Source organism: Marmota flaviventris, chromosome 1, assembly GCF_047511675.1.
Source record: "Marmota flaviventris isolate mMarFla1 chromosome 1, mMarFla1.hap1, whole genome shotgun sequence".
NCBI classification, from domain to species: Eukaryota; Metazoa; Chordata; class Mammalia; order Rodentia; family Sciuridae; genus Marmota; species Marmota flaviventris.
The window spans coordinates 213,152,349-213,296,527 of NC_092498.1; the positions used below are offsets into that span (position 1 = coordinate 213,152,349).

General features: G+C 38.0%; 2 protein-coding genes and 3 pseudogenes across 2 annotated transcripts; all 5 read left to right on the forward strand.

The window, feature by feature from the left end:
• The first annotated feature begins 21,203 nt into the window (after positions 1-21,203).
• LOC114082209 (zinc finger protein 699-like) lies at positions 21,204-40,560 on the forward strand. Its single transcript, XM_071603040.1, is given in 7 exon segments — positions 21,204-21,364; positions 23,820-23,872; positions 25,462-25,588; positions 36,953-37,063; positions 37,873-38,056; positions 38,968-40,232; positions 40,235-40,560. Coding segments are annotated over 6 exon segments (1,866 nt in total). The 5' UTR covers positions 21,204-21,364; positions 23,820-23,824; the 3' UTR covers positions 40,366-40,560.
• A 20,271-nt stretch (positions 40,561-60,831) lies between these two features.
• On the forward strand, positions 60,832-61,595 carry LOC139702293 (olfactory receptor 7D4-like; annotated as a pseudogene).
• Positions 61,596-77,104: 15,509 nt separating this feature from the next.
• Positions 77,105-77,614, forward strand: LOC114082120 (vesicle transport protein GOT1B pseudogene; annotated as a pseudogene).
• Positions 77,615-82,570: 4,956 nt separating this feature from the next.
• Positions 82,571-90,584, forward strand: LOC139701628 (olfactory receptor 7E24-like; annotated as a pseudogene).
• Positions 90,585-133,268: 42,684 nt separating this feature from the next.
• Positions 133,269-134,240, forward strand: LOC114107665 (olfactory receptor 7E24-like; the record flags this gene model as incomplete). Its single annotated transcript, XM_027955052.2, has 1 exon — positions 133,269-134,240. A coding segment is annotated over one exon (972 nt), but the record flags the coding sequence as incomplete, so codon positions are not given.
• Between the last annotated feature and the right edge of the window lie 9,939 nt (positions 134,241-144,179).

The window sequence follows — 144,179 nt, forward strand, 5'->3', positions numbered from 1 at the left end:
TCATCTTCCCAAACTGAAACTTTGTACCCATTAAAAAAAAAAAAAACACTTCCTCCTTCTCCTAGCCCAGGAAAACACGATTCTACTAAGAAACATGATGAAGAAATAAAATCATCAAACTACAAAAATAATGTTATCACAATGAGGTATAATTTACATGGAAATCTAGATGTTTGCCATTGCTGCTTTTTCCAACACATGTTCCAAATGAAAGCTGCATGCCTGAAATTACACTGTCCTGCTCTGCAGCCTCCACAGAGCATTATTAATATCCCTGTTCCTCAGGCTGTAGATAAAAGGATTCAGCATAGGAATGACCACAGCATACATCAGTGAGAACACAGAAATCTTTTTGGGCGATTGTGATTCAGTAAAAGCAAGGTACACTCCAATTGCTATTCCATAAAATAAACAAACAACTGCCAGGTGAGACCCACAGGTGGAGAAGGCTTTGTACTTCCCACTTGATGATGGGATTCTAAGAACAGAGGAAACAATTTTGTAGTATGAGTAAAAGATTCCTGAGAGAGGAAGGAATCCTGAGATGGGACCAACAAAATACATGATTGCATTTTTGGTAAAGGTATCAGAACAAGAAACATTCAGTATTTGAGAAGCATCACAAAAGAAATTAGAAATTTCCACATCTTAAAAGTAGACAAAGTGTAAGACAATCAAATTGTGGAGCTGGGATTCCATAAGGCTAAACAAAACAGACACCAAAACTAAAAAGCCACACAGGTGAGGGTTCATGATGACTGAGTATTGCAGGGGGTGACGGATGGCCACAAACCAGTCATAGGCCATCATGGTCCAGAAGTATGTCACCCATACATCCAAAAATGATAAAAATGGACATCTGTGTCAGGCAGCCCACATAGGAGATGGCTCTGCTGTGAGTTTGGATGTTCATGAGCATCTTTGGGACTGTGGTGGAGATGAAGCAGATGTCAGCCAAGGACAGGTTGGAGAGGAAGAAGTACATGGGGGTGTGGAGGCGAGAGTCAGAGCTGAAGGCCAGGATAATGAGTGTTGAGAGCCACAGCCAAGGGGCCCCAGCAAACTTTCAGACTGCCAGCTGATGATTGGCTCACAGCGGCCCCAGCAACATCCAGCTGATTGGTTCCTCTGCGGTGATGCTCATTGGGCTGTTTCCCTGCCCTTTCAGACCACGGAGCTGCTCATTGGGGGACTTTTTTGGCTCCGCCCACGCGACCCATCCAATCTGCCTCAAGAGCAGGAGGATTGTGGGAGAATCTTGTGGGAGTGGCTTGTGGGAAGCTGGTGGTGGCAGTTGGGCTCTGAGGGTTTTTCCTGAAGTGTGGTTTTGTTTGGCGTGTGTGGTTCTAAAAATATAGTTCGTTTCTTTTGACAAGTGGCTCCTGAATTGTGCCCAGCCAGACTGTGGCAGTGAGCAGGTTCCCGAGCACCCCAACCAGGTACATGCACAGGAACAAGCCAAAGAGGATGGGCTGCAGGTATGGGTCCTCTGAGAGTGCCAGGAGATGGAATTCTGATACAGATGTTAGGTTTTTCAGTTTAATTTTGCTTGGGTACCTTTTGAAAAAGAAAAGAGTATTGGACAGAGAAACTAGACAAGCAGAGACACCAAATAATCAAACAATAATACAAATTCCTTTAGCTTATAATATTTAAAACACTAGATAAGGGATAGGATGGCATTATCTCACCACTCAGTGATAGTTCATATCAGAAAGCAGTCATGTAGCCAACGGCCATGAACACAGCATTTGTGGGCACTGCATCTATCAATGACGACACTGTACCAATATGCTAAGAAGCACTTTCAAAATTTTTATTTTATGCAGGTTGATTTTTATTAACCCCACATAATTACAGTAACATGTCTGGCAAAGAAAGTCAGTTCTTCTATTTCCCCTCCCCTGCTGTGGCTTGGAATATTAATTCATTGCCTTTCCCGTAATCTCTCATAGATACAGTTGAAGACTATAACATCAGGGAAGAACCTGAAATTCAAATTTGATTACAGCCCTTTTAAAAAATGTCATTTAATAGATTTTCACATCAATATTTTCTGTACCTGGAATTTAATACCTGGATTCCAATTCTCTTAACTGAGCTACTTAAATACAATTATGTTTTCAGATCATACTGATTTAACTTGGAAAATAAATGAAAAAGAAAAAAATTCTTGAAATAACATAAGCATACCTGGGCTATAATTTCCTCCTATTTAGAATGAAAAAAACATTACTTTTCTTATAAGTGCTATTGTAAAAATACTTAAGGTGTTTTTAAATATCAAATACTAGTGGTCCTCAGTCTGATTTGTGATACAACTGGCCTGTAAATATTTAAAAATATTAGGATCCCTGACATTGGATTAAACACAATTTAGTTAAAATACCTGCATTTGAAATTAGTGTAATTTTTTTTACATCATTTTTGAGAACCACTGCCTATAACATTTTCTGACATTTAGAAATTGCCATCAATATTCTTCATTTTTATCATCAATAATAAGCACTATCCATGTTAGAATATTAAACATTTAGCAATATGTGCTTTAGAACTAATATTTTATAGGGAATTGAATTACCACTTATGAAATTTGTACTTGGTTATCTCTGCATAATTCCATTTTCCTGCATACCTGCCACCTAAAGGAAAGTGCTATCAGGATTAAGTGGTCTTATTTTTATGTCAATATACAATGTCCATACATATTTGTGTTTCCATAGGCAGTTCTCTTCAGCGTTCACCTCAACAGTACCTGAATCTTATCTAGGTAGTGTACAACACAACATCCGTGGTCCCTCAGATGTACAGTGTACATCTATATGTACACCTAAGTCTCTCTGTGAAGTATGTTTTCACTGATGCTACTGCATTACCTAAAGGAGAAACATAATTTAATACACAAGTTGGGGCAATCTTTTCAAAATCCTGTGTCTCATGCAAATAAGAAATTCTACATAGTATGTGGGCATGAATTGGTAACTTGAATTTCAGTAATTGATACATGTTGTATTTTACTATTAATAACCTATGTTGGTTGTCTCAATAAAAATGAGTTCTAATTGATACAACCTATTACAGTTAAATGTGTACTGTCAGAAATGTTGCTTATGGGTATCTAGTGATAGCCCTTGCATGATTATTGGCTAAAAAATTTCCTCTTGTGTAGGTAGTAATATTTCCATTTGACTACAACAGAGGAGAAAGTGACCTGGGATAGGAGTAAGGAACTGGGGCAATCTTTTCAAAATCCTATTATATGCAGAATGGGTACAAATCTCCCCATCTCTCAGAGCACAGGCTGATTATTGAAAACAGGTACCAAAAGACCCATGTATAAATCCTGTAAGGGAAATTTGGAACCTAATTAATATTTGGTCATTGTATTATTCTTTCCTAATAAATTTTTTCATTTTAATGGAAACAGCAGGTTTATTGATGAAGACAAATGTCAAAAGTCAGTGACTCCAAAGTGTGAATCAGCTCAGACATAAAGATTATTTGTCCATTTCTCTTTCTCCTTTCTTTTAATACCCAGAAATATTCCCACAATTACATTTGAAACATTGAATAATGTAGATGCTGGTAAATAACAATTTAAAGTTCATGTGTTCAAGATACAGGCAAAAAGAAGAGCTATAGTTCTTGGTTTTCTCTCAGAGTTATTCTGTTGGACATTCCTGAAAGGAAAGAAAGTGCGGACAGGAAATCACCAGGAGTGTTGATGACATATTGTGACTGATTTTTGTGAACCAAGGAAGAGTCTAGTAAATGTTTAACATAGTTTTACCGTGCTTTTGATGATTTCATTGTGGAAAACAAGGTATTTTATACTGCAGAATTAGGAATGAAAGGGAATTGGCATACCTCTCCAAACAACATGGCTTATATTTGTACGAGGACAAAATGACATGTCTTGTTTCAGAAACAGGGAAATAGTCACTACAAATAACAGGATATTATAGTGGAATGATATGCAGATTAACCCTATCATTAAAAAAGTAACAATATCTAAATTGAATATTCTCATTTGTACATTTATCAAATAACAATCATCCAAGGCACACCCACATCTGTTTAATCATTCTTCAGTGTGACAATGCTGAGTTTCAGAGATAAGTACCTGCCCTGTTTTGCATTGGAAGATCCAATACAAGGGGGACTGACAGATTCAAATATTAATTGCCGGGCTCTGGGTCAGATACATGGAACTTTTCATTGTGTACCAGACATTGTAAAGTTTCAAGCAGATTTCCAGTGATCTAAACCATAGGAGTCCCTGTGGTATATTTTTAAACTCTGGTCAATTTCCTGAGTAGGAAGAAAATCAACAGTAAACTCTATGATAACTTTTGAGATGGAGTGGACAGATTACAAGATGGCAGAAAGATTTGGACAGCTGCAAGGATATCTCAGAGAGGAGCGAGAGGAAAATCTGTGCTGCTCGGTCATGTGCTGTTCTTTCTGTGATCTTTGTCTGTGATCCTGACCTGTCCTTCCCATACTTGATGGACCTGGGTAGATGTATGTCCCCTACTGCTCTCCTCTGTGACTCATCAGGAACCCCCAAAGGGAAAGGCACAGAGAGCAAGGGGTGTCTTCCTGAAGTGACAGAGAAGAGGAAAGTCCTCTTAGGTTTTTAAGGGGAAAATCCTCCCAGAAGATCCTAGCATTAATGCCCTGGTCTGTGTTCAGGCAGACCGATCCAAACCCTCTTCCTTCTTTTCTAACAATCTGAGAGTTGTTACCTCAAAATGCTGTACCCTGGTGCTGTATGTAACTAAAAAAAAATAAATTTTAAAATGCTGTCATTCCTCTTTCTGTGGAAATAGTGTGTGTACAACTATGCAGCTGACATGAAATGGAAAGAGCTGACCAAACTTAGCTCAGAGCCTAACATTCAGCAAGCCCTCCAGCATGGTGCATGGCATTTTTCACAGCCATTCTTCTTGCCTCCTTCCCCTTTGTAATTGTGTTGGGTACATAGGTAACAGTACAGAGGGACCCACTGATGGTGGGAAGTCCACAGCCAGAGTTACAAGTGTGAGAGCAGAGCTGGTCTGTGAATGACAAGTCTGGGCTCCAACACAAGTCAGAACATCAGCCTCATACTCCTCCTCCCATCTGTCTGCACAAACTCACTCTTAGACCTAAAGAAGGGGAAACAGCATTTCCAACAGGCCCTCTTCCATCCACCATCACCCTCAGCACTTACTGGTTTAAGCTGCTTCTCTGCTCAATCATGACTAAGGAAGGAAGATCCAATGCTGCTGGCCTCTCTTGTGCCCAGTGAAGGCTCTGTCTCTGTCTTCAGGCTTGATATGAGCACAGTGTCACATATGAGTTTCCTGATCCCAAACAACCACGGGAGGAGGAGACACAGGTATGGAGCACATTCAGCTGGAGCCACCAAGTGGAAGGGCTGGAGGCACAGGCGATTATTTATCATAGCATAACAATGGAGGTTTAATACACAGAGGTCATAATTAGCAAAATTTGTCCATGCTGCCCAATCTCTAAGGGCTTCTTTATATTAGTGGAGAAAATGTAAAAAAAAGAAGAAGAGAAGGAGGAGGAGGAGAAGGAAGGGGAGGGGGATGCTGAAGAAGAAATTAATGCCCACCAAAATTGTTATCTTATACTTTCCGTTCAAAAGGAAGTTCTATGGGCTATTTGTTGGATTTTAGTTTTTATTCATTTTTATTTTTATTTTATTTATTTATTTTTTGTGGTGCCAGGGATCAAACCCATGGCCTTGTGCATGCAAGGCAGGCACTTTACCCACTAAGCTATATCCCCAGCCCTATTCATTTTTAAAAGAGCTATCTGTATTTTTTTTTTCATTTATTGTGGAAAGAGATATCAAAACTTTAACATTTCGTGTGCACTATGTATTCAACCCATTCACCTTGTTGTGCAACTATAATCAACACCCATTTCTAGAAATATTTTAACTTCCAAAACCAAAACTTTGTTCATTGAAAAAATTTCAGTCATCTGTATCCCAACGCTGTCAATGATCATTTTACTATTAAATACAATGATAAATTAAAGTCAAAAATCAACAAAATTGATGTAAGGAAGGAAGAATGATTAATAGGTCTACATGTTTTGTTTTGCTGCCAACTCCAACCTACAGTCAAAATGGATATCAAAGATTGTGAGATTAGACCATCCTGCTGTGCAGCCTCCTCAGGGCACCTTTAATGTCCCTGTTTCTCGGGCTCTAGATGAAGGGATTCAACAAGGGGGTGACCACAGAAAACAACACTGAGGCCACCACACATTTTCTTGGAGAATGTGAGGTAACAGAATCAAGGCACACTCCAATGGCTGTTCCATAAAATAAGCCACCAACTGCCAGGTGAGAGCCACAGGTGGAGAAGGCTTTGTACTCTCCACCTGCAGAGGGATTTCTAAGAATGGATGAAACAATTTTATAGTAAGAGAAAATGATCCCTGAGATGGGGAAAAATCCAAATATGACTCCAATAAAATATATGACTATATTGTTGGTAAATTTAGCAGAATAAGGAAGACTAAGGAGTTGAGAAGGGTCACAAAAGAAATTTGAAATGTCCACATCTTTGAAGTAGGAAAATTGTAAGATGATCAAGTGGTGGAGCTGGGATTCCAAAAGGCTAAATAAAACAGACATCAAAACTAAAAACCAAATAGGTGAGGGTTCATGATGACTAAGTAATGCAAGGGGTGACAGATGGCCACAAACTGGTCATAAGCCATCACAGTCAGAAGCATATTATCCATGTTTATGAAAAAGATAAAAAAGGACATCTTTGTCAGGCAGTCTACATAGGAGATGACTGACTGCACTCTGAGTTTGGATGGCCACAATCATTTTTGGGACTGTGGTGGAGATAAAGCAAATATCAGCCATAGAGAAATGGAGGAGAAACAGTAGTACATGTGGTGTGGATGTGGGAGTCAGAACTGACAGCCAGGATGATGAGCAGGTTCCCAAGCACTGTGACCAGGTGCATGCACAGGAACAGTCCAAACAGAAGGGGCTGCAGGTCTGGGTCCTCGAGGGCCATGAGAAGGAATTCTGAAACACATGTTAGATTCAGTGCTTCTATATTGAAGCACAGAATATATTTCCTCTTGAAATAGGAAAAATTGTTTGGAAAAGTGATTCAAATAAACAGACATACAATACTCTATACATAGTTTTAATTCAAATATTGACATGTATTCACATTTGGTGTCCATACAACTTCAACAATATTTATCATTTGTAATCAACACAAATTTCTTATCACTCTTTCCTTGTTTATTTTTGGTTTTCATATCTTTCTAGGCATGCTTACTTTTTATTATTTAGACATTATTTTTCAGTGATATTAGAAGACCAAGAATATCAGAGGTAGCTATTTCATAAACACAGTAAAAAACAAAGTATTCCTTAGATAACACAGCTACTAAATATTCTACTTGCTTAAGGAAAAAATTCCAATTAAAGGAAATTCAAAGAATTGAATACACCTTATTTTTCTAAGATAGTAGTACTTCCCTTAAATCAGCATATTTAATGTTTATAAACATTTTTCTATGATCTAGGACAACATTATCTGAACACTTTATCTGTGTTGATAGTTCATAATCAGGAAACAATTATTATATACCAGTTTTCTCCTAGAATTTTTTCTTCATTATTGTTTTCTGATTACCTTCCTTTGTGGGTATAATTTGTCACTCATTCATATTTTGTTTTGTTTCTTAAAAATCATTTAATATGGGGCTGGGTGGTGACTCAGTGGTAGAACACTTGCCTAGCTTTTGTGACGCCCTGGGTTTGATCCCTAGCACCACATAAAACGAAATAAACAAAATAAAGCATTGTGTCCATCTACAACTAAATATATATATATATATATATATATATATATATATATATATATATATATATATATATATATAAACATTTAATATATATCCCTTTTTTGTGGTGGTGGATATCAACATTTAAAAAAATGGCTTAGTTAAATGCATATCTGACATCTATTAATACTAAGGTGACTTTAGTGTACGGTGCACTTATCGGTGAATACAAAATACTAAAGTATGAAGAAACAGCTTGAAATACTTTATACAGGCTTATTTTTATCAACCCATTTCAGTCCCCGTAAATTATATCAGGTGGAAGACATATCCTTGCTTTTCCCCTTTATTCTGTGGTTAATAATGGCCTTTACACACAGACAAATGGTTTCTGAAAGCTTCACCCAAGTTTTAAAAGTGGAGGACTTTAGCGGCAGTGAAGATCACAAAGTGCATTTTGAGTCCCAACCTTATGATGGGTTTATTGCATTTCTGGCCAGCTCTTCCTGATACATGGTTTGCAATTCTCTCACTTCAACTACCCTTAGGTTTATTATTTTATCCTATCAGACTGTGACTTAAAAGGAAAAAGGTGAAAAAAATACAGGAACTATGAAAATGTGCTGACAGCTTCTTCATCTGTACAACAGGGATAATAATTACCTACCTTAGAGGCTTGTTGTAAAAAATATATTTTATTTAATTCTTTTAATTTGCATAGAGTATTTGTCCTCAGCCTCATTTATCATCATATCTACCTGTGGGTATTTATAAATGCCCAGACATCTGGCCACAAAAGTGAACATATTCAATCAGAGTGTCTGCACAGTGAAGTTCTTGATGGTCTTTCTTCTTCTTCTCATTCATATTCTTCTTCTCCTCCTCCTCCTCCTGGGGGTGGGGGAACCAGGGGTTGAACTCAGGGGCATTTGACCACTGAACCTGAGCCCTATTTTGTATTTTATTTAAAGACAGGATTTCACTGAGTTGCTTAGTGCCTCACTTTTTGCTGAGGCTGGCTTTGAATTTTCAATCCTCCTGTCTCAACTTACTAAGCTGCTGGGATTACAGGAGTGCGCCACCACACCTGGTTCTTGATGGTCATTTCTTACACCAGAGTTAACAACAGCTGCCTCTGAATATTTCCTGGAATTAAAACAATGGTCCATTAATATTAATCACCACTGATAATACTACTACTCGCAAGAATATGTAAAACTTTAATATTTGAATAAAACTCCTACTTTGTGAAGATGTGAATTATCCTCTAGACATTTGAGTTCTTGGTATCTCTGCATGGTTCCATTCTCTTGTGTACCTGTCCCCAGAAACAATTTGGTTCATTTATTTTCCTCTCAATGTTACCTTAGAAGTATTGATTTAGCTTTATCTATGAACATTTTTCTTTCAAACTTACCTTACAGTTTCTAAAGTTCATCTAAGTAGTAACACCTATTGTCCCTCAAATACACTAGTGTCCATTGACATGTGGTTTTTATATCTCCTTGTATAATACATATGGTGACCTCAAAAGCTTTGTATTTTACATAGCATTACCCAGGTAAAGGATGTCATTTAGTATGTCAGTTTATTGTGACAACAATCCTTTTAAACTTCCTGTGACTCTGTCTGTATAACACAAGTTAGAATTCCTATGTGCCATGTTTACGGGAGATATTGTTTGACCTCCAATAATTGATGCATGTTCAATTTTAATATTAATTATCTACATTTGATACTCTGATCAAATTGGTTATTATCAATTACATCATTATATTCTTCAGTTATACTATCAAAAATATCCCTGCATTCTGCTTTGTGATAATCCTTCCACAAGAACTCATGAAGACATTTCTTAATGCATTGGGAATAACATTTCCATTTTTCACTAGTAGAGGAGATAGGAGCCTGGAGCACAAGTTATAAAATGAAAATTTTAGTTCTGGATCTTGGAGTTGCCACTATATACAGAACGTGTGTAATATATCTGTAAAATTCCACATGCTAGGCAAGCACTCGATAACTGAGCTACAACCCCAGCCCTCTGATAGATTTTTATACTTTCTCTATGCCATGCAAGGTAGAATAGAGAATCAGAGGTGAAGAGAGATAGTCATTCTTGTCCAAATATCTGGCATATGATTACCAAATATAAATTTTGTCTCAAAACAGAAATTGGAGAATAGTAACCTCAGGCAACAGCATATTTTGGTTGAGTGGTAGGAAGATTACCCTTATAATTAATAATTAGTATAAATAATAATATCTAAATATTATTTTGCATTATCTAATACATTCATCACATGCTACTCACATGGGAGCATCTATTATCTCTTTATTACTAATTCAATGCAGTTACATCACCAGTAGATCAACTCAGATGACAACGTTTTCTCAGAAATACTAACAACCTTCCCCTCTGAGAATAAATTACAAATTCAATAGATAGTGATCAAAATTAAACAATCAAGGGGAAGACAGAGCCCCCATAGAATGGGAGAAAAATCTTTGTCATCTTCTCTTCTGACAGAACATTAATATCCAGAATACATGAATAACTCAAAAATTTAACATCCAAATCCCTCAAATATCCCAATAGATAAATGGACAAATGAACTAAATACACATTTCTAAAAACAAAAAACAAATACAGGTGGCCAACAAATATGTGAAAAAAATGCTCCACATCCTTAGCAATCAGGGAAATGCCAATAAATACTACATTGAGATTTCACCTCCCTCCAGTTAGAATAGTAATCATCAAGAGCACAAATAATAACCAAGGCTGGAGAGCAGGCAGGGATTGCAAGTTAGAACATCGACCATGGAAAACAGAGTGGAGATTTTCCAAAAGAGTAGGATTGGAAACACCATGTAACCCAGCAATCCCATTCCTTGGTATTTACACAAAAGAACTAAAATCAGCGTACAATAGGGACACAGGCACAACAGTGTTGGTACCAGTGAGATTTGCAATGGCCACATTATGGAACCAGACAGGGTGTCCATCGATAGATGAATGGATAAAGAAAATGTGGTAAATACACACAATGGAGGTTTATTCAGTCATACAAAGAAAAAATTATGTAATTTGCTGGTAAATTGGTGAAACAAGAACTTCATGCTACATGAAATAAGAGACTCAAAAAGCCAAGGATCAAATGTCTTTTCTCATATGTGGAAGCTGGAGAAAAAATAAATAAATAAAAATGGGCCTCAGGAAAACAGAAGGGAGGACAGTGGAATAGAGGACAGGGCTCAAAGGTGGCAGAGGAAGGAGGGAAAGCAGAATCCTGGGTAATGAAACTGACCAAATGATGCTAAGTGCTTGTACAAATGCACCCTAGTGAACCCCACTTTGGGGTAGAATTAAAATGCACCAATTAAAAAAATAGTAATAAGACCACTAAAGTAAAGAAATAGGATCAGGGGTAAGGAGAAGGAAAGAGATAGGAGAGGTCCCGGGGAAAGAAATGGACCAAATTTTGTTTTCCACATGCATGAATAGTCACAGAGTATTCCACCATTATGTATAACTCAAAAATTTAACATCCAAATAATAACTATAATAATAGTTATAGTATAAATATAATAATGTAAAAAAAATTCAGCAGTCATTGTCTTGGTGTGATGCAGTAATCTTGTCCCTTATTTCCCAATTATCAGAAAGTTTTAAGCAGAGGTCCAGGACCCTGACCACCAGTACATCTGGAGAACCCTTTAAAACTCTCCAGTTTCTTGTGTAGGAATGAAACCAAGAGGTGGCATTGACTCCTTTGAGACTGAGTGGGCCAGTAGCAAGGAGGATAGAGAGGGCTTCAGAGTGTCCTGCAGTGGGGAGGGGTCTGTGTTGAATTTTTATGTGCCCCTGTTTCCTGTGATCTCTGCCCTTGATCTATTCTTCCCATGCTGGATGTTGCTTTCATGTCAACTGCTCTCTCTTTGATCTTCTGGGAACACCCACAATGAAAAGCAGAGTGAGCAAAGGGTCACTTCTGGAGTGATAGGAGTGGAAATGGCAGATTAGGTTGACAAGGAAACAGCCTTCAGGGGTTCTCCTGCCCAGAAGCCTGGTGTCCATATTTAGACTACCTCAATCAAACAGATTTACTCATCTCTGCCTAACAACCTGGCAAGATTTTCATAAATATAATATTCTTTTATTTTCTACATAATAATGTGAACACATGTAACTAAAGAAAGGCTCTGCAGAGACTCTGAGATGAGCCAAGCTGTGTGAAACACAGCTCTGAACCTGGCATTTAGGAAGCCCTTGGCGATGCATCACAAAGCTACGTGTGCTGCTATTTTCCTCTTAAACATCATGATCACCTTTATACTCCTCTTGGATTGCTGAAGAAAGAGTTTGGGGGACCTGCTTTCTGCTAGAATGGATGAGGTGTCTTTTGGAAGTACAGTTAGTGCAGGAGAGCGCTGGAGTTGGATGTCTCACCCTCAAAACAACCAAGAATATAAAAACCAGATCTCATAACTCTTTGTTTTTCACACTGATATCCTTTCATTTGGCCACCCAGACTATCATATTTGTCCTGATGACACAGAAACAATATTTCTGACAGCCTTTTTCCTATCCAATGTCTCCCTCAGACATACTGGTTAAGTTTCTTCTTGGCTGGCTCATGAACAAAGAATGAGGATCCATAGTTACACCCTAATCAGGTGCCCGTGAAGGCTCAGTCAATCCTCAGGACTGATAGGCACACAGGGTCAGGTAGGAGCTTCCTGCTACAGACAACCCTGGGAGGAGGAGACCATGTATGGAGCCCTCTGAACTACCAAACTCAAGTGCTAGAGACACAGGCTGATTCATTTTATTAATCTTGGAGGATCCATGCACAGAGCTTGTAATTAGCCAAGGTGTTCTGTTATCCTAATCTCTAAGGACTTCTTCACATGTGTAGAGGTAGAAAAAGAAGAAGAGAAAATAAATATCCCCAAGGTTATGGTCTCTTCCTCTACTCAAGGAACCTCTGGGGTATTGTTCACTCAATTTTTTTTCTTTTCCTTGTTTTGAATGACCCATTTGTGCCTAATTCTAATTCTTGTGATAAAATATACAGGAAACAGCAACTTCTATTTTTACCTATTTTATGTGCATAGTTCAGTAGTATCAATTACATTCCCTTTGTTGTTTAACCATTACCATCGACCATTTCCAGAAAATTTTCATCTTGCTAAACTGAAAATTTATACCCATTCTCACAACTACATACTTATCCTGATTCTGACCCTGGCTAATGCAACACTATTATCAAACATCAGAGCATATATGTGGTCTACAAAAATAATGTAAAGAGGGAGAAGGAATACATTTGTAGAGGCTAGCTTTTGCTGCAGTTTTTCTAGCCTACCTTCTAACTATATGCTGCAGGTCCTGAGATTGGACTGTTCTGCTCTGTGTCCTCAGGACCCAGCATGGAGATGAATGCAGTGCATGTCACTGAGGTCTGGAGTTGTGGGGGAATGGGGTACCAACATGTACTCCAAATCTGGTTCCATAAAATATGCAACACCTTACAGGTGAGACCACAGGTGGAGAAGGCTTGATAGCCCAACTCTTGATTGGACTCTCAGAATGAAGAAACAATTTTATAGTAACAGAAAAACTCCCTGAGATAGGAAGAAATCCAGAGATAACACCAACACCATGCATGACTCCGGGCATGGTGACACACACCTGTGATCCCAGCAGCTCTGGAGGCTGAGGCAGGATGATGGCAAGTTCAAAGCCAGCCTTGGGAATTTACTGAAGCCCTGAGCAACTTAGTGAGACCCTGTCTCAATATAAAAAAAATAAAAAGGGCTGAGGGTGTGGATCCATGATTGAGCGCCCCTGGGTTCAATCCCTGGTATCCAAAAAATTAGTGAAATGATAACAAACATATTTACATTTTATGTTGTAGATAATGAATAAGTGCTATGTGGATCCCTCCTCCCATCCTGTCTCCATCAGCACACTCTTGGTTGCGCTGACTACCTGCTTGGTCATGACTAAGGACTGCAGATGTGAGAAGCCTCCCCTGCTGGGGGCACAATCAAGGCTCTAACTTGCTACTGAGGACTGATATGAACACAGTAACCAGGGGTGTCCTGGTTTAGAATCCACACTCCAAGAAAAGATGAAACAAAGAAAAATTAGGCCATCCTGCTGTGCAGCCTCCTCAGGGCACTTTTAATGTCCCTGCTCCTCAGGCTGTAGATGAAGGGGTTCAGCATGGGTCTGATCATAGTGTACATCACTGAGGCCACTGTACTCTTCCTGGGAGAATGTGAGACAGCTGTGCCAAGGTACTCTAAAATACCTGTTCCACAAAATAGACAAACAACTGCCAGGTGAGACCCACAGGTGGAGAAGGCTTTGTACTTCCCTGCTGAGGATGGGATCCTCAGAATGGAGGAAACAATTTTATAATAAGAGAAAAGGACCCCTGAGATGGGAAGAAAGCCAAATATGCCACCTATAACATAAATGACTATGTTATTGGTAAAAGTATCAGAACAGGCAAGATTGAAGAGTTGAGAAGGGTCACAGAAGAAGTTAGAAATTTCCACATCCTTGAAGTAGGCAAACTGTAGTATAATCAAACTGTGCAGCAGGGAGTTGAAAAGGCTAATTAATAAATATACCATGACTAAGAAGCCACAGAGATGAGGGTTCATAATGACTGGGTATCGCAGGAGGTGACAGATGGCCACAAACCGGTCATAGACCATCACAGTCAGAAGCATGTCATCCATACAGACAAAATTGGCAAAAAGAGACATCTGTGTCAGGCAGCCCATGTAGGAGATGGCTCTGCTGTGAGTTTGGATGTTCACAATCATCTTGTGGACCATGGTGGAGATGGAACAGATGTCTGTCAAGGACAGGTTGGAGAGGAAGAAGTACATGGTCTTGTGGAGGTGGGGGTAAGAGCTGACCGCTAGGATGATGAGCAGGTTCCCAAGGACAGTGACCAGGTACATGGACAGGAACAGTCCGAAGACTATGGGCTGCAGGTCTGGATCCTCTGAGAGGCCTAGGAGGAGGAATTCTGAGACACATGTTAGATTAGGTTCTTCTATATTACTCGGACACCTTTGGGAATAAAAGTATTAGAATAAGGAAACAACAGGTGTTCAACACAAGCAAGTATTCATACTTGAATTCCACGCACCTTCAGAAATATTTTCTGGACAAACTAAGTCTTCTCTGAACTCTTGCTTTACTGGTATCTGTGTTTCACACCCTTCTCTGCTCATATGTAAATGAGCAGTGCTAGAGACCAAGATCATTACACATAACAAGTCTATGATCACAGTGAAATATAGTCCATTTTGACAATTTTTATGGGTGTATATTACTTATATCGAAGAGTAGGTTTTATCGTGGTCTATTTGTACATGCATTTAACAATTGATCAGTTTTATTTTCTAGTACCTACTGCTTCCCTCCTCACCTTCCCCAAGCTCCTACCACTTCCTTAATGTCCTCCATCTTATATTGATGAGTACCATTTCCCCCCTCTTTTCTCTCTAACTTCCACATTGGAGAGAAAACCTGTGCTCCTGAATCTGGCTTGTTTTGTACAGTCTTCTTTTCTAATAAAATAGCAGAACCAGCATGCCTTTTGGGCTCCATCCCCAGCACCATAAAAAATAATAATAAAAGAGAAGAAGAAGAAATACTGTTACCATTTGAAAATTATTGTCATTAAAAGAAATCAGGAATCTGTCAAATATAACTTACCTTAAGGCAATGAAAAAAAATCCTGGCATTAAAATGACTATAAACACTATGTCAGAGAAATTCCTGTCTCTGACTTTGGTGATCTTCAAATTTTGATGTATAGTTTAAATGCACATAATCACACAACATCAGTTAGCACAAAGGTGATATTAATGTACAGTGTACCTGTCAGTCACTGGTTAAAGAATAATGTAATAATAAGACACCCTTATGAAATTTTTAATTTTTTGGCATTATATTTTTGTTCAACCCCATGCCATCGCAGGAAGGTGTCTGTTAGGAAGACAGATTTTTTGTTTTTTATTTTCTCTTGATAATTCATTTAATGATGGCCTGCCAATTCTGCTAGACTGTTGTTCTAATCATAATCTTTTATTTTCATTTGATGATTTTAGCACCTAGCATATGACCAAATCCTTCTCTATTTTTTTCTTTGGGTACTAGGGATTAAACCCAGGGGCACTTAACCATTGGCCACAACCCCAACCCTTTTTAATATTTTATTTAGGGACAGTGTCTTGCTGAATTGCTTAGGATCTCACTAAATTGCTGAGGATTGAACTTCAATCCTCCTGCCTCAGTCTCCTGAGCTGCTGGGATTACAGGCATGCACCACATGAGCCAGCTTTCTCTATTCATTACTTTCTGGTTGTGCTCACTGGGTCCACATAGATCAAGAAAAGAACCTATTACATTAGGTTATAATTCAGAGTGCCCCAACCAAGTCTGCCCACTATATTTATTTATTTATTTTTATTTAGCTGAAGAAAAGGAAGTGAAATGCAGAAACATCCTGATTGGCTGCAGTTAGCATTTGCTTTATATGCACTTGGTTGTTGAAGCATCTGCTTCACATGAGCATGGGCTGATCAGATGGCAGCCTGTGGCTGGTTGAAAGTTGATTACTGTGATTCACTGAGACTCCGTTGCTAAGGTTAGATCCAAATTGCTTACACATCAAGCTACAGTCCACTTCACAGGGGATGTTTGAGGCCAAACTTAATTTAACAATATCTAATCAGGTTCTTAGCTTTTAACATTCTGGTGATGTATGATCACTTTGGCCTGTGTTTAGCAAGAAATCTGTTAGGTTGGTTGAACCAAAATTCCCCTTTTATCTGTGATAGTTTCCTCTTAGTATATTCCTTTCTGACTTCCCCTCCACACAACCAACTGATAAGGAGATAAGATGATATCTGAGATAAGATGTTTCTGGAAATAGATGTATTCTTTGGCTTTCGTGTCTTTGCACTAGAAGATTTCAAGCAAGACATGAAACTTAGAAAAAGAATAGCAGAATTTATTAGAAGAGAAATGTGGGAAGCCATCCTGACACGTGACTGGGCGACTCCCGTTAAGGGTCTGAGGCTTCTGGCTGTGTAGGAATTTTCCCGGCCCTTTCCTGATGAGAGAACCCGTCCGTGTGGGGGTGTGACTGACCACTGACCCCGGGGGCCCAATCACTGACCCTGACCTTGGAGTGCAGTCCCCCCTCAACCTTCATTGGATGGAATTATCCCCTGAATTTCTTGTTCCCCAATAAAAGGCTACTCCCTGGCGTGTTCACTCTCTCTCTCTCCCACTAGCCCTGAGTAATCCTTGCTGCCCTGCTGGGCGGTTAGAGGTTGGAGCCAGAGAGGGGAGCCGTCTCGGACCTGGCAATAGAAATAAGGTAACTGAGTCTGTGTGTTTTATTTCGATCTCTTCTAACTAACTTTATGCCTAGAACCTCATTAATGAAACCATTGTGCAGGCCGCGTGGTAGAGAGAAAGAAGGGGAAAATACCCTCACAGGAGAGAGTGCTTTCTCTCAGGAGAGTGACAACTCACTTCTTTGTGAACTCAGTTTTTATTAGGACAGATGGAAGGTTTCTAGAGAATCCCACCTAAGTGTTAAACCACAATGCAAAGAAAAGACCATGAACTCCAATTTAAATCAAATTAAAGCAAGCTTGTAATTCTGACAGGCCAAAACCCGTGGGAATAGTAGACAGCCCTCCAGCTCTCTAGGAGTGTAGCTTTATAGCACAGAAAGTTGCAAAAAGGGGAGGTGTCTTGAGAACTTACAGATAACAGGATTTTTACAAGCATAATACAAAGGCAGATATTAGATTTAATGTTCCAGCACTTAGGGAGTAAATTTAGATCCCAACATCAGAATTGATGAGGCGCCATTACAGCTTCCAAGAGGGTCATTATCTGGCTAGGGAAAGCCGGAATTTATGAAGCACCACTAAAGTTTCAGAGAGGGTTGCTATCTGGTCAGGGAAACCGAGGCATGGGTGAGTTCAAGGCACGGGCAGGCATTCCAAGCAAGTTTAGAAATCACAGTAATTTATAGTAAAGCCAAAATGGGCTCACAAAATAAAATGTGACGAGATGGTTCCCAGTCTTAAGAGGGAATTAGGCTGGGTTTATCACTACACAACCTCTTTTGACTGATGGTAGGATCGTATCATATTTTTTAGTCCCTACTGTGCAAGTTTCTACTGAACAGATACTCTAGGTCATTTTGGTTTATGTAAAGTCAAAGATCCTCTTTCATCCAGATCCATCCCAGATCAGTGTAACTTGTGCTTTTTTCTTTATTTCCTTTTCTTTTTCTTATTAGTAAAGGAGTTTTGAGGCCTGTGCTCTTCAGCCCTAGATAAAAGAATGTGACAGTGGTCCATGTCATGTTTTGAATATATCCCTTGTTGCTTTTCCACTGAGGCTTATTTTAAAGCTGACTTTCTTTTATTTTCTCTTCTCCCTTTTCCCTTTCCTAACTTCTGGGGAAACAGGTTTACCCTTTTCCTATCCTAGGCCCAGTTATCTGTCCTTGAGCACACATCAATCACAGGAATGAAGTAAATAGATCTCTGGGAATGGAACCAGAAGATTTAAGAGATGGTTATCTCTCAAATTAACAAATGATTTACATCAGTGTAAATGTGGACAGTAGCCTTTGAATCACCTCTTTAAAAACCCTCTGTTCCCAGGATAGGCAGAATCATAGCCTATCAGTACAAGGACCAGAACATCCTGAAAACAATAAGCTCCTTATTCAAGGATTGTAAATACTGTTATCATTTATTAACAGATTGTATTTTTCATGTTTATTTTTATGTGGGGCTGAGAATTGAACCCAGTGCCTCACACATGCTAGGCAAGAGCTTTACCACTGAGCCACAACCCCAGCCCAAATACTGTTATTATTTTTAAAACACAGCTGAGTTAGAATGGCCTTGTGTGAATTGTTTCAAAGAAAGACATGCTGAGAGTTAGCATGTAGGCTCATGTAAGCAAAAATAACTGAAAACAGGAGTGGACCTCAGCTCAGCAAGCTGTCTTTATCAAGTAGTAGTGGAATGGCACATTTTCAGGGGACAAAATGGTGACTGGTTAAAAGAGAGGTCTGTTTTTTATAGATCTTAATGAGAATTAATCATAGCAGAAGATTTCATGTGACTTAATCATGAGAGACTTGGGACATGTTGGCTGGACAGTCAGGAAACTAGTTGTGCAGGTTAAAAATCCAACTCAGGAAAACAGTTGTAAAAGCTTGAAACTCTTTGTTACTGGGATAATAATCCAGAGCCCAGAGCCCATTTGTTTGCCTTCCCCTCCAGGATACTGGGAAAGGAGGAAAGACCAGAGAGAGCACAAGGCACTTTGTTTGCCTTTTCTCTCCCAGGACCCATTGTCCTCCCTCAGCCCTGGGGGTTGTCATTTCCCTTTTCAAGGGAGATGTTGTTTTCCATATTCTTCACTTACATAGAGAATTAACCCTTTAAACACCATGTTCCCACTGCTCATGTCTACCTAGAACCACCACCATGTTCCTTGGCTTATAAATTTCCACTTATCTATGCTGTATTCAGAATTGAGTCCAGTTCTATACTGAGGTCTCTACTCCCCTCCTGCAGTTGCCCTAAATAAAATTTGTTCTGGGGCTAGGGGTATAGCTTAGTGGTAGAACACTTGCCTAACATGTGCAACACATTGGTCTGATCCCTAGCATTGAAAAAAAAAATCTTTACTGCTTTGTAAGGGTGAAGCAGACCAGTTACCCCCATCCAAAAGACCGTTGGCATAATTAAGCTTCTTTTCTTATCAGAAAAATTTTACAAAGGATGTCAGTAGGATATCAGCAAAAATTTCTGTGGTTTGTAGCTTCCTCTTTCTTATAAATGCCAGGTTTGCAGACAAAATTTGTGAAACCTCTGTCTAGCCTAAAAATGTGGGATAAACAGTAACTGTTATGTACCCACCCAGTGACATGTAACCACCCCGCTGAGTATAAATCTAAAAGAATTTTCAGATTCAGGCTCCAAAGCTTTTTAGGCATTAGCCTCCTCTGGACTGCTGCAGCTAAAATAAACCTGATTTCTGGTGTCCAGACACATCTGTCCTATATCAAGAGGACAGACAGATTTAGATGTAAGGTATGAGGGGACAAATAGATGAAGATGGTGGGAACACAAGGTTAAGAGAATAATTCTATAAAATGACTTCACTGTACTGATTCTCCACATGCTTTCTTTGCTAAAAAGCAATCTGCCTTCAGCCCTACCTGGCCTTGGGGGACAGGAAATTCACATTCCTTGCTTCTTTTGGCTATACCTTTTGTTTCTTAATCTATTCTTTAGGTTTGGACAGGAGAGTCTGTTTCTTACAGACATGACATCATAAATCAAGTTGGAGTCAACTATTATGAACTTAATAGTTTCATATACATTGTATAATATTTATCAAAACTACTGATAAAATGTCTTCACAAAGCAGATTCAAAACAGGACTTGATAAAAGCCACAAACTACAGCTAACATGGGAACCTTGGTGATTATTATTAACCAAGAAATGAATACCTTATTTCTTATCTGACTTATAGTTAGGAGGCCCTGCACAAACAAGAAGAAAAATAAATGACTTATGAATATTATAATAACAAAAATGCACAGGAAATATTATTTATATTTAAGTCCAAACTAACGAACTTACAGATATTAAAGTTCAGCAAGGTTTCCAGATAGAAGGACCTAATTAAATACTTTTCAATAGCTTTCCTGTAGCAGAGGAATAGTCAATAAAACAATGAAGGGAAAAGTAAAGACCTAAAGGACTGAATCAATGGAAAAGAGTTTATCGTACAGGTTGGTAGATTCAGAGTATGATGGCCTGTGGACAGGGCTCTAGCAAGGGTATTAACGCATTTGATGAGCATCCTACTCCTGGGCTTCAGGGAACCTGTGTGACAGGCTCTAACCTTAGCCCCGCCTCTAGGAATTTCCAGGGGTCTCCCTTGGCAACCAGGTCCCATCTTAGACCCAACCTCTGGAATATTAAAAGTCACGCCCCTTGATGTGGTCTCACCTGAGTCCACTAGGCCGGCCCAACCTGGTCCCTCCCCAGCCTCGCCCACGGTTCTGGTTCTCTTTTTACCTACAAACCCAGGGAAAATTAGCACATTCAGTTCGCTGATGGACTGAGCGGACGCTCCACGCCACGCCCAGCTCCCGAAGCCCCGCCCCTGACGCAGAGCGTTTCTCAGAATGAGGAGGGGGGGTAGCGGGCGGTAGAAGAGCGCGTCTGCGCATGCGCAAGGTAGCTCATTGTGTGCCTGTGGCCGCCATGACACTTTATGCTGCAGTCCGCATCTGAGATATATTCTTGCCTCAGTCCGCATCCTATCAGTCCGGGCCCACGCCATCCAGGTATTGGCCGATGGAGGCAGAAGGCTGGCTTCCTCTCCTCCGCCGCCGCATTTTATCCGTCCCGCCCCGCGCCATCCAGGTATCGCCGCGGGAGGCGGAAGGCTGGCTTCCTGTCCTCCGCCGCCGCATCCTATCAGTCCCGCCCGGCGCCATCCACGTATGGGTCGCGGGAGGCGGAAGGCTGGCTTCCGCTCGTCCGCCGTCCCCGGGGCCCCCTTCAGCCGCGCGGCCCAGAGCCCCATCGGCTCCGCCTGCGCCGCGCTCGTCCCGGTGACTGCATCGGGGACTCCGCGCTGCGCCAGCGGCGGACGCGTCTCCTGCAGGCCCCAACTGGAGAGCCCCGCGGCCTCTCCCTGCGGAGAGCAGAGGCCTCGCCTGTGTCGGGGTCCCGGGTCCGGAGCCTCCTGCGGGTCTGCTGGTCTGCACACACCCCGCGTGGGGTGAGCTCGGCCCCGCTGCCCCTGGGCCTGGCGCACTGTCTAGCGCGGGTCTGAGAGTTCCCCCGGGGCCTGGGGCATTTTTGACACTTTGCATTCAGATACACAAGAGGGAGCTGATTTTAAAATAATGTTAACCCGCCTCCTGGGCAAGTGCATTTCATCCTTAATAAAGTGATACATTTTAGCCTGGCGCGGTGGTGTACGCCTGTAATCCCAGCTACTCGGGGCTGAGGTAGAACTTGATCCCAAGTTCAAGGGCAGCCTGAGCAATTTAGGCAGGCCCTACACAAAAAATTAGAAGGACTGGGGGTGTACTTCAGTGGTAGAGTGCCCCTGGCTTCAATCCCTAGTACTGCAAAATGCAGGGAGGAAAAAAAAAAAAAAAAAAAAAAAAAAAAAACCTTGGTCATTTGTTTTTAGATTCTTCAAATTTTGCACAGAAAATGTGCCGGTTTGAATTTTTTTTTTTCTCCTAAATCTTTGTGTTTTCCATTTTTTTTTTTTTTGTTTGTTTCTAATTACTGTACTTGCCAGGACTCCCAGCTGAATGGAGATTAGCATATAATTTTCATTCTTGCCTTGTTCCTGATTTCAGAGAAAATTAATCAGTATTTCACTGTTAAATAGAATGTTTGCATTTTTTAACCTATAAAATCTTTTCCTTTCTAATGGCCTAAATTATTATTAGCAATGTACACTGAAATAGATTAGTCATTTCTTTGTGTCTAAGGGAATATGTCAAATAACCTTTCTATGAGTACTGTGAATTTCATTAATCAGTGATTCAATTTTTGTTTATTTTATTCTTGTGGTGCTGGGATTGAATCCAAGGACTCAGCGCTAGTAAGGCACCATACCACTGAGTCCCAGTGATTCAGTTTTATTCTTTTTTTCTTTTTTATTTTTTTAGTGATTCAGTTTTTAAGCATCCATCATTCCTAGGATGAAATGAACTTAAATTATGATTTATACTTATTGTTCATTTCTCAACTGTTACCAATACTTTTGTATTATTTGTACTTTGTATGTGATCTGGCATATTTTTTAGATGTACGCTTCTGGTGTTGGAAGTAGGAAATTACCTTCCCTCTGTACACTGGAATTATGAATTTCCTACTTATTTTGTGAAACATTCTGTAAAACAATTTGCAACTTCTGTTTCCTTGTGCATGTTTTAAATATGATTCTTTTAATGACTGGATACCATGAAATTTTCTTCTTCCTCCTCCTCCTCCTCCTCTTCTACCAATACTATCACCATCCACCACCACCACCACCTCCACCACCTCTACTACTTCTTCATTTTCCTCTTTCTCATCTCTTCTAGATTCTACCTCTTATAGTTCCTGTTACCTCCCAGTAGTCCATTCAGACTCTTAATCTATAAAATGGATTAATCCACCAATGAAGTCAGACCCCTTATAATCCAATCGCTTCCCCCAAGCCCAAACTCTGAACACTACAGCACTGGAGACCAAGCCTTCAACACACGAGGCTTTGAAAGACATCCCAGATTCAAACCATAACAAATAGCTTGATTCTGTTTCTCAGAAATTAGGTTTTTTGGAGCCCATTGGGTGGGGTTGGGATGACAGCAGTGTTCAGGGCTTTGTAGTAATGCCTATTATCCTGTAAAATGGTAAACAAGTAAAAATGTTGGTCAAGGAGCCCCAAGAAGCCTAGTGTTTAAATAAATTAGTGCTTTCTTAGATATGAGTCAGGGAATATATATTCTTAGGGTTGAAGGCACCACTTGATACATTTTATGCTTTTTGTTATGGGGAAATGGACAGCCAGATATTCTTAAAATGTGAGTTAATTTACTAATGAAATGTTACTATTAGCCTCTTTTGTATCATTGACAAGGATAAGAGTGTTGTTTTGTATCTCTAGGGGAGAAAGGATTGTTCCAGTTTCACACAAGTTCAGTTTGTATTTACTTGGGAGTCAAGGTATGTGTTTTGAGTTGTCACTGGTAATTGATGTGCTACAATATCCAGGCTCATGAGTATGGGAATTCTCTGGAGGGTTGGATTCCCATGTCAGCTTCTGTCTTACCTATAACTTCTCAGTGTCTTACTTTTCTTTATGAAGGTGACATGGAGGAAGAAAGAATAAGTGTTGGGTTACAGAAAAGTATGATGCAGGTAAGTAAAAGGTATAATGCTCTAAAAGAATATTTCTATTTCATTTGATATCCTGCTGCTATTTTAGAGCACAGGTTAGCAATCTGCTGCTTTTTTTTTTTTTGGATCACATGGTAAGTATTAGGTTTTGAAGGTCATAGAATTTCTATTACAAGGAAATTGTCATTTTTATACAAAAAATATTCATAGAGGAACATAAAAAAATGTTTTATTGTATTGCAATAAAACTTTACTTACATAAGTAGGTGATAGGCTAGAGTAACCGCATATGCCATAGTTTGGTGAGCCCAGGCCACAGTATTATAAAACAGAGCCAGCTGTGGGCCTGACTTGAAAGATGTGCAGGCTCTTGGGCCTCTCAGGATTGTGAGGGGGGGAAAAAAGGAAAAGTTCCCATTCACTCTCTGTGTTTTCATTCATTAAAACCTCATCAAGATTTAAACCTGAGTTTGATGTTGTGCTCAATGCCTTAATAGGAATAAAGTAGCAGGTGAAGTTATTCTTGAATAAGGAAGAATTTCTGAATAAGGAATAATATGATATTATCCAATATGTGGTCTTGGTCCCATATCCTGGCATTGAGTTCCTAAAAGCCTTCAGATGTCTGGAATGATAAGAGTAGCTTTGTATGATGACTAGTGACCAGGACAGATAGCCTCAGGATGAGTGCTGGTACAGAAGAACTAAGGTATGCTTGACTCTTCAGCCCTATCCCCTAACCTTGAAGTTGAGAGGTACTGAAGGTTAAATTGATTATTTAAATTGCTAATTTAAATCAGTCATGCTTTCTAGTAAAGCCTCTGTGAGAACCCAAAAAGAATGAATTTAGGGAGCTTCTGTATAGCTGAATATGTAGAGGTTCCTGGTACGAGGCACCCCAATAGGCATGGAAGTTCTGCAGCTTTTCCTACCCTGCTATGCCATATATATTTCTTTATTTGGATAGTTCTTTGTATTTATAACAAACCATAAGCACAAGGAAGTGTTTGCTGAGATTCTGTAAGCCATCCCAGCATATTACCCAACTCAAGGAAGGTACAGTGGGGACCCTGAGATGTAGCCATTTGGTCAGAAGTATAAATGACAATGTACTAGTTGTTATGTTGTTTGAAGTATGGGGAAGTTTTGTGGGACTGAGCCCTCAACCTGTGGGATGAAGCTGTCCATGTAGATAGTGTAAGAATGTTATTGAATAACAGGAAACCTAGCTAGTGTCTGTTGGAGAACTGCTTGATGTTTGTGGAAAATTACCCACATACCTAATATCCAGTGTTCTGTGCAGGTTCGAAGGAAAATAACTTTGATTTTTTCTTTTCTTATTTCATTACCATCAACTGCAAAGAGACTAATGTAGTATTTTAGAAGTATTTTGGCTTTTAGACAGGATTTGTTCAGTCATTAAGTATGTGTGTGTAGAATGGGAAAGAGATCTGCTGACGGAGTCCTGCCATAGACTTGGGGAGTCCACAGAATCTTCTGAACCTCCCCTGAATTGATTCTCAGGTCCCCAGTGCTGTCAGCCTCACCCATCATCTCACACACACTGGAGGAATTGTACCTTTCTGAACAGAATTTGTGGCATCTTTTAGGACTCGGTGACCTTTGAGGATGTGGCTGTGGACTTTACCCAGCAGGAGTGGGCTTTGCTGGATCTTGCTCAGAGGAGCCTCTACAGAGATGTGATGCTGGAAACCTTCCAGAACCTGGTCTCACTAGGTAAGATTGGCAATATTGGTTCATGTAGTGGTTTCGAAAACAATTTTATCTACTAGTTGACCTTATTCCAGGATCTGTGCTGAGGAGTGGGAGTACTTGGTAAATAAGACAAACGTGGTCACTGACCACAGGGTGCTTAAGATCTGGAGGCTTCTTCATGAAAATGAACATGGGCATATTAAACCTGTTTTTTTTCTTTTCGTTTTGTGGTTGAAAGTCTTGAGGCTTATTAAGTATTGAATGTGTGGGGATTGAGGGGCTTCTCTGGGGCACAGGGAGAGTTTGTGATTTGAGACCTTTGAAGATTCTACTGCTGTGAATGCCCTTTACCCAGAGACCACCAGGAGCACACCTGGAAGTTAAACAAGCGGGGTTTATTTTGCAGTCATGGGAGAACATACCCATGGGGAGTCGAGGGGCATCTTAGTAAGAGGCTGTTAGGAAGTACCTATTCGAGAATTTGTGCTTTTTGGATGATTCAGAGATGAGTCTATGGGGTAGATTATATTGGTTACTTAGGCTCTCTATGAACAAGTACCATAAACTGTTGGGTAAAAAGATAGAAATTTTTATTCTTTCATATTTCTGGCATCTGGGAGTGTGAAACCAGGTGTCAGCAGAGCTATATTCTTTCTAAAGGCTCTAAGGAAAAAGTCCCTCCCTGTCTCTTTCTAGCTTCTGTTGGTTGCTGGCAGTCCTTTTTGTTTATAGATGTATCACTCCAGTCTCTGCCTCCACCATTACCTTCCCTGTGTACCTGTTTCTAATCTTTGTCCATATAGGGACATCAGTCATTGGATTTAGGGTCCATATTAATCCAGAATAACCTCATCTTAATTTTACTATATTGACAAAGACCTTGTTTCCATATAAGGCAACATTCTGAGTATGGGTGAACATTTTCAAAATAGGCTTTAAAAAAATGTATGTGTATGTACATTTGTACATATGCACATATGTATGTATGTATGTGTGTATTTATGTGGTAGTGAAAATTTAACCTAGGGGCTCTCTACCATTCAGCTAAATCCCCAGCTCTTTTTTATTTTGAGAAAAGGCCTTGCTAAGTTGCCCAAGTTGGCTTCAAATTTGGGATCTTCTGCCTCAGCCTCCTGAATAGCTGGAGTTATAGGTGTGCACCACCATGCCCCAGAGTAACAAGCTTTAATTTTTAGAGCAGTTTCAGTTTGAAAGCAAAATTAAGTGGAAGGTAGAGAGATTTCTAACAACTACTATCCTCACAACACAGACAGCCTCTTTCACTATGAACATCTTCCACCAGAATGGTCCATGTTTAGTTTACAAATGATGAACGTACATTGACACATCTTCATCATTCACTAGAGTCCATAGCCTATATTAAGGTTCATTTGTGGTGTTGTACATTGTATGGCTTTGGGCAAATGTACAATGACATGTACCATCATAGTAATATATAGAGTAGTTTTATTCCCCTAAAAATTTTCTGTGCTCTCACTTTTTAATCCCTTACTCTCTCTCAACCCTTTGGCAGCCACTGGTCTTCATATCATCTGTATATTTTTTATCTTTTGTGGAATGTCATAAAGTTGGAATTTATATCGTATGTAGCTTGTTCAGATGGCCTATTTCACTCGGTAATGTGCATTTAAGTTTCGTTCATGTCTTTTTATGATTTTTCTTTTACTGTTGAATAACATTATGTAGTATAGATGTGCCATAGTTTATTTATCATCCCGTTTACTAAAGGGCATCTTGGATGCTTTCAGGTTTTGACAAGTATGAATTATGCTCTCATAAACATGGGTAGCCTTTTGTGTGCAGTTTTGACTCCTTGGATGAATACCAAGGGACACAATTTAATTGCTGGATCATATGGTAAGAAGAGGTTTTTTTTTAATATTTATTTTTTAGATGGACACAATATCTTTATTTATTTTTATGTGGTGCTGAGTATTGAACCCAGCGCCTCACATGTGCTAGTCGAGCGCTAGCCCCAGCCCCATGGTAAGCGTATTTTTAATTTTATAAGAAACCACCAGATTGTCTTCATAAGTAGCTGTACCATTTTGCATTCCCATCAAGAATGAATAAGAGTTCCAGTTTCTCTACATTTTTGCCAATATTTGGCATTGTCAATGTTCTGGATTTTGGCTGTTCATAAAGGCGTGTAGAGGTGTGTCACTGTTTTGTTTTTCCTGGATGATTTTAGGATGCGGAGTGTACTTTTACTTTTTTACTTGCCATTTGTCTGTATTTGTTTAAGTGTTTGTTTAGGTCTTTGGCTATATTTTTATGGTATTTTTTTGTTCTCTTATTATTGTATAATGCAGCAAAAGAAATGATTAAGTGCAAAGAGATAGCCTTCAGGATGAGAGAAAATCTTTTCCACCTACTCCTCTGACAGGGGATTAACATCCAGAATATACAAGGAACAAAAAAATTCAACAGCAGAACAAAATAAACAAACAAACAAAAAACCCAAAGCAAACAAAAACCAAATAACCCAGTCAAGAAATGGGCAAAAGGGACTAAACAGATTTTTTAAAAGAAGAACTGTGGGCTGGGATTGTGGTTCAGCAGTAGAGAGCTCACCTAGCACGTGCGAGGCCCTGGTTTCGATCCTCAGCATCACATAAAAATAAAGAAATAAAATAAATATATTAAAAAAAAAGATTATTTGTTAAAAAAAAAAAGAAGAAATGCAAATTGTTAATTGATTGTATTTCTTCTTCTGTGAAGTGTGTATTCAGTTCCTTAGCCCATTTATTGATTGGGTTGTTTGTTTTTTTGGTGTCAAGTTTTTTGAGTTCTTTATATATTGTAGAGATTAATGCTTTATTGGAGTTGCATGTGGTAAAGATTTTCTCCCAATCTGTAGGCTCTCTCTTCACGTTATTAATTGTTTACTTTGAGAGAAGAAGCTTTTAAATTTGAATCCATCCCATTTATTGATTATTTTGACTTTGCTTCTTGCATTTTAGAAGTCTTGTTAAGGAAGTTAGATTCTAATCCAATCTGGTGAATATTGGGGCCTACTTTTTTCTTCTATTAGGCATAGGGTCTCTGTTCTAGTGCCTAAGTTTTTTATGTACTTTGAGTTGATTTTTTGCACAGGGTGAGAGATAGAGGTTTAATTTCATTTTGCTACATATGGATTTCCAGTTTTTGCCATACCATTTGTTGAATAGGCTATCTTTTCTCCAGGGATTGTTTTTAGCATTCTTGTCTAGTAGGAGATAACTGTATTTATGTGGGTTTGTCTCTGTGTCCTCTATTCTGTATCATTGGTTGATACAAGTCTATTTTGGTGCCAATACCCTGCTGTTTTTTGTTACTATAGCTGTGTAGTATAGTTTAAGATCTGGTATTGTGATGCCACCTGCTTCACTTTTCTTGCTAGTGATTGCTTTAGCTATTCTGGGTCTCTTATTTTTCCAAATAAATTTCATGATTGTTTTTTCTATTTTTATGAAGAATGTCATTGGGATTTTAATAGGAATTACATTGAATCTGAATAATGCTTTTGGTAGTAAGGCCATTTTGACAATATTAATTCTGCCTGTCTAGGAGCATGGAAGATCTTTTCATCTGCTGAAATTTTCTTCAGTTTCTTTCTTTAGTGTTCTATAGTTTTCATGGTAGATGTCTTTTGTTAGATTGATTCCCAGTTTGTTTTTTTTTTTTTTTTTTTTTGGGGGGGGTGGCTATTGTGAATAGGTTAGTTTTCCTAATTTCTCTTTCAGTGTATTCATTGATGATGTATAGGAATATGTGTGACTTATGGGTGTTGATTTTATATCCTGCTGCTTTGCTGAATTCACTTATTCTAGATTTTTTCTAGTAAATTTCTTTGATCTTCTAGATATAGAATCATGCCATCAACAAATAGTGATAGTTCTTCTTTATCTATTTGTATTTCTTTAATTTCTTTCTTTTATCTAATTGGTCTGGCTGGAGTTTCAAGGATGATATTGAATAGAAGTGGTGAAAGAGGACATCCTTGTCTTGCTCCAGTTTTTAGTGGGAATGCTTTCAGTTTTTCTCCATTTAGAATGATGCTGGCCTTGGGTTTAGCATATATAGCTTTTACAATGTTGACATATGTTCGTACTATCTCTAGTTTTTCTAGTGTTTTGAGCATGAAAGTGTGCTGTATTTTGTCAAATGCTTTTTCTGCATCTATTGAGATGATCATATGATTCTTGTTTTTAAGTATATTAATATAATGAATTACATTTATTGGTTTCTGTATATGGAACAAACCTTGCATCTCTTGGATGAATCCCACTTGATCGTGGTGCACTATCTTTTGAATATGTTTTTGTATGTGATTTGCCAGAATTTTATTGAGAACTTTTACATCTATGTTCATCAGGGATATTGGTCTGAAGTTTTCTTTCCTTGATGTGTCTTTGTCTGGTTTTGGTATCAGGGTGATATTGGCCTCATAGAATGAGTTTGGAAGGGTTCCCTCCTTATCTATTTCATGGAATACTTTGAAGAGTATTAGTATTTATTCTTGTTTGAAAGTCTTGTAGAACTCAGCTGAGAGTCCATCTGGTCTGGGCTTTTCTTGGTTAGTAGGCTTTTGATGGTGTTTTCTATTTTATTACTTGAAAATTGATCTATTTAAAGCATGTATGGCCTCATCATTCAGTTTGGGTAGGTCACATATCGTTAGAAGTTTGTTGATATCTTTAATATCTTCTATTTTATTAGAGTATACATTTTCAAAATAGTTTGTAATTATCTTCTGTATTTCAGATTTGTCCATAGTGATATTTCCTTCTTCATCTTGTATTTTAGTAATTTGGAGTTTTCTCTTAGCATGGCCAGGGTTTTACCTATTTTATTTATTTTTTTCAAAGAACCAACTTTATGTTTTCTCAGTTTTTCCAATTGTTTCAATTTCATTAATTTCAGCTCTGATTTTAATTATTTCCTGTCTTCTACTGCTTTTGGTGTTGATTCGTTTTTCTTTTCCTAGGGCTTTGAGATGTAGTGTTAGGTGATTTATTTGTTGACTTTTCATTCTTTTAATGCATGGACTCCATGCAATAAACTTTCCTCTGAGTACTGTCTTCATAGTGTTTCAGAGATTTTGATATGACTATCAGTGTTCTCATTTACCTCTAAGAATTTTTATTTCATTCTTGATTTCTTCTACTATACATCATCATTCAATTGTGTATTATTTCGTCTCCATTTGTTACTTCTATTTTTATCTTATTGTTGATTTCTAATTTCATTCCATGTGGTCTCATAGAGTGCAAGATATTATCTCTGTTTTTTTTTTTTTTTTTTATGCTGTAGTCTGTTTTAGAGAAGGAGCCATATGCTGCTGAGAAGAAAGTATATTAGCTCCTTGATGGATGAAATATTCTATATATGTCTGTTAAGTCTAAATTATTGATTGTATTATTTAGTTCTATAGTTTCCTTATTTAGTTTTTGTTTTGGAAGATCTGTCCCATAGTGAGAGAGGTATGTTAAGGTCACCCAGTATTACTGTATTGTGGTCTATTTGACTCTTGTAATTGAAAAGCATTTGTTTGATGTACATAGATGCTCCATTGTTTGGGGCATGAATATTTGTAATTGTTATATCCTTCTTATATATACTTTCCTTAAGAGGTATGAAATGTCCTCTTAAGGGAAGTATATATAATTTCTTCTGATTAACTTTGGTTTGAAGTCTACTTATCTGAGATGAGAATGGAAACCTCTGCTTGTTTATACAATCCATTTGAGTGATAAGGTTTTCCCCATCTTTTTACCTTCAGCCTGTGGATGTCTTTGCTCATGAGGTGAGTCTCTTGAAGACAGCATATTGTTAGGTCTTGCTTTTTAATAAAATCTGCCAGTCTATGTCTTTTGATAGATGAGTTTAGGCCATTAAGATTTGAGGTTATTATTGTGATCTGATTTTGTATTCCCTATCATTTTGATTTTTTTCTGGTTTTTGATTTGTCTTAGATTCTCATTTGGTTGAGTAATTTTTAGTGTAGATCCTCCCTTTGCTGGTTTTCACTTTTTTTTTTTTTCCCCACTTCATCCTCATGGAATATTTTGTTGAGAATGCGCTGTAATATAGACTTACCAATTGTGAATTCTTTTAATTTTTGTTTATTATGGAATGTGTTAATTTCATATTCAAATCTGAAACTTAATTTTGTTGGATATAAAATTATTGGTTGGCATCCATTTTCTTTCAGAGCTTGAAATATGTTATTCCAGGACCTCCTAGCTTTGAGATTCTGGGCTGAAAAATCAGTTGAGATCTGAATTGGTTTACCTCTATATGTAATTTGATTTTTTTCTCTCATGCCTTTAAGATTTTATCTGTATTCTCTGTGTTAGTCATTCTAGCATAATGTGTCTTGGTGTGGGTCTGCTGTAATTTTGTACATTTGGGGGTCCTACAAGCCTCTTGTATTTGATTTTTCCATTCCATTCTTTAGATTGGGCAATTGTTTATTATTATACCATTTAAAAATTATGCATTCCTTTGGTTTGTATCTCTGCTCCTTCATCTATCCAATTACTCTTAAATCTGGTCTTTTCATGTTATCCCATAATTCTTGGATGTTCTGTTCATGGTTTCTTACCATCTTCTCTTCATGGGCAACTCTACTTTTAAGATTATATATTTTTTCTTCATTGTCTGAGGTTCTGTCTTCCAAGTGATCTACTCTGTTGGTGATGCTTTTTATTGAATTTATAATTTGGTTTACTGATTCCTTCATTTTAAGGATTTCTGTTTTTTTTTTTTTTTAATGATCTCTAACTCTTTATTGAAATAGTCCTTCACTTCCTGTATGTTCTTTGATTTCACTCCTCATACTGCCCTTTATTTCACATATCAATTTAACTGTATGCAATCTGAACTCCTTCTTGGACATTTTTTCTACTGTGTTATCAGCAGCTTCTGTTGTTGAAGCTTGGGGCTCTTTATTTCCTTGTTTTTTTTTTTTTTTTTTTCATGTTGTTAGTGTGTTTTCCCATCTAGAAGTATGGATCTAAGGCAGCATAAAATCTACCCTGTAGACTTATAGTGTCTAGGTGTCTGAAGGTTTCCAGAGCCTCACCTTTAATGGTGAGACCAATATCAATATTACTCAGCATATAATATGTAGCCTTAAATCTAATAGCTCCCACTAAGGCAACTACTGCTTTCTGGCATTAAACCAAAATGATGAATTTAATAACTATCTATAGTATAAACAGAAATTTTGTTAAAATGGTTTACAATTTCAAAGGGTGGATGAGAGAACAGAGTATTGTAGTATGTAATATTGGTGAGGGAGGAAGAGAGAAGCTAGAAGTAAAAATTCACAAGAAGAGTGGAAGAGGAGCCAACAGAGATTGGCTGTTGATTAGAGAGAAGTTGGAAAGAAAATAGCATAAAAAGCATCCTGTTCCAAATATGGTAGAGAGATTAGTGAATCAAAAAATAAAATAAATCTTGCTGGAAAGTCGAACTGTCTCTGTCAGTGTTCAACAGTTTCTCAGCTCTGACTCTGACATCTCTCGGGATCAACAAACCCAGATCAGCCCTTGCAAACCTAGTCTCTAGCCTACAAACCTGGATTTCAAATACCTCAGGCTCTGCCATTTGTAGTCCCAAGACCTCAATGCTGCTCCTAATTGCAGAGAGACCACCAGGAATACACTCATGCAAACGAGCAACAGCAAGAGATGCAGCAGCAATACCCAGGCCACTAGCACTCTCAGCAGGAAGACCCCAGGGTCCTCCACACCCACAGGTACCCCAACACTGGACCTGCAGGTCCTGATTGGAGTCCCCAGACAGAGGGCCTTGTGGTGGTAAACCTGCTGGCACCCAGGTCCCAGGCCCTGGCTGGTATCCCAAAATGGGTGCAGCCACATGCAATCAAACCTGGAATCTCCCCTGCAGCAGTCCTCTAGGCTGTGGTAGCAGCAGTAGTGGTGGCTGCATTGGCAGTTACAACTGCAGCTGTGAGGGCAATGTCACCAGGTGATAGCAGCAATGTGGGCTTCAGTTGCATCCATAGTTTTTTCTGTGTCAGCAGCACCCAGAAAGAACACCTCCTGGTGATCTCAGTCTAGCAGTAGGGAAATCAGAGGCAACAGCAATGGCGGTAGTGGTGCAGGTGGTGGTTGAGTAACAGGAGACTTCCGGTTCAGTGGCAGCAACCATGGAGGTAGCATCAGAATCGAATCAGGGGTAACCAGGCAGTTTCCAGAAAAGAGACCTCTGGGCACAGCATTGGCTTCTGCAGCAGCCCAGAAAGAAGACCTCCAGGTGACCTCAGGCTGGCAGCAGTAGAATCAGAGGCAGCAGCATTTGACACATGGGTTTTTATTCTATTATAAAGAAGAATGAAATTATGGCATTTGCTGGTAAATGGATGGAAATGGAAAATATCATATTAAGTGAAATAACTCATATTCAGAAAGCCAAGCGTCCAATGTTTTCTCTTATGTGTGGAAGCCTGAGCAAAATAAGAGGGAAACAGGCAGAGGGAGCCCATGAAAATCAAAAGGGTAGGATAGGTACGGGGCAGATGGGAAGGAAGCAGGAAGAGGGAAAGAGGGGACTGCAAAGTGCACCTGGCCAAATCGTGCTGTGCACATATAGGAATATACCACAGTGACTTTCACTATTGTGTGTATCTATAAAGCAGGAATTAAAACAATATGTAAATAGAAGGAAGACCAGTAGAGGAGAGGAAGGGGAGAGGGGAAGGGAGGAGGGAAAGGAAAGAAGTACTGGGAATTGAAATGGAGCACATTAATTCCATGCATGTATGGTTGTGTCAAAATGAATTGCAATATTATGTATGTCATAATACACTAATAAAAATATGTAAAAAAAAAAAAAAAAAAAAAGCATTCTGGGCTGGGGTTGTTGCTCAGTGGTAGAACGCTCGCTTCACATGTGTGAGGCCCTGATTCGATCTCCAGAACCACATTAAAAATAAATAAGTATAAAAAGGTATTGTGTGCAACTAAGAAATAATTTTTTTTTAAAGCATTCTTTGTGTAAAGAACTGGAAAATAGTTTCTTATCAGATATATCTCTGTGAAACATCCTCTTACCAGAGAAATTTCTTGCAAATGTCTTCTTTTAGGCATAGCTTATCTTTTCTTTCTCTAGATATTATGTTTCACAGAGCTGGAATTTTAATTTTAATGGGGTGTATTGTATCAATCTCTTTCTCATCGATCATACCTTTGATATAGTATCAAAAAAGTAATAGCCAAATCCAAAGTCATCTAGATTTTCTCCTTCTATCTTGTACAATTTATCTAGTTTTATGTTTTACATTTAGATCTATGATCCATTTTAAATTAATGTTTGTGAAGGGCATAGATTCATTATTTTATGTGGGTATGTCCAGTGTTCTAACAGCATTTGTGGAAAAGGCTATCTTTTCTCTATTGTGTTGCTGTCAATTCTTTGTCAAAGGTCAGTTGACTACATAGTTCTTGGTTGGTCTGTAGGGATTTGATACTAGTATCTTCCCAGAGACTTACATCTGTGGATGGTCAAAATCTCTTAATTAAAATTCCCTGGTATACAGCCTAAGCTCTCATATACTTTACATCATCTCTTGATTATGTTTAGTGCCTGACAAAATGTAAGTGCTATGTAATTGAAACTGGAGTTTGAAATGAAACCAGATTCTCCACTCTGCTGGTCTCTAGGTCTGCATAAGTTACATGCCTCTGTGGCTAAGAGAGCCCATTTTAGTATTGCAACTAATCACAGCAGGGAAATGCCTGTCTGGTCAGCTCCATGGGTCAGAGTGACTCTTCTTCACTATTACTGAGCAGTGTGTTGTAGCTCTCAATGGCAGACCTCAGCAGCTGGCTGCCATTTTTTTTTCCAGGTTCGTATTCACAAATTTGAAGACAAATCCATAGACAACAGAAGGCAAGAGTGAAGATGTAGTATTTCTATAACTGAAAAGAAAAGAAGCAGAACTCTCTGGGGCTGAGAGGGGAACCTGAGAGTAGGTTTCCACTTAAGTGTACTAGTCTAGGGACTTAAATAGCTACTGGATGAGGCATTCATCAATATCTGTGCTAATCAGGTCTTGGAAAGATACTAAGGGTGTTGGTCAGTATCTATGCTAATCATGTCTCCAAAAAGTGCCAATACTATTGGTCAACACCTATGCTAAACAAGTATTGGAAAAGTGCCAAGGCTCTTGGTTTGGTCTATGACATTCTGATTAGTTAGGCCTTGAGTCTTTAGTCTTCACTCAGGTCGGCTCTACCTCCTTTTTCCTGCCACCTGGGACAAAGAAGTTGGCTGTAATATTTGGAATGTTTTCTATAGGTTAGTTTTGTGAAATAGCCTCTTCATTTAAAGTCTCTGTCTCTCTTTTTTTTGGTATGGGGGAGTGCATTTTCTTAATTGTCTTTCTGTTTTACTATCTATCCTATCTTATTCATAATTACTTTTGTACTGTATTGATTTGGACATAAGCACAAAAAAATACATGTTTAATACAGTTGTAATTTTTTCCTATTGTATGTTCTATCCATGGTTGTTGAATTCACAGATATAGAGGACCAACTTACGTAGATCTGTATCTGTGCTCTCTACTCTGTTTCATTGATATATTTGGACATGACTTTTGGTGAAACCGTGTTCAACCTGATAAAATAAAGGTACTGTGTCCAACAATAACTAAAAGAATATTAAAAGTAAATAAAAAATATTCTGGTTGTGTCAGATCAGCTTATAATAATATTGAGGTTCCACTGTGAATTTAGGTCAATCTTTCTTTTTTTTTTTTTAATAATTTTTTAGACCTTTATTTTATTTATTTTTATGTGGTGCTGAGGATCAATCTCAGCACCTTGCACATGCTAGGCAGGTGCTCTACCACTGAACTACAATTCCAGCCCAGATCAGTGTTTTTTTCTTTGTCTTTCTGTGCTGAGAATTGAACACCTAGGGGCACTTTACCAAGAGCTACATCCCCAATCCTTTAAAATTTTGTTTTTCTTTGCTGTGAAACAGGATCTTGCTAAATTGCTGAGGTTGGCCTTGACTTCATGATCCTCCAGCCTCCCAATCCCACCCTGGGATTATAGGCTTGTGTCACCATGTCTGATTCAGATCAGTTCTTCACATTAGAGGCTGCCTTTCCCCCACATCTCTGCTTTTTCTTTTATCTTCTCTATTTTTCTTTTCTTTCTTCTTTCCTCTCCCTCCTTCCTTTGCCTTTTTTTTTTCTTCAATGGATTTGACATTTTGTTTCCCTTAAACTCATCCTTCTCTATATTTAGAGTATCAGAAGACCAAAGTTTGACCCAATCTTATGGAAAGATATTTGTGATTCTTCATTGCTTTCCCTCATGATATTCCTTTCCTCATGTGCAGGGTACCCACTACTCAAACCCAATCTGATCTCCCAGTGGGAACAAGAGGAGGAACTGCAGACAGTAAAGACAGAACTTATCCAGGGCATCTGTACGGAGCAGCACCAGGAAGGCAAGAATCCCTGGGAGAAACTGGCCTGGGAGGAGAAAAAAATAAAATAGAAATAAAGCAAAAGTTTGTTTTGTCTGAGGAGGCTCATTATCCACAGATGCCTCAGAGGACTATTTTGACTGTTTATCTGTCCTCTCATACTTTCCTTGTTCTTGGCAAAGATCTCCATATTTGCTTTTTTAAAGTTTGTTTTTGGTATGTGTATTTGATCCTTTCTGTTTTCCTCTCCTACTAATTGTTAAAAAATTATTAATCAAAATTTTTAAAATATTTTCTATACTAATATGAAATATCAAGTTAACAGAAAAATTTTAACATAAACTTTCTATTTTTTTTTAAAAAAATTATTTATTTATTTGTTCTACTTTGTTATACATGATAGCAGAATGCATTTTGATTCATATGAAGCCCAATTTTTTATGTCTCTGGTCTCAATAATTTCTACTGGTCATGTTACCATCACTTTCATTCTTCATAGAACTATTTTTTTATTTTTCAGCACTGGGGAACCCAGGAGTGCTTTACCACTGAGCTATATCCCATACCCTTTTTAATTTTGAGACTGGGTCTAAGTTGTTGAGGCTGTCCTTGAACTTGTGATCCTCCTACCTCAGCCTCCCAAGTAGCTGGGATTACAAGCATGTGTACTATGGTAATGTTACCATACTATGGTTTCATGGAAATATTTTTTAGTGAACTGTTTTACTTTTGACCCTTGTGCCTATTAATAATGAAGTCCTGAAACAGCTGCACTGCTCAAAGTTTTTTGCTCATAGGTAACTTTATTTTGTTTTATTTTTTTGTTTCAGGTTTTGAGTCTCTACTTAATACTAAGGAATTAGTTGCTCTTCAAGATAACAATGGAGAAATAATATCCAATGACCAGAAAATAGTGAGATTCAAAAGAAATGGTTCCTGCTCATCTATTTCACATGATAACCAGGACTTCCATGGTGTGGATGATTGGAACAAAAGCCATGAGAAAGGTTTAAGGTGAGTGCCCTTCATATAAGAGAAGGTAGTGCATCAGGAAACAATTTTGAGATTTAAGAAATATATTTTGGGGCTGGGGTTGTGGCTCAGTGGCAGACAGAGTGCTTGCCTCCCACGTGTGAGGACTGGGTTTGATCCTCAGCATCACATAAAAATGAATAAACGAAATAAAGATATTGCATGCATTTATATCTAAAAAATATTTCTTAAAAAGAAACATATTTTCTACATAAACCTAGGTCAAAAATTATGCTTTCATAAGAATGAAATCATGGCATTTGCCAGTAAATGGATGAAGCTGGTGCAAAGAACAAAAGGCGAAGTGTTTTCTCTGATAGGTGGATGCTAATTTACAATAGGGGGGAATTGAGAAGAATAGAGGTACTTTGGATTAGACAGAGGGGAGTGAGGGGAAGGGAGGGGGTGTGGGAATAATAGTAGTATTAATTGGACATTATTATCCCATGTGCATATATGATTACATGACCAGTGTAACTCAACATCCTATATAACCAGAAGAATGAGAAATTATACTCCATTAATGTATGATGTATGAAAATGCATTCTGGTATCATGTATAACTAATGGAATACATGCAAATAAAAAATAAATTTAAAAAAAGAAATAAAGATTCAAATTCAAAATAAAAAAAAAAATTGTACTTTCACAAAGAATTTTGTCTAGATAGTTTTTCCTACAAATGATAATGAGATATTGAAGGTTTGACACATAGATTGGTTTGACAGATTTATCAGAAAAATCATACAAGTCAAAAGCTCAGTGACAATGTTGGCTGTGGAAGAGCGTTCTTGAGAACTTTTAGCTTATAAATTGATGGGGCAGAAAGCATACATATTTACTGAAAATGGTAAATTTTTTTTTACTAATAATCTGTCTTTTATTTTTAAAAGTCATGTGGTAGAGAACATCTGTGAATACAATGAAGAAAATCAATGTGGACAAATTTCAAATCTTATGCTCCAGAGAACTACTGAAGTCAAATCCTTTGAATGCTATGAGTGTGGAAAGTCCTTCCTGTTGCATTCATCGCTTAAGAATCACACCAGATCTCATGCTGGAAACAAACCCTATCAGTGTAAGGAATGTGGGAAAGCCTTCCATTTTCTTGGTGGTTTTAAGAAGCATATGAAAACTCCTACTGAAGAAAAACCATATGAATGTAAGGAATGTATAAAGGCCTTCAGTTGTTCCTCCCTGTTCAGAGCACATATGAAAATTCATAGTGAAAAGGCAAAGTATGAATGTAAGGAATGTGGGAAAACCTTCAGTAGTTCTTTCCACCTCACAGAACACAAAAGAATTCACAGTGGAGATAAGCCCTATGAATGTGAGGAATGTGGGAAGGCCTTTAGTTGTTCCTCATCACTCTCCAAACACAAAAGAATTCATAGTGGATATAAGCCATATGAATGTAAGGAATGTGGGAAGGCCTTTAGCTGTTCCTCTCATCTTATAAGACATATAAGAATTCACACAGGAGAGAAACCTTATGAATGTAAAGAGTGTGGGAAGGCCTTCAGTGAATCCTCAAATCTCAATGTACATGTGAGGACACACACCAGAGAGGAACTGTATAAATGTAAGGAATGTGGGAAGGCCTTCAGTTGTCCCTCATCCTTTAAAGCACATGTGAGAGATCACAATGGTAAGGTGCAATATGAATGTAAGGAGTGTGGGAAGGCCTTTAGTCGTTCCTCATCCCTCACTGAACACCTAAGAACTCACAGTGGAGAAAAGCCTTATATGTGTGAGGAATGTGGGAAAGCCTTCATTAGTTCTTCCTATCTTACAGTACATAGAAGAACTCACACTGGAGAGAAACCTTATGAATGTAAGGAATGTGGGAAAGCCTTCATAAGTTCTTCCTATCTTACAGTACATAGAAGAACTCACACTGGAGAGAAACCTTATAAATGTAAAAAATGCGGGAAAGCCTTTATTTGTTTCTCAGCTCTTAATATCCACATGAGAACCCACACTGAGGGAAAACCCTATGAATGTAAGGAATGTGGGAAGGCATTTCGACATCCTTCATACCTTACTATACATGCAAGAATGCACACAGGAGAAAAACCCTTTGAATGTCTGGAGTGTGGAAGAGCTTTCAGTTCTCCCTCATCCTTTGGGAGACATGTGAGAAGCTATACTGGAGAGAAACATATGAATGTAAGGAATGTGGGAAAGCCTTTATTTGTCCAGCCTACTTTCAAAGACGTGAAAATTCACACAGGGGACAATATATAAATGTAAGGAGTAAGGGAATCTCTGCAAGACTTTTTCTGAACTAATGCAATTTGTGAAGTCTCATTTTGTGAAGTTTCATACTGTAGAGACACTATAAATGTGAGAAAGTAGGAGATTATCACTCATTCTTTTGAAGAGTTGAGGACAACTGAGCGAAACCCTGTGTTTGTAAGCTATATGGTAAAGCCATTTGATTTTGAACATAACTTGTGCCGCAGTCTGGCTGGGCTGTGCAAAGTGGGAGGGGGGGAGGGGCGACAAGCAACTTGTGAAGTTTGAAACAGCGGGAGCCTCTTTATTCAGAACAGCACAGGTACCCAACTAAATACACACAGCTTATCTCAATTAACATCATCTAATTACAGCAATCAGTCATTAAGGAATCCTCATCATCTTAATAATTAGACACAGCTTAACTCAATTAACATCATCTAGATACAGCAGTCAGTCATTAAGGAATCCTCATCATCTTAATAGCTCGCTGGTGTTACTTGTCAAACCACTCCTGCTGCCAAAGTGCCAGGCGCCTACTTGACTTGGCTGTGGCTCTCAACACTTGTAGAAGAAAATTCAAAATTTGAGCTAGAAGAGAAGATCAGTGCCTCATTAAAGTGGACTTCTAGAGGGTCATTGATTTCCAATGTTTTCTAATAGGAAGATTTAAGGTTATATGTTTCCCTTGTCAGCTTTTATGACATACTTTTGAGTATGAGATGAGTTTCTTTAGCTGAGATGTAAATGTTATTTCCATTACAAAATCTTTTGGACTCTTGGGAGGTTGTGTGTGTACGTGTGTGTATGCTTCTCCTCTGAGACAGGGTCTGGCTATGTTGTCCAGGCCTGTAACTCCTGGACTTCTGCCTTAGCCTCCTAAGTTTGGGAGTGCAGGCATATATCATTGAGTCTGGCTGAAGTGCATTTTTTTTGCAGGCAGGAAAATGGTGTTTTTTTTTTTGTTTTTTTTTTTGTTGTTTCAGTTTAAACTCACAGCATGGGCACCTTCTTCTTCTTCGTCTTCGTCTTTGCCTTCACCTTCTTCTTCTTCATCTTCGTCTTCGCCTTCGTCTTCTTCTTCGTCTGGATACTGAAAGTTGCCTACCCAATAATTCCCCCCTTCCCTTTAAACTAAGAGTACCAACTGTTTTGGGGAATACCAGTGTTTACTATCAAAAGCTTTTCATGTGTAATAAAAAGTTTTAGTAGAAATTAATTAGTACAAAGGCCTTGAAAGATTATAGTCTCATCTGATTGCTGTTTTGTGTTTTATTCTTTATGTTTGTTCATGACTGGAATCTTTGTTAATTTAATTTTTTCAAGTTGTTGATGGATCTTTATTTTATTTATTTATATGTGGTGCTGAGAATCGAACCCAGTGTCTCATACACGCTAGGTAAGCACTTGACTACTGAGCTACAACCCCAGCCCTCATGGCTGGAATTTTGATCTAATATTTTAAGTTAATAAAATGTGTTATATTAATTTGGATATAGCTGAGGACTACATTTCCCTTAATCACTTCTAATCCTAGGTGATAGTTTTCTAAAATAACTTTGCAAGAAGTTTGAAAGGCTTTAGGGAAGGAGCTACAATTGCCTGCTTATTAGGACCACAATATAGGTAGACAGATGAGTAGGGACCTTGTTGGCCCCAGTTTTCAGCTCATTTTTCTGAGTATTGAACGCACTGATCCATACTTGCTCAAAACTGAATGTTAAGTGCTTGACATCAGTCTCCTCAGGGTCTGCACCTCCTCTAATGTCTCCATTAACTGCTGTATCCTGGCCAAACACAACTTAGATTTCTCTGGCAAGCTCTGGTGTTGCAATTTTGGCATTTTTCCTTCTCTTTGCACTTCCTCTGGCACTTTCACTGCCCTGTTAGAGTTGACCAGTTTGCGGAAGGATTGTCATCATGCTCACAGTCCAGTCCCATCCTTGACTCTGCTTATGGGATTGGTGTCTATACAAGCCTACCATGGTCCCAAAAGTGAGTAGAGCTGTGATTAATGAAGTTATCCTGACTGTAATTGAGGCAAGCCTCAGATAGGCGTCATCCTATTTTGGTAGAGGAGGATTTATATTTGATACCTTCAGACAGGGAAGATTTTACTACCTTTATGTGAGAAGAGGAATGCTATGAGCTGTTTCAGGTACATTTTGCTACCTCCTCCCCTTTTTTAAAACATTGTATTTTAAGGGGTGGTGTTGTGGCTCAGTGGTAGAGCATTTGCCTAGCATGTATGAGGCACTGTGTTTGATTCTCAGCATGGCATATAAATAAATGAATAAAATAAAGGTCTATTAACAACTAAAAATATTTTAGAAAATTATATTTTATCTCTTAAAAGCATAACTATACCATTTCCCTTAATCACTTTTTACTGTTTATCAAGGTATACATACAATAATGTGCAAGCTGTGTACAGCTTGATGTAATTTCACATAGATGTACACATCCTGGTGGACACATTTCCAGGATTCCAGGAAGTTTTCTCAATAATCACTCCACAGAGGAAATTGGATTTTGACTCTTATTATGCTTGATTTGGTGTGCTTTTTCTCACTTTTCAAATAAATGTTAAAACTACAACATGTACTGTTACATGTTTGGCTTCTTTTACTCAACATAATGTCTGGTTTGTCAGTTGGTTGCTCTTATTTCTCTTGGTATATGCTATATGTGGGGAATACAATTACTGAATGATAGGGTAGACTTGAATTGTAGTTTTGGTAGATACTTTAGATTTTCAAAAATGTTGGTTCCACCAGTAAGTCCCCAACAGTGCATGTGAGTGTTGGCTATTCTGCATAGTGGGCCCACACTTTCTAACTTTAGCTCTTCAGCAGAGTGTGTGGTGATATGTGTTTTTTGTTGTTGTTGAAATATGCATTTTCCTGATATTGAGTACTTTTTGGTGTGCTTATTGGTTATTTGGATATCTTTATTAGGCTACCTTTTGAAGCATTTCACCCATTTTTATTTTCTTTTCCCTTTTGAAGTGTTTCCTTGCTGCTAAAAAGTCCTTGGCTATAACTAAGCTTCAATCTGGATCCTGAGGCTAAAAGATGTGCATTTGTCTGTCTCCGTGTCTTGGCTGTGCATCCTTTTGCATTGTCTTTTCTTCCAGCTGGGATGTTTTCTTCACAGTAGGCTTCAGAAGTTCTGTGCTGCTTTCTTCCCAAGATAATGCTTCAGGGAGAAGAGTGACATCTTTTTTGAACAGTTCAAATATAATTATCAAAATGGAATCTGAGGAGGGGAGGGGGGGATAGTAGAGGATAGGAAAAGCAACAGAATACAACAGACACTAGTATGGCAGTATGTAAAAACGTGGATGTGTAACCGATGTGATTCTGCAATCTGTATATGGGGTAAAAATGGGAGTTTATAACCCACTTGAATCAAATATATGAAATATGATATGTCAAGATCTATGTAATGTTTTGAACAACTAATAATAAAAAAATGGAATCTGATTAATGGCTTATTTGTCCACCATGGCCAGGGGAATGTTAATACTCTGATTTGTTTAGGACCAGCTCCCAGTTTCTCATTGAGAAACTGAGGTTAGAATTTGTACCCCTAAATCATAGAGCCCTGGCAGTTATGATGCACATGGAGAGGAGAGAGAGGCAGCTGTGAGCAGGTGGGGGCTCAAAGTAGGGGCAATATTGTACCTTATGCTGACTTCGGGAAATACAAAGTCTAGGAACTTACCTAGTGTTTGTTCCTAGAAATCCTTTTAGAATGTCAGATGCCATATGTCTTTTAGATTGCTAAAAATTGCTCTCAGTCTTTACAGAACATAAAAATAAGTAGAGATCTGAGTGTTCTTTATGAAGTATTTGCCTAGACCAAGATAATGAATATATTTTATGTTTTCTTCTAGACCCTTCATTGTTTGACTTCTTGTATTTAGGTTGGTGATCCATTTCAAGTATTTTTGTTTGTTTGTTTGTTTGATAGGGTGTGAGGTGGGATTCAGGTGTATGTGTACAGATTTATCCACTAGATCATGTTTTCCCTCTGCTTAGGTAGGCAATCTATGTCTTTTGGTTTGTTTGTCTTTTCTTGCAGCAGCACCATACTATCTTAATTTGTATTGCTTTTTAGTATTTTTGGAAATCTAGTAATAAATTCTAATTTTAGAATTTATTAATTTTTATAAAAATATTCAGGGTCTATTTTATAGAATAACCTAAGGAAAATTGACATCTTTACAGAATTGCATCTTTCAATTGATGAACATGATGCAACAATCCATTTACCTAGGTTGTCTTTAACTTTTCTGAAGGAGTTTTGTAGTTTAATTGTAGAGGTCTTGAATGCCTTTGTTTAATTTATTTCTAGATACGTGGTGTGTTTTGCTTGGTAAATTTTTTTATTTTTAATTTTTGAATTAGTACATACCTTTACAATATCTTTTTCGTACATCAGCTTTATAGCTAGTGAGATAAATTTAACTCACTCAAATAATTCTCACCTGGTTTCTAAAACTTCTATTTATTTTTGTTGTCTTATTTAATGAATAGAGGTCATGAAAATGAATATCTTTTCCTTGTTCCTGTATGAAAGAGTAGTCAATATCTCACCATTAAATGTAATGCTACTTGTAAATTTTCATAGATAACTTTTATCAAATTAAGGGAATTCTGTTTTGTTCCTGGATTGTCAAATGTTTTTAAAAATCACAAATTGATATTGGATTATATCCAGTGCCTTTTCTGCATGTATCAGGGTCTTTAAAAAAATCTTTAATTCTGTTAACAAAATGAACTATACATTCTTTGATTTTCGGATGGTAAAACAACATGTATTACTGGAATAAATTAAATTTGTTCATTTTGGTCTATTAGCCTTTTCATTTTGCTAGGTTCAACATGCTACTTTAAAAAATCATGTCTGTATTTATATTGGTGTTTGTTTTATGATTTATCAAAAAAAAAAAAAATATATATATATATATATATATATATATATATATATATATATATATATATATATATATATATATGATTTTTTTTTCTTGGTTCTTGTTTTTGGTACTGGGGATTGAACCCAGGGAAACTCTACCACTGAGGCACATATCCAGCCCTTTTTATTTTGAGATGGGTCTTGCTAAGTTGATCAGGCTGGCCTTGAACCTTGAACTTACAATTCTTTCTCAGACTCCCAAGTTGCTGGAATTACAGGTGTATGCCCCTGTGCCTGTCTTGCCCCTCTTCCCCCCCCCCCCCCCGCTTTTTCTTTATTTTATTCTTCTTAACCTCCTGTTGGCCCAGTATTCTAGTTTTTTGCAAGAAAAAAAAAAAAAATCTTTTGGAATCATGCCCCTGGTTATTGGAAATTATTGGACTTTGCCTCACCCCAGAAAACCAATAAAAGTTTCCACATCTTGCCTTGGTGAAACAGCCTAATTCCTCAATCAGTGCTGTCCACCTTTGGTGAAGCCCTAATTAAAGGCTTGCCTCTGAGTGCCCACAATATAGGACATGGTCTCATTCCTATTTCCAATCCAGAAGATCCTATCTCCAATAACAAAGGCAGCCCCTTGTCCACCCAGGCTGGTATTTAACTGGATCATGCCCAGTTCTCACACTTCCAAAATTGAAGCTGGTGGTAATGAAGGTGGAAAAATTAGTTCATTCCTTAGGTCTCTGGTGCTGAAGAAGTTCTAGAGCCTCATCTGTAAGTACTGGCCTCTCAATAGCTGTGCTGCCTGAGACTGGGTGACTGGTGGTAGAAATGGACCCCAAGACTGACACTAAGCTGGGTCACATTTGAATCTCACATCCAAAGGACAGATACAATTTTGGGGATGCTGGTTCATGTCTAGAGGCTCCATCTGTGAGCTTGGGCCTACACAGGGGCCTTGGTCTCTAATCTGCTCAGTCTCACAGTTGCAGGCCTGGCACCAAGACAAAGACCCCTACTAGCTTTCATGACCTGCTCTCCTGTGGAGGTAGTCCTGCTCCTCCCTCAGCTGCCCACTCTTGGGGGAAGGGTGATGGAGAAGTTCTGTGCCCTGGCAAACACAGTTCCAGCAGCAAGCTCACTGAGCTAGTATTGGAGGTTGTGGGACTGTGCATGGCCATAGGTGGTGGTGTTTTTTTTTTTTTTGTTGTTGTTGTTGTTTTTTTTGGTACTGGGGATTAAACTCAGGAACACTTAACCACTGAGCCAATCTCCAGCCTTTTTAATTTTTTTTTTTTTTAGTTGTAGATGGACACAATATCTCTATTTTTATGTGGTGCTGAGATTCAAACCCAGTGCCTCACGCATGCAAGGCAACTGATCTACCACTGAACTACAACCCCAGTCCCCATCCGTTTTATTTTATTTAGAGACAGAGTCTTGGCTGAGTTGCTGAGGATGCTTTGAACTCTCAAGCCTCCTGCCTCAGCCTTTCAAATTGCTGGGATTACAGGGTTTACAGGCTCTGCCACATGCCAGCATGGCAGCTGGTTTTACCCAGGCCTGGTAAAGGGTTTGAAATCTAAGGCCTAGACTTATTTCTTTCTCCCATGCCTAGGTGGAAAGTGTCTCTCCATGCTGAGCTGCTTAGAGATGGAGGAGGATGGCAACTCTTTTTGTATCCTCTTCAAACATCTTTTTTTGTTTGTTTTTGTTCTAGTAACAGCAGGCACTATGGGTTTCCTTAACAACCCCTGCCTTCCTACTTGGGAAGGAACCCAGGCTAGGCAAATGCTCCACTAGTGAGCTAAATCCCCAGCCCTTTTTGGAAATTATTTATTTAGGTACGGAGGACTTAACTCAGGGGCACTCGACCAATGAGCCACATCCCCAGGCCTATTTTTGAATTTTACTTAGAGACAGGGTCTCGCTGAGTTGCTTAGGGCCTTGCCCTTGCTGAGGCTGGCTTTGAACTCGTGATCCTCCTGCCTAAGCCTCCTGAGCTGCTGGGATTTCAGGTGTGCTCCAGGTTGGAAGTTTTTATCTTAAGACAGGGTGTTACTAAGTTGCCCAGACTGTTTTTGACCTTCTGGCCTCAGCCTACCAGGGGTGCATTGATTTCCTCAGCTCTTGCGAAGGTAGCTGAGAGTGCGCATCGCTCTTCAACTTGGTATAACCGCCAGAGGATAGTCGCCATCATGCTCTGCTTTTCCACAGACCTGATTATTCTTTCCTTACCCTCAGCCCCTGCAAAACCCATCATTTTCCGAGAGCACCCAAGCAGGACTCAATCCTGCTGGGATGTACCACCCCAAATCCCAGCCCCCCAGGCCCCGCCCCTTGCTTGGTGTGCCCGCCTCCCCCCCCCCCATGCAGGAACCGGAAGCGGAAGTACGCCTCTACACCAGTGCCTTGGGGTCTCCCGGTCAGGTGGTTCCTCACAGGCACTTCTCCTTTACAAGGGGTTCCCTCAGTCGGTATCCCAGCCGTCCTGGGGCGCATCCCCGACTTGTAGCCCGGGCTTCCCTCAGCTGGGTGGCCCTAGACCCAGGTGGGCTCCTCCCGCCCCTGGCTCCCTGGTGACCGCAGCGGGGACTCAGGGCGGCTCCTGTGGCGGTGGCTGGCGCGTTTCCCGTAGGTGGGAGCTGGAGAGTCCTGAAGCGTTTCTGGTCTCCACCCGCGGCCTCTCTGCAGAGAGCGGAAGCCGGGCTGGCGTTGGGTTCCTGACAGGATCCTGGAGAGGGTCTCCGCGCAGTCCCTTCCTTTCTAGCGGGCTAAATTGTAGTCGCCCAGCCTCCTATGTTCAAATAGATTTGTCACTGTGTCATGACCAAGGGGATGAACCAGACAATCTTTTTACTATTAATGCTGTGAATATTACTAACCAGTGATTAAATGTCCTTGTTTTGTGGTGCTGGAGACCAGGCCAAGGGCCTCACCCATGCTCAGGGATGTTCTACCCCTGCGCTAGATCCCCAGCATTTTTTTTTTTTTTTAACTTATTTTTAAATTTTGAGACTGGGTTCTCCGTGGCCAGGCTGGCCTGCAATTTGTGATCTTCCTGCTTCAGCCTTCCTAGTAGCTGGGTTTAGAGGTGTGCAGCACTGTGCTTGGCACTTCAGGAATTTTCTATTTGGTGCTTTATTTCCCATTGTTAGCACAAAAAGACTAGGCCAGATGCAAACTTCATGATCATTTCAGTATTTTTTTTTTCAATTTAAAATATTTTTTTAGTTGTAGATGAACACAGTGTCTTATTTATTTTTATGTGGTGCTGAGGATTGAACCTAGTGCCTCACACATGGTGAGGCAAGCACTTGACCACTGAGCGCCTTCCCAGCTCTCATCAGCTTTATTTATTCAAGAATGGTATTATACCTTCAGTGGACTCACTGTCCTGGTGGAAATGAGCCACTGGCCAAAGTAGTTGGGCTTAAATAGGTCATACTGACAGGTGATTTAGTGAGCATGTCAGTTTGGGCACTCAGGAATTTTGAGTTTTGGGGTTGAGGGGTCTGTGGCCAGCACCTGGAGAGGATTCATCTTGAAAGAGATTAAAAGCTTCCCAGAGATTATCATTTTAGGTTTGATGAAACACTTTCTCCCCACTTGTGGCCAGCGTCTGAAAAGGATTTATCTTACAAGAGATGAAGGCTATCAATGTATGGCTTTCTTTTTCACTCCCTTTTCCCAGGCTGCACTATCTTGGGGTTTTTCATTTTCCATAACTAACACCCATGTCTGCATATGGTAGGGTGAGCACAAATATTACCTAAGTAAAATGATATTAAGGAGTAGTTGGTGTGGGTATTAAGGAAAATGTCCTTGCCCAAGGCCAATGGTTTGGAAGAGGAGCTTAGAGATAGCACATTTGAATAAAGTCTTTTCTCTGACACTATAGTGCCCAACAGTGTTCTAGGTTAAATTCTGATAATAGGGAAAAAGAATTCTAATAACAACTAGATTGTAAGGCATGTGTCCAGAAATGTACTCAGGCATTTAGGCTTTGAAGACAAGTAGACTTGTCATACTCTGGCTTAGCAGTTTTGTAATAGTAATCCTCCTGCCTCAGCCTCCCAAGTAACTGGGGTTATAGGTGTGTACCACTGTGTCTGGCTTTCTAGCTGTTTTATGTATTTATTTAAAAGGAATATATGGCATTCAATTGAATATGAACGTGATTACAAAGGTCTCACAGAAAAGAGGTTCCAGATTTACATACTTGGCTTCACAGATTAGATTTCATTCATCCATCCATTAACAGTTTTCATTCATCAGATATTCAAAGGTTCATATGTTCTAGGCAGTGAGGAACAACGAATTCTGGTTCTTGCTATCACAATGTGTCTTGTGATGGGTATTGCCTAGCTGTTTTAGAACACAGGTTGGCCATCTGTTTCTTTATTGGATCATATAGGAAATATTTTAGGTTTTGAAGGCCAGAGAATTTCTATTGCAAGGAAATTCTCATTTTAGTACAAAAGCACTAAGGGAAAGCTTATAAAGAAATGTTTTGTTGTGTTCCAGTCAAACTGATGTACACAAATAGAGGACTGATTAGTTCATGCCTATTTTGCCAAATCCTGGCCTCCAATAAAGAAAATTTGCTACTTGTGCTGTGTAGGCTCATAGGCCTCTCAGGTTTGTGAGGGGGGAAAAACAGAAAAATTCCTTTTCCCTCAGTGTGTTTTTATTCATTAAAACCTCATCATGTGCCTGTAATGCCAACTACTTGGAAGACTGAGGAAGGAGGTTCTGAGTTTAAGGGCATAGGCAATTTAGGAAGACCCTGTCTCAAATTAAAATATGAAAAGGGCTGTGGATGTAGCTCAGGAGTAGAGTGCTTCTGGATTCAATCCTCAGCAAGGTGGAGAAGGAACAAACAAACAAAAACTCATTTAATCTTGGGTTTCATGTTGTGCAGATTTGCTATGATGTAACTAAGGTAGCAGGTGAAATTGTTTCTGTTACAAGGAACTGATTGTATCATTGTGAAAATTATTTCATTTAGAATATTTCTCTAATTTCTGCCACATGTTCTGGGAGCAATATGGAACTGGAATTGGTTACCAAGTGTGATATTGTGTAGTCTATATTTGGTCTTAGTCCAGGGTCCTGGTACAGAGTTTCTAAGACCTGTGGAATGTCTGGGGTGATAAAAATAGCTTTGTATGCCCTTAAGATGACTAGTGGCTCGTAGGCTGTAGATAACCTAAGGCTCATGGCTGGTCCAGAAAGATGGAGGCATGATTAAAGGATTGGAACTTTCACACTCGCACACGTCAAACTCTAGGAAGGGAGACATAGGGTTAAGTTGATAACCAGTGGCTACAAGTAAAGCCTCTATGAGAACCCCAGAAGAGTGGGTTTGGGGAGCTTCAGGATAGCTGAACATGTTGAGGTTCTTGGGTATGGAAGCTCTGCACCTTTCCCACCATACTGTGTCCTATCCATCTCTTTATCTGTCCATCTATCTGTGTACTTTGTAATATTCTTTATAAGAAACTAGTAAATACAGGGAAGTATTTCTTTGCATTCTTTGAGTGTTCCCAGCAAATTCCCTCCCTCAAGGAGGAGGTAGCCAGTTGGTCAGAGGTGTATGTGACAACCTACTACCTGTGAATGGATTCAGGACTTGGGAAAGTATTGTGGGACTGAGCCCTCAACCTGTGGAATGACAGTATCTCCAGCTAGATGGTAAAATAGTTTTATTGAATTATCAGATACCCAGTGGGTGTCTGCTGGACTGCTTGATGTGTGCAGATCCCCCTGACATCTTGTAACAGAAGTATTCTGTGCTAAATTAGGTGATTGTATAAGAGTAATTTTGTGTGACCTCATTATTATTATACTGTGAAGAGATAAATTTATTCTTTTAGAATTGATAAGTCTATCAGAAAGAATTTGATCAACCAGACAGTTTATGTGGGTAGAAAGGGAAAGCGATCTGCTGACTGAGTCCTGACATAGACTCGGGGAGAACACAGAATCTTCTGAGCCTACCCTGAATTGATTCTCAAGTCCCCAGTGCCGTCAGCCTCACCCATCATCTCACACACACTGGAGGAATTGTACCTTTCTGAACAGAATTTGTGACCTTTGAGGAAGTGGTGGTGGACTTTACCCAGCAGGAGTAGGCTTTGCTGGATCTTGTTCAGAGGAGCCTCTACAGAGATGTGATGCTGGAAACCTTCCAGAATCTGGTCTCACTAGGTAAGACTGGCAATGTTGTTCATGTAGGGTTTAGAAAACAATTTTATCTACTAGTTGACCTTGTTCCAGGATCTGTGCCGAGGAGTGGGAGTACTTGGTAAATAAGACAAATGTGGTCACTGATCACAGGGTGCTTACAATCTAGAGGCTTCTTCATGAAAATGAACACGGGCATGTTAAACTTTTTTTTTTTTTCTTTTTTTTTTTTTTGTGGTTGAAAGAAGCCTTGAGGCTTATTAAGTGTTGAATGTATGGGGATTGAGGGGCTTCTCTGGGGCACAGGGAGTGTTTGTGATTTTAGACCTTTGAAGAGTCTACTGCTATGAATGCCCTTTACCCAGAGACCACCAGGAGCACACCTGTAAGTTAAACAAGCAGGGTTTATTTTGCAGTCATGGGAGAACATACCCATGGGGTGTCGAGGGGCATCTTAGTAAGAGGGTGTTAGAAAGTACCTATTAGAGAATTTGTGCTGCTTTTTGGATGATTTAGAGATGAGTCTATGGGGTAGATAATGTTAGTTTCTTAAGCCCTCTGTGAACAAATACCACAAACTGGTGAGTAAAGAGTATAGAAATTTCTTCTTTCATATTTCTGGCATCTGGGAGTGTGAAACAAGGTATCAGTGGAGCTATATTCTTTCTAAAGACTCTAAGGAAAAAGTCCCTCCCTGTCACTTTCTAGCTTCATGTGGTTAGACCTTTTTGTTTATAGATGTATCTACTCTAGTCTCTGCCTCCACCATTACCTTCCTGTGTACCTGTTTCTAATCTCTGTCCATATAGGGACATCAGTCATTGGATTTAGGGTCCATCTTAATCCAGAATAACCTCATCTTAACTTTACTATATTGACAAAGACCTTGTTTCCATATAAGGCAATATTCTAAGGTTCTGGGTGGATATTTTTTTTTTTTGAGAAGATAATCAAGCTATTTTTAGATAAAGTTTCAGTTAATAGCAAAATTGAGTGGAAGGTAGAGAGATTTTTCTTCTCCCAAACATGGATAGCCTCACCAGAATGGTAATTTTTTAAAATAATTAATGAACTATGTTGATATATCATCATCACTTAGAATTCATTCTTTGTATTTAGATTTATTTTTCTTGGTACCAGGAATTGAACCCATGGGCACTTAACCACTGAGCCAAATCCCAGTCCTTTTTGTTTTTGAGACAGAGTCTTGCTAAGTTGCTTAGGGCCTCATTATGTTGAGGCTGGCTTTGAACTTGGTGATCCTCCTGCCTTAGTCTCCCGAATGGCTGGGATTTTAGGTCAGTGCCGTCATATCTGGTCATTTCTTTTTAGTGGGTACTTTTTTTAAAAAAGGTTATACTTTATTACTAAAAGTATAACTACACCATTCCCCTTTATTACTTTTTTACTCTTTTGTCAAGGTATACATACACTAATGTGCATGAAGTGTCAGTCTGTGTACAGCTTGATGAAATTTCACGTGGATGTATACATCCTGGTGGACACATTTCTAGGATTCCAGGAAGTTCATTTATCCCTTTGTCAATAATCACACCACAGAGGAAACCCAATTTTGACTCTTATTATACTTGATTTGGTTTGATGGTTCTTGCTTTTAGATAAATGTTAAACTATAATATGTACAGTTATTTGTTTGGCTTCTTTAACTCAGCATAATGCCTTGTTTGTCCTTTAGTTGGTCTTTGGTATACTTACACACTTACTTCTCTTGGTATATGCTGCATGTGGGGTAATGCAATTACAGAATGAAAGGGAAGACTTCATGTATAGTTTTGGTAGATACTTTAGTTTTTAAAAAATGTTGGTTTCAGCAGAAATTCCCCAACAGCATGTAAGTTTTATCAGTTCCACACACCTGGCCCACGCTTAGAAACTTTAGCCATTCAATAGAGTGTGTAGTGATATTATGCATTTTTCTGATATGTAATGGTTTAGAGTACTTTTTGTGTGCTTATTGGTTATTTGGTCCTCTTTATGAAGGCACTTTTTGAAGCAATTCACTCATTTATTGTCCTCTCTCTTTTTTAAAAAATTTGAACGCTTTCCTTCTGGTTACTTGTCTAATTGTATGTATATGTAACTTTGTATCTTGATACATACACATTCACCTAACTATCTATCTATATTCACACACACATACATACACACACACACACACACACACACACATATATATATATATATATATATATATATATATATATATATTCATAAAAATGCATATATATTATATCAGATAACATTTTCCAGTCTTTGGCTAGTTTCTTCACTCATTTTTTTTCTATAAATATATTTATTTATTTGACTTCAGTAATGTACACCACAGTCATTCCCATGCTCAACCCCTTCATATACAGCCTGAGGAACAGGGACATCAAGAGGACCATGAGGAGGTTCCTCAAAAGTACAGTGTACATATTGGATAAGCCAGTAAAACCAAACTTATAGAATTCCCAACTCTGCCCATCTGATTCTGTAGTTTTTGTAGCTCTCATGTCTTTCAGTTTTCTCAATATCTCCTATATGGACATTGATTCTTTTGTACATCTGTAATGGGATTGATGGAGTATTATGGGATGTTGTCTGCATTAGAGTCACTGTATAACTGAATTTTACAACATCTATATAACCTTCTTTATTTTTCATCTATGGCCCGAGCATCTTGGAGAAATGCACCAATGTTTTTGAAAAATAATTTTAATCTTCATACCTTTCAAGAATTCATGTCTCTTTTCTATACTACTTTCATGTCTTTTAGATATATTTAGGTATGTTATGTGTAAGGATGAATGTAACTGGTCCTCAGCCTGGGTGCTCTGGTTTGGTTACAGTGACTCAAAGCTCCATGTGTTGGTATCTTGGTCCTCAGAGTGGTGATATAGGAGGTGGTAGAATCTTTGAGTGGTGGGGTACCAGAAATTAAATATGTTATTGGGGAGTGTCCTTGAAAGTGATTAATGCTGGTCTCAAGGAATGAGTTAGTTCTCATGAGAGAGGTATATTATAAAGTAGCAAGGCTGGCCCCTCCCTGCTCTCTGGAGTCCTGCTTACCATGTCATCTTTCCCTTTCTGTGTGCTTTCCTCATGATACCACCTGCTATGATGTGACATAGTCAAGGGAAACTCTCAACAGAGGTGATGTCATGCTATTTGGACTTTCTGCCTTCATAACTGAACTACATAAACCTCTTCTTTATAAATTACCTAGCTTCAGGTATTAATTTTTTTATGCTGGGTATTAAACCCAGCAGTGCTTTACTACTGAGCTACATCCCTAGTTATTTTTTATTTTTTGTTTTGAGACAAGGTCTCACTAAGTTGCTAAGGATGGCCTTAAATTTGTGATTCTCTTGCCTCAGCCTCTGGAGTCACTGGGATTACAGGTGGGTGGCACTGTGCCTGTATCAGGTGTTTTGTTATAGCTACAGAAAATGCACAAATACATTTGTCTTCATGTTGGAGTCACTTGGGGAGATTTAAAAATATTGATCATTGTATCTCACTGAAAATTCTGATTAATTGGACTGAAGTGTGGCCTTAGCATGAAGATTTTTATGTGGTCCAGGTTTTTTTTAATGTGCCACCAAGGTTGAGAACTATTGATCTAACCCCATGACTAGTTCAAAGATGATTAGTGTGTTTGAGTCTTTTACTAGTAAGCATATACTGAAGATCTTTTTTTTTTTTTGGTACTGGGAATTATTTTTCTTTTAGCACTCAGGGGTGTGTAGCTACAAGGCACATCCCCAGGACTTTTTATTTTTATTTTATTATTAATTTTCTTTTTTAAATTAATTTTTAAATTTATATATGACAGCAGAATGTATTACAATTCATATTACACATATAGAGCAAAAATTTTTTCATATCTCTGGTTGTATACAAAGTATATTCACACCAATTCATGTCCTCATACATGTACTTTGGTTAGTGATGTCCATCACATTCTGCTATCAGTTCTAACCGCATAACCCCTCTAATTTTTTTTTTTTTTTGGTACTGGGGATTGAACTTGGGGCCCTCAACCACTGAGCCACATCTCCAGCCCTATTTTCTATTTTATTTAGAGACAGGGTCTCACTGAGTTGTTTAGTGCTTCACCATTGCTGATGCTGGCTTTGAACTTGTGATCCTCCTGCCTCAGGCTCCAGAGCTGCTGGGATTACAGTGTATGGTACTGCACCTGGCTCCCAGCCCTTTTTTATATTTTATTTAGAGACAGACTCTCATTGAGTTACTGAGGCTGGCTTTGAACTTGTAATCCTCCTACCTCAGCCTCCTAAACTGCTAGGATTACAGAAATACTGAAGATCTTAAAGTGATCTGAGACCACAAGAGGAGAGGTTGTTAAAAAAGCTCATCTTAGCGGGCGGGGGTTGTGGCTCAGTGGAAGAGTGCTTTCCTAGCATGCACGAGGCACTGGGTTAGATCCTCAGAACCACATAAATGTAAAATAAAGATATTGTGTCCACCTAAAACTAAAAAAAATAAATATCAAAAAAGCTCACCTTAGCAACATAAAATGTGATTTTACCCAATATTTCTAATGTAGGCAAATAATGTTTATTTACATATTACTATTTATATTATTTAATTACCTATACTGTCCTCCAACAAAATAGCTGATCATCTCTGCTGATTAATAAAATATTATCTTGCCCCCATTCACCATTTTATACTTATCTCAGCAAAGGGAAGCTTTTTCCTTTCATTAATAACAGTATCTTTAGAACTTCCCTTTTAAACACTGCTTGTTTATCTCTTTTGTTGGCAAGAACTGTCTTTGATGTTTGGTCTGTGTCCACTATAGGGGAATTCATCTTGCTTTTAGAGATGTTGTGTATAGTTTCTGAGGTAGTTATTTGATATCTTTTTTTTAAAAAAAATATTTTTTTTTAGTTGTAGATGGACACAATGTTTTATTTTTATTAATTTATTTTTATGTTGTACTGAGGATTAAACCCAGGGCCTCATTCATGAAAGGCAAGCACCCTACCAATTGAGCTACAACCCCAGCCAAGTTATTTGATCTTGACCAATGAATACTTTATTTTTATTTTTCTTTTTGCTATTAAGCTATCTACCAACTTCACTCCTCAGTACTGATATCAGAGAAGGGAATGTTGTTTACAGAGGAAGAAGTCATACCAGCCAGTGATAAGAGATACTCTCATAAAAAATGGCTAAATTAGAGTTCTGATTCACTGGCTCTAACAAACTGCAATAAGACACTTTGTGTCTGATCTACTCTGATATAAAAGTAAGTGATTGCCAAAAGTCTTGGAATTTGCAAAGGTAATGTTGCCTTATTATTTTATAATTATGGTCTACAACATAAGAAATGACTACTTTAGCCATTTTAAGTACATAATTTAGTGGCATTAAATTCCTTCACAACGTTTTGCAGCCATCTCCACTATCTCCAGAACTTTTTTTATCTTCCCCATATGAAATTCTCTACATATTCAACAATAACTACCCATTTCCACTTACAACAGTCCCCTGACAATGACCACTCATTTCTTGTCTCTGTGAATTTGACTGCTCTAGGGATATCACATGAGTGGAGTCATACAGTCCTTTTGTGACTGGATAATTTCACTCATCATAATGTCTTCAAGTTTCATCCATGTTGTAGTATGTGTCAGAATTTCCAGAATTTCAAGGCTAAATAATATTCCCTTGTATGTATACATATCTTTTGTTTATTGATACATCTTTTGATGAATACTTGGATTGTTTCCAAACCTTGGGTACTGTGTGTGTGTATCTCATTTTCTTTATCCATTCATGTGTCAACAGACACGTTGCTTTATATTTTGGCTATTTGAATAATGCTGAAGTTAGTGTAAAAGTACAAATATTTTATTCCTTGGCATATACACTCAAAAGGAATTGCTGAATCACATAATTGTGTGTGTGTGTGTGTGTGTGTGTGTGTGTTTATTTTTAGGAACTTCCATATGGCATTCCACAATGAATACACCACAAACAAAGTACATAGGTTTCCTTTTCTCCATACCCATACAAACGTTTGTTATATTTTGACTTTTTGTTAATAACCATTATAAAAGATGTGACTTACATGGTTTTGATTTGCATTTAGTTGACAATTAGAGATGTTGAATATTTTTCATATACCTGTTTGCCATTTCATGTCTTCTTTGAGAAATGTCTTTTTAGGCCCTTTGTCTATTTTTAATTGAATTATTTATTTATTTTTGCTATTGAGTTGTTTGTGTTCCATATGTATTTTGTATCTTAACTTCTTGTCAGATAAATGGTTTGCAAATTATTTTCCTATTCTGTAGGTTGTATCTTCACTGATTGTTTTCTTTGCTGTGCAAAATTGTTTTTAGTTAGATGTAATCTCATTTGCCTGTATACCCTAAAAACATTTTCTACAGGGCACAGTGCACACAGCTGTAATCCCAGCAATTTGGGAGATTGAGGCAGGTGAATTGTGATTTCAAATCCAGACTCAGCAACTTAGCAAGACCCTATCTTGAAATAAAAAACAAAAAGGGCTGGAATGTAGCTTAGGAGTTAAATGCCCCTAGTTCAGTCCCTAATGAAAAAATCAAGCAAAACCATTTTCCTAGACCAGTGTCAAGGTTTTTTTCTTCTAGTAGCTTTACAGTTTCAAGTCTTAGGATTAAATGTTTAATTCATTTTGAGGAGGTTTTTGTATATGGTGTGAGATAAGGGTCCAGTTTCATTTTTCTGCATGCAGTCAGAAGAATCTATCTAGTTTGTCTTTCACTACCTCTAGAGTCCCCCATCTTTCAGTTTCAGTCATAGCTATTCTGTGTCTGAACTCAACAAATGTCCCAGTTAATTCTCACTTCTGCTTAGTTACAAAGACTCATGTAACTCTAGAATATACTTGCATTATATTTGTTCATATTTGCAGTTCCTGAAGTCTTCAATAAATGTGCTCTTCACCTCTGAGTATCTTATATAGTTGATCAAATGGAATATATGAAAATTATGGTGTATTGCTTTTGATTTGCATTTCTCTGATAATTAGAGGTGATATACAGCCCTCTTGACTGGGAGATTTCTGTACTGAGGACAGAGAGATTAGTTTGTCATTAACTGCCATGAGGAAAACTCAAATCCATACCCAATTACAATGGATATACAAGAAAGGATGGTGTGTGTATGTGTGGGTAAATGGCAGAGAGTAATTTTCAGAGAACAAGTGACCAAGTGGCATGTATTTAGAGGTTGGCTGGAAAGGGAGAGATTGAATAATGAGAAAATTTAGAATGCTGGATCAGTAGCAAAAATTATAATATCAAATTGAAATAATTATGGATAGATCCCTCAAAATGTATATCAAATTGAAATCATGATAGGTAGATCCAAGGAGCCAAATTGATCAAGGAAGGAACATACCATTGATTTGATATTGCTTCCAATACTGAGGTTAGATAATATTGTATATGAAAACTAAAATATTACACTCTATGTTAAAATAAAGACTCAATTCTTCCTTTTAAAATTTGTTCTTTTCCTGATTATGTGCCACATGATGAACATCATTAGGCAATAAAAAGACTACCTCCAAGTATTCATCTTTTAGATGGAGAAACCTAGAAGAGGGAATTCATAAGCATAGAAAGAGCCATAGTGGTTTCCAGGGGCTAGAGGTGGAGGAGTATGGTGAGTTACTGTTTAATGGAAAAAAAGTTATGTTTGGGATGATCAAAAGCCTGAGAAATGGACAGCAGTGCTGCTGCACAGCATTGTGAATACACATGGTGCCACTTAACCATACACTGAAAAATCGTGACAATGGCATGTTTTGCTATTTATATTTTACCACAATAAAAATTAATACAATGTTTAAAAACCACTTGAAATATTTAAAAAGTAGATTCTGAGATCTTTCCCTGAAGATATTGACAAAGTAAGTCTTGGATAGAGTAGGAGGCTGTATATTAGCAAAGCCCAAGGTGATGCTTTTGAGAAACCTAAATCCTAGGACAGTGTTTCTCAAAAGACTGTCCTGGGGGCTGGGGATGTGGCTTAAGTGGTAGCGTGCTCACCTGGCATGCACAGGGCGCTGGGTTCCATCCTCAGCACCACATAAAAGTAAAATAAATATGCTGTGTCTACCGAAAACTAAAAAATAAATATTAAAAAATTCTCTCTCTCTCTCTCTCTCTCTCTCTCTCTCTCTCTCTCTCTCTCTCTCTCCCCCCCCTTAAAAAAATTGAAACTTGAGCAAAATGCAAATTATCAGACTTAAAGTCAGACCTACTGAGACAGAAACTGTGGGTGAGTGGGTCTCATTACTCTGAATTTAAACAAGTCCTCATGGTCATCCTGGTGTAGGCCAAATTTTAAGAATCCCTACACTAGAGAATCCTGAGACCCTTTGCTACTCAGCCATCTGCCTGATTAGGAAACTGTAAGTGGAAAATGGTGACATTTGTCACCAAGAGGGAATCTAACAAGACTAGTGACTCTTCCCAGAGGAGAGGAACACAGGAGAGAGGAATCCTGATGGACCTACAGTTAGTCTCCCTGGAATAAGGAATTGAGGAGTTAGAGACTTCTTCCTGTGTATTCCTGCCCTTATGGAGCCAAACTGATCAAGGAAGGAACATACCATTGATCAATTTGTTTAATAAACTTCAGTGGGGATACAGCCTCTGGAGTGCAACTTGAAAATCATCAGCTTATAGTCACCAAGTCCTTTAAGTGCCAGGCTAAGACACTCATGCCTTCTCCAGAAGAAGTCAACTAGACCCATACCATATGCGTGGCTCTGTCTCCCTGCTCTTTCAGTGGACATATCTTCTGTCTTCATCAGAGAACACAATTCGAGGAAGTTGGCCCTGCAGTGGGTCCATGCTGCCAAGCCTACATAGCCCAGTATGTGTTGAGGGAAAAGAGATGTTATTCATGGAGAGGGAGCTCTCAAGAATATTTGCTTGGAAAGTAGAATGCCTAGATTAGTTGCTTAAAGTTGTCTTTGTATAGTGAAGTTTTACTTTGATTGTATAGTATTTGGGTGGATAGCTGAGGAGGTTATGGGGAGGGTTACTCTGTGTTGGTCATCAGGGCACCCTGACAGCACTGAATTGCTGTGGATAATACAGTCCAGTGTTAGAGTTACCTGTCTGGGTTTTACAAATGGATGCTTTGCAGTAAAGTCTTGGTCTTTTCCAGTCATTTTTTTGTTGTCTGACCAAGAACTCCAAAGTCTTCATTCTTCCTTAGCCTAGAACAAGCCTTTCTGAATTCTGCTGTCACTGTCATGTGCTTAGTAACACCCCTGTTTCTCCCGACAGACCTGGCCTTCTTCCCCACTTCACCTGTATCCATGGTTCTCAGCAGAAACATTTCAGGGAGAAGTGCTTTTATAAAAGCCCATGTATTCCTTTCTCTTCAATCTCTCTTTTGCTGACATTGGTTTCATCTCTACAACCATCCCAAAGATGCTGGTGAACATTCAGACACAGAGCAGATCCATCACCTATGCAGGCTGCATCACCCAGATGTATTTTTTTATGGTTTTTGGAGGCATGGATACCTTCCTTCTCACTGTGATGGCTTATGACCGGTTTGTAGCCATCTGTCATCCCCTACACTATCCAGTCATCATGAACTCCCATCTGTGTGGCCTCCTGGTTCTTACATACTGGTTAATCACCTTGTCATATTGTCTGATCCAGAGTCTATTGATGCTGCGTCTATCCTTCTGTACCAATTGGGAAATTCGACACTTTTACTGTGAACTTGCTCAGGCCCTCATGCTAGCTTGTTCAGACACACTGATCAATCACACAATACTCTTCATGGTGACTGGCCTTCTGGATTTGTTCCCTTTTCAGGGATCCTTTTCTCTTATACCCAGATTGTCTCTTCCATCCTTAGAATTCCATCAACATATGGAAAATATAAAACTTTTTCTACCTGTGGGTCTCATCTATCTGTGGTTTCTTTATTCTATGTGACAGGTCTTGGTGTATACCTCAGTTCTGAAGCATCATCATCTTCCTGGAAGGGCATGATGGCCTCTGTGATGTATACTGTGGTCACCCCCATGTTGAACCCCTTTATCTATAGCTTGAGGAAGACAGACATTAAGAGGGCCCTGAAGAAACTTCTTGGCAGAATATTTTATGTTCAGTGACAAGAATACTGGTCCTGGGCTCTTGAGCTGAAAAATGTACCAGCAGAAGAAATTCTGGGTCAAGAAATTCTACCTCTAAATTATATAGGCTTTCACCCCTCACCCACTCTGTTTCTCTGTCTTTAATCAAAATATCCCTGTGAGTACTTTGTCTGAAAATTTTATGGTGATCACTCTGTTACCCTCAGTTGTATTCCCCACCTCTCCTCCTTTTACATTTTACGTCACTACATCTCAACTTGATGTTTGCATTCCTATAGTTTTATACAACCATTCAAGTATCAACTCAGAGACTCTTGGATAAAACATTAAATAGTTCATTTTTTTTTACAACAATCATTGTTAGTTCTTGTTAAATTCATTCATTTGGCAATATTTATTGGATATCTATAGTGTACCAGGTTGTTCTAGGTGCTAAGAATATAGCAGTGAAAAAAAATCCTTGCCCTCATAAAGCTAAAATCCATGTTCAGGCATATAATATCAGGGTAGACAAAAAGAGATTACTATTTTGGGCATGATAGTGCATATCTGTAATCACAGCTACCCAGGAGGCTAAGGCAGGAGGGTTACAAACTTGAGGTCTGCCTAGAAAACTTAGTGAGTTCCTGTCTCAATAAAAAATGAAAAAGTGATTGGGATGTAGCTTAGTGGTATAAAATGCCCAGGTTCAATACCCAGTACTGCAAAAGAAAAAAAAAAAAAGTGTCATGTAAGAAATCGGGACACTGGTATGCACAAATCTGTATGAAAGTGCTGTGTGGATCACAGACTACAAATTAAATAAAAAACTTGTGATCACCACCTTGTAGTGACCACTGGAATTTTAGTCCTGATAACTTCCATTTGAGAGATAATTACTCTCTTGATTGTAGTTATTAATTGAAATAGTCTGCTATGATTTGAAGGTTTATCCTCCTACAAATTAATATGATGAAACCTTATCACCAGTGTGATGGGATTAGAAAGGGTACCATTGGGAAGTGATTAGAGTATGAGAGTGTTGCCCTCATGATGCTCTTATAAAAGAGGCTCCAAGGGAGTTGCTTTGCCTTTTCTCCCATGTAAGGGCACAGTAAGAATGCACTATCTGTGAAAATGACCTTCATCAGATTCTTTGATATTAGACCTCTTGGTCTCCAGAGCTGTGAAAAATAAGTTTCTATTGGTTATAATCTACCTGGTTTATGGTATTCTTTATAACACCCTGAAAAGATTAACACACTACCCCTAAGGCTAAAGTGCTTACAATAATATTGAAACCTGAAATATCTATAATGTCTTAGGTAATGTCAGAGAAATGTACAAATGAGGAGGTGGGTACCTAGATAAGTTCCATAATGAAATGGAAATGATTTATACAGGAATGTATTACTGGATAAATGCAAGCAAGTACATACAAGCAGGTAGCCTTTGTAACCATCCAAGGAAATGTCTACTCCCATTCTCATTTGGGCAGTGCTCTATGTATAGCTCTAAACTGATTAACTACTTGGTTTATGGATGGCAGTTACAAGCTGAACAGATGGTAGGCTGCCACTCTGAGAGGAAGATAGAGACAAATCATCTCAGTGAGCTGAATTGCATAGTGTTTGCCTATCTACTTGTATTTTTACTACCTCATGGGTATTGGCCAATGGCCTAGCTATGTGGTCCAAACTGACCAATTACAGGTATGTTTATGTGGGGCATGACCATGGGAAATAAATTACTATGGAGATTTAAGGGAGGTAGTGATAGAGGACATGTTGGTGCTGTTCAGAAGTCCTTTTCTAGGAGTGTAAGATGATTGGAACCAATGAGTGGATATTCTAGTGTGCTCCCTTGAGGTGTCCATCTGAGTCATGAGGTGAGTGGCATTGGCTCATGTGAGAAAATGCAAGAAGGTTTAGAGTAGAAATGATTGAGTCAAAGACTTAACCTTTTCAATGAATCCATATTTATGGGATTAAATGAATGGTAACTGGAGGCAGGTGGGGTGTGGCTGGAGGAAGTGGTTCACTAGGGATGTGGCTATGGGGTATATATTTTGCATCTGGAGAGTGAAGTCTTTCTCTCTGTTTTCTGATCACCATGTGAGCTACTTCCCTCTGCCACACTCTTCCTCTATGATGTCCTGCCTCACCTTGAGCCCTGATAAATGGTGTCTACTGTCTATGAATTGAGACCTCTGAAACTGTGGGCCATCAAATAAACTTTTCCTCCTTTACAATTGTTCTGGTGGGGTCTTTTAGTCACAGCAGTGTGGGGTCTTTGCTGTGACTAATCTGACCGCGTGGTAGATAAGTTTTTGGAACATTTTGAATAGGTGGGAGGAATTTTGAAATGTTTAGCAGTGTAAGTTGGAAATGCTTTAGGTTGTTGTAAGCCAAAGGTTAATGGCTGATTCTGGTGGGAGCTCAGAAGACCAGAATGCCAATAGGACAGTGAAGACAGGGCTCAAGAGGGCTTAGAGGAAAAGGAGGATTCTATTGATAGTTAGACTAGATGTTATTCTTGTTATGTTCTGGCTAAGAAGTTATCTGCATTTTGTCTGTGTCCTGAGACTCTCTGTGATGCTGATTTTAAAAGTGATGGATTTCTTAATCTGGCAGAACAAATGTCTAGGCAACATAGCATACAGGAAGTGGCATGGGTATTGCTGGTGGCTTTTAGCCAAGTTTATGGTGATATTCAGGAGCATAAAGCAGAACAGAAATATTTAAAAAACTTGGACTTGAAAGGAGGAGTAAAACTGGGGCTAAGGAATTTGTAGTTGTTAAAGACATCACTGACACTAAAGAAATGCTAAAGATTTTGCCCAGAAACAATAAGAAAGATGGCTTGAGGGCATCTCAGGACCTGGCAAAACCACACCCATCTCAGGCTCAAGGGAGTAAAAGTGAAAATTCTCTTGAGAAGGGACCAGTGGGGAATCTTGGCATAAGAGGGCCTAGGAAATTTTTTCAATGTGTTCATCCACCCAGACACTCAGAGGCTGCTGGAATAATAAGCCAGGTCCCTAGAGGCTTGGCTACTGCTCAAGATGTTGGCAGACCTTGGTGTCAACCCCATGATGCTAGTTCCTCAGGAATGCAGGATGCTAGATTTAGGGGGTCATGGAGGCTTCTGCCAAGATTTCAGAGGAAGGCCTTGGAAGCCAGGCAAAGTGTAGCAGGGTCAGATTCCCTGAAGTTGCTCCCTGAGAAGGCAAGGTGTGGAGATTTGAGGAGGAAGCAGAAGCTGCAGTGGAGATCCCTGAGATTAAGAAATGTCAAAAATTTTGGAAAGCTGTAGGAATTGAGCAGACACAAGAAAACAGAAAGGCTGCTTGTACTGCACCATCAAGGCCACAGAGGTGGAGCTAGACAAGCCCTTTGGAGAGAATATCATGCTATGTACTCCAGAGGATGAACACAGAACCAGAGGACTTTTCGTCCAGCTGGATTTTTATCTTGCTTTGGTCCCCTTCCTTCTTTCTAACCCCTATTTTTATATTTACTGTATACCTTTATATATTGGATACTTGTAAATTGCTTTTAATTTTACAGGAGCTTACAATGCAAGATTGCCTTGAGCTTCATAATACTTTGGACTTGAACTTTGAGGAATCTTGGAACAGTTGAGACTATGGTGACTCTTGGGAGTGGACTAAATCTGTTTTGCATTGTCAGATGACAGTGAGCTTTTGCGGACCAGGAGCAGAAAGTTATGATTTAGATGTGGTGTCCTCCAAAACTCATGTGTGGGACAATGGAAGAAGATTTAGAGGAGAAATGTTTAGGTCAAAAGTTTAACCTAATCAGTGAATTGATTCCTGATGGGTTAAAGTGAGTAGTAACTAGAGGCAGGTGGGGTGTGCCTGGAGGAAGTGGTTCACTGGGGGCATGGCTATGGCATATATATTTTGTATCTGAAGAGTGGACTGTCTCTCTTTCCTGATCACCATGTGAGCTTTTTCCCTCTGCCACACTCTTCCTCCATGATGTCCTGCCACACCTTGAGCCTTGTGAAAGTGAGCCTTCTGTTTATAAAGTGAGACCTCTGAAATTGTGAGCCCTCAATCTTTTACTCTTTTACAATTTTTCTGATAGGGTCTTTTAGTCACAGTAGTGAAAAACCTGACCAAAATGGGGCAACAGCAGTGTATACATGACCTGAAGGTAGACATATTTTTCTTGTACCTCTGAGATACAGAGTGCCCATATGAACATTCTGTGTGCCAACAAGAGAGAAAGAGGCTGCATATGGTTAGGGGACAGAATCCTTAGGAGGACGGCCCTGCACATGGCTGGTGAGTTGGATTTATATCCAACTGTAGAACATAAGTTTTCCTGACAGGAATAGAAACTTAACTCTGGACTGGGCTTTGCTTACTAGATGGTAAAAGGGAATGTTCAGAGTACCATAAAAGAACTAGAACAGAAGACAAGGCACCAATTTGGACCCCTCTGTCTCATTCCTCATACCAAGAAACACACTTTCGTCCTCAGACTAACAGTTTTGTGTTATTTTCCATCACTATAACAAATGACAAGCTACTTATAAAGAGCAAAATTTGGTTTTGGCTCACAGTGTTGGAATTTTCAGTCCATTATCAGTTGGTTCTGTTGCTTTTGGGACTGTAGGAAGTAGCATATTATGGAGGGGTATGTGGTCAAGGAAAGCCATTCACCTCATGATTGGTAAACAGAAGAAGAGTCTGGGGTCAAACTATCCCCTGTGAGCATGCACCCCACGTTCTGAAGACCTCCAATTAGACCCCACTGCTTAAAGATTCCACCGCCTCCCAATGGTGGTGGTCTGGGGACTTTATGGGCCTTTGGGGGACACTTACCTAAACTACAGTAGGTCTAATAGAAAAGTAGGATGGGCAATTGAAATAACTTGAGTTGTCTAAAATAGGCAGAGATAAAGGCATGAAGGGCCTTTGCGAGTGTGAGCTCACATTCCACCCTGAGATTTGTTCCCAACTAGATAGATTCACCTGCTTTTCTTGTGGATCTGGGGAAGAGGAGAAGGGAAGGAGAGAATGCTGGCACAAATCTATAATTCTTCTCCAGATTATTTCAACTTTCTTTTTCTTATTCAATGCAGTAGCCCTGGTAGGACCATAGGTGAAACCTTGGGCACCAGAAGAAGGGGTGATTCCAAGGCAAAAACTTTTAGGCAGAGCTTTAGGCCTCTGTGTCAAAATTCCTAGGGCTTGAGTAGGTGAACCCTGTGTTCACCCATCTGACAAAGTTAGGGTTCATGGTGACTCTCCCTTATTGCCTAGTAGTCATGATAGCTCTCAAATTTTGTACCTATGTAACTTTCCCCCATATAAATGGGAGTGGACATAATGGTAGGAACTTGCTAGACTAGTTTTATTGCTGGCAATCTGGACCAGAATATTAACCAAAACTAATGTCCCTTCCAAAGGTGAAAAAGTATGAACAAAACTAAAAGTGGACCAGGGCAGGGAGTGAGGAAGGGGGAAAAACAGAAAGAAAGAGATGAGGGTATAGGAATGAATAAATGGATTGTTTAGTGAAGGAAATCCATTACAACCTTAGTGCCAGGATTTAGAATGCTTAGAACTGAATTTAGTTAACTTTCAGCTAAGTTAGTTTTGTACAAGTTTATTGCAGGTACAAATAGCATTAAATTAAGTGGGAGGGATAAGTACATTAGTGCAAATAAATGAAATGTATATAAAGTATTTACTAGACAGATTAGTTTTTTTTTTGTTTTGTTTTTTTTTTTTTTTTTTTTTTTTTTGTTACTAGGGCTTGAACTCAAGGTACTTTACCATTAAGCTACATCACTAGCCGTTTTTAATTTTATTTTGAGTCCGGGTCTCATTAAATTGCTGAGGGCCCTCACAAACTTGCAGTGTTTGCTTTAGCCTCCTGAATCACTGGGGTTATAGGTGTATGCCACCACACCCAGCGCAGATTGGTTATTTTTTAAAACAATCTATCTCAACCCAATACTGGCTTCTCCAAATGATAGGCACACTCAGACTGATAGGGTTTATTTGTTACATAAAAGGTATGCTGAAGGTAGATGTTCCAACAACTATGCTCATTTTGCTCCAAGAGAGTCTTGTTTGAAGCCCAAGTTGTGATGTGTGTAGTGAAAATTTAGCCTTATCCAAGAGAGTCTGGTCTTTGTCCTCAGCTACTAGGAGTAGTCCCATGGAATTTCCTGCTTTATGGGGTGTGTTTGCAAGGGGGATTTGGACACTTGAAGTCTAATAATGTGATTATTGTTGGAGATTTGAGACACCTCTGTCAGTTCATTCTAGAGGCAAAAGTATTAACTTGAGATAATTATGATATCTGATTCTCAATACAGATATAATTTTCTCAAAAATTCTTGGTAATTTGCATGCTTTTAATGAGATTAAACTCTTGATTTTGTTTAAACTTAAAAAGTGAGTTTGAGATTTATGAAGCTTCAGAGTTATAAGAGGGGAGTAGCCAACTTTCCCTATGCTTCTGTTCCATTAATATTAACGAATCTTCAGAGATTAGCATTACATGAACCAATTTAACTAATTATGAGCTCTGCCTATAGAGCTCTCAGACCCACCCATACAACTATAAACAATCGACCTATGTCCTGCAGCTTCTTGGTCCCAGTCCAGTTGGTTCTGTGTGTCTCCTCTTTCCAGAGTCATTGTCTACATTGGAGGTCCATTCATGAGTCTGTCCTCCTGCCAATTCTGAGGATATAGCCTGATTCCTCACCACTCACCAGGCAGGGGAGAGGCAATGGATCATCACTCCTTGGTCATGCCCCAGCATGACAGCTCTGACTGGTGAGTGTGGTGGAAGAAACTGGATGCAGAAGGGACTCAGAGAGCATCAGTTCCTCATTACCTACACAAGAAGTTGGAGTATCCAGATAGGAGGCCCCCCAAATACAAAGTTTTGACTCAAAGGCCTATGAAATAAAAAATTAAATTAAAAATTAATTGACATAATAATTTTATATATGTTTATGGAGCACAGTGTGATAATTTGATACATGTATTTAATATGTAATGATCAAACCAGGATAATTAGCATTTATATCTCCTTAAATATTTCTTATTTCTTTGTGTTGGGAACATTCAAATGCCTCTCTTCTCGTTCTTTATAAAATATATAATACATTTCTGTAAACTTTGCCTACCCTTCTGTGCTATAGAACACTAAAAATTATTCCTCCTAGCTAAATGTATTTTAGTACCTGTTATCCCATCTCCCTCTTTCCCACTTCTCCCTACCCTTCCCACCCTCTGTGACCACTATTCTAGTTTATAGTCTTGGTTCTGATCAGGATCCAAGACTGAGAGGAGTTCTGTTCTCTTTCACACTAGTTCTAGCTCTGGTGGGTATCTCTCTCATTAGCACAAGAAATGGATCTCTCTAAACTGTCTCTTATGTGCTCTAAAATGATCATGAAGGTCAGGATGAAGATAAGAACAAAGATGACTATAATGATGATGTCATGAATCTTTATTAAACTTTCCCAAGTGCCTGACTCTATATAGTTTACTTAATTTCATCTACAATGACCACTCCCAGGTAAAAAACATTATTGTTCTTTTACTTGAAAGGAATAGAACTTTCTATTTTAATTCTCTTGGGCTATAGTGCCTGAGACCTGAGAGACTTGTCTTCTGTACCATATAAACAACAAAAGGGCATGAAAACTGTATAGGATTGTACTTTATGAATAAGCCTGGAATAAATTCCAATGATGATTCAAATTCTGTTTACAAAATAATGAACAAATATTTATTAAGTTTAGGCACTGTACATCTCTAGAGTTTAGTATTATTCTCCCCATTTACAGACAAGGAAAGCTAGTACAGAGAAGGGGAGAGTTCTTTATACGTACTAAAGTGTGAGTGTTAGAAAAAGAAATTGGACTCAGACCGTGGTCTATTGACTGTACTTTCAGGACTTTGTTTCCTCATGTGAGCCAAATTAGAGTTTTTCTTGTAAAACCTCCTCAAGCACAGATGAACAACCCAAGGCAGAAGCATTGATTCTTTCTCTTGCAATTCAGTGAGTTCATCTGAGAAGTGGCAGCGTGAACTGTGGTTTATAGAGGCATTTCTGACATAAGTATGTAATTTTTAAAATGAATAATAATGCAATTTTACAACCAAGTTTGGACATCTGAGACATGGAAATATTATTTCCTATATAAGATGAGAACTCTCATGGAGTGATTATATTAGACAGACTTCAAGAATATTTCTTATTTGATATCTTTCTTGTTGTTGTTGTATTGTTTTGTACTGGGGATTGAACCCAGGGATGCTTTTATTTTTTATTTAGAGACAGGGTCTCACTAAGTTCCTTAGGGCCTCACTTGTTGAGGCTGGCTTTGAATTTGTGATCCTCCTACCTCAGCCTTCTGAGTTACAGGGATTACAGGTGTGTGCCACTGAGCTTTGCTTCATTTGATATCTTAATAAAAGAAATTGTTTGCTAGCACCTGAATATACATCTTTTTTACAACTCAAAACAGCTATCCTGCAGGCACACATCATATACAAATTCTCACTTGTGTGATAAGAGAAGTGTGAGAATTTTCATAGGATTGTTGTCATGAGAAATTAAAAAAATAAAATGAAATTCAATCTTCAGGCAATGTAATGCATTGAAATGTTATATCTAAATATATGTACTTCACAGAAAGACTTTAATTCAGTATTTTATTAAAATGTTAGATGTAATATAGAGTAGTATATTGGTTACCTAGATTTTCAAGAGAATTACACATAAACAAATCAATACTAATGTTAGAAAATCATGGACAAAATATACTTACCAAATTCCTGACAGTGTTTGCATTTGGGGGACAGATGTATAGAAGAATGGGATTATGCATAGATATAAGAAAACTCAGATTTTATTGGTAATATTTCAGATTTCTATAAATAGAAGTTCTGAAGCAAATATTGAATTGTTTATATTTTTAATATAGTTAGTAAGTGTTAATGATGATAATAACATATATACTATTAATAGAACATTTTCTAGTGTGCGGCAGTATTCTGAGACATTGATTCTTGGTCCTGGACCACTAAGAACCCTATATACAGAGATAATTATTTAATTCATTCTAAGCTATGGCAGAACATCAGTATATTTTAAATACCCATAGATAAGTATAATGATCAATTAGTATTGATGATCACTGGTCTAAGCACTTTGTTTCATTTCACCCAATTTCTTAAACACATCACTGTAAGGTAAGTTCAGCTATGATTTTCATTTTACAGTGTGGAAACTCTCCAGGTGTTACATTCACCTGTCTGTTCTTTTTTCCCTTTTGTATTTTCTCTGAAATTAAATCATACTGTGATATGCCTTTGTGGCTCATTGGTTTTGTTGTCAGTTCTCATCAGCCTTTTGATCTCCCAGCTGCATAATTCAACGGTGTTACAACTTACCTACTTCAGAGAAATGAGGACTACAGTTGCCCTCAGGGATCTGGTGAAAGAGAACTGAAATTTCTGTATCAGGAAAGATTGAAGTGAACATCTGTTAATTAGGCGTAAGAAGCCTATGTGTCAGGCCTGGGTTTGGGTCACCCATGGCCCTAAATTCCTCAACCATCAGCAAGGAGGTTGGATTTCATGAGGACACAACATTTCCAAATGCTTAAGATTAGAAATTCATTTAAACTTGATCCAATTACTTTGTACCCATATGTTAATATTGCTCTATAACCCCCAAACACATGACTATATTTTGTCAATGAAATAAAAGGAATCCCTTTAAGTATTTTAACCAAGCCATCACAAAATTAAAAGAGAGAGAGTGAGAGAACACAAAGAAGTATGAAATACCAGATGTTTCCTTGAGATTGCATAGGATTGATAAGTTAATACTGAATAAAATGAGAATTATTAGAAAATATTTCTTAAATGGTAATTATTATGTATTTAATGATTTGGGTATTATTATACATTGATGACATCTATGAGATTGGTGATGCTGTATGATTTAGTATATTTAACCAAAACATGTTTGTGAAAATTTGAAGTATATCAGGCCAAGGTTAGATGTTATATTAGAGAAGAATTAAAAACATACATCCTACAGTTTTGAGTGAGCACTTAATTCCATAAAGAAGCAAAGTCAGAAGGCCAAAAAAGGATGAAAATCCATGACAATAACTGGCACACAAATTGCTTTATGATTATGAATATTTGGTTTTGAGTTAGAATCCAGATACTTTGGTATTAGCATTTATAGAGCTTATAAATATTATATAACAAGAGAATTTCTTGCATTGTATTTGAATAAAATAGTTTTTACTTTCTTTTAATTAGAATGGTCTTTTTCTTAAAGGTGAAAGGATAATTATCTTTGTTTCTTTCTTAAAAGAATATTTTACCATAATTTCATATTTATCTCTAATGCTTTTGCTTTTAAAATATGCTTCAGTTGAGTGTCTTTAAGATTGATGTGTATAGAAAAAGATGAATACCACAAAAATAAACGATGACAGAGTTCTAAGAGGTTTGGGTGTGTCACAACTAAGAAATATTGCTGAGGGTATATGGCACTCAAACAAAAGGACTTTACCAGTGAATTGCTTTAATCCAAAATAATAGACAGTGCTGTGTGCTGGTTTGCTTTTTTACTTTTTTTAACCCTTTTTTCCTTCTCAAAAGGTATCCCTGCAATATAGAATCACAAAATATAACATGTGTTTCAGAATTCCATCTCATGGGCATCTCAGAGGATCCAGAACTTCAGCCCCTCCTCTTTGGACTGTTCCTGTTCATGTACCTTGTAACAGTGCTTGGGAACCTGCTCATCATCCTGGCTGTCAACTCTTACTCCCACCTCAACACCACCATGTACTTCTTCCTCACCAACCTGTCCTTGGCTGACATCAATTTCACCTCTACCACAGTCCCAAAGATGATTGTGGACATCCAAACACATAGCAGAGTCATCTCCTATGCAGGCTGCCTGACTCAGATGTCTTTTTTATGCTTTTTGGATGTTTGGATAGTCTGCTTCTAACTGTAATGGCCTATGACAGGTTTTTAGCCATTTGCCATCCACTACACAACCAGGTCTTAATGCACCCTTGCCTTTGGCTCCTTGGTTTTGTTGTCAGTTCTCATCAGCCTTTTGGTCTCCCAGCTGCATAATTCAATGGTGTTACAACTTACATACTTCAAGAATGTGGAGATTTCTCATTTCTTCTGTGACCCTTCTCAGCTCCTCAACCTTGCCTGTTCTGATACATTTACCAATAACATAGTCATGTTTTTTGTTGGTGCCATCTCTGTTTTTCTTCCTATCTCAGGGATCTTCTTCTCTTACTATAAAATAGTTTCATCTATTCTGAGAGTTCCATCATCAGGTGGGAAATATAAAGCTTTCTCTACCTGTGGGTCTCACCTGCCAGTTGTTTGCTTATTTTATGGGACAGGCCTTGGGGTGTATCTCAGTTCAGCTGTCTCACTTTTTCCTAGGAAGGGTGCAGTGGCCTTGGTAGCATACACTGTAGTCACCCCTATGCTTAACCCTTTCATATACTGCCTTAGGAACAAGGACATCAAGAGGGCTATGTGGAGGCTCTTCAGAAAAATAGTCTAGTCTCAGGACCTGTGTCATCTATTTGCAGTGCTAGTTTGCAAAGGCAAAAAAGGAAACATCTAGGCCTGCAAAACTCATCTTCTTCATCACTTCATTTTTAAGCTCTTGTGGTTTTCATTTCTCCTCCTATTTCATATCTAAATATTGCCTTTTTTTTTTTAAAAAAAAAACTGTCTTTATTGAAACTGTGGGAGTTTCTGTATTCTTTGTAAAGCTTACTCATGCATTTCTGAATTCTATTATACTTATGCAAACTTCTGTACTTTATTATTAATTATCCAAGAATCTCAGAAAGATGAGCAACTCTCTTTTTATATACTTAAAATTTATTTTAATTAACATATTTTCAGTAGCTTCTGTGTCTTTATCATATAAAATTTGCATTTATCAAAAATTTATTTGTGCAGGTTATCTATTAGGATGTGTATTACTGGTCCTCCAGATTGCCTTTATGGGAAGCACTAAGGGATCTTTAAAAACATTGATGCCTGAGTCTCACCACCAGACATTCTGATTTATTGAACTGGCGTGTCGCTTGAGCTTGAGACTTTTTAAAATGCCCAAGGATTTTACTAAGAAATCTGCTGATAATCCTTTAGGATCTTCCTTGTACATGGTGAATTGCTTTTCCTTGATGCTACCATGGTTCAATCTTTGTGAATTTTGATGATTTGAGTGCAATATATCTCATTATGGGTGTCTTTGGATTTATCAGAGTTTATTTAGTGTTTGGATATGTATGTCTATTCTTCAAATTTGAGAAATTTAAAATTTCAATCATTATTTTAAAAAGTTGAATCTCTATCTCTTCCACCCTATTCCCTTTCTGAAATTCCCCTAATGCAAAAAAATTCAGCTTAATAGAATCTCTTCACTTTTATTTGTTCCTTTTTATTTTGCTTCACTGATTCAATAATTTCAAATGATGAGTTCCTAAGTTCATTGATTATGTCTCCCTGCTTGATTGAGTCTATTATGACACTATCAAATATTTCAATTTACTTATTGATTCTCCAACTCCAAAATTTTTGTTGCTTTTTAATAATTTATAGGTGTTTGCTAATATTCTCATTTTGTTCATGCATTGCTTCCCTGATTTTGTTGTCTGTATTCTCTTTTAGCTTACTGACTATCCTTCAGATGGATGTTTTGTATTTTTGTCAGATAAATCATAGATCTAATTTCTTTAAAGAATATTTCACAGTAAGTTTATTAATATTTAATTTATTTCTCTGGTTGTTCCATGTTTCCATATTTTTTTTTTTTTTTTTTGCATGCCTTATTCTCTTTGTTGAGTATTTGGCTTTTGAGAAAATAGCTACTTCTCACAGTTTTTATGGATTGATTTCATGTAGTGGAAGACTTTAGAAATTTTAGGGCTGGGGATGTAGCTCAGTGATAGAGCATTTGCCCAGCATATGGGAGGACCTGGCTTTAATCCCCAAAGGCTCTCCCCGTCCCCCTGCCCTGCCAATAAAAAAGCCTAGAAATTCTCAAACTTTTTCAGAGAATGAATTTTCTCCCAGAGAAAATTGTAATTTTGTGTAATTTTCACCATGAAAGAGGTTTGCCTTTGTTCTCAGAGCCCATCATCTCTTGTCCCACCTGTCATCTCTTTGTGGTACTACAGTCTCTCTGTTAATGTATGAGCCTTAACATTTTTCTGTGTATCTTTCTCTTTAGTGCTCTAAGTCAGGCAAGGCATAAGCCTACTAGAAAGATACAACTTTACATGAATATTCCACCTTCTCCTTCTTCTTTCAAGGCAGAACTTGGGAATTTTCTCCTGATTGTGCCATGCTGCTTCTGGGAGGGGGTAGGTCCGTTATGGGCAAATACAACATTTCTTGTCCATTTTTATTCACCTCTTCCTGAATTTGTGTTTCCACGATGTGCTAATATCTCTTAACTAGTTCTTGGAGTTCTCACGAAGGCAACTTGGTCCATATATGTTGTTAATTTAGTGTCTCTGTGGAGGAATTAAGGTTTGGCACTTAATATTTAATTGTCTCATTGATGTTTCTGTGGCTAAAAGTTTATTTCATGAAATAGCACCTGCAAATGAGCACTTTGTGATGTGGTGGGGCTTTTATTCTGGTGGAGGCCTTCTTCCTAGGATGGGAGAAAGTGCAGGTGATTAACAGGGGAGAGGCCTTTAATGCTTGTTTTCTGCTTTTATAATCAGGAGAAAATTATTATTTAAGAAGACAGTCCATATCTGCTAAACAGGCCTTGTCTGCTGATGTTTTTGCTAATAAGTGCTTCTTGAAATGTACTGCTTCTGGGTTCCTTTAATTTCTTGCCAAATGTGTCGTGTGTGTGTGTGTGTGTGTGTGTGTGTGTGTGTGTGTGTGTGTTTAATTCTGAGAGGTGTAAGACCCTACAAAGATTATAGTATAAAACATCAGATTGATGGACATCCTTTTAAAATAAACTCTGACTCATAAAAAATGTCAGGGTTGTAAAAGATAAAGGCTGAAGAACTGTCCCAGACTGAAGTTCAACAAGTCATGATAACTAAAGGCAACATGTGAACTTCGATTGGATCCTAGAATAGAAGAAATAAATAAATTATTTAAAATTTAAAAAAGACTTCGTTTGCTGGTAACACCCATAAAAAGACATAAGAAAAAGGTTTCTGGAGTGAAATGAGCAATTACTTGATAAGCAAAAATAAGAATCTATGAGGACATTTGTTGAATTTGAATACAGAATGATTGCAGTGTATTGAGACATCATTGGAGGAATCCTTCCAGTAGGAGAGAAACTAGGGTCATTTTTTCCATACTACATGGAAAGGAGCTACATGGTGGTATCTGCTGAAATACCAAATACAGAGCTACTTCTTCACATGTGACAGGAAATTTTGAATGCAAACATGGTGATTTGATGGGTTTTGAAACTTGCTGGAAAGAAGAGGGGTAGATCCATAATCTTGTGGTGCCTACAGAACAACATCAAGAGCACTCTTGATCACACAGCATGATTAAGACCATACAACAGTAAATATCAACCTGTTCTTTCAGATTTTCAGAATGCTGGTTCCGGTTCAGTGGAAATCACACCTCTGTCTCTTTCCAGAGTCATCTGTATTAGGAGGCCCCTTCCTGTTTCTGGGGAATGACTCCTGTCATTCATGAGGAAAGATCCTCAGTTCTCACTGCTCATTAGATGTGAAGAGGGAATGAATTTCAGTAGCACTATTAGCAAGACCACCTCATTAGGAAGGAAGCCTAGTTCAGTGAGTGAGTATTGGGAGGCACACAGAGATGCTGGAGATACTATTGGGAGCATTGCTTTCTCAAATTGAGGATCAGCAAGGACATTGGAATGGCTACACTGAATGGCTCTAAAATGCAAATTTTTGCTCAGATACCTATGAAATTTATTCTCTGTTCATAGAGGGAATTTAAGAAATGTCATTGAGGATTCTTCTTTAAACGTAAGCAGTTTAAAGCATAAACTGAATGTCATTTATCTATATATCCAAAGTCTTATAGAGTAGGGCAGAGATAGGCACACTTTTACCTTATATAACATCAAGTAAATTATCCACTGTTTCAGAGGAGAAACTTAAGATATTTTTACATTCATATTCAATGTGGTATTTCTTCCCAGGACCATGAGACCTTCCATAGATTAATTTCTCAACTCTTTTTTTTCTGGTACCAGGGATTGAACCCAGAGATGCTTAATCACTGAGTGACATCCCCAGCACTTTTTATTTGGAGACAGGTTCTGGCTAAATTGCTAGGGCCTCACTAAATTGCTGAGGCTACCCTTAAACTTGTGATTCTGCCTTAGCCTCCATTTTTGCTGGGATTATAGGTGTGTGTCTCCATGCCCGGTTCTCTAATTTCTCAACTTTTGAGAGAAATGTATGGTTTAAAATTATGAACAGTGGATGTTTCCGGAAGATGTGACAGCTCTCCTGGGATGCTTCCTGCCTTCTTTTCTCCCTACTCAACTTTCCACACTGGGCATTTCAAGTTGCTGCCTCCACTGCCCTTACCACTACAACCATGATCTCCTTAACAGACACCCAGAAAATTGAAATGGGATTAACAGTTTTTCCTGTTGTTTGGAATGATTCTCTTTTTTTGACAAAGTACTACTGGCTATTGGAAATGTTTTGTTTGTGACTGGCTAGGCTTTTATAATCAGTTTAGAAAGAACATTCAGATTCTTCTTCCAAAAACATAAAATGAAAGCTACAGGCTTTTTCCTTGGTGGTGTATTTGTAGTTCTTATTGGTTGGCCTTTGAGAGGCAGGATCTTTGACATTTATGGATTCTTTAACTTGTTCAGGGGCTTCTTTTCTGTGTTGTTGGCTTTATTAGAAGAATGCCAGTTCTTGGATCCCTCTTAAATTTACCTGGAATTAGATCATTTATAGATAAAGTTGGAAAAAGCAACAATATTGTTTAACAACAAGAGAATTTGAAGACTCATTCAAAATGTTGTATTGTTTATAAAATTCTTTGAAGAACATTCAGTACAAAATTAAATTACATCAAATAACTTGTAATGTTCTTTACAAAAGCTTAAAACATGTAGCCTACAAAGACCAACAGCAATTAGTACAGAAGCAATGAAAACAGGCTTCTAGTCAAGTGATCTAAGAAGGCAGCAAGCAAACTAAGGGAGATGAAATCCATGTTATGAAGCATATTGAAACTCTAGAAGGCTATTTTTATTATCTTTCCACAATGTGTAGAACACAACCATTCTTAGAGAACTGTGGTGTTGGTTTCTTTTGTTTTTACTACTATTATTATTGTTTTGAGGGCTCAGGAGCACCCATAGGCATTTTCTTTTTAGAAATGTCCACTGTGATGAAAACTCTATTTCCAGTTGTGCTGTATCTTTGAAAGTAATGCATGAGTAGGGTTGGAATATGTCATTTTAATGTATTAAGCCCAGTGAAAACCCAGTTCATGTATGAATCACTATTTTTTTGTAAACATGGAGTTAAAATAAAATTTTTATGGTTCTTCTGAAAAAAACATGAATAATGGGATCTATTCTCCTCTACCAATAGTATGTCCAATATTAACTCATAGAATAAAGGGTTCATTTATCAACTCTTTCCTTTCTAGAAAAAAAGTCTCAAAGTGTATAAAAGTATATGGTCAGAAAACTCTCAAGTGAACATCCAATATATAATGAAAAAAGTTTTAGTGTTTCTTTTTTTTTCAAGGATACTGATCATGGGAGGGAGAAGTGAAAATAAGCATTTTGCTATGCAAATAAAACTGTCTTTGGTTTTCATTTTTCATGTGCTGTAAATTCATCCTTGGCTATAACCCTAGTATTTTATCCCTCCATCTAATATGAAATGACTTTGGTTTAATAATACATTTTGTACAGACCAGGTATTCTAAACACCTGAATATACTCAGCTTCTTCCTATCATATCTATCTCTATATATCTGCCATTTGGGATCCCCTCAAAATAAGTTAATTATTCCTTTTATAATTTATCAATGTACAGCTAAACAGCATACTTTGTCCCATATCCATTAGGTATGCATTAAACTTTTCTTTGTATCAAGCCAAATGTTCTGATAGAAGATGAGGTGGGCAGGGGCTAAGATACTCCCAATGACCTTACCTCCTTGTTTTTATGCCCTTGTGTGACTTCCATGATGTATGGCATGAACCTAGTGACTCCCTTTCAGCAATGAGAACATGGAAGAATTGATGGGAAGTTACTTCTGGGAATAGAAAGAAATCATCAGGCTTTCTACTGTGGAAAACACAAGACGTTTTCCTAAAAAAATTAAAAATAGAACCACCATATTATTCTGCAATCCATTTGCTGTGTATGTACCCAAAGGAAATGAAATACATCTGTTGAAGAGACATCTGAACTCCCATTGTTACTGAAGCACAATTCATACTAGCCAAGGAATGGAAATAACCTAACTGTCCATCAATGGATGAATGGATACAGAAAATGTTGGACATACACACGATGAATACTATTCAGCCATAAAAGGATGCCATTCTACCATTTGAGACAAAATGGATGGAATGGGAAGACAATAAATAAGCCAGACTATAAAGACAAGCACCACCTGATATCATTCAGAAAGGTGGTCTCAGAAGTTGATAGTAGCATGATAGTTATCAGAGGCCTTGAAGATTAGGAGGGAGTGATGGGTAAGGATTAATTACAGAGTTTTCTAGTTTGAGAGTAGCAAATAAAATATATACTGTAATTTTTTAAAGCTACAGGAAATAATTTTAAATGTTTTCACCATAAAGAAATGACAGATGTGTGAAGAGATATGTTCACTATGATTTGACATTACATAATGTATACCTGAGTCCAAATATTACATGGCATTTTAATTATGTACAATAATTAATATTGGTTAGAAAGAGAAATTAATATTAAAATATAATTTTCTCCTGCTGCTCCTGGAGTATTTGTTTATTTATTTAATTTTATTAAATTTTTTTGTAGTTCTAGATGGACAGGTATCTTTATTTGTTTTATGTGGTTCTAATGATCAAATACATGCTAGACAAGCACTCTGCCACTGAACTACAGCCCAAGCCCTGCTCCTGGAGTATTTAAATACAGTATGTTATCAAAAACTTATGTAAACATCAGTGGTTTTATAATGTATCAATGTAATTTCATTAGAGAAAAAAGAACCAAGATTCAGTTGGACTAGTAAAAAACCCATATATCTTCAGTACGTAAAGTACCTAACCAAGAAAAGCAAAAAATGAATTGAAATATGAAGTTCTCCTTAGAGACATATAGGAATGAAAATAGTGTGAGATTCTTGGAACAAGAAACCTAATTCTCCATATATTTTCAGATTAATACAATGAGTTGACAGATACCAAATCCCATATTTGATTGTTATAGTGAAGAAAAAGTAGTCTGAGTTTTACATAAAGATACAACAACTTGGAAGTCAGACCAAGTACTTTTACTTTTCTCTTTTTCTGTTTCCTTTAATATTAACAAGTCCTCAGAGATTGAATTATCATGGACCTATTAGCTAATTAGGCACTTTGTGCATTGAGCCTCCAAGGTTGCACAACTGAACTAATTAGCCTGTGCTTCTAGCCCTTTATTTTGCCAGTTCCAGTGTAGTGGCTCCACAGCATTGTCTACTGTCTTCATTGGCATCTTCATAAATTTGAGCCTTTTTCAAGTCCTGAGTACAGAGCCTGAGGTTTCATCACACACTAAGCAGGAGAGGACCACTGGATCCATACTCTTTGGTAATGCCCCAGCAGAAATGCAGTACTGCCCAATAAGTTCTGTGGGAGATGGTAAAAAAAAAGGAGGAACTGTTAGGATCATTGTTTCCTCATCACTGGGGCAACATGTCAGTTGGAATGATACCAATATGCAAAGTTTCAGCTTAGAGGACTAAGTTTATGTTTTGGTTCTGGGATGGGGTCCAGGAATTCTGAAAGTTCTGTTTTTCTCCTATACTAATTCTAGCTCCTGTAGGCCTCTCCCTCATGGTACTAGTCAATGAATCTTGCCTTCATGGGAAGTATTAGCATGAAATTCTTTTAACTAGGTTAAGAAGGCTGAGTTTCAAACCTGATGGAGACATATCTTGAGGTGTTAAATTCTTTATTTGTAAATAATAGGATTTATGATAAAAAGAACTGATATTACCAGGACAATATGGAATACAAATAAACAAAGCAAAACCAAATAACAACAACAACAACAAAAAATAAAGAGCGAAACCTAAAAACAAAAAAGCCTGCCAAAATAGAAAATAGCAAAAGTGTTCTTATGTACAAGATGTTTCCTTATATTTGTATGGTGTTGATACAGATAACAAAACATTTCAGAAGTGTTTTTTAAATTTGTTATTGTTGAATTATTGACAGATGCACTGCACGCTAGTGTGTGATCAGTGATGCTTCATGATTATGTGCATATTCATCAAAATTTGAAGTCCACTAAAGCCAAGGTTAGGGTTATAAAATGATTTAAAAAAGATAATCTACGTTTTTGAATGAAACCCTCTTTCTGTGAAAGAATGAAATGTTAACCTGAAAGAATTATGGAAATCCATGAATATAACTGGCAAATGAAAGTGTGCTTATGAACTTTCAACTTTTTTTGAATTCCAATAACATGGTCTTAGCTCTCACAGAGTTTTTATAAATATTCTGCATCCAGGAAATTCATATCATTGTCTTAGAATAAAATAATCTATGTTTGACTGTTTTTCAATTACCTTTAATTAGAATGATTTTTTTTTCTCAATGAAGGAAGGGTATTTTTGTTTTCCATTTTATTATTTATTTATTTATTTATTTTTATTGGTTCTTTTTAGTTATGACAGTATAATCCATTATGATATAATTATTTAAAGATGGATGGAATATAGCTTATTCTAATTAGGACCCCATCCTTGTGGGTATACATGATGGTGGGATTCACTTAGGTATTTTCATATGTATACATAGGAAAATTATGTTAGATTTATTGCACTGTATTTCCTATTCCTATCCCTCCTCCTTTACTTTCATTCCCCTTTGTCTAATCTATTAAACTTCTCTTCTCCTCCCTGACTTTATTGTGGTTTAGCTTCCACACATCAGCAAAATCATTCGACCTTTGGTTTTTTGGGATTGGCTTATTTCACTTACATGATAGTTCCCAGATCTATCCATTTACTGGCAAATGTTATAAAGTCCTTCTCCTTATGGCTGAGTAATTTCTTTATCCATTCATCTGTTGAAAGGTACCTAGATTGGCTCCATATCTTAGCTATTGTGAACTGTGCTCCTGTAAATATTTTTTTTTTAATCTAAAAATTGTTGGTTGTATTTTATGTAAAAATGAAGTGTTTGTGGAGTGGCGTACTCCTGTAATCCCAGTGACTCCGAGTCTGAAGCAGGAGAATTGTGAGTTCAAACCCAGCCTCAGCAACTTAGTGAAGCCCTAAGCAACTCAGTGAGACCCTGTCTGTAATAAAAATAAAAATAACCCCAAAACAGCTGGGGATGTGACTCAGTGGTTAAACTCCTCTGGGGTCATTCCCTGGTATCTCTCTCTCTCTCTCTCTCTCTCTCTCTCTCTCTCTCTCTCACACACACACACACACACACACACCAAAAAAAAAAAAAAAAAACAGGATATGGGATTTATGGTCAAATGTGAGGTCTGTATAAGAGGTATAAGGTCTGTATATTGTATATTGCTTTGTCCAAAATATAGACACAATACTAGATGACATACTTATTTCATTTTCTCTAACTTTTCATTTTAAAAAGCTGTCCAAACAACATAGAACTACAAAATCCAACACGTGTCTCAAAATTTCATCTCTTGGGCCTCTTGGATTATCTTGGACTGCAGCCCATTCTCCTTGACTGTTCCTATCCATGTATTTGGTCACAGTACTTGGGAACCTGCTCATTATCCTGGCTGTCAGCTCTGACTCCCACCTCCACACCCCCATGTACTTCTTCCTCTCTAACCTGTCCTTGGCTCCTTGGCTGACATTGGTTTCGTCTCCACCATGTTCCCAAAGATGATTATGAACATCCTAACTCACAGCAGAGTCATCTCCTATGTGGGCTGCCTGACTCAGATGTCTTTTTTGATCATTTTGGATGTATGGAAGGTATGCTGCTGATTGTGATGGCCTATGATCGGTTTGTGGCCATCTATCACCCCCTGCACTATTCAGTCATTATGAACCCTCGCTTCTGTGCCCTCTTAGATTTGGTGACTTTTTAATTTAGCCTTTTAGACTCCCAACTTCATAATTTGATTGCCTTGCGATCTACCCACTTCAAGGATGTAGAAATTTCCAATTTCTTCTGTGATCCTTCTCAAGTTCTTAATCTGGCCTGTTCTGGCACTTTCACCAATAACATACTCATGCATTTTGTTGGTGCCATGTCTGGTTTTCTTTCTGTCTCTGGAATTTTCTTCTCTTACTGTAAAATTATTTCTTCTATTATGAGAATCCCATCAACAGGTGGGAAGTACAGAGCCTTCTCCACCTGTGGATCTCATCTGTCAGTTGTTTGCTTATTGCCACAGTCTGGCTGGGCATAAATCATGAACCACTGAAGCAGGAACAAACTTTATTTCTGAACTCCACCAGCACATTCCTCACACGCTCCCGGGAACTCTCCCGAATGCCACCCATGCAGCTCCTCCAGGAACCACCAACCGGAAATCCCTCCTCCGGCACTTCTCCAACCAATGCGAACCCTTCAGGAATCCCTGTGAGAGCTCAACCAGAACTCAATGGGAACTCCGTGCCAACTCAAAAGTCATCATCTTAATGGCTCGCCTCTCAACCAATACTATTGGCAAAATGCTAGGGGCCATTCCGACTCTGTTGTGGTTCTCAGCATCTCCCCCCTTCTGTTTAATTAAACAACAAGCAATGTGGCTTAGAGACTGTGCCTGTTAGGTTGTCTAATACTACATATGGTCCTTACCTGTCAACGGATGAGCTGACCTCAAGGCGTCAGCCTCCTGTCTTAGGTTGGTACCACTGCAATTGGATCTTACCCGTCACTGACTACTGGTCCAGCATACAGCCATACTTGTGGATAGGCCTATGCACCAGTGGGGGGATGAGGTTCTTTGTCTCACCTCTGTTGGCCCCCAAATTTGGCCTTGGTGCCAGTGGGGGGGGTGAGGTTCTTTGCCTCACATCTGTTGACCCCCAAATTTTAGACCATCAGTAGCAGAAGGGAGGAGAAGGCAGAATGCCACAACACCAAGCCAAATGACGGCTCCTTTGGAAAAACTGTACCACCGATGACACCATCAGCAAAGATATTCCAGCACTACCACAATTCACTGCACCAACAGATAGTTCACAGTGCATATAAGTGATACATAGTCCAAGCAAGTTCTGCAAGCAGTTAAAAGCAGAGGAATCCATCAATATGTCCATTTCCTCCTAAAGTAAATCAACTCCTTGAATGAGCATTACTTGTTGAGTTATTATTCATTGATGCATCAGTTTATACAGTTTACTGTGATAGCTATTGAAGAAGCTGTAGTTTGGTTTTATCTTTGTCTTCACCGGCACTGAGAGGAAGATAGGAATTCTGGCAATGATGGCTAAAAAGAAATTATGTAACATTCCAACAGGTCCTAAGAAAATAATTTTCTGAACAATTTACATTATCCTGAACAGAATTATTAAATATAATAAAAAGGAAAGGTGAAAGTAAATAAACAGATCTGTTAACCTCCTTTTTTGTTCACATATTAAAACAATCCTCAAGAGCTGTTTACCCAATTTAAATTAAACCATTTAAATCATGTGAATAAAAAAAATATTTGGATCCATTTTTTCATGAGCGCTCCTCATATATATGGACATACGGACATACAGACATACAACACAAAACAGAATTGTGTATACATAACATACAACATATAAGACAAAAGTAAAGGCCTTGTAGCTTTACACAGGTGAAATCTCCATTGCAATGTTTAAAAACTCCACAGTCAAAAAATAGAACTGATCAGAAAAACATTAACCTAGGTCTGTATGAGATCAAAAAATAAAATAAAACTTCATGATGTGGGAAAAGGCAATAATAAAATAGATATTGAAAAAAGCATCCTGGTTACCACCTGGGTTTGACTCGTATTTGGATATCCCATCCTTTTTCCTGTAACTTGCATAATGGGTCTGAAGGTATTCCCACAAGCAAGCCACAAGGTTTTTTACATTTGAAATAGGCCTTAATGGTGTTCATTATTCATTAGCCTAAAGGTGTGGGAGAATCACTGTCACCAAGCTGGAGTTCTGCATATTCAATGTTATGGATTTGAGTCAAATCATCTTCTTTTTGGTCTGTAGAAATCATTTTGGTTAGTCTCTCTGGAATCCAAATTGGCTGCTGTTCTCCCTGTGGAAACACACAAACAGAACCCTGACTCTACACAATCACTGGGTCAGTACCTTTCCATTGTCCTGTTAGAATATCCTTCCAAATTACCTTAGGCTTATGTACATTTTTTGGATACATATGTCTTTCCGCAGCACCAAGCCCTGATGAATCCAAATTTAAAAAGTTTAGAGTAAAAAGGGTTATTTTAAGTTTATCTTTGGGGGATATATACCCCTTCCCAATTCCCTCCTTTTGCTTTAATAAGTACATTTTAATAGGTTGACTAGCTCTTTCAACTATGCCTTGTCCCTGTGGATTGTATGGAATTCCTGTTATGTGAGTAATGCCAAGTTCTGAGCAAAATTGTTTAAAAGAGGTAGAGGTATAGCCAGGGGCATTATCTGTTTTTAACTGTTTCGGAACGCCCACAGTGGCAAAATTTTGTAAGCAATGAGCTATAATATCTTTAGTTTTTTCTCCGGCATGAAGGGAGCCCATCAAAAATCCGGAAGAAGTATCAACTGTAACATGCAAATATTTTAATTTTCCAAATTCTGGCAAGTGTGTGATGTCCATCTGCCAAATATGGTTAGGTATCAGTCCTCTAGGATTGACTCCAAGATTAACTTTTGGTAAAAAGGTCACTCAATTTTGACATTGTTTTATTATTTGTCTAGCTTGTTCCTTAGTTATTTTAAAATGCTTCTGTAAAGTATTAGCATTGACATGGAAGCTTTTATGAAAATTTGTAGCTTCTTCTAGTGTAGAGAAAATATGTATGTCATGTGTAGTTTTTTCTGCTAAATCATTGCCCAAATTAAGGGCTCTAGGCAATCCTGTATGTGCCCTGATATTTCCTATAAAGAATGGATCTTTTATGTCCAAGATTAGACTTTGTATAGTGGAAAACAAAGAGAAAACAGTAGAGGAAGGAGAAATCCTACCAGCATCTTCAAGGGATACTATAGCATTAACTATATACTGACTATTAGAAAATAAATTAAATACAGAATCTTTAAACATCACAAAAGCTTGTAATACTGCATTAAGCTCTACATTTTGAGCTGATTGTTTTGGTATTAAAAATGTAAAAGTTTGATCAGGGGTAACTACTGCTGCTGTACCATTATTTGACCCATCAGTGAATATATTTGGAGCATTCATGATAGGTGTTTTTCTTGTCATTTTTTGAAAAAAAAAAAAACTACAGGATGCGAAGACCAAAAAGACAACAAAGGATTAGATGGTAAGTGATTATCAAATGAAACATTAGATTTACACATGATTATTGCCCAAGCATTTAACTCATTAGCTAACTCATCAATTTGATCCATAGTATATGAAGTAATAATTTTCTTGGGAGAAATTCCAAACACTCCCTTTGCTGCTTTTATTCCTTTGAGTATCAATTGTCCTACAGCCTCAGGATACCTAGTAAGAATAATGTTAGGAGAATAAGATAAATGTACCCACAATAATGGACCTTCTTGCCAAAATACTCCTGTAGGAATATTTTTTGTTGGTATTATGATAAATAATAAAGGCAAACATATCAATTATATCCAAATGAATATTTTCCATATATGTTTCAATAATTTTTAATGCCTTTCTTGCTTCAGGTGTTAACATGCGGGGTGAATTTGGATCTGATGGACCTTTTAGGATATCAAATAAAGGTCCCAACTCTCCTGTTGGTATGCCTAGATAAGGCCTTATCCAATTTATGTCTCCTAATAACTTTTGAAAGTCATTAAGTAATTTGAGTTGATCTACTCGTATTTGAATTTTTGGTGGACGGATCATGGTTGAGGATAATAGAACTCCTAAATAATTAATTGGAAAATTTAATTGTACTTTATCTATTGCTATCTCTAGATTATAATTTTTTAATAAATTTGTGTGGCATAACATTCTAGCAATGTATTTTTATCTTTGTGTGCTAACAATACATCATCCATATATTGAAATATTTGTAGTTCAGGATTTTGATTTATAAGTGGCTGGATTGCTTTGTTAACATAAATTTGACACATAGTTGGGCTGTTAGCCATCCCTTGAGTGAGTATTTTCCATTCATATCTCAGATCAGGACCTTCATGATTCAGTTCAGGGATAGTAAGTGCAAAACATGGACTATCCTCAGGATGAATTGGAATTGAAAAAAAAAAAACAATCTTTAATATTTATAGCTAAAACATACCAGGTCAGACAATTGGGGAATCCCTGATTGAGCAGGTCCCATAATAACCATCTCATTATTAATGGCTCTTAAATCTTGCAATAATCTCCATTTTCCAGATTTTAATGACAAAATGGGAGTATTATGGGGAGATACGGAAGGTTGAATATGTCCCTTAGCTAATTGTTGTTTGACCAGGTCATGGGCTGCTTTTATCTTTTCTTTAGTCAGGGGCCACTGAGGAAACCATACTGTTCTTTCTGATTTCTAAGTAATTTTTATTGTCTCACTGACCCCTTCTGAAAACCCAATCCATGTCTATTTATTCCTTGATCTATTTGAATTGGTGCTGCTATATCTTGTTCTTGTTCTCCTAATATTTTTTCATTCCTAAAACCTTGTCTAGCCCTAATAGTTGGCACATTTGGATTGTTGTTATTTGTTAATGTCAAACCTAATTGATCTAGGACATCTCATCCCCATAAATTTATAGGAACCAATACATATGGCTGTATAGTTCCTTCATATCCTTCAGGATCCTTCCACTCTAATACCATTGCACTTCTATGGGGATTAGTCGCCACTCCTAGGCCTTGAAGCGTTTGAGTGGCTTGTTGTAATGGCCAATGTTTCGGCCATTCTTGATGAGAGATGATGCTAAGGTCTGCATCTGTATCAAGTAGCCCATTAAATTCATGTCCTTGAATATTTAGTTTTAGCATTGGGTGAGAATCTAAATTTAAAGACAGCATAGCCCAACCTACACCTGGGGAGCCTAATCCCCTGGAACCTCATTCTATAGTACTACTGGAAAATTAATCATGTAGGTTGGCTATTATTAATAATTGTGCTATTCTATCTCCTGGTGAAATTACTGATATACCCTTTGGAGAACTAACTATAATTTTTATTTCACCTTCATAATTGGGATCAATTGCCCCAGGACTTATCATAAGTCCATTTAGAGTAGAAGAACTGTGTCCTAACAATAAGCCTAGTGTTCCTTGGGGAATAGGTCCTTTTACTCATGTGGGAATTATTTGAACTCCAATCTCTGAAGTTTGTACTGCTCTGGTGGAGGCACAGATGTCCAACCCTGCACTCCCTCTGGTTCGTCTGATGAGAGATCTGATGGATAATGTGTCCTGGGCACCACCATGATGGTGTTGCTGGGTTCCTCCAGTGCCCCGTATATTTGTGGTTTTGGGCCCTGGAGCATTGGGCCCCCCTGTCCATTTTTTTTGGCAATGGAGCCCGATGCCTTTCTCCATAATATTGTGGGTAAACACCTGGTCCTTGTCCGTTTTTTGATAATGTAGTAACTTCTATGGTGGTTTGAGAATGGCATTCATTAGCCCAATGTCTCCCTCTATGGCATTGTGGGCAAATACCTGGTATTCTACCCCTTTGATACCTAGTTTTGTTAAACCCTCTTCCTATGGGGCAATTCCTTTTAAAATGTCCTGTTTGTTCACAATTGTAGCATGTTTTTGGCCTTGCATCTAAAGCCTGTTTTACTGCAGCTGCCAAGACTTGCCCTTGTTCATTAATGTCTCTACATAATTTAATATATGTGTTTAAATCTCCATGTTTCCATGGTCTAATGACCTCTCTGCACCAACGTTTTGCTTGCTAATAAGCCGGGTGTTTTATTAATGGCATTGCTTGTTCTGTATCCCCAAAAAACTCTGGAAGCTGTTTGAATAAGACTATCTACAAATTCAGCATAAGGTTCATTAGCTCCAGGTATTATCTTAGATAATTGACCTTGTAAATCTCCATGTCCTTGTAAAGTCTTCCATGCCCTAACTGCATCTGCAGCAATTTGTGAATATATAGCGGGATCATATTCAGTTGTTGCCATTGACCCTCATAAGGTCCTTTTCCTAACAACATATCTAGATTTCTTTGAGGGTAACCAGATGCTGCATTTTGCCTAGCCATGTCCATGCAAAATTCCTCATTGGCAACCTTCCATAACAAATATTGTCCTCCATTTAGCACAGATCTACACATGCTATCCCAGTCTGCTGGCGTCAAGTCCAAATTGGTAATGGATTCGACCATGCTTATAGTGAAGGGTGCTTGGGGACCATATGTTGTTACAGCCTCCTTTAACTGCTTCACTGTTTTGAAATCTAAAGCATGGTGAATTCACTGCCCTCCAGCCTGCTCAAGTACAGGGCATGCTAATCTTTGAGGTCATGCCTCAGGATCCCATCTATCAACTATGGGTTTGAGGGCCACTCAGCTGTCTCCATAGGTGGAGCTGTTGGTTGAATTACGCCTTCTGGTGATAGAACAGTGTTAGTAGCAGCCTCCTGTTGTAGCTTTTTCCCTAATAGCCCCTTTTCCTTTAAATTTTCTTCCTCCGTCTGACTAGCTCGAGAGATCTTCTTTTTTGCTTGATCTAAAGTGTCTTTCTCCATGGTCTGAACCTCTAACAATTTACTTAACACTCTTTCAGTTTGATTTTTACTAATCTACTATAAAATAATGCAACCCAACAAGATAACACAAAACAAAACTGAAACAGAATGAAACAAAAACGGAACAAAAAATCATTGTATCAATTTTCCTATTTTCTTGACATGTGCATTTGTGGTCTATTTCTATCTCTTCCTCAGGGGCAAACAACTTCAAACCTTGAGCCAACCATTTTTCCCAGTTTGCCTGAGAAAGTTCTAGGGATAGGCAGCTTGAAACAAAAACAAAACAAATCAAAACAAGAACACATTTTTTTTGAAATGGTCACCCATTCTCTCGCCTTCCCTGAGGGGCGAGCAATTTCACTTACCTCCGAGCTTTAAGAGTTCCCCGTATGGGTTGCCAAATGCCGCAGTCTGGCTGGGCACAAATCAAGAGCCACTGAAGCAGGAACAAAATTTATTTATGAACTCCACCAGCACACTCCACACATGCTCCCGTAAACTCTCCCGAACGCCATCCATGCGGCTCCTCCAGGAACCACCAACCGGAAATCCCTCCTCCAGCACTTCCCCAACCAATGCAAACTCTCCAGGAATCCCTGAGAGAGCTCAACTGGAACTCAACGGGAATTCCGCAAGAACTCAAAAGTCATCATCTTAATGGCTCGCCTCTCAACCAATACTATTGGCAAAATGCCAGGGGCCATTCTGATCTTCTGTGGCACTCAGCAGCTTATTTTATGGGACAGGCATTGTAGTATACCTTGGATCAGCTGTGTCACAGTCCCCCCAAAACAACACAGTGGCCTCAATGATGTACATTGTGGTCAGCCCTAAGCTGAATCCCTTCATCTACAGCCTGAGGAACAGGGACATTAAAAGCTCACTGAGGAGGATTCACAGCAGATCAGTCTAATCTCAGGACCTCTGACATCCATTTGGAATCTTATTTGGAAATGGCAACAAAGCCAAATATCTAGATCTGTAGATTCTACCTCCTTGGATATATAAATTTTTATAGTTTAATGACTAATTATCACATTTCATAATAGAATAGTAGTTGCTACAATTGGTGGGAAACAGGAAGGGGAGATTTTAAAATGGGTACATTTTCAGTTTGTGAAGATGAGAAATTTCTGGAGATGGATGGTAGTGATGGTTGCACAACCACATGAGTGTAATTCATGCCACTGAACTGGATAGTTAACAGTGGTTAAAATGATCAATTTTTTGTTCTGTATATTTGACAGTTACAAACAATGATAATAAAAGGCACACTGGCATTTGAAAAAAATGAAATGAAAGAAATGAATAAATATTATGCATGAGCTTACTCATTAGTAGAGGAGTCCAAATTCTTTCATGGTCATTGATTCTCTCCTCCTCCTCCTCCTCCTCCTCCTCCTCCTCCTCCTCCTCCTCCTCCTCCTCCTCCTCCTCTTCTTCTTCTTCTTCTTCTTCTTCTTCTTCTTTTTCCTTCACTAATATTAGCAAGTCCTTAATTATTAGGATAATTTAGGCCAAACTTGGTAAAAATGAACTCTGTGAATTGAGCCTCTAGGGGTATATAATATTCAATAATGAGTCTATGCTTTGGGACTTTTGGTCTGATGGCTCCAGTCCCACGAATTCCATGCCTGTGCCTTCTCTCTTAGTTGTCTGCATTATGAAAGTCTTTTGTGACACTGATAATATCAACCCTGTGGATGGAGCCTGAACCTTCATTTGGCATCATACAGCCAAGGGACATGGTACCTGCAGTCCTTGAAACACAGAGACACTGCTTAACCCAGTAAAGTGCTGAGAGAGAGAGAGAATGCATAGAGGAGACAGCCAGGGGCAGACTGTTTATTAATCATCATCAGGACAAAAATGGCAGTTTGTGTGGTCAGGTGGCAGGATACAAATACATAAAATTTCAACTGAGAGGACTGCAACATTTATATTGTGGTTGTCATGGAGTCCCAGAAATCTCATTCAAACTGTTTCTTTCCTTCCACACTGGTTCTTTCATTTCTGATTTCCAAGAACTGATACTTCACTTGCCACAGATAAGGCATCAAACATAAAAATCTCTGTTAAACATTGAATATACCCTTCCTTGGTTCAAACAGTGGCCATAATCTCTGTGGCTTCTGTACACTGAGCACTTTCCAGACTGTCTATACTTTCCTCCCTTTCAGGAATATCCCATAGAATTTGAGACACAGTGCCTGTGATTCCACTTAATTGTACTGGTAACATTCAGTTACTGAAGAACCATTGCGGAAATCTTCATGGGATATAAAACAAATCAAGCAGAAAGTGAAGGGGTGAAGGGATCAGGTACATTTTATTTTTTGAACTGAGAGACATTTTAGAGTTTCACATAATTCTGGCTCCAGTTCCTTTTTTGTGTGTGTGCTTTAAGCCTATTTATTTTATATATTTTTAAATTTATTTGTTCTAATTAGTTATACATAACAGTAGAATTTTGATACATCATACTTAAATGGAGTATAACTTCTAATTTGTCTGGTTGTATAGAGTTACACAGGTCATGTAATCATATATGCACCGAGGGTAATAATGTCCAATTCATTCAACTATCATTACTACCCACCATGTCCCCTCCCCTCCCTACACTTCCCTTTGTTTAGTCTAAAATACCACTATTGTGCCCCCTGCACCTTATTGTGAATTAGCATTTGTATATCAGAGAAAACATTCAGCCTTTGGTTATTTGGGATTGACTTATTTTGCTTATCATGATATTTTCCAGTTCCGTCCATTTACCCACAAATGCCGTAATTTCATTCTTCTTTAAGTCAGAGTAATATTCCATTGTGTATATATACCACATTTTCTTTATCCATTCATCTGTTGAAGGGCATCTAGGTTGATTCATAGTTTAGCTATTGTAGATGGAGCTGCTATAAATGTTGATGTGGCTGCATTACTGTAGTATGCTGATTTTAAGTCCCTTGGGTATAAACTGAGGAGTGGGATAGTTGGATCAAATGGTGGTTCCATTGCAAGTTTTCTGAGGACACTCCATACTGCTTTCCAAAGTGGTGGACCAATTTTCAGTCCCACCAACAATGTGGGAGTGTACCTTTTTTCCCCACATCCTTGCCAACATTTATTGTTTCTTGTATTCCTGATGATTGCCATTCTGACTGGAGTGAGATGGAATCTCAATGTAGTTTTGATTTGCATTTCTCTAATTGCTAGAAATGTTGAACATTTTTCCATATATTTATTGACTGTATTTCTTCTGTGAAGTGTCTGTTTAGTTGCTCCAGTCCCTTTTGACAATTGTATTCATCAATAAACTTGCTCTTTTCATAATGACTGCTTGATTTTTTATTTTATTTTATTAGTGTATTAGATATATATGTGTAATATTGGAGATCATTTTGACACAATCATATAAGCATGGATTATAATGTGCTCTACTTCAGTCCCCATTACTTCCCTTTTTCTTTCTTCCTACCTCCCCCATTCCTCTTCTCTACTCTACTGGTCTTTATTGTATTTATTTATAGTTTCTTTTTTCAATTAGTATTTTATAGATATACATAAAGATAAACTTCACTGTAGAATATTCCTATATGTACATAGCATAGTTTGATCAGTTTCATTCCACCATTCCTCTCTTTTCCCATCCTCCCTCCTTTCCCTGAATCCTATCTATCTATCTATCTATCTATCTATCTATCTATCTATCTATTTGCTTTTGAGGTACCGAGGATTTAATCCAGAGGCACTCTCTACTGAGTACCTAGCCCTTTTAATTTTATTTTTTTAAATTTTGAGACATAGTCTTTCCAAGTTGCTAAGGTTGGACTTGAACTTGTGATTCTCCTGCCTAGACTTCCCAGGTGATTGAGACTATAGGTGTGCACCCCTGTGACTAGGTGTATGTTTTATTTAAGAAAAATCTATATTGACCAACTATTAATTAAGCTCCAAACTTGCCTTATGTGCCACTCATGTTGTAGAGATGGGTGTTACTCTATTTCCAGTAATCAGAGAGGTGGTGAGATTTACACATATTCTGTGTAGTAGCAGGTCAATAATACAAGACTTAAATGTGGATGTCCTAATTCTCATTCCAGAGCACTGTCTCTTCTACTGGAAGCATGTGGTAATATTCCCCATAGAAGATGAAATTTCTTCATGGTTTATCATGAAAGGATCATTAATATACTCTATAAATATTTTTATGGTATACAATAAGGATGTAGTTGAGAATGAGTGATCATTTATTATGACAATATAGGTGATCAGAAATAAAACTGAGCATGCATCAACTGTTGTAATTCAAACAACTATCCTTTACCCACACAGTATTTGAAAACTCTCACTTGTTTGATATGAACAGAGGCACAAGAATTTTGAAATGATTATTGTATTAATAAACTGACAAATAGTGTCTATCCTTCAGGTAATGCCATGTACCTGTTAAAGCATTTGAAGTTGATGTATGTCTTACATCACCACATGTTGATGTAAACTAGTATATTTCAGGGGCAATAGATTTTGTGCTGTAGACTACTTAGATGAACTTTAGGTACTTCTTAGGTAAGTTTTTAAGAAACAAATTTTAATTAATGCATAATAATTGTACACATTAATGAGATTCAGTATGATATTTCCTTACAGGCATACAGTGTGCACTAATCCACTAATCAATTCTAATCACCCTTACCCCAACCCTCTCAATTTTCTCAATGTCTAGTAATCACTATTATAATTCCAGGTTGACTTTTTTAAAGCTTCTACATAAGATGGAGATCATGTGGTATTTTGTCTTTCTCTGTCTGGCTTCTTTCACATAGCATAATGTCCTCCTTTCCATCCACTCTGCTTCAAATGACTGTATTTTATTCTTTTTTTAGGGTAGAATAATATTCCACTGTGGATATATGTACCATGTTTTTATCTATTCATATGTTAATGGACACCTAGGGTAATTCTGTATCTTAGCTATTGAGAGTTGTGCTGCAATAAACATGGGCATGAGGGTATATATTTGGTATGATGATTTCTTCCTTTATGGGTTTATTTTCTTTCCTTTGAATAAAGAAGTGAAACAGCTAGATCAACTAAATTATATGGTAGATTATTTTTACTGTACCCAGTAATACATAAATCAATAATGACATGGAAACACTGACGGGAAAATCTACCTATCAATTCCATGACAGTGGTTGCCTTTGTGGGATAGGTGTGTAGAAGAATGTAATCATGCAGAGATGCCCAGAATTCAAATTTGCCACACTGTTATCAAATCAATATAAAATTTTAGGTATGAAACAAATGTTGCTAAATTTTTGAACTTTAAAAAAGAGGTGTGCATTATTCACAGAAATAAGAAATATTTTCCATTTTTTTTTGTCTTGAAACTTGTATTGGACTTGGGGAAGAGAAAGGTGAATTAATAGTAATATTAGGGGATGGGGATGTGCCTCAAGCAGTAGCGCACTCAACTGGCATGCATGGGGCACTGGCTTCGATCCTCAGCACCACATAAAAATAAAATAAAGATGTTTTGTCCACCGAAAGCAAACAAAATATTTAAAAAATTAAATATTCTCTTTTTTAGGCATACATTCTTTTCTATTTTTATTAGTACATTTAATTATGTAGAATAATTGGCTACATTGTGGCATATACACATATTCTTTTGGGGTTTATTTATGCAAATAACATACTTTGATCATACCCACCTCCTCATTAACCTCCCTTATACTCCTCCCTCTCCCTTTTCTCTAGTGATCCCTCTGTTACTTTCATATGTCCTCCACCCTTTGTTCCACCTAGGAGGGAAACATGTACCCCTTGCCTTTCTCAGTCTGGCTTATTTCACTTAACATTATGATCTACATTTTCATCAATTTTCCTGAAAAAACATGATTTTATTCTTTTTTATTGCTGAATAATACTTTATTCTGTATATATGCCACATTTTCTTAATCCAGTCATCTGATGATAGGCCCTTAGGCTCATCCTAATATCCATAAATTGGATATTATGAGTTGTGCCATAACGTATATGGGTATGCAGGTGTCTTTATAGTATGCTGACTTTAATTTCTTTGGTTATATGCCCCAAATCTTATAGATGGATTACATGGTATTTCTATTTTTAGTTTTTTGAGGAAATTCCATACTGATTTCCATAGTTGCTGAACTAATTTACATTCCCAAAACTGTGTATAGCGGTTAATTTTATCCTCATGTACTAGTCAGCATTTTTTTTTTTTTTTGGTATTTTTGGTGATAACTATTCTGATTGGGATGAGATGAAATCTTAGTGTAGTTGTAATTTATATTTCCCTCATGGCTAAAGGTGTTGAACATTTTTTTTCATGTAATTTTGGCTATACATACTTTTTCCATTGATAAATATGTGTACATTTCATTTGCCAATTTATTTATTGGGTTGTTTCTGTTTTTGATATTAAGTTTTTTGAGTTCTTTATATAATATGTATGTTAATCCCTTTTGGAAGAGTAGCCCATAAAATGTTTCTCCCATTCTATAGTCTATCTCTTCACTCTATTGGTTCCTTTGCTATGTAGAAACTTTTTAATTTGAAACAGTCCCATTTGTTGATTTTTCTTATTATTTTCTAAATTATCAGGAACTCATTGCTTATGCCAATATCTTGACATTTACCCTGAGTTTCTTTTTTCTAACATTTGCACTTTGGGTCCATAGTTAGGTCTTTTATTAATTCTGAGTTAACTTTTTATATAGTGTGAGAGATAGGGATTCAAGTTTCATTCTTCTACATATGTATATCCAGTTTTCCCAGCATCTTGTTGAAGAGTCTGTCTTTTCTTCAAGGTATGTTTTTGGTGCCACTGTTAAGGATCAGATGACTATATTGTTAGGGGTTTGTCTCTGGGTCCACTATTCTATTCCATTGATTTATGTGTCTGTTTTTATGTCAGTACCATGCAGTTTTTGTTGCTATGTGTATTTTGAAATCGAATATTGTGATGCTTTTAGCATTGCTCTTTTTGCTCAGGATTACCCTGGCTATTTGGGATCTTTCTGTATTTCCATATGAATATTAGGATTGTTTTTATTTTTCTGATAAAATGTCATTTGTATTTTTATGGAGATTGTATTGAATCTGTAGATCACTTTTGGTTAATATGGCAATTTTAACAATATTAATTCTGCCTATCCATGAACATGGGAGGATTAACCATCATCTAGTGTCTTCTTTAATCTCTTTCTTCAGTGTTATATAATTTTCACTGTACAGGTCTTTTCACTTCTTTGATTCGATTTATTCTTATGTAATTTATTTTAATTTTTTTTAACTCATTGCAAATAGAATCATTTTGCTGATTTATTTCTCAGCAGATTTGTTATTGGTGTATAGAAAAACTATAAATTTTTGAATGTTGGTTTTGTATCCTGTTATTTTGCTGAATTTGTTTATAAGCTCTAAAAGTCTTCTAGTGTAGTCTTTAGGATATCCTAAATATAAGATCATATCATCTAAAAAGAGGTATAGTTTGATTTTTCCCTTTCCTACTAGTATCCATTTTATTTCTCTATCTTTCCTATTTGCTCTGGCTAAAGTTCAAGTACTATATTGAATAGTGTTTCAGTTAGCTTTTCACTACCGTGACCAAAATCTCATGAGAACATTTTTAGAGGAGGGAAAGTTTATTTGGCACTCATGGGTTCAGAGGTCTTAGTCCATACATGGCCAACTCCATTGCTTTGGGCTTGATGTGAGGTAGAACATCATGGTGGAAGGGTGTGGCAGAAGAAGGCAGTTCTGGGCATGGCCCCAGGAAACAGAGAGAATTCTGCTCACCAGGGACAAAATATGTACCCCAGAGGTACACCCCAGTGACCTACCTCCTTCAGCCACACCCTTCCTGTCTATAGTTAGTATCCAATTAGTCCATATTAGTGGTTAGGTTAAGGCTCTCATCACCCAATAATTTGGCCTCTAAACTTTCTTGTGTTTTCTCACACATGATCTTTTGGGGGGGACACCTCATGTCTTAACCATATCAAATAGGAAGTAGTAAGAGTGGACATCCTTATCTCATTCCTAATTTTAGAGGAAATGTTTTTAGTTTTTTTCCCATTTAGTATGCTGTTGGCTATAGGTTTTACACATGTATGTTTTATAATGATATGGTCAACTACTTCTATATAATTTCTTCAGAACTTTTACCCCAAAGGGATATTGAATTTTGTCAATAGATTTCCCCATATATATTGAGATGACTAATTTTTATCCTTGATTATATTTATGTGGTGTATTACATTTATTGATTTGCATATGTTGAACCACTTTTGTATTTCTGGAATGAAACCAACTTGATCATGATTTATGTCTTTTTAATATATTATAAAATTTGTAAATGCCAAGACATAGTCTAAGGCAGTTGTTATGGCTTGGGATAACAAATACATTTTCCTTAAAATTATTTTGTTAGGTTTGTTGGTCAGAGCAGGAAAAAGCTAACTAAAACAGAAATTGGTACCAGAAGTGGGTCATTACTGTGACTAACCTGACTGTATGGTTCAGAAGTTTTTGAAGCTTTTTGGAATTTGTAGTTGGAATATTGGAAAGTTTAGCAATATAACCTGGAAAAACTTTTGAATGTTGTAAGTGGACCTTAATGGGGAATTCTGGTGGGAGCTCGGAATACCAGAATGCTGGTATAACTGTGAATAGTAGGGACAGGTTCCAAAGGTTTCAGAAGAAAAAAAGGATTCTACTGGAAATTGGACTAGAGGCCATTCATGTTGTGTTCTGGTTTGCCTGTGTCCTGAGACTTTCTGAGAGGCTGATTTTAAAAATGGTGGGCATCTTAATGTGGCAGAAGAAATTTCTAGGCAGCATAATATTTAGGCAGTGGAATGGGTATTTCTGGCAGATTATAGCCAAATTTATTGTGGTATTCAGGACCAGAAAGCAGAAAGATTTGAAAATTTTGGACTTGAAAGGTGGGAGTAAAACTGGGGCTAAAGAAATTGCAGTTGTTAAGGACATAACTGCCAGTAAAGGAATGCTCAAGACTTTGCCAAGAGACAATAAGAAAGATGTCTTGAGGGCACCACAGGAATTGGCAATATCACACTCATCTCCGGCTCTAGGGAGTAAAAGTAAATATTCCTTTGAGAAGAGACCAGTGGGGCACCCTGTTTGTACAGGGAAGCCTACAAAGTTGTTTCACCATGCTCAGGTGCTCAGGCATTCAGAGGCTGGTGCAGCTTTGGACCCTAGAGGGTTGGCTACTACTCAAGATGACAGCAGATCTTGGCATCAATCACGTGGTGCTGGTCCTGTAGAAATTTGGGATCCTGGAGTTAGGGGAATTTTCAAAGGAAAAGAATTTCAAAGGAAGGCCTTGGAAATAATGCAAAGTGCAGCAGGATTAGAGTCCCTGTGGGCTGCCCCTGAGAGGGCATTGTGTGGAGATGTGAGGAGAAAGCCAAAGTTGCAGTGGAGACCCCCAAGATTAAAAAATGCCATAATCTTGGCAAATCTGCAGAGGAAAGCTACAGGATTTGAGCAGAGACAAGAGAACAGAGAGAACATGTGGGCTGCAACCAGAAAAAACACAGGGGCAGATGTACGCACTCCTTCAGAGAGAACCCCAGGTGCTGGACATAGAAATACAGGGCTTGTTTGCCCAGTTGGAGTTCAGTCTTGTTTTGGTCCCATCCCTTCTTTCTATGCCCCTATTTCTCCATTGTGGAATGCAAGTTCTTACTTTGTACATTTATATTTTGGATACTTGTAACCTGCTTTTGAGTTTTGCAGGAGTGCATGATGAGAATTTACCATGAGTCTCAGGGGAGACTTTGGACTTGTACTTATGGGCAGTCCTGGAACTGTTGAGACAATGGAGACTCTTGAATGTGGACTAAATATATTTTGCACCATGAGATAAGCATGAGCTTTTGGGGTCCAGGGGCAGAATATTATGGTTTGAATGTTAGATATCCCACAAAATCTCTCGTGTGACACAATGGTAGAAGATTTAGAAGTGAAATGATTGGCTTATAAGAGCCTTAAACTTACAGTGCATTAATCCTCTGATAGGGATTAACAGATGGTAACTCAAAGTAGGTGGGGTGTGGCTAGACCTAAGGTGGGTCACTGGGGGTGTATCTTTGGGGTTTATATTTTGTTGTGGTGAAGAGAGTTCTCTCTCTGCTTCCTGGGGCCATTTATTTATTTATTTATGGTACCAGGGATTGAATCTAGGGTGCTTAACAACTTAGCTTCATCCCCAGTCCTTTTTATTTTTTTGAGACAGGGTCTCACTCAGTTGTTTAAGGCCTTGCTAAGTTGCTGAGGCTGACTTTGAACTTATGATCCTCCTGCCTCAACCTCCTGAGTCACTTGGATTATAGGCATGTTCCATTGTACCCAGCTAGTGCCATATTTTGAGTTACTTTCCCCCATCATGATGTTCTGCCTCATTTCAGGTTATGAGGAATGGAGTTGGCCATCTATGGACTAAGATCTCTGAAATTATGAGCCCTGAATAAACTTTTTCCCCTTAAAACTGTTCTTGTCAGGTTTGCTGGTCACAGCAGTGAGGAAGCTGACTGAACAGCAGTGGTCCTCAAAACCAGTGTAAAGAAGGATCACCAAAAATGCCATATGCAGATATTCTGATTACATAGGTTTGGTTTGAGACCAAGGCACCTGAATACTTTAAAATATCCATAGGCAAGTGTATTGATCAGTCGGACTTAGAGTACTAATTTATGCAATTTAATAGATTTAAAAAGGCTTTTCTTACAACTAATAATCTTGAAAATTATTATTCTCATTTTCAGATGAAAATATTGTACATATGCTATAATATTTCCTGTACTATTTGAATTTTTCCCTAGTTAAATCATTAATTAGTGTAGCAGAATAATGAACCCAAGTTGTTCATAGGTAGGTAAAGTAAGAGAATTGCAATCTGTGAATTTGAAAGTTTTGATGTGAAAAACAATTATTTAGGCATAAGAAGTTTGAGACTGACACCTGGGTTTTGGGGCTTTCCTTTAATCTAAAGGTCTCAGCAATTTATTAGAGGGTTTATGATCAGAAAATAATAAAACCATACTGTCAGGACACTACATAAAGTAGATTAAAAGAAAGACTCAAAGAGGTGCTTTCTACCTCACATATTTTACTGAGATAGTATGTGGTTAATACAAATCTATAACAGAACTGAGAAGTACTGGTAGTGTATGGACCTCAAGTGTGAATAAATTACATGTGAATATTTGAATTTTAAATATATGGAGAGTCATATGCAGAAACTAGAGAAAAGTTAGGGAAAAATGTGTGGTTTGTATATTATACATTTTTAGTGTTAGCATTTCATTTTAGAAATAATTGGTAGGTGAAAAGTACACTACTACTACACTTGTGTTCTATGATGTCATCACTTATGTGCATTTATATAGTACAATGAATTAATTTCTCATCATGTTTCATAGTTGATAATGGTAATCATTGTTGGGAGTGGGAGGAATGTGGAGTTATTAATTGATACAATGTTTCAGTTTAATAAGATAAAAAGTTCCTAGAGGTGAATGTTGGTGATGGATGTACCACAATGTGGGTTTAATGAATGATGTTGATTTCTGAACTTAACAACGGTGAGAATTGTAATGTGTCTTCGGAATTTAAATTTTATCTAACACAAAGAGAAATTATTTTTTTTAAAAAGTCAATGACTTTTTTTAAATTTGTTTTTAGTTGTAGTTGGACACAATAACTTTATTTCACTTATTTATTTTAATGTGGTGCTGAGGACCAAACCCAGGGTCTCACATGTGTGATGTGAGCAATCTACTGCTGAGCCACAATCCCAACCCAAAAGGTAATGAATTTTTTTAAAAAGAAATGAGAGGGCTAGGGCTATAGCTCAGAGGCAGAGCTCTTGCCTAGCATTTGCGAGACACTGGGTCAATCCTTAGCACCACATAAAAATAAACAAATAAAAAAAAGACATGCTGTCCATATTCAACTACAAAAAATTTAAAAAAAAAAGAATTGAAAGTAATGAATAGTACACATGATCTTCCTCCTTTATCAGTATTCATTTCTCTCTTCTTTTTCTTCCTTTATTAATAGTAGGAAGTCCTTGGAGTTTGTGATAACCTGGACCAATTTGGCTAATTATGAGCTCTGTGCATTGATCCTCAAAGGTCATATAGTAGTAAATAATCAGCTATGCCTTTAGCCCTTCAGTTTGATGTTTCTGGTACAGTTGGCTCCATTTGTGGCTCCTCCTCCCACAACTAACTGCATCAGTAGCCTCCTATCTGAGACTGCACTGATGCCAGTCTTGTAGACAGAGAAGTACTCAGTGTGCCACAGGCAGGGTAGGGACATTAAATCTGCAGTCTTTTGCTATGACTCAGCAGAGAAGCATCATCATCCAGTAAGTACTGAGGGAGATGAAGGATGGAGTAAAGACTGTCAGAAGCATTGTTTCCTATTGTTTTGATGATCAAGCAGTTTTGGTAACCTAAGGGAGGATGCCTATGTGAAAAATTTTAGCTATGAGGACTGTGACATGTACATATGGGATTGTAGTAGGTGTCCTAGAAATCTCCTCCTAAATTTTACTTCCCTTATAAAATGAATCTATTTCCCACAGACATCTCATCTAGTATGGCTGAAAATTAGTCCCTCTATTTCTTAAGCACCCCCAAAAGATTATGATGGACATAATGAGGATGAGAGTAACCACATCACAAACCATTATTGAGATACTCCAGAGGGTCAGGTGTTGAGCTATATGTTCTATGTAGATTGTTTGAATTCATCTGTGTAGTCTTCCCCAAGCTGTAAGTGCCACATTCTTTTATTTTACAGAAACTAAAGGAGCTCAACATTTTTATGTAACTTGTGATGGGTGTTTGGGTTGAATGCACTGAAACTGTTAGAATTGAGCTGTGTGCCTAGAGACACAGAGCACCTGGGTACAAGAGTCTTGGCAGGTTGTCCTCTGGACCTCTTAACACCTATTCAATACCCTGTCACTCCAGGAAGAAACTCCTTGCTCTTGGAACTCTTCTTTCCACATCATGAGGACAAGCATGACAGTTTTGGTAATCAGAGGACAACATATGCAAAGTTTCAGCTATGAGGATTGTAAAGTTTACATTCCTGTTTATGGTGCAAATAGCAGAAATCTTATTAAAAATTTTAGTTTCCAACCACACAGGACCTGTATCTCTAAGAAATATTACTCAGAATAGGAAAAAATTGATGCTTCTAAATTGTTTGTTAAGCACTCCAAAATGATTACAAAGGTGATGTAAGGATGTTGAGGAGAATGGAAGTAACCATCACATCATAGGCTGATGTAGAGGGCTTCCTAAATGTCAGGTCCTTAGCAACATGCTTGGAGTCACTTGTTTAATTTCATGGGCACAGTCTTACTCTAGTTACATATGCTCACATTATTATTACCTTACAGAAAATTAAAGAATACATTATATTTTTGTAACTTGTACTAATTTTTTAGGTAGAAAAGAAAGAGGTCATGGTTGGATTGGGCCATTTGAGTTGAGCCATGTTTGATACAGCACTTCATACCAGGAAGATACTGGCAGATTGTCCCCTTGATGACCCACCAATTATTTCATGTTCTTTCAATCCTTTCCATCATGTTTAGTGTTGCCATTATTTTGGGGGGGGGGTTCTGGTAGATCAGAGGGCAGGGTAGCATCCATTATTAGAAAGGTAACCATAGATCAGAGGCAAAGCTTACAAAAATATAGACACACCATAATTTAGCACAGAACTCTCTCTTGCTCCCCCTTGCAGGACTTTTATATGACAGATCACATCCCCCTCCATGTATGTCATTATCCAACTCAATCTAAAGGAGACACAAAGTCAGGTCTTGATTCATTCCTTTGCTAGAAACTGGAAAGAATTAAAAAACATACTTGCAGTTAAGACCACTGGCCCTCTGCTCAGTAGTTTCTGTTGGCTGGGAAAATAAAGACATTTAATGGATTGGACCTAAAACCTGACAATTTAAATTTGAATCCTCTCTGTGTCTTAGTTGGCACAACTGCATCCAATATGGAATGGACAGAAAATGGGTGCTCCCTGTGGAATTAATTTGTGAAGTGTGTATAAAAAAGGGCAAAAGGAAATTTGTAATTATTATTTATTTATTTAGAAGTCTCTCATCAAAGAGATCATAGATTTATTCAATGACAAGATCAAATGACCTTACAGAGAGACTTAAAAACACATGTTAATGTGAACTAGTATATTTCAAATGCAATAGGTATTGTGTTTAGATTACTTAGATGAGCACTAGGTACTTTTTTGGTAAATTTTAAAAATAAATCAATTTATGAATATATAAATCAATATTGACATGAAAACACTGACAAGAAATTATACCCACCCAACTCATGACTGTAGCTGTGTTTGGGGAGAAGTGTACAGAGAATGAAATCCCACAGAGATACCAAGAACTTAAATTTCTTAGGTAATTATACACAACTATATCAAATGTTAGTCCTGATGTGAATATTATCAAATGTACTTTTATGTAGACAGTGTGTATTCTTCATAACAATTGTTGATATTCATAGGGAATGTTCTAAGTGCCAGGAAATATTCTAAGGCATTGGTTCTCAATGCTTGTTAAGAAGAAACTGCTCCAAATTTCAAATGCAATTCTGATTAAATTGATTTTAGTGTGAGGCTAGGGTATCTGGATATTCTAAAATATCAACAGGTAAATAAAATAATGAGACTGAGAACCATAAGTTATGCTATTTAAATGATTTTAAAATATTTTTATTTACTCTAATTAGTTATACATGTCAGTAGAGTGCATTTTGACACATCATACATAAATGGAGTATAACTTCTCATTAGTCTGGTTGCACATGATGTAGATTTATATGGGTCATGTAATCATATATGCACCTAGGGTAATAATGTGTGATTGATTCTCCCACCTTCTTACCAACAAGTCCCCTTCTCTTCCTTCATTCCCTAATTTTGTCTAGTCCAAAATTAGCATTCACATGTCAGAGTATTTAAATGTTTTTTAACTACTTTCTTACAACACCATATAAGGTATTTATATATTATACCCACTTTACAGATGTGGAAATTGCCTGTGTGAGTTTTCATTATACCTGTTTTTTTTCTCTTTTGCATTTCCCCCAATTCAAGCATAGCAAGACCTGACAAAGTAATGAAACATGTTATCTTCATGTAACTAAAGTAAGAGGATTTCAATACATGTATCAGTGAAGACTGATAATGCTCCTCAACTTCTAACATTGTTCTAGTCAATGCCTCTAAAATGGCTGTGGAGAGAAGAGCCTGCAATAAAGAAAGAGGCTAAGAAGATTAAAATTTCCACAATTGAGTACTTTTGTGTATAGACCTCAAGTGTGAATACTTAACTAGAATTTAAATATATACAGGGTGCTGGGTGCCCATTTATGTTTTTGCTTTTTTCCTACCCTTTTTCCTATCTAAAGGTGTTCTAGCACTATGGAAACACAGAATCTAACACACATTTGAGAATTTTATCTCATGGAACTCTCAGATGATACAGAATTGCAGCCCCTCCTCTTTGGACTTTTCCTGTCCATGTACCTGGTCACAGTGCTTGGGATCCTGCTCATCATCCTGGCCGTCAGCTCTGACTCCCACCTCCACACCCCCATTTACTTCGTCCTCTCCAGCCTGTCATTGGCTGACATATTCTTCATCTCCACCACAGTCCCAAAGATGATTATGGACATTCAGATTCACAGTAGAGTCATTTCCTACGTGGGCTGCCTGACACAAATGTCTCTTTTTGCCATTTTTGCATGTATGGATGATATGCTTCTGAGTGTGATGGCCTTTAATCGTTTTGTGGCCATCTGTCACCCCTGCATTACTCAGTCATTATGAACCCTCGATTCTGTAGCTTATTAGTTTTGACATCTTTTTTTGTTTAGCCTTTTGGACTCCCAGATGCATAATTTGACTATCTTACAATTTACCAACTTCAAGGATGTAGAAGTTTCTAACTTCTTCTGTGACTCTTCTGAACTCCTTAATCTATTATGTTCTGATACCTTCTCTAAAAACATTGTCAAATATTTTGTTGGCACCATGTTTGGTTTTTTTCCCATTTCAGGTATTTTTTCTCTTATTATAAAATTATTTCCTCCATTCTGAAAATCCCTTCCTCAGGTGGGAAATTTAAAGCTTTCTCTACCTGTGGTTCTCACCTGTCAGTTGTTTGCTTATTTTATGGAACAGGATTTGGAATGTACCTTGGGTCAACTGTATCACATTCTCCCAGGAAGGGTGCAGTGGCCTCAGTGATGTATACTGTGGTCACTCCCATGCTGAATCCCTTCATCTACAGCCTGAGGAACAGGGACATTAAATGTGCCCTGAAGAGAGTTTATAGCAGATCAGTCTAATGTCAGAAACTGTTGCATCTGGTTGGGACCTATTCAAGCATAGCAAGACCTGACAAAATAATGAAGCAGGTTACCTTCATGTAACTAAAGTAAGAGGATTTCAATCCATGATAAATTATATTTATCAGTAGACCTATGTTTAAAATACATCAAAGCTAAACATCTAGTCTGCACCAATTTAGGAAGAATGGATGAGGTCAGAAGAAAAGATAAAACAAAAAGTGGGTGCAAAATAATTCAGCACAGATCTCCCTCTTTCTCCTTTTCTAGGATATCCTTGAGACTGTCCACATCTCCTTCATTCTTGTAATTGTCCCACTTGATTTGATCAGTTCTTGATTTTATTGCTAATTAGGAAACTGAAAAAAGTTTAAAAATGTACCTGAGATGTACCTTCCATTAAGATCTATGAATCTCTGTTTAAAATATTCTGATGTCTGGGAAGCAATGAAAAAGATTAGTGCATCTTAACTCTGAGATCAACAACTTACTTTTTTTTTTCTTTAAGCAGGGTTTGAAACTAGGTGCTTTGATTCTATTGCTTGGTGCTTTATATATTAAATTTCAATTCAGGAACTTACTTTTGACTGCTGTTGGCTCAATTTATTATTTTGTGGACATAGAGCAGGTTGTTAGTGTCCCTGAGATTCAGCTTTATCATATGAGTTGAATACCAGTTGACACAACTGCATTGAGTATGGATTAAAAAGATAATGGGTGATGTGTAATAAATATGTGATCAAAGTATAAAATAGAGACAAATGTAAGTGAGATAGCTATTATTAATAATAAGTGTTATCATATCATTTAACTAAAATGTCTTGTAATCTGAAGTTATTGCATTCCAATTTCTATAATGTTGCTCTTTAATTTGGTCTTCAAATAAGTATATGTTGTGTATTTGCAGAGAAATGATTATTCTCTTGAATTTCTGATTTCCCAGAGACTATACCATTTGTGGCACCATGGACAACAAAAATTAAAATGTGTGTTGAACATCAAATAGGCTATTGCATTGTACACAAATCCTAACCATAATTAGCATGGATGCAACACATGTGGCGCATTCCTGAGTGTACTTTCCTCGTATTCAGGAATGTGCCATAGAATAAGGGGCAAGATTGAACATGACTATGCCTGTGTCATGGACACAAATGTCCTGTTCTTTCACTTAACAACATCTACAGCATTCAATTATTCCAACCGTGCCAAAGATTTTTCATAAGCATTAAAAAAATCAAAGGAGATACAAAGAGAAGGGATAGGAAAACCTTGTTGCTTGGGATGAGACACATTGTAGACTTTCAATATCATTCTAAGTTTTCAGTTTCCCTTGACAATTATATTTATCAGTAGACTTACTATTTCCTTAGTGGTTAAATTCTACATTTAAAAAAAATAATGTCAAAATATTTATTTGGCTCTAAACATTTCTTATGTGCCACATATTGTGTGGTGATGAGGAAGACACTAAAGAACAGCTGACCAGAGAGGTGGATGACACAGTGCAGACTTCAGAACTCAATATTGGACAGTTGGAGACCAGAGAGACTTGGAGTTTGATTATCAGAGTCGGAAACAAGGACATAATTCCTTGATCCTAAACCTTGACTAATGGTGGGGTCAGAGGGGAGGAGTAACACAGACATGAAGAGAGGGAGGAAAAGCACATGGCTTACCTTCTTTACAGCAACTGGAAAGAAAAGCAGAGCAAGTTAAAATCGGACAAGAACAACAAACACAGTGCAGGAGATCAAGCAGTTTAACCCACGTGGTGGACTGAAGCTTCACCAGGTATGGCAGCCACAACCTGCCAGCTTCCCTAGGAGAAATTAAATTAACACAGCTTCTCCCCACCTTCAGATAGCAACAGATGAGACCAAAGGGCATATCTCTAAATGGGTTGTCTCAGTCATCCATCTAGAGGAATCTTGTGGGGGATGACTGTTAGCTGAAATTTACTGAACCCCACTCCCTCTCTCTGTAGATAATAGGGTTAGGATGGAGCTGATTCTCAGGGAGTTCCAGCCCTAACCCAGATGCTCCACACAGCCTCCACAGGAGCTCAGGTAAAGATGGGCCAAATGACATGCTATCCCCATTATGGTGACTGCTAAAACCCCATTGAGTGGCACCATTTATAATGGAGGCCATGGATATTTCACAAAAAGTCTCAACCTATAGGCAACTGCCAGGTGTTCCAACTGCATCACCCTGAGTCAGTGCCAGTGGAGGGAGCATGTGTCAATGATTAACAACCGTGGGTAGTAAGAGCTCAGATGCAGGCTGGCTACCCACTGTCTATCCCAGTCACAGGGACAGTACTTCAGTCATCTATATCAGCCTCATTGTAGGATTCTGTGCTGCAGACAACCTTCACCCAGAGGCCCCACAGGTGCAGGTGGCCACCAAGTGCTTTGATATGACTGCTCCAAAAAGTCCCAGCAGAGGGCAGCAGGCACCAGTGATTCACTGCCATGGGCACCAGGAACTCAGATGCAGGTGGGCCAACTAACTCTATACCTGAGTCAAAGAGATGGTACCCTAGGGATCCACATCAGCCAGGGGGAAGGCTTCTGCACCACAGACCAAGCACAGACAGCCCCAGATAACAGGTCTCACACTTTCAGACAGCCACCTGCCTCTATGATTCTTTAAGGAAACCCCTTTGTAGGTGAGTAGGTGCACAGTATCCCATAGCAATCAGTGTGACAGCCTTGAGCACTGCACTGGATCCAGTAGAAACAGCCAGCAGACACAGTACAGCCTCCTTCAAGCATGCAGGCTCATGCTTGCTTTCTTGAAGGGCTAATGAACAAGAACTGGCTGGTGATAAATATATAGCAACCAGGGAAGTAGCTCTTGTGCCACAGCACCTGTAGCAGGATTCAAAGCTGAAGACTGGTGGAAATTTTCTAAAGGTCCCAAATCCTGATGAATTCCAAATGAGGAAAACTCAAAAATAAATTTCTTCACTTTGGCCTGGATTATTATAATTAGCTCTAAAGTCAAATTTGACCTTACATATGTTATTCTTCATTATGGGTTGATAAATGTACTAGTATTTGACATTGTGTCCATAATCCATTTGATTGTATTTCTTCTAATGTTTTATCTGTATTTAAAGTATTAACTGTATTTAAAATATTAACTGGAATCACTCTATGTTAATTTTCTTGGAGTAGTTTATTTACACTTGTTCTTCTTAGTTTCTCTTTTCCCTCCTAAATTAGTTGCAGCTGTCTCAAATCCATTCTCTATCCATCATTTTATCTTTTTACCTTGGTGTGTATTATTCTTCCCTATCTTTCTTTTATTTGCCCATTTTTCTCCTCCCCCTTTCAACCCCTATGAGATGTATATAGTAATTGTACTGTCTTTAATAGCTTATTTATCAATCTACTCCAGAGCATTACAATAATTGTATACCTGGATTAGAGGAAGTATGGAGACTATTTTCAGCAAGTTTTTGTTTTCCCTAAGGTTGATCAGCACATGACTTTGACCTTAAGTATTTAGTAAATAGGGTTTAGTGCCTTCTCTCAAATTGGTGCTGATACTAGGAAGAGCAGAGGAAACCTGTTGAATAAACTACCAATACCTGGATATTCACCAAGTCCAGGGCACATAAGACAAAGAAGCTCATGACATGTGAATGGAAGTCATATGCGGATTTTTCCAGGCATGCCTCCACCCCCAAAACACATTTTAAAAATTAATGAATTATATATAATATTGGGGTTCATTTTAATGCACATACATGGAATATTTGCTTCATTTCTGTCCTCAGTACCTCTCTTTTTCCTTCCTGTCTCCCTCCCCCATTCCTCTCCTCACTACTGTATTGGTTTTCTGTTTATTTATTCATACTTTTTAAAAAATTAGTACTTTACAGATGTACATTAAGAAGGAATTCACTGTGGTATATTCATTTATGTACATAGCATAATTTTGTTAATTTCATTCCCTCCTCTTTTTTTTTTTATTTTGGTCTAGCTTCTGCATATGAGAGAAAACATTTGACCCTTAATTTTCTGAGTCTGGTTTATTTCACTTAGCATGTTCTCCAGTTCATTCATTTACCAGCAAATACCATAATTTCATTCTTCTTTATGGCTGTGTGAAACTCAATATGTAAATCAATTGCTTTCCTATGTGCTAATAATGACTCTGCTGAGAAAAAAATAACACCAGAAAATTTTTCCATCTATAATAATCTCAAGGAAAAACCATTTGGGAATAAGTCCAGGGAGGTAAGAGATCTCCACAATGAAAATTTTAGAATACCAAAGAAAGAAATTGAAGATCTTAGAAGCTGGAAAGAACTCCCATGTTCTTGGAGAGACATAATTAATATTGTCAAAATGGCCATACTAATAAAAGTGCTATACAGATTCTGTGCAATGCAATCCTCAATATCAATAACATTTTTCACAGAACTAAAAAAATACTTCTAAAATTCATTTGGAAGAATAGGAGACCCATAAAAACTAAAGCAATGTGGAGAAAAAGGTTGATGTTGGGGGCATCACGATACTGGACTTCAAATTATAATGCAGAGCTATAGTAACAAAACCACCATGGCATCAGCAATAATGCATATATGAAGACCAACGGAATAGAAGACACAGAGACAAACTCACATAGATAAGTTCCTGATATTCGACAAAGGTGCCCCTGATAATTCTGTAAAAAATGGTGCAGGGAAAGTTGATATAAATATGCAGAAGAATGGAACTAGATCCCTGTCTTTCACCCTGCACAAAAGTAAACTCACAAAAATTGGTGAATGACCTAGGAATTAGACCAAAAACTCTGCAATGGCTAGAAGAAAACATAGGCTTAACATTCCAACATATTGATACAGGCACTGACTTCATTTACAAGACTTCTAAAGTGCAAGAAATAAAACCAAAAATCATTAAGTGGATAGAATTAAATTAAAAACTTATTCACAGGGACTGGGGATGTGGCTCAGCAGTAGAGCGCTTGCCTAGTACATGAAAGGCACTGGGTATGATCCTCAGCACCATATAAAAATAAAAAAATACAATAAAGTTATTGTGTCAAACTACAAATAAAAATAAATATTACACAAACAAACAAAAACTTATTCACAGCAAAGGAAGGAAGAATGTGAAGAAAGAGCCCACAGAATGGGAGAAGATCTTTGCCAGCTGCTCCTCTGACAGGGAATTAATATCCAGAATATATTACAAACTCAAAAATCTTAATAGCAAACACTAAATAATCCAATTAATAAATGGGCAAAAGAGCTATATAAGTACTTCTCTAAAGAAGAAATACAAATGACCAAAAAATATATTGAAAAAATGTTAAACATCCTTAGCCACCAGGGATATGTGAATCAAAACTACATTGACATTTCCTCTCACTTGACTCAGAATGACAATTATCAAGAATAAAAATAGTAATAAGTGCTGGTGAGGATTTGTGGAAAAGGGTATACTCATACATTGTTGGTGGGATTGAAAATTAGTATAATCACTCTGTAAAGCAGTATGGAGATTCTTCAAAAAACTAGGAATGGAACTACCAAATGACCTAGCTATCCACTCCTTAGTTTTATCCAAAATAACTAAAATCAGTATTCTACAGTGATACAGACCTATCAATATTCATAGAAGTTCAGTCTATAATGGTGAAGTTATGGAATGAGCACAGGTGCCTGACTACAGATGAATGGATAAAAAAAGTGGTTGGTGTATGCATATACATATGTGTATATGTATATATGTATATGCATATATATGACAATAAATGTAGGTGATTAATAGTAAATTGAATATTTATAAATTGTGATTAAAATACTGTTCTCTATCTACATATTACACAGTTCCAACTTGTGAAAATGAGAGGTACAAAAATTTTGAAAAGATTTTTATTAAACTTACAAGTTAAATGATGCCCCTCTCTCAGGTTTTTGCTGTGTATCAGTTAAAGTGCTGGAAAGAACAAATTTATATTGTAAAAACAAAACCAAAAACTACCCCCACACAAAATTACACTGAGATTTCATCTTACTCTAGTCAGAATGATGATAATCAAGAATATAAATAATAATAAATGCTGGTGAGGAATTGGGGAAAATAGAACTCATATGCACTGTTGGTGGGACTGTAAATAAGTATAACAATGGTGGAAATAAGTATGGAGTTTCCTGAAAAGAATCATTTAATGACCCATGCATACCACCCCTCAGTATTTATCCAAAAGAATTAAGATGAACATACTATAGAGATGCATTCATACCCTTGTTTATAGTAGCAAAATTAATATGTATGTGGAACCATACATATGTACTGAATTTACATGTGTATTGTGAATGATACACAATTTATGTATGTGAAACAAGCCTGAGAGTCTGTCAACAGATTGATGGATAAAGAAAATGTGATATATTGTATATAATGAAGTTTTATTTAACTGTAAATAAGAACAAAATTATGCCACTTTTAGGAAAGTGGATGGAACTCAAGAACATCAGGTTAAGTGAATCAAGACAGACTCTTAATGTCCAGGGTGGTTTTGTCTTATATGTGAAATCTATAGATAAAAAGGGGAAAAGGGGGGGAAAGGGATCTCATGAAAATAGAAGAGAAACAAGTGTGGAGAGGAATTTGCTCAAGGGGAAGGAGGAGGAGAGGACTAGAGAGGTACGAGGAATTGAAACTGACCAAATCATAAAATGTACATGGATGAGCATGCCACTGTGAAACCAACTACTATGTATAATTGTGCACCAATGAAATAGTAATTTAAGAATTTATCATAGTAAGAGTGGAACTGAAAAGTGTATGAGTTTTTAAAAAAGAGAAATGAAAGAAATGAGGAGTACATATGAACTTTTCATTAGTAAAAGATGAAGAACCTTTACTGATATTCATTTTCTCCTCCTCTTCTTCCACCATTAGTATTAGCAAGTCCTTAGAGTGTGTAAAAAGTTGTAATAATCTGGCTAATTATGAGTTCTGTGCATTGAGCCTCCAAGACATATAATAGTCAATAATCAGCCAGTGCCTGCAGGTCTTCAGTTTGATGGCTCCAGTGCAGTGGACTCCACAGCTGTGTCTCCTCCTTCCAAGGTTGTTTGCATCAGAAAGCTGCTGTCTGAGGTTGTGTTGATCTTAATCCTGAAGGTGAAGCAGGAGGTCATTGCACAACTGGCAGGGTGTGCATCTGCTCTGCTGGGTCATGACCTCCCAGATGCACAGCATGAGTCAGTAAGTGCTGCGGGAGATGAAGAATGGAAGAGGGAATGTCCAAAGCATTTATTCCTCTTTGTCAGGAGAAGCATGCAGTTTGGGTAGCCAGGTGGGAGAATAATAGAATACAAAATTGCAGTTATAAGGACTGTGAGTTTATATAATTGGTTGTAATGAGAACAGCAGAAATCTCATTCAGTTTTGCTTTCCTTCACACTGATTCTAATTCCCATAGATTCTCTCCAGGAGGGGAGAAAATCAATCCTTTTAAACTGTGTTCTAAGGAATACAGAAGGTTTATGAAGGTGTTGAGGGGGATGAGGATGAGTGTTAGGATAGTATCCCTACATCATGAGCCGTTACTGAGAGATTCCCAAGTTCAGCAAGGTGCTTAGCTATGTGTTCTACATAGATTCTTTCGTCTGCCAAGTCTTCTACAAAGTTTAAATTCCACATTATTATATTTATAGAATAGAAAGGAGCACAGCTGTTTATGTAACTTGTGTTAGGTGTTCCCGTTGAACACACTGAACCCATGTTTGATTGAGCTGTCTGGTTACTGACTCAGGACACTGGGCAGGAGAAGCTGGACAGGTTGTCTCCTAAATAAACCAGTTATTTCCCTTCCCTGTCACCCCAGATGAGACTTCTTTCTCACTAGGCACTACTGACTTGGGGGTGTATGGTATATTATAGTTTAGATTAGTATGTGGCACCCGATGCCACAATTTAGGATGAGTGTTGAGACCATTGGAAAAGTCTACAGAAAGAGAAGACACACAACCATTCAGCACTGATATCTTTCTGGTATTCAGCCACCATCATCCTCCTGCATTCATGTAACCAGCCTACTCAGTCTCAAAAGGAGGTATAAGCCAGAGTTAGTGGCACACACCTATAATCCTAGAGTCTTGGGAAGTTGAGGCAAGAAGATCGCAAGTTCAAAACCAGCCTCAACCTTAGCAAGACCCTGTTTCAAAATAAAAAATGAAAAAGTCTGGAGATGTGGCTTGGTGGTAGAGTGCCCCTGGGTTCAATCTCCAGTTCCAGGGGTGGGGTGGAGGGAACGAGGCATGAAATCAGGTTGGGATTTAATTATTACTACTCAGGAAACTTATAAGTTAACAATATACCTGAGATGTGCTTGCAGTTAAGACCTCTGGACCTTTGCTTAAAATATTCAGGTGGTTGGGAAATAATAAAAAAGATTAGCAGATCTTACTGAGAGCTTGGCAATTTAATTTACTGCTGTCAGTTCCATTTATTATTTTTTTAAGAATAGGGCAGGTTGTGAGTATCTCTGAGATTCAGCATTGTCATCTGAATTGATTTCAACTTGAACCAGTTGTTGAGTATGGATTAAACCAAATGTTGGTATTATGTGATTAATATGTGATCATATATAACATAAGGCAAGTACAATTAATACTTATTATTGGTTATGGTAAGTATTTTCTTTATATCATTCAACTAAAATATCTTGTGGTTAAAATACTGTCCTCTAACTACATATTATATAACAGTTCCCACTTGGGTAAGTTGAGAGGTACAAGAATTTTGAAAGGATTGTCATTAATAATAAGCTTACAAGTTAAATGATGTCTCTCAGGTCTTGCTAGGTATCAGCTAAAGTGCCTGAAATGTGTGTACCACAGGGAGAGACTTAAAAGCACGTATTGATGTCAAGTAGGCCATTCAGGGGCAGTAGATGTTGCATTATATACTACTTAGATCGAGTCTTAGGGCTTCTTTGGAAAGTTTTTAAGAAAAATATATGGATTTTTAAATCAATATTGTCATGGAAACATTAACAATGACATCTACCTATCAAATGACTGTGACTGCCATTGAGGGAGAGCTGTGAAGGAGAATGAAATCATGCAGAGATAACAAGGACTCAGATTTCATCAGTGGTAATTCAAATCTCAATATGGTTTTAGTTATGAAGCAAAGATTCCTCAGTGTTTATATTTTCAAATTGGTATTTTATTTATGATAATTATAGGTAATATTATTCCACCATTTTTAAGTGCCAGAAAATGTTCTTAGGCAGTGATTCTCTATCCTGGTTTAACGCATTTTGTCTCATCATTCCCAGTTGTGAAACATGTAGAAAAGTGTTTATCAGATCAAGTTTTTAAAATTCTACATACAAATGAAATCATGAGGTATTTATCCTTCTTGCCTGATTTACTTCACATGATATACTGTTCTCCAGGGTCACCCATGTTTTGAATGACAACATTTCTTTTTGTTCATGCTGGAATAGTATTTCATTACATATGCATGCCCAATTTGCTTTATCCCCTCATCTGTTGATGGATACTCAAGGTTAGCAGTTGTTCATGCATTAAAACATGGAGTGAAAATACCTTTTAATAGTACTGATTTTATTTTTCAGGCATATACTTTGTCTTGGGATCACTGGATCATACAGTAGTTTTATTTTTAATTTTTTTGAAGAAATTTTTTATTGTTTTCAGTAATGGTTGTATTAATTTATATCACCACCCAAATATCCCTACCCAAGCATACCCTTCCCTCAATATCCTCATCAAAATAATCTCTTATTTTTAATAACAACCATCTAAACATAAGACCACTAAAGTACAAGAAATACTATCAAGAATCAATAAATGGGATGGATTCAAACTAAAAGCTTCTTTTCAGCAAAGGAAACAATGAATAACACAAACAGAGAGCCTACAGAGTGGGAGAAAATCTTTACCAGATGCACATCAGATAGAGCACTAATTTCCAGTATATATAAATAACTCAAAAAACTACTCTAAGATTTCATCTCACTCTTGTCAGATGGCAGTGATAAAGAATGTATCCCAGGCTGAATCCTACCCATGTCCTGCTATTCTCATTCTCAGGAACCCCTCATGCTCTCTGACTTACATGACTCTCAAAGAAAGTCCCAAAGACCACATTAGTCTCCATTCACATCAACACAGAGGCGAGCACCACTTAAATTATTATTGTGTAATTATTCAGTTAGTTACAGCCTCTTACAAATCCCCTCCTGGGCTTTCCATCCCATCCCTTTGGTAAGTGCTTCATGTATTGAGAGGTTTCTTTCTACTTGATAATCCCCTTTCCCTGTGCTCACTCTCTCCTCACCTAACTCACAGGAAGTCTTCATTTCTGACACAGTAGTTTGCCCTGAGGTCTACAGGGACCATGTGTATCCATCCCCCCACCACAATGAAGGGCATTGCTGGTCTTCTGACTTGGAATGTGCAGTGGCAAAGTCACGAGTGATGACTTCATGTCAGTCCAGCAGGACTCTCAGAGGCAAGCCTAAGGGAGTCCCTGTGACACTAACACAGCCCGCAGGGAGAAACTCCTGTCTGTGAAGTTAAACTCTGTGAAGGGAAGAGCATAGTCAGAGCAGCAGCTTAATGGGCCCTGGGAGACCATTTTGGAGACAGATAAGGAACTCTCTTTAAGTCTCCAGGAGAAGGAGCTTGTTGACTGCAAGCAGTTGAGCAGACCTGAGAAAGGAGACAAACAATTGGAGAACCAAATTTGCCTCCAACAGCCATCTTTAGGAAGAAGGAAGCGGCAGAAAGCTTCCCTTTCTACCCTGTGGGAGCAGAACTGTGTAAAGACCAGGAAGCTGTTAGAAGAGTTAATTGAATGAGGTGCTCTGAGGATTTTGTAAGGTCCTGAAAAGTTTAAGTCAGCTTCCAGAGTCCCAGGGCACAGCGTCTTTGAACCTAACAAGAGAGGCTGGGAATCCCCTGAATCAAAGGTCTCCCTGTGCCTTCTGGGAAAACCCTTGTGGAAGAGCCAGGACAGCAGGGGCTTCCATGGGGCCATCTGAAACAGCACTGCACCCAACAGGACTGGGATTAGGGGACCAGCAGAAGTCAACAGTGCAGGACAACTTTTACTGGACTCAAGCTCTAGGGACACAGAGAACAATGGATCTCAACTCATTGTCACCAGATGAGCAGGCTCAGAATCACCTGGGAGCTTATTAGAGCGTGTATTCTTGGCCACCACCCCAATCTATGCAATCAGAAACTCCAGGGTCAGGAAGCTCTTTGTGTGTAATAAGCCCTCCAGGTAAATCTTATTCCTCCACAGTGAAAGTTCACAACAACTACTGTAGGATTTTTTAAATGGATGAGGAAAGAACCACACAAATCTGTGTCCTCAGAGATGCTCTTGCTTTCAAACCTCACCTACACATCTAAAGAACTAATGATGTACTCATATTTGACTTCATAAAGTTATGTCTTCACTTGCTTGTTCATCTTATGCATTTATCAGAAAGCTTTTTGGCAACAGTTCTTTGTATGTTTATAAGCTCTAATTTCCTAATGCTTCATGTTCAGTCAAATGCTTTCTACTTAAATCAACATTTTACATATAATTTTAAAAGTGAATCTTTATTTTTCTATCTGAGAATGTGCATCCCTCTTCTAACACACACACACACACACACACACACTCACACATGCACACACACACATTTATTACTGGCTTTAAAGCTATCAAATTCATTTTGATTTTTTTATTATTAGTTGTTCAAAACATTACATATTTCTTGACATATCATATTTCATACATTTGATTCAAGTGGGTTATGAATTCCCATTTTTACCCCGCATACAGATTGCAGAATCACATTGGTTACACATCCACATTTTTACATATTGCCATACTAGTGTCTGTTGTAGATCTGAGTTAGAATTATTCATGTTCTAAGTAGTGCAAACAGTTGTTCTGAAAAGGAAGAGGATTTAAATCCCTGGGACAATCATGACTAGCCTATGTTGTCTTGTTTAAACCTACTGACTAAGGTGACCTTCCCTTTCTCATCATCTTGAATGAGCTTTATTTTTAACTATTATATCTCATTTTATTGTTGTTCTTTGAAACAACCAAGTTGTTTTGTTTCATGTAAATTAAATCTATGTCTTTTTTAAAAGAATTTCAGCTTTAAGTAAAATGCTTTAATTCCATTGAGACTTTCTAGGTGTGGGTGCATTTAATATTTTCCAGTTCCCTCCCTGCTAGTTAGGGTCATGGTGAGTTTCCCTGCTCATTTCCACAGTGACCAGATGTGGCAGGCTCCTATGCTTTTCTCACTTTGACATCCCTTCATTTATTTGCTGTTTTTACTCTTTATCAGCTAGGATATTAGACACTATGATTAACTTGGCCGAGAAAATAGTAGATAGGGTTCCTTATGGGTGAAGTGTTTCAAGTTTAGTACAATAAGTTTTTATTTAGCATCATCTTTTTTAATATTTATTTTTTAGTAGTAGGTAGGCATAATATCTGTATTTTGTTTTTATGTGGTCCTGAGGATTGAACCCAGTGCCTCATGTGTGCAAGAACTCTACCACAGAGCCACAACCCCAGACCCTTACCATCATCTTTTGTGATCAGGGACACTGACATTTCCTTCTGAGTTTGCAACTGGATGATAAAAAGACAAGTCTACTTGTAATTGCATTTTGGGGTATTTCAGCTATAGTTAAAGCACTTGACAAAGATTAGATTTTAGCTGGGCCTGGTGGCACAAACATAAAATCACAGTGACTCAGGAGGCTGAGGCAGGAAGATCACAAGTTTGAGGCCAGCCTCAGTAACTTAGTGAGGTGGTAAGCAACTTAGTGAGACCTTCTTTCAAAATAAAAATAAAAAGGGCCAGGAATGAAGCTCACTGGTGAACCCTGAACTATATCAGTATACATAGACACATGGGTTCAACACCCAGTGCCATAACAAAATAAAACACAAGGGGCTGGGGTGGTGGCTCAGTGGTAGAGTGCTTGCCTAGCATGTGTGAGGCACTGGGTTTGATTCTCAGCACCATATTTAAATAAATAAAATAAAGGTCCATCCACAACTAAAAAATTATTTTAAAAGATTAAATTTTAGAGATTTTAAAACTGCGTGCATGGTGATATTTTTCTTCATAATCTCCAAAATCCTTTTAAAAGTACATTCTAATTTTCAATTATTTATTTTTAATTAACATCAAAATTTCAAATATTTATCACATAAACATGATTTTTGAAATACACATATTTTATAAAATTATAAAATTGTATGTGATGAGAACATAGTCTCTCTTTCCAATATTCAGGAGTGTAATACATTGCTGTTCACTGTGTTATAAAAATGCACCTGGGAAACATCTTCTTCCTTTCTGCCTGGAATCCTGTACCTGCCTGTGCTTTGAGCTGAGCACACTCTCTACCTCCTGCCTCTCACCATTTAACAACCACCCCACTCTGCTTCTGTGAGTTCCACTTTTCTGGATTCCACATATAGGTGAGATCAGGTGGGATTTCCCCTTTGAGAACCTGATTATAAGAGGTCTCAAAGGGTAGACTCGGTTGAGTTCTATCTGACCAGTTATCTTTGACCTGGATCTGTGTATCCTTCTTTAGCTTCAGGTAGATTTCTGTTATTGTATCTTTGTACATGGTTTCTGCCCCTTTGGTATTTACAAGACTCTTCCAATCCAATAACCTTAATATTTGCTCACTTAATACTGTCTAAGAATTCCTACAGTCTTTCTTCATCTCGTTTTCTCCTCCAACTGTATTTTCACATGGACTGTCTTCAAGATTACTAATTATTTCTTCTCTTTGATCTGTACTCCTATTGATGCTTTCTATTGCATTTTTATGTTTGCTGAGTATTTTTTTCTTGTCTTTTCCTTTCTTTCTTTCTTTTTGATACTGAGGATTGACCATGTGGCACATCCTCAGCCATTTTTTTGTATTTGATTTAGAGACAGGGTCTTGCCAAGTTGCTTAGGGCCTTGCTAAGTTGCCAAATCTGGCTTTGATTTGTGATCCTCCTGTCTCAGCCTCCCAAGCTGGTGGGATTACAGGCATGTACCACTGCACCTGGCACTAACTGCATTTTTTCAGATCAAGGATTTCTGTTTGATTTTTAAAAAAACCTGTTTCAATCTCTTTGTTAAGTTTCTCTGTGATAGTATTCAATCATTTCTCCATACTTTCTTTAAGTTCATTGAGTTTCCTTTATTTAAATTCTCTTGAGAGTTTTCCCACACTGATTGCTATATGGTTGATTTCTGGCACATTATTATTATTATTATTAGTAGTAGTAGTAGTAGTACTACTACTACTACTACCAGGTGTGGAACCCAGAGTTGCTTAACCACTGATACACATCTCCAGCCTGTTTTATATTTTATTTAGAGACAGGGTCTCACTGAGTTGCCTAGGGCCTTCCTAAGTTGCCTTACTGAGGCTGACTTTGAACTTTGTGATCCTCCTGCCCCAACCTTCCAAGTCTCTGGAATTATAGGTGCACACCACCACACTGACTGGCACCTTATTTGAACTGTTTAGTGAAGTTACATTTTCCTGAAACTCTTGACACTGTGTTAGGTTTTACCAGCCCAGTACAAGTACTAAGGCAAAGCTTTGTGCTTACTACCCTGTTCTACCCCCAGAGGATGGGGGTCTTTACACCACATTATGCTTCCTAAAATTGAGGTTATGTTGGTGAATTCAGTGTCTTGGCCAACTAGGCTGATGCTAAACTGGGTCGCACTTCAGTCTCATGGCTACAGAGACCTGTACAGCATTGGTATGAGGGCAGGTATGCCCCAGACCCAATCCAAGGGTGAAAATGATTCTGCTGAGACTTGGGTCTGTCCCACTGGTTCACTTATGTCTGCCTGATACTGGGTCCAGTTCAGAGGCTCCGGGAGGTCTAGCCTGTGTACAGGGTCTTCCGTTTTTACTGGATGCCAGGTATCACCAGAGCTGACCTCCAAGACAAAGCCCTGTGCCAACTTCTGTGCCTGGCTCCCCAGTGTATGGACCCCTGCTCCCTTCTGTCACCTGAGCTGGGAAGAACAGTGTTGATGGAATTCTCTTTGCCACCTGGTCCATGAATTTCAGCAGCTCACTCCATTGTTGTTGGCATGATGGTAAGCGAAGCAGGGCTCTTCCTAGCCCTGGATGTCCCATGGCAAGCCTGGAACTGGATTTCAAGTCTAAGCCATTTACTCTCCCTCCCTCCCCCATGGGAGGCATGTCTGTATGCACTGGGCTGCTTGGGGTAGGGAGAGGGAGGACATAGGCAGCTAGTTCCCTCCTAACTTCTTCCATATGTCTTTTCATTTTTTTATACTAAAAGTAGGCACTAAGCATTCTCACTTGATTTTCCCAGCTCTTAGGAATGTAATATGCTGTGTGAATATCTATGCAACTGGTTGTGTCTATAGGGAGATGAAAGCTGGTGAATCTCATTCAACCAATGAACATCTTGCTCTGCCTCCTATGCCTACTTCTGAGATTAAGTAAGATCATACTGGATGTGGAAAGGTGTAAGAATTCCCTAGAGTGAGGGCAATAGAATTCTACACTGACCTAGCATCTATTCATTCTGTGATTTTTTTGCCTGTGATCCCAGCTGTCCTTAATACAGTTGATGCAATTGGTGCCAAACACAGAGCATCTCTGTGGTTAACCCAGAGATTTCCAAAGGGAAGATCACATGATTATCAGGTCACAATGATTAGCAGGTCTCTTCCTAGAGTGATGGGGGAGGAAGTGTTATCAAGGAGACAAACCACTAAGATTCCCTTGGAAAGATGTGCTGTGTCTCTAATCAGACAGGCTGAAAAAAAAAAAAAAACATGTCTTCCCTGCTCACTACATAATGACCTGGTACAAATTACATAAAAATATCATGCTCCTTATTTTGCTGTAAAATAGCAATGACATAGGTGCTCATGATATGGGAAAGAATGTACATATGAAATGATGCAGACTACTTAGAAAATAGCTCAGGCCCAGGCATGAAGAAGGTCTTAGTTATGTTTTGTGATGTTATAGTTACTATCATTCTCATCATCTTCAGCATGACCTTCAGTATTATTTTGGAAGTTAAGGGAACAATTTAGAGGGACTGAGTTTATATTATGTTAACATAAATGAGATGTCTTTGGGAGGAAGAATCCATGGAGGGGAATCAAAACTTTGAATGAGATTTATGATACTTCCTCCAAGAATATAGGTTTCACTGTCCTCATACCTGAAATTCTGCAAATCAGTAACATACCATCTTGCTACCCAAACTGCAATGTTTGCCCTGATGAAGAGTAAACAAAATTAACACCCATAAATCAAATGCATTCCCATATATCAGTGATGAATCCACTGAAAGAGAAATCAGGAAAACCACCTCATTCACAGTAGCCTCAAAAAAATAAAATATTTGGGAATAAATCTAACAAAAGAGGTGAAAGACCTCTACAATGGAAACTTGAGAACACTAGAGAAAGAAATTGAGGAAGATGTTAGAAGATGGAAAGATTGCCCATGCTCTTGGATAGGCAGAATTAACATTGTAAAAATGGTCATACTACCAGAAGAGTTACACAGATATAATGCAATTCCTATTAAAATCCCATTGATATTCTTCATAGAACTAGAAAAAGCAATCATGAAACTCATTTGAAAAAATACAAGACTCAGAATAGCCAAAACAATCGTTAGCAAGAAAGGTGAAGCAGGAGGCATTTAAGCAGAACTTAAATTTTACTACAGAGCCATAGTAACAAAAATGTCATAATATTGACACCAAAACTGATATGTAGACCAATGGTACAGAATAGAAGACAGAGACAAACCCACATTAATACAGTTTTCTCATACTAGACAAAGGCACCAAAGCATACATTGGAGAAAAGATGGCCTCTTTAACAAATGGTTCTGGAAAACCTGGAAATCCACATGTAGCAAAATGAAATTAAATCCATATCTCTCACCCTGCACAAAACTCAACTCAAAGTGGATCAAGACTTAGGCAGTAGAACAAAGACCCTGTGCCTAATAGAAGAAAAAAATAGGCCCAAATCTTCACCATGTGGGCTTAGGAACTGACTTTCTTAACAAGACTCCTAAAGTATAAGAAGTAAAACCAAGAATCAAGCCTGGTTCAGTGGCCCATTCCTGTAATCCATCCCAGTGGCTTAGGAGGCCAAGGCAGGATGATCTCTAGTTCAAAGCCAGCCTCAGTAAAAGTGAGGTGTTAAGCAATTAAGTGAGACCCTGTCTCTAAATAAAATACAAAATAGGGCTGGGGATGTGGCTCAGTGGCCGAGTGCCCCTGAGTTCAATCCCTGGTATCACAAAAAACAAAAACAAAAACAACAACAACAAAAAAACAACAAGCAAACAAACAAACAAACAAACAAACAAAAACCCAATCAACAAATGGGATGGAATCAAACTAAAACGTTTCTTCACAGAAAATGAAACAATAACATGAACAGGGAGCCTATTGAATGGGAGAAAATCTTTACTACATGCACCTCAGATAGAGCAGTAATCTCTTAACACACACACACAAAAATGACCCAGTAAAAAATGGGCTAAGGAACTGAACATACACTTTACAGAAGAAGAAATACAATCTATCAACAAATATATGAAAAAAAAAATGCTCAACATCTCTAGCAATTAGAGAAATGCATGTCAAAACTACACTAAGATTCCATCTCACTCCAGTCAGAATGACAATCATCAAGAATACAAGCAACAATAAGTATTGGTGAGGATGTGGGTAAAAAGGCACTCATACATTGCGGGTGGAACTGCCAGTTGGTGCAACCACTCTGGAAGGCAGTATGGAGATTCTTTAAAAAACTTGAAGTGGAACAACCATTTGACCCAGTTATCCCTCTCCTCAGTTTATACCCAAAGTACTTAAAATCAGCCTACTACAATGACACAGCCACATCAATGTTTATAGAGGATCAATTTATGATAGCTAAATCATGAATCAACCTAGGTGCTCTTCAACAGATGAATGGATAAAGAATATTTGATATATACACAATGTAATATTACTCAGCCTTAAAGAAGAATAAAATGATGGCATGTGCTGGTAAATGGATGGAGCTGGAGAATATCAAGCAAAATGAAATAAGCAAATCCCAAAGAACCAAAGGCCAAATGTTTTCTCCTATATGCAGACGCTAATTCCCAATAAGGGGAGACACTAGGGAAGAATAGAGGTACTTTGGATTAGACAGAGAGGAGGAATGAAGGGAGAGGAGGGAGTATATGGGTAGAAATGATAGTAGAATGAATCAGACATTATTACCCTATGTGCCTATATGATTACACAACTGGTGTAACTCTACATCATATACAACTGGAAGAATGAGAACTTATACTCCATCCATGTATAATTTGTCAAAATTCATTGTACTGTCATGTATAACTAATTAGAACAAATTTTTAAAGTTAAAAAAAAAATCATTAAGCAATTTTGATTGTCCTTCCTCCATTGAGCATCTCCCACCACACTTACTGAGTTACATTGCATAACTGCTGAGTCATTATTAAGGAGTGTAGACCCAACACCACCTCCTTCCTAGTTGTCCAATGAAGGCACAGGTATCATGTTCAGGATTGATATGAACACAGTGTTAGATAAGAGTTTCTGAATGTGGACAACCTTGGAATGAGGAGGTGCAGGTACGGAGCCCAGTACTCTTGGAACCACCAATGAAGGGCTGGAGGCATAGGCAGACTATTGACTACCCCTCACCTGAAGACTCTGTGCACAGAGCTTATAACTCACCAAATTGTTCCAAGTTATCCCGTCCTCTCAGGACTGCCTAGTGGAGGAATAAGAAGAGAAAATAAAATGTCCACAAAAGGTTCTGGGCTCTTCCTCTTCTCATGAGGAAGTTCATGTGGACTGTGTGGTATTTTAATTTCTTTCATTTTTTTTTTAAAAGGTCCACATGTATTCCATTTCCATTGTTTACAATGGAACAACCATTGTTTTAATAATTAATAAAACTGTTCAGTTTTATTAATTGCATTCACATTATTGTACAACAACCACCATCATCCACTTCCAGACACTTTTTCTCCAATTCCTAAATTGAAAATTTTCACACATTTGAAAAACTTCCCAATATTCCTTCCCCCAATTCTGGCTACCACTCTTCTATAATAAAACGTAATGATGGATTAAGACCACTGAACTACAAGAGTAATGGTGATTTAAAACCTGTTGTATTCTGTCTTACAAGTGAATGCTGTGATCCTGAGATTAAATTGTCTTCCTGGGCAGCCTCCTCAGGGCACTTTTAATGTCCCTGTTCCTCAGGCTGTAGATAAAGGGGTTCAGCATGGGGGTGACCACAGTGTACATCATGGAGGCCACTGTACCCTTCCTAGGAGAATGTGATGCAGCTGATCCGAGGTACCCTGCAAGGCCTGTCCCATAAAATAGACAAACAACTGCAGGTGAGACCCACAGGTGGAGAAGGCTTTGTACTTCCCCCCTGAGGATGGGATCCTCAGAATGGAGGAAACACTTTTGTAGTAAGAGAAAAGGATCCCTGAGATGGGACAAAATCTATAAATGGCAGCAAGAAAACACATGATTTTATTACTGGTGAAAGTATCAGAACAGGCCAGATTGAGGAGCTGAGAAGGGTCACAGAAGAAATTAGGAATTTCCGCATACTTGAAGTAGGGAAATTTTAAGGTGATCATACTGTGCAGGTGGCAGTCCAAAAGGCTAACCAGAAAAGATATTAATATTAAGAAGCCACAGAGGTGAGGGTGTATGATTACTGGGTTATGCAGCGGGACACAGAGGATCACAAATGGATCATAAGCCATCACAGTCAGAAGCATACCATCCATACCTCCAAAAATAATAAACAGGGACATCTGAGTCAGGCAGAGGACATCTGATTCAGGCATCCCACATAGGAGATGTGAGTTTGGATGTTCACAATCATCTTTGGGACCATGGTGGAGATGAAACTGATGTCAGCCAAGGACAGGTTGGAGAGGAAGAAATACATGGGGGTGTAAGGTAGGGGTCAGAGCTGATGGCCAGGATAATGAGCAGGTTCCCAAGCACTGTGACCAGGTACATGGTCAGCAACAGTTTGGAGAAGATGGGCTGCATTTTGTCATCTTTTGGAGACCTAGGAGTTGGAAGTATTACATCCATGTTTCTATCTTGTGATTCTATATTGCTCAGATACCTTTTGTTATTTGTTCTTTTTAGATATTCATGACAGTAGAGTGTATTTTGACATATTACACACTCATGGAGTAGAACTTATTCTAATTAGGATTCCATTCTAGTGCTTGTACAAGATGTGGACTTTCACTGATGGTATATTCATATGTGAACATAGGAAAGTTACATCTGATTCACTCCACTGTCTTTTCTACTCCCATTCCCCTCCCTTCCCTTCATTCCCCTTTGTCTAATCCACTGAACTTCTATTCTTCCCTCCCCCCTTGTCGTATTTTAGCATCTCTTCAACAGATCAATGGATAAAGAAAATTTGGTATTTATACACCATGAGGAATTACTTGGATATTGTTTTAAGAAGAAAAGTGTTGAAAAAAAGAAACAAATGGGCTCTCAGCACTGTGTGTTAGTCAGCCTTCTACCACTGTGACAAAACTCCTGAGGAAAACTACGTAAAATGAAGAAAGATTTATTGTGTCTCATGTTTCAGAGGTTACAATTCATGGTCTCTTTGTGCTGCTATTTGGGGCCTATGGTGAGGCAGAATGTGGCAGAAAGGGGGTGTGTGGGGGGGAGTTTCTGGCCTTTTATTAGCTGGAGAGGGAGAGAGAGAGAGAGAGAGAGAGAGAGAGAGAGAGAGAGAGAGGAGAGAAAGTGACCAAGAATATCTTATGCCCTTCAAATCAACTCACTCCCAGTGACCTACTTCCTTCAACTAGGTTCCACCTCCTAAATTCGTCACCACCTTCCACAGCATCATCTTTGGGGACAAAGCCTTTGGGGGACATTTCAGATCCAACCTATAGCTATAACTGTAATTACAACTGAAGCTAGAAATATGTGTGTGTATTTATACATACATACATATTAATGTCTACTTATACACACACATACATGTATATGTGTGTATATAAATATACACATGCATGCTTTTTGATGAACTTGTGTTGATTGTGCATATTGATGGGTTTTCCTGTGACTTTTCCACACATCCATATGTTGTGTGTGGATCCACCTTCCCGTCTAACCTTTCCCACTCTCCCTTCCCTCCCTTGCCCCCTGGTCATTAGTCCAGTCCCTGATAGTCTTTCTCCTCTTAGGTCATTTTTTAAGATGACAGAAAACAGACAATGCTTGTCTTTCTGTATATGACTTATTTCTGTTAGTGTGATAACTTCCCATTCCACTCGGTTTCCTACAATGACAGAATTTCATTTTTTGGGGGTGGGTGTGGCTGAAAACTACTACTACTACTACTATTACTACTACTACTACTACTACTACTACTAAAGACCATGTTTTCTCCATCAATTCATCTGTTGTTGTGGGTGTGTAGGCTGTCCAGAATTAGCTACTATGAACAGTGCCAGAATGAACACAGGTGTGCAGGTGCCTCTTTTGTACACTGACACACACTGTGGACACACACCCTCTAGTAATACAGGTGTATCATATGATAGTTCCATTTTTAGTCTTTTGAGAAACTTCTTACTGTTTTCTGTGATGGCTATACTAGTTTACAGTTCCACCAATGATGCATAAGGGCTTCATACCCACATCCTTGCCAGCATTGGTTACTTTTTTGCTTGCTTCATTGCTTTTGATAATAGTCATTCCAAGGTGTAATCATGTTTCAATTTCAATTTGCATTTTCTTGATGGCCAAAGATGTTGGGCATTCCCCATATATTCATTGGATGTTTGTATTCCTTTTGAGAAATGTCTCTTTAAGTCATTTGCCCATTTTTTATTGGTTTACTTATTTTTATTGTTAATATTTTCAGTTTTTTATATATTCTGGATATTAATCCTATTTCAGATGAGTAATAATTTATTATTTTAACTAACAGGATTACAAATGAAATTATGCCCCATTAACCCACTCTAATGACCTGAGAAAACAATTTAATTGTAGGGTAGGAAAGACAGCAAAACTAAACATCTATACCTTGATATCTTGCCTCTGTGGTCACATTATTTTTTTGTATATGCTATAATGATTTTAATCTATCATTTTGTTTTATAGTAGAACAGTTGTAGCTAATTTGGGGGCAGCTGAATGGGGAATTTTATTATTATTTTTTGGTTCCAGGGATTAAACCCAGGGGTGCATAACCACGGAGCCACATCCCCAGCCCCTTTTATATTTTATTTGGAGACAGGGCCTCCCTAAGTTGCTGAAGCTGGCTTTGAACTGCAATCCTCCTGCCTCAGCCTCCCCAGCTGCTGGGATTATAGGCATTTGCCATGACACCCAGTGAATGTGGAATTTTTTTCCAATAGGTAGAATGTTTCTGTTTGGGAAGATGAGAAATTTCTGGAGATGGACGTTGATGATGAATGCACCACAGCATGATGGTAATTAATACTACTGTACCATGTGCCTCATGATGGTGAAAGTTGTAAATTGTTTGGGAATTTTAATATTACCATAGTAAAACCGGAAATAACAACCTAATAGCAATATATATATATATATATATATATATATATATATATATATATATATATATATATATATATTTTAAAGACTAGCTTTCTCCTGTGTAAAAAGAAGAGCCTCCAAACTTCTGTGGAATATTCCTTTCTATCTTCCCATTACTGTGGGAAAGTCTTTAGTGTTAGTGACAAACTGGACCAATTTGGCTAATAATCAGCTCTGTGCATTGGGCCTCAACATTATATAATCATCAATAATGAGCCTGTGCCTGCAGCCCTTCAGCTTCATGGTTCCAAGTTCAGTGGCCTCCATACCTGTGCCTCCTCCCATGATTGGTGGTATCAGAGAAATCCTATGTGAAACTGCACTGGCATCAATCCTGTGGATGGAGCTGGAGCCTTCAATGGGTATCAGAGAATAGATGAACCTTAGATCTTCATGGTTCTGCCATGATCCATCAGAGATGCAGTAAGTGCTGGAGGAGGTAAAGGATGGAGGAAGGTCTGTTCAAAGTATTGTTTCCTCATTATCACAGCAAACGTTCATTTTGAGTAGCCAGATAGGCGAATAATTATATGCAAAATCACTATTGTCATGTATGTAAAAAAAAAAGTCTTAGGTGTGATGACTGTAAAGTTTATGTTCTCAGTTGTGTCAAATTTCCTAGATATCTCATTCAAAGTTTTACTTTCCTTCCAAACTTGTTCTATTTACCATAAACGTCCCTTCCAGAATAGCAGAAGATAGCTCCCATTAAACTGTTTCCTTAGTTTTCCAAAAGATTTATGAAGGTGATAAGGAGGATGAGGATAGTGTTCATAGTAGCAGGAAACATTATTTAAAGCTTCCAGAGTGCCAGGCTCTGGGCTATACATTCTATGTAGATTATTTCAGTTTTCCTGCATAGTCATTCTCAGGTTAGAAGCACCTTATCATCATTTTACAGAAAAGATAAGAGAACAGAATTTTTATGAAACTCCTGCTATGCTTTTAGCTTGTAAACTCTTGAGTTAACCATCATTTAACTTGCCTGTTACTCCAGCATGAGACCTGCCCCTCAGGGTGCACTTACATTTGCGGGTATCTGGTAAGTCACAGAACAGATCAGCAGGTGTCACCAGAAGCAGTGATTATGGGAACAATGGCCGAGATTGTAGGAAAAGATCATAGAAAGAAAAGACACACCATCATTCAGCACAGACTGCTCTCTTTCCCACTCCAGTATGACCTTGCAGCTGTCCACATCTTCCCACATTCTTAAAGTCAGACCACTTAACCCATAAAGGAGTCTTTGAGTCAGATTAATAATGGCTTCATCATTACTCAGGAAACTGGAAAGAGTTGAAATAGGTACCAGATATGAGCCTCTGATGAAGACCTCTGTACCTCTGCTAAAAACTTCCAGATGGTCCTGAAACAATGAAATAGATTAGTCCATGTTACCCGGAGCTGGGAACTTAATTTTATATCCTGTTGCTTTAACTATTTCCATGAAAAAGAAAGTTGTAAGACTCTCAGTTTATTTATAGTTGAGACAACTGTGTTGAGTAAGGATCAAGCAGATAATTGATGCTCCCTGTGTGTTTAATATGTACTAAATGCATAAAATTGGGAAAAATAAAACTTGCATGTTATTATTTGTAGTAATGATAAGGTTAAGTCATCACAGCACTTAAGTAAAAGATTCTGTGACCTGATGGTACAGATTTCCTATTTTTGTAACAAGACTTTTTATTTTTCTTGTGTAACTATATGCTGACATCTATAGAGGAATGATTAATCTGATTTCCATTTCCCCAGAACCTATACCTTGTTTAGCACAAAAGGGGACATAAAAAGGGAAAAGTCTCTGTTAAATATTAAAGAGACCCTTTTCTGGTCCACAGTACTTGGCCTACTCAGTGTGTATCCAGTGTTCTTGTATTTCCCTTCCTGCCCTTTCATCTCTTTTAAGAATGTGCCACAGAACTAGAGACAGGTCACAATAGCTATTGTCTGTGTCTGTGCCATGGTCACCTGGGCCCTATGATTCCATTTAGGTGCATTGACATTTATTGGGCAAATTTATTCTGTGAGCATGTACAAATATGCAACAACAAATCCCACAAATATGTACAACTGTAATGCGCCAATAAAAAAAATTTTGGCAGAGATTTTCATGCAATAAAATAAGAAAAATATACATAAATATTAGTGGCCAGGTGAGCCTTAGGTCTTGGGGTGAGACCTATATTGGAGTTTTGCATCATTCCGAAGATTCAGTAACTTTGATAGTTGTATTTATCCACAAATTCACTGTTTAATTGTTGAATTCTTCACTTTTTGAACAGAACCCATGATGATTAAATACATATTAGTTTCCAAACTTAGATATGTAGCATGAGTGTTTTGGAGATGAGCGTTATTCTTCATACTGAGAAAAGAGGTGTGGAGAAAGTTACCCTCATTCTTCATATAGTAGCTGTTCAGTGATGAGGGACTGAGTGTTGACTCTCTACCTCCCATCCCATGGCAACGTCCCTCGTATTGGAGCCAAATGGGAATATTATCACCCACGCAGGATGAAATTTCTCTTTGATTTATCTTGGAAGAATTGTTACTAGATGGAAGTCAGGAATTAAAAAAAAATAGACCCAGACAGGTATGATCAATTCATTTTCAGTGATGGTACCAAGAAAATTCAATGAAGAAAAGACGTTTTCTCCTTTGCATTTAATGCTTCTGGAACAATTGAATAAATGTGTAGGAAAATGAACTTCAAACCTTACTTTAAAACACATATAAATTTAAACTGACATGGATTAAAAAATACAATAATAAATTTTAAAGAGGAAAAGACAAGAATATTTTTGTGGAATACACTAAGATTTTATTCACAGTTGTATAATGTGGGGGTTCATTTTGATGTAGTTACACAAGCACAGGATATAGCTTGTTCCAATACTTCCCCTTATCTCCCCTCTTCCCTTCCTATACTTCTCCTTCAGCTATTGGTTCTTCTTCCAACTTCTTATAGTTGTTTTTGAAATTTCATGCAATATGGATATACATCAAGGTGAACTTCACAGTGGTATATTCATGTATGGACATAAGAAAGTTTGGACAGGTTCATTCCACTGTTCTTCCCTTTCCTCTCCTCCCTCCTTCCCCTTCAACCCCCTTCTCCTATTCCACCTACCTCTCTTCCCTTTTCATGGGGAATTCAGGAGTATTTTTGATGGTGCATATTAAGAATAAGGGTATGCATTGTATAATGACTGATAATTTGGAGGGGTAACAACTGTAGGTGATTAATAGTAAAAGCGAGTATATCTCTATGCTTGGAATTCAATTATCCTCCATTCACATTGTTTGGGGAAATTCTAACTTGAGTAATAAGGAAAAAGACACAGAATTTTGAAAGAATTATCCGAAGAATAAAAAGGACAAGTTAAATGACGTCCTTCCCTTGGGTCATGCTGTGTGTCTTCTACCCCATCTGAAGTAGAGGTATGCACTTCACAGAGATATTGGAATCCAGGTGTTGATATAAGCTAGTGCATTTCAAAAGTCTAAAAAGCCTTGAGTGGTCTTAATAGCAGATGAACTACTGAGTTTATAGGAAGTTAACAAAAATAAACTAAAATTAAAAATAAAATTAAGAAGAAATAAAATAAGTAAAAAGCATTTCTTCAAAGTTCATTAATTTTTGATCCTTGACCAGTACAGTGCCACACTAAGATCATATTTGGTCAGCAACATCATAAGATTATGTGCATTTAACCAAACACTATTTATGTAAAGTTGAAGTTCATTACCATCAGAGATAAGACTTTTATATTAAATACTTCTTAAAAGACTATCAAAATTTGAGTGAGTACTTGAATAAAGGAAGTAAATCAGAAACCTAACAAAGAAGAGTTACTGGCACATAACTATGTATTCTGATTTCCAAATGTCAACTCTAATAGCATTATACTAATGCAGTCTAACTCTTGTAGATTTTGTAATATTGTGCATTTCAAGTACATAGATACTGCACTTTGGTTTAAGGTAAGAATAAGGTAAATTTCAATGCTTCTTAAATTCCTTTACAGTGATGTTGGTTTCTGTTTGTTTTTCTGGAAGTGGGAACTGTTACTTTTTCTCTATTATTTTCTCAAAAGAATAGGTCATATTGCAATGTGAGCTTGGAGTTGTTATCACTGATGTTCTTGGTTTTCAGGGTTCAACTTAAGTCTCTCCAAAGTAGGTGTGCCAACAAGAAAGTGAATAACACAGAAACCATGAATTGGGATAGTTGAAAGTTTGGGTTTGTCCCAACTGAGAAACATTACTGAGGGTTTACAGAACTGAAGTGTGAACACTTAAATTGTGAATATGTGAGTTCAAAATATATATGGAGTACTGGGTGCCTGTTAACTTACTTCTTTTTTTCACCAACAATTTTACATTTTTTTTTCTTTTTGCAAAAGATGCCCAAGAAATACAGAACCACAAAATTTAACACAGATATCAGAATTCCATCTCATAGGACTCTCAGAGGATCCAGACCTGCAGCCTGTCCTCTTTGGACTGTTCCTAGCCATGTACCTGGTCACAGTGCTTGGGAACCTGCTCATCATCCTGGCTGTCAGCTATGACCCCCACCTCCACACCCCCATGTACTTCTTCCTCTCCAACCTGTCCTTGGCTGACATCTGCTTCATCTCCACCACGGTTCCAAAGATGTTGGTGAACATTCAAACTCACAGCAGAGCCATCTCCTATGTGAGCTGCCTGACACAGATGTCTTTCCTCATCATTTTTGGATGTATGGATGATCTGCTTCTGACTGTAATGGCCTATGACCGGTTTGTAGCTATCTGTCACCCCCTGCATTACCCAGTAATCATGAACCCTCGCCTCTGTGGCTTCTTGGTTTTTGTGTCTTCTTTATTTAGCCTTTTGGACTCCCAGTTGCATAATTTCATTGTCTTACAATTTGCTTACTTCAATAGTGTGGAAATTTATAATTTCTGCTGTGAACCGGCTCAAATCCTTAATCTTGACTGTTCTGAACCCTTCATCAAAAACCTAGTCACATGTTTTGTTGGTGCCATATTTGGTTTTTTCCCTATCTCAGTAATACTCTTCTCTTACTACAAAATTGTTTCCTCCATTCTGCGAATCCCATCCTCAGGGGGGAAGTACAAAGCCTTCTCCACCTGTGGCTCTCATATCTCAGTTGTTGGCTTATTTTACGGAACAAGTGTTGGGGTGTACCTTGGGTCAGCTGTTTCACATTCTCCCAGAAAGGGTGTGGCCTCCTCAGTGATGTACACCATTGTCACCCCCATGTTGAATCCCTTCATCTACAGCCTGAGGAACAGGGACATTAAAAATGCCCTAAGGAGGTTCCACAGTGGAAAAGTCTACATCAGGACCTGAGCTGCTCCATGGAATGTATGTGGGAGAAGCCATGAGTAGTAACACCTAGACCTAGGAATTCTACCTTGTGGGCACATCATTTTTCAGTTTGTTAGCTCTGACTCCTCATCACATTTCAGAGGGTTATGAGGCTGGAGTTACAGGGTGTGCTCACTCCCTTCCCACTCCTGAGTCCTCAGTGATTGACAGGCTCCTTTAGTTACTGTCTCTGTGGCTCAGTGTCCCCTCTTGGCCTTTGTCCTGTAGTAACTATCCAGCTTATTGCCCATATGAAATTTACTCCATTATAATAACTAGATTTACTTCTATTTTTGAGTGAACACTGAGTGATTGTAACAGGGGGAAAAATGTATGCTGAGATTTGTCAACAATTGTAACATTTCAAAATGTGCTGAAGAAATAAAGCTTGTTTTGAATATATGTCATTGTTCAGGACATCCCTGTGAGATGTGATAAATGGCATCATATTTCAGGTTTCCTATAAAAGAATACAATTGGCCCCTCTTCATTTTCTGGTGTCCTGCCTTGCCATGGGTTCTCTGCCTCACAGATGTTTGCACAATTGTAATCTCATTTGCCTGAGGCTCTCAGTACAGCCAGTGCCAGACTGTTTAGAAGTTCAGTCTTCAAAACTGTGAGCTAAATAAACTTTCTTTTCTGTATAGGTTACTCTGCCTAAGATACTTTGTTATAGCAACAGAAAACAGACCAATACAGGGCAGGGGCAATCTGCTTTACTTGGTCTATCGACTAAAAGGATAAACTCAACTAAAATAATTAGACACTTACAGACACATATACCCAGGATGATGTTTGATCAAAAATCTAGACATCAATAGCCCACCAATTTTATACATAAAATTAGCCATCACAATATCCTATTAAAATACAAAATATTTATATTTTATAGACATACATCCAGTATTTCAATTCCTCCCTAGATTGCTTGACTTTCTATAGTATGCTCCATAAACTCTTGAGAGAAGAAATGTGAGCTTATTTGTTTTTAATATGATGAAGAATGGAATTATTTCCTCCCAAGATTAAGAGTTATAGAATAAAATATAGATTTTAAACAGTTCTACAAAAGTAAATGTATACAATAATGAAGACATGCATTTTTTATAAATTGGAGATATCTAATAAAGAATGCAAGAAGTTCTGGTTTTAATTTTTCTTCAGGTACTCATCATAGGAGGAGAATTAGGATAAGAACAAATTACATGCTACCCTCAGTTTTAACATGTCACATATTGTAAATTTTTCCTTGGCTGTGGTGTGAGTGTCCTGTCCGTGTCACCCTCTATGAAATGACTTCAAGTGAAAAACAGCATTCTTTTGTCCTATGGCACAGTCATTCTAAATGCCTCAGCCAGTAGATTCTTCTACCCCATCCACCTCTCAATACCTGCCATCTGGCCTTCTTCACATTCTCTCTCAGTTCTCCAGATGCACCCTGCCCTCCATATGCAACTTGAGTAGGCATGTGTTAAAGCGTTATTCACAAAAGTTAAGGATGAACTGACTTCACTTCCACAGCATGGGGGTCTCTCAGCCAGGTAGCTCTGGGGAGGGAATATTGCAACAGACCACTCTTTATTTAAGTCCTACTTTGTCCATCAGGAAAAAATACAAAATCAAAACAAAAAAATAAATAAATAAAACCAGAAACACCTTATTAAAATGTCCAGGTCTGGAAAACACTAAGGAATCTAAAGATGGGAAAAGACTGTAGAAATATCTCAGGAAATTCAGTTTAAGTCTAAGAGTACTGTGACAACCCATGCCTGAATTTAAAAGAGAAACACACACACACACACACACACACACACACACACACACAGAGAAATATCTGGGACTGGAAGACCCTCAACTCCCCAGATATTGCCTGAAAACTTGAGGCCATTGCTATCTCAGAGCTCCACTCAATACTACCCCCAGAATGGGTGCCACATCCTCTGACCCAACTACTTTAGCTCTATCGAAGGTAGTTTAGGGCACAGCTGATCATACTGGTGTGTCTATGGAGAGCCAAGGGCTGGAGACCTTTGCCACCATCTTACTCCCCCACCTGGCTTTCTTCAGGGATCCTCCCTAACCCCCAGATTAAGGGCCACCACAGTGCTTATCTGCCAGGGCCAGGTATGATAGCAGGTAATTTTGTCAAAGACTAGGCAAAGGGTTTCCTATCAAAAGGTATTCATTCCTCTTATCACTTTAAAGAAGTACATTTTTAAAAGTAAACATTTCAGGTGTTTAAAGGTAAACTAATAAAAACAGTGTGACTTTGAATATGGTAGAAAACACATTCCGTTCAACTTATTCAACTGTAAATTTATGAGGGAAAAAGACTCACTTAACCAAGAGGGTGCTGAGAAGATGTGGTAGAATGTATTGATTAAAACAGTCTTCAGTGCCTTGTTAAAAATCGATTATTTAAACTTTCATTCTCACCTTAATAGATTCAATTTATGGGCTTTACAAACAGAAAATTTGATTTTTTTAACCAGTTCCTGAATTTATTAGCTGTGTGCTAGAACTTGGTACTCATCTAAAGGCTTAATGTTTTCATTTTTAATGATAGTTAGTATAGCACTTTAGATTTTTTTTTAGTTGTCAATGGACCTTTATTTAATTAATTTACTTATAAGTGGTGCTGAGGATCAAACCCAGGGCCTCACACATGCCAGGCAAGCTTTCTACCACTGAGCCACAACTCCAGCCCTACTTGTAGCACTTTTGAAAATGGTAAGAACTCATTAAGGAAAGATATCATTGTTATTATCATGGTGGTTGTCAGCATCATCATCATTATCATCATCATTTAATTTATTTGGACTCTAAGATTTCTTTCACTCTGGATGCTGGCAGATGGTAACATGTTTGTGTTTACACAGTGCAAAATCCTTTCCCCTTTTTTTGTTATCATTTAAAAATTCAGTGCTTATCTTTTACAATTGCAATTTGTTAAAAGACCCTGGGTTTAATCCTGGTGCCATACCCTGACCCCTGGCTAAGAAAGAGAGTGTAACATTTCATTTGGAGGCCAATGTTGTTCAGAAATTACAAAGGTTGATGATGACAAAAATGTTTATGAATACTCATAAAATTCAATTAAACACAAACCAAAGGAAGCAATATCTACATATGAAACATGAAGTGAAATGAAAGCCATCACACTCCTAGAGTCACATAAAGGAGAATGTAGGTCTATATGGTTGGTTTTTTCAACCTGAACTACAGAAAGAAAGAGATAATGAGACTAGAATGGCCTGCTCTGTAGCTTCATGAGGGCAGTTTTAATGTCCTTGTTCCTCAGGCTGTAGATGAAGGGGTTCAGCATGGGGGTCACCACAGTATACATCACAGAGAACACAGCAGAATTTCTAGGAGAGTCTGATACAGCTGAAGCAAGGTACACTCCAATGGCAGTTCCATAAAATAAGCCAACAACTGCCAAGTGAGACCAACAGGTGGAGAAGGCTTTGTACTTCCCACCTGAGGATGGAATTCACAGAATGGAGGAAACAATTTTATAATAAGAGAAAAAAGATCCCTAAGACAGGAAGAAGGCCATAGATGGCACCAACAGTATACATGACAATATTTTTGGTAAAGGTATCAAAACAGATAAGACTAAGGATCTGAGAAGGTTGACAGAAGAAATTAGCAATTTCCACATCTTTGAAGTAGGTAAAGTATAAGGCAATCCAATTGTGGAGCTGGGATTCCAAAAGGATAAGCAAAAGAGACACCAGAACTAAAAAGCCACAGAGGCGAGGGTTCATGATGACTTGGTAATGCAGGGGGTGACAGATGGCCACACAGTGGTCATAGGCCATCACAGTCAGAAGCATATCATCCATGCACCTGAAAATGAGAAAAAAAGACATCTGTGTCAGGCAGCCTACATAGGAGATGGCTCTGCTCTGAGTCTGGATGCCCCCAATCATGTTTGGGACCATGGTGGAGATAAAACCAATATCAGCCAAGTACAGGTTGGAGAGGAAGAGGTACATGGAGGTGTGGAGGTGGGGGTCAGAGCTGACAGCCAGGATGATGAGCAGGTTCCCAAGCATGGGACCAGGTACATGGATAAGAACAGTCCAAAGAGGATAGGCTGCAGGTCTGGGTCCTCTGAGAGTGCCATGAGATAGAATTCTGATGCAAGTGTTAGATTTTTCAGTTCAGTTTTGCTTGGGCACCTTTTGAAAAAGAAAAATGTATTGGAAAAAGGAAACCAATAAATACATGCAAGCATAAACACAATGTTTCCCATTACATTAGCCTAGAATATTTAAACACCACGCATATGTTTGTCTTGTGGATATAAGTAAAAGTGAGATTCACAATGGTATATTCACATATGCAGGAAGGAGATCTCGGTCTGGCTCAGTCCCTGGCTCCTCCTTTTCCCAGTCCTTCCTTTCTCCCCCTCAATCCCCTTCCTCTACTCTCTGATATCTCTTCTATTTTCATGGAATTCCTTCCCTCCACCTTTTCTTTCTTTTTTCACTTATTTTAGTACACTAAATTTGATCATTTACATCAGAAAGCATTATGCACTACTTATTTCCCCTGAGTTTTTCTGCTTCTCTTACATTCTATTTTCCCTCTTGTGTGAATAAAGTCCTCACTCAAATTTTGTATGTATTTCAACACTAATGTAATAGATAGCTTGAATCATTATTTGTGTTGGACTCTAATTTTGATTAATATGTTGAAAATGAATGTACATAACCAATATCATCAGCCTTAGGGCACATTGCCCCATCAATGATTCACTGGTAATGAAATATTAGCGCTTTTGATTTTTCTTGTTGTGTATATGTTTATTTTGTCAACTCAATATCTTCCTCAATATCTACTAAATAAATGTCTTCCCTCAATATCTACTAAATAAATCTATTCCTTGCTTTCTAAAAACTTTATAATGGCTTAGGTACACTGCTTCTTTGTTCTTCTGATCATAAACCCTTTTACATATGTTTGAGGACTTTAGCATTAGGGAACACACAGAACCAAAGTTTGGGATATGATACTTCTAATACCATTTAGTAGATTTTCATATCAATATTTCCTGGTAAATGGCTTATAATTCTCCTACATCAGCTACTTGAAGGCAGCTCAGGTTCATTCCTTTGTCAAGTCACACTGTCATTTAATTGGGAAAAACACAATAGAAATCTGTATTTAAACACATCTGGACCATTTAGTTACATCTAAACTGGGTAAAATAATTTCCTAGCTTATGTGTTATTCTTGAAATGCTTTAAAATATTTTTAAATCACATGAAGTAGCAGTTTTTGGTCTCATTTATAATATTTACTTGTGAATATTTTGAAATACCAAGATGCCCTGGTACTGGATTAAAATCAGTTTGATTATAATATCAGCTAGTGAAGATCTTGGTCATCCTGTCTTATACCAGGGTTGAGAATCACAGCCTTAGAATATTTGCTGGCATTCTGAAAATGCTCTATTAGTGTGATTTTCTGTGACTATTAACAATAACTACTGCCCATATTAAAAATAAACATTTAGTAATATGTGCTTCATAATCAATATTTTATAAGGATTTAAATTATTACATACGAAATGTGGTTCTTAGTATCTCTGCATGATTCCATTTTCTGTATACCTATTCCACCAAAGAAACTGTTCCCATAAATTCAGTGTGCATATTTTTGTCAATATTTTCATGTTAGTTTTGATTTCAATATCCATTTGCACTTTTCTTTAAGACTTACCTGAAAAAAACCCAATGTTCATTCAAGCCATCTACAACACATCACTTATTGCCCCTGCAATTTAGTAGTTTAGATCAACATGTGAAGCACCTTCCTAAACCTCAAAAGTCTTAGCTGATGCACACCATTACCTGAGGGATAACAATTAATTTGTCAACTTATTTTTATGACCAGCTTTCCAAAATCTTGTGCCTGAGTCCATATCATACAAATGAGGATTTCCACATATGTGTGGGTGGCAGACAGTTTTTTTGAATTCTAGTAGTTGATGTGCATTCCAGGTGTTCTATTAATCAGGAACAATTTTTGGTTAAATAAAAACTTGTACTCATCAAACAACTTACTGTTGTTAAGATGTATTGTCCAAAATATTCCCAAGGTATGTCTAGTATGAGCCCCTGCATGATTACTATGATATTTCCTCTTGTATAGGAGAGATATTTCCAGTGGGCTCCAGTAGAGAAGACAATGGTTTGGGATAAGAGTTAGGAAATCCACACTTTAGTTCCATAACATTAACCTTTGCCTGTGAGCTCAGCCATCCTGTCTATAATGGAGGCAGCTGGGGCCAACCACTGCTGACCTGTGTGATCCACCTGGAACCTTAATTCGAAGAGCACAGTGAGTATCGGGGATTTTTCTTGGTATTTGAAATACCTGTGTGGGTTGTTATAAAGAAAACCTTCCAAGAATATTCTGGGTAAATGCTTGTTGTCTGTGATACTTAGCTCAATTCAATCATAGCTTCATTATTTTACATCTAAACACAAATTATGAAGTTACATAAAAATGCTGTCTTTCCATTTTGGTAAAATAATAATGTAGTGGATTTCTGAGTTGCAGAAGACTATGTACATGAAATGAAACATGCTACACGGAACATAGAGACTCCCTTTTGGGAAACTGTCGTTCATAATACGATTATTGCCAATCTCTTCCCCCTCATCACCTTCATAAACCATTTGAAATGCTTAGGAAAAAGTTCACAGGACCCAATTTCTACTTCCACGCATAGAACCAGTGTGCAAGGAAATCAAAACTTTGAATGAGATTTTCTGGCGCCTCCCCAGTTGTCAGGTACATAAACTTCAAAGTTAAAGTAGCTGATATTCTGCATATTTTTATTTTCATATCTATCTACCCCACACTGTCATGTTGTCTTAATGATGGGGAAAGATGACTCCAGAGAGTCCTTCCTCCATCCATCCTCTCCCCCAGCACTTACTGGGTAGTGCTGAGTCTATGCTGAGTCATGACAAAGAGAATCCAATGCCCCTCCTCTGCCTGGTACCCAGTGGAGGCCTCAGGCTCCGTGCTCAGGATTGATGTGAATACTGTGATAAATATGAGCTTCCTGGTGCAGAAAACCATGGAAGGATCAGACACAGGTATGAAGCCAACTGGACTGGAGCCATTGAACTGAAGAGCTGCAGACATAGGATGACTATTGACTATTTATTATATGACCTTAGGGCTCCATGCACAGGGCTCATAATTAGTCAAATTGTTCCATGTTTTCTAAATCTCCAAGGACTTCTTAATACAAGTGAAGTAAGAAACAGAAGAGAAAATGTACGTCCACAAATATTTTGGGCATCTTCCTAGCAGAAGGATGTTTCCTATTTACATATTTTATTTCTTTTATTATGATTCATCTACTTTTATTTAAATTATATTGTGGTAAATATGCATAACAAAAACTTACCATTTTAATCATTGCTAAATGCACAGTTAAGTGGCATTAATTACATTCATAACATTATAAGACCATAGCAATCATTCATTTCCAGAATTTTGCATTTTTCTAAACTGAAACTTTATACCCATTTAAAAACTCTTCACTCCTCATGCCTCATGTCTCTGGTAACCACCATTTTACTATGAAATATGATAAGGAAGAAAAGCCATAAAATGATAAAAAAAAATGATGGTCCAAGTAGACAGAATTTACATGTTTAAATTCATCCCTGCTGTGTTTTCTAGCTTACATTCCAAATGAATGCACCAGTCCTGAGATTAGACTGTCATGCTGTGCAGTCTTCTCCAGGCACTTTAAATGTCCCTATTCCTCAGGCTGTAGATGAAGGGTTTCAGCATGGGTGTGACCACTGTGTATATCATTGAGGTCATCTCACCCTTTCTGGGAGAACATAATACAGCTAAATCAAAGTATACTCCAAGGCCTGTTCCATAAAATAAAATAAGAGAACAATGGAGAGTTGAGACCCTCAGGTTTTTTTTTTTCCTTCTGTTCTGATGATGAGATCATTTGAATGGAGGAAAAGTTTTTAGAGAAAGGAAAAAGGATTCTGGACATGGGAAGATATTCAGAGATGGCATCAACATATACACACGACAGAGTTATCACTAAAGATGTCATAACTGGAAAGATTGAAAGTTGAGAATGGTTGTGGAGGAAATTAGAAATTTCCACATGTTAAAAGCAGGGAGATTACAATGCAATTCATTCATGCTGCTTAAAATAAGTGACCTTAAAATTAAGAAAACACAGAGGCATGAATTCATAGTAGGCTGGAAATGCAGTTGGCCACACTGAGCAAAGGCCATAACAGTCAGAAGGTTACCATCCACGCATCCAAAATGATAAAAAGAGACATCTGGAGATGGCTCTGCTGTGAGTTTGTATGCCCACAATTATATTGGAACTATGGTGGAGATGAAGCAGATGTCAGCCAAGGACAGGTTGGAGAGGAAGAAGTACATGGGGGTGTGGAGGTGTGGGTCAGAGCTGACAGTGAGGATGATGAGCAAGTTCCCAAGCATTGTCACCAGGTACATGGACAGGAACAGTCCAAAGAGGAGGGGCTGCAGGTCTGGGTTCTCTGAGAGGCCCAGGAGGAGGAATTATGAGACACCTGTTGGATTTTGTGTTTCTTCATAGTTCTGACAACTAATTCTCAAACTCTGCACTTGATGCACTAAAATTTTTCATTGCTTTCAACCCTCAACATTTTAAAGCTAAGACCCAAAATTCTAAATCACAGGTATGTACAGTGAGTAGTTCTAAATTCTAAATTCCAGTTTTGAGGTGAATGTTGTAAAAATCCTGCCTGTAATGTCTTTGTTTGATATTGAGTGGGCTGGCTGTAAAAATGGAGGGGTATGTGGGCCACAGTGAGGTTGTCTTGGAGTAGCAGAAAGAGGAATAAGTGCTGCTCACTGCTTATCTTCTCTGTCTGTGGTTTTAGCCTGGAATCTATTTCTGTCATTCCTATAGTTGACTTTGAATGTACCAACCACTTCTGTCCCTTTTGGTGTACCAGTAATCCCCAAAAGGAAGGACACAATGAGAAAAGGACTATTTATTTATTTATTTATTATGGAGAAAGAGGCAAGTGAAATTCCTGGTTGGGTTCTCCAGTGGGCAACATTCCAGTATTCTCCTGTCAACATGCCCTGTATCTATAATCAGACACACCAAAATGGCTTTTCTATTTTCTAGCAGAATACCTGGTATTAGCTACATAAAAATGTGGTGCTTCTTTCTTTCATGGATGATGATGATGATGATGATGATGATGATGATGATGATGATGATAATGGTGTTGATGGTTATAACATAGGAGTGAAATGTTAGATTATGCAGATGAAATGATGGAAGATACAAAGAACACATTTCTGATACTGACATTTAGGTATCCCTCAATATCTGTTCATAGTATTGTGGGTACTCTTCTCTTTCTCCTTGGCCTCATTTTCATAATCTTTTTACAGTAATTGGGAAACAGTTTACAGGAACCCATACTCTGCCATCATGGATGATGTTTCAAGTGTGAATGGAAATGGAAACATTAAATGAGATGCTTAGGATCCCCAACATAACCAAATACCCATATTCACACAACTCATAACAGCTGAAACTTGGCATATTGGTGTCTTCCCATCTCAATGCCTAAACTTCATGTTAGTCTTCATAACTAAAAACAATGGTTCCGACAGCCTTTCTCCATTCATCATCAACTGGGCACTGAATGAGTTGTGATACTTCTCTGCTGGGCCACGAACACGAACTGTGATTCTGACATCCACCCCATGACAGGTGCCTAATGAAGGCTCAGCCTCCATCCGAACAATTGACTTGAATATAGGGACAGACAGGAGTTTTCTGATACAGAAAACTATGGTTGAAGAGACACAGGTATGGAGTGCAATCGACTGAAATCTTCA